Source organism: Anser brachyrhynchus, assembly GCF_964034855.1.
Source record: "Anser brachyrhynchus genome assembly, chromosome: 9".
NCBI lineage: Eukaryota > Metazoa > Chordata > Aves > Anseriformes > Anatidae > Anser > Anser brachyrhynchus.
In genome coordinates, this window is record NC_137703.1 from 8,873,578 (window position 1) to 8,995,473 (window position 121,896).

General features: G+C 38.6%; 2 protein-coding genes across 19 annotated transcripts; one reads left to right on the forward strand and one right to left on the reverse strand.

Moving 5' to 3' along the window:
- The first annotated feature begins 35,185 nt into the window (after window positions 1-35,185).
- ATP11B (ATPase phospholipid transporting 11B (putative)) lies at window positions 35,186-97,244 on the forward strand. Of its 16 annotated transcripts, none has more exons than XM_080604586.1 (32): window positions 35,186-35,468; window positions 48,946-49,062; window positions 49,845-49,934; window positions 52,069-52,149; window positions 56,589-56,696; window positions 56,867-56,995; window positions 57,110-57,213; window positions 57,827-57,874; window positions 58,621-58,685; window positions 59,249-59,330; window positions 60,641-60,791; window positions 63,353-63,550; window positions 63,780-63,938; window positions 64,239-64,411; window positions 64,776-64,844; window positions 65,856-65,929; window positions 66,017-66,120; window positions 66,259-66,440; window positions 67,154-67,357; window positions 67,613-67,766; window positions 68,710-68,812; window positions 70,475-70,620; window positions 71,682-71,741; window positions 72,635-72,762; window positions 74,175-74,313; window positions 77,687-77,752; window positions 78,045-78,148; window positions 78,777-78,942; window positions 82,781-82,866; window positions 89,043-89,176; window positions 95,519-95,592; window positions 96,912-97,244. In XM_080604586.1, exons 1-30 carry the CDS (start codon window positions 35,442-35,444, stop codon window positions 89,143-89,145), a joined length of 3,420 nt encoding a protein of 1,139 aa, XP_080460712.1. In that variant the 5' UTR covers window positions 35,186-35,441; the 3' UTR covers window positions 89,146-89,176; window positions 95,519-95,592; window positions 96,912-97,244. The 16 variants fall into 16 exon arrangements, with proteins under 16 accessions (XP_080460712.1, XP_080460698.1, XP_080460710.1 ...); XM_080604572.1 differs by having other exon boundaries at window positions 96,967-97,244; XM_080604582.1 differs by adding an exon at window positions 92,880-93,964 and having other exon boundaries at window positions 35,187-35,468; window positions 95,519-97,244.
- Window positions 97,245-99,488: 2,244 nt separating this feature from the next.
- On the reverse strand, window positions 99,489-121,183 carry DCUN1D1 (defective in cullin neddylation 1 domain containing 1). Of its 3 annotated transcripts, XM_080604619.1 has the most exons (8): window positions 118,892-121,044; window positions 110,145-110,361; window positions 108,789-108,957; window positions 108,072-108,202; window positions 104,138-104,220; window positions 103,799-103,895; window positions 102,247-102,312; window positions 99,489-101,677 (listed from the first exon to the last, which is right to left on the reverse strand). In XM_080604619.1, the coding sequence occupies exons 1-8, from the start codon at window positions 118,892-118,894 to the stop codon at window positions 101,667-101,669; spliced, it is 777 nt and encodes a 258-aa protein (XP_080460745.1). In that variant the 5' UTR covers window positions 118,895-121,044; the 3' UTR covers window positions 99,489-101,666. The 3 variants fall into 3 exon arrangements, with proteins under 3 accessions (XP_080460745.1, XP_080460744.1, XP_080460743.1); XM_080604618.1 differs by having other exon boundaries at window positions 99,489-102,312; window positions 118,892-121,036; XM_080604617.1 differs by lacking the exons at window positions 99,489-101,677; window positions 102,247-102,312 and adding an exon at window positions 102,320-103,254 and having other exon boundaries at window positions 118,892-121,183.
- Between the last annotated feature and the right edge of the window lie 713 nt (window positions 121,184-121,896).

Sequence of the window (121,896 nt, forward strand, 5' to 3'; positions counted from 1 at the left end):
CAAATAATTGTCGTAATTCCCCAGGCCATTGGCCCATTTCTAACTGGCCCATTTCAATGTGATAGAGAACAAAGCCGCCTACATATTTATTAAATAGCTATTTTCCTGTAAGTACCAGGGCTTTGTGAAATTTTTCTCCCTCCTTCCTGCAGTCACTGTATGCATAGCATTGATACCATGCGTGTACAGGCATGGCGCTGCTGTGTGCCATGAGTTACCACCTTAACTCTGCCTGTAGACACATTACAGTCCTTCACAACCTTTCAGTATACTGTCTCCTTCTGGTTAAAAGAAAGTTGATAAGAGAAACTTTTCACTATTATTGATGGGGTTGACAAGCCGATATGGTAATGAAGTGTACATAGAAGGAAAAAAAGGATGTACTGAAATGGTATGCAGTCACTAATGTGGTTCTGCTAACTGTAAGATGGGTGTTTGGGTGGAGGTGAGGATGTGTGCTCTTAGCTTTGCTTTTCATTTTCTGTCAGCTGTGTTGCTACGCAAATCCCACAAGTGCTTCACAACAAAGTACTTTATGTATTAGTATACCTTGGGCAGGACTTTTTTTAAAGAGCTCCCTGTTGTCCTAGCAATGTTTGATTTCAGGCCAGGGATGAATGGTTTTGAAAATCCCACTCTGAACGTATATGGCTGTCCTCTATTACACAGATGTCAAATTTTCCTCTTCTTATACCCAAAGGCTAGAGTTTACTCAAAGCAGAACAGCAAGGATCACATTGCATTCGTCATAATAGCTTACAACACGCAACCAATAAGTAGGTCACTTATCTGAATGAGATACTGTATAAGTAGCATGTTTGTCACAAGAGACTTAAGAGCGAGTCCCCTCTGGTGTGTATAACAGTCAGTCGGTCTGATCCAGTTCCCACAGATGTTTAAACTAGACCCTGGTTTAAATGGAGATGGATCAAGGGCTATGCATCATATATGAAATATGGATGTGTCTTTTTCCACAAGGGCTTACTGAAGTAACTGGCGATGTCGCAAAAGGCCAAAATTGATTGTATTAGTTCACTTTCAATCTGCATGAGCCATTTGAATGAGCCAGGCATATTCTTCCAGAAAACACAGGTTATGTAGGGGAGGGGGATAACACACATGGCAATGTTAGCTTGGGACAACGATGAACTATTCAAATCCTGCAGGTGACCTGACTCTGACCCTTTTAGTGACTAAAGAGAGATGAACACTTCTTTTACATTTCTGTCTTCATTCTTGGCTTGCTTTGGCAGAGTGGCTCAAAGTTATGGGGAAGATAAAAACAGAATCCCCAGCTAATGTAATGAAATACTGAAAATCTTGCTGTAGAGGCTGTAATTTGGTCAACTGTCTGCGTTTGCTAATGGAGCACATGACTTCCAACAGCCCTAGCTTTGGAAAGGAGGCATGATTTGTGGCCCAGGAGCTGCTAAGCTTCCTTTTTGTGCTCTGTATTTCCACAGTACCAGAGAAAAATCTGCCTCCCTCTGTAGCGAAATTCCACCTAGGGAAGAGCATGACCCAAAGTGTTTAAGTTTAAACTTTGACACGGCTTATGTGAAAGATAACCTTTGACTTCAAGGACCCAGGAAAGTGCTCGCTGCAGGAGTCACCCCGCTGAAAGCCCAGCGCCAAGTTTGCTCCCCTCTGGGTTTTGAAGACTGTGACTATAATTAGGAGGTGCCTTTGATGGAATCCACCAACACCTCCTCTCCCAGAGGACAGAAGTCAGGCTTGTGGCCAATGGGATATCAACTGTGAAAGCCAAGACTCCAACCGTATTGCACTGCAAAACCATAAAGAAGGGGACAGTGTCATTATGAATTTAAAACTATTTACAGTGATGACAATATGGCTCTGAAAGAGGATTGCTCTGCAGGAACAAAGTAGTCCTTCCGCAGTTCTCATTACAGGAATTGCCTTGCTTTAGAGAACTTTTATTTAACAGTAAAGTACAGCATTTTCAAGTGATTTAAAAAAAGAAAGAGAAAAGAAAAAAAAACAGCCCTCTGCCTTTTTTGATAATTGTATACATTCAAAGTCTGGCTGAGAGATCAAGGGCAGAAGATCTGAGCACTGAGCAGAACTGAACAAGGCTAGTCTGCCTGGCTATGCACTCTCTGCAACTATTCCCTTTTTGTTGTTGTTGTTTGGAGGGCCAGGAGATGCCTGTAGATTTATTCCCCTTTTAACCAGGCATACTGGGTATCCAGGGTTATCTGATTTTAACCATGATATGATCTTATTATATGCTCTGTAGATATTTTGCTGACTGGATCTCACTCCTCACCTCATTGTAGCTCTCCCTTGCTAACAGCACAGGTTTATATACTTTTTTTTTTCTTTTGTCCTTGTTCTTTCCACAAAATTTTAACACTGAAAAATGCACTTATACCAACTCTTCTGCTTAAGGTGTAAAATTAGTTGTGGTTTTCTTTCTCTTGTTGGGAATAAGCTACTTCACTTCAAGGAGCGTCCTTTAAATCTGTGTGCAGGAACCCCGGGTACCATCACTACAAATACTGCGTATGATGTGCTGTATTACAGAACAGGAATGAGTGACCAGGACCATCATTAGGTGGTAGGTTTCCACATTAAAATGAATATTAGCAATTTCAGCCTCAATTGCTCTTCTTCTGAAAACAGTTAAAAGGCACTGAGAGCAATAAAATATTAATCATTGACAGTTTTAAGAAGGTAAAAGCATATCCCAAGGGGCATCTTGTGGTGCTACAGCCTTGCCTTATGCACAGTTTCCTACCTCTTACTTCCTTCCTCATTAAGTTGGCATTGGGATAAAAGAGCAGAATGGGTCAGGAGGTCCTGTTCCAAGTAATTAGAGAGTTGCTTCTTTTATCTAAGTGTACTTTGTTAAAGTATATCAGTGTCAGCCAGGTTAATTGGAACTTTAATACATAATTGATGCTAATTTATGGCCTTTTTTGTTCCAGGATGCTCATGTGGACCCCAAAGTCAGGATACAGTTTTCTTGTTATTAATTATATACTGAAAACTAATATCCCATTGGGAGGAGACCCACAACTTATTATAGTTGCATAGCTTTTCTTCCCCTAAATCCCTTGGTTCACTAGCATTTCATGATTTTTTAAAAAAGCTTCTACTTAGCATCAGCATAAAATAAATGTTTATTTCAGCTTTCAGTCATCTTTGCTGAGATCAATGGAAATGTTCCTCAATCACGCTGCTGTGACAAGGGTAGGACTCCAACTCTGTAGCTGATGCTATTGTTCCCACAAAATGTTTTCCCTCACTGAATTGACAAAATATCCATGAAGAAAGCAGCTATCTCTGCTTTTTAATGAATCTAAAGAGTGAAATCTGAGTTTCATTTCCAGGTGGTTACTATTGAGGAGAAAACAGAAAAGTCAAACGTGGGCTGAGTACTGTGTACCTTTGATGCACTTATTTTTTCCCTGTATGAGGTTTGCGCTTCCCTGAGAGTGAGGGTACCACAGAAAGGAGAATTTAAGGTAGTTGGAGTCATCTAAGGCACCCAGGAGCCTGAAACACTTCCTGCCATCCCATGATGAATGGGACGAGCAACAGAGGAGGTGCTGGACAGGGCCAAAGCTCCTGTGGAAGAAAGATTACCGTTAAAGCAAATCACACGATTTATAGGCTGGCTAGTCCTTACATTCTTTTTTCTTATGGTCTGTACGTCTTGAATTCAGAGCCTATGGGCTTTCAGTGCTTGTTGCAGGCAAAATGTGAGGAATGCTCTCATCATTTTAGCTGAGATTTTCTTTTTAAAGTGTTCTTCTCGCACAGAGGTTGCACAGAGAATATGATGTTTTCAGATGTCTCTGCTAAAACATATCCAAAAATAATGCTATTTCTTGGCTTAGTGATGGTCCCACAAGAGCTCTGGAAGTTCGTCTGCTCCTGTAAGCCACCCGACATTTGAACTGGTTAGATCTGATACTTGTACAACTGGTTCCTCCTTTAACTTGCTCCTCAGTTCATTTTGTTCTCTGAAACCCAGATGTGGCATAACATGATAACATACCTGTAGTGGGCAATGCTGGAACATGACACAACATGTGTCAAGTTTCTTTTGAACAGTTCTGAGCTCAGGTATCAGTCAAAAGGAGGTCATTTTAATTATCAATGATTAATTAATTAGATTATTGTTGGCAGATGAATCCAAAGATTATATAGCACTCTTAATCAGTGTCTGTAACATAGAAGAAAAATTAAGATTTTTTAAGTTAGATGAATGGAAAGAGTAGTGCTCAAAGTTTCAGCTCCTCATGTGACATTTGTGTAGTGTTTCAGAGGGCAGAAAGTGATGAGGTGGAACAGCACCTATCGGTACAGCCTCGTGAACAGTGGGAAATAATTAGGTATCACTCTACGTTTTAGAAATTACTTCTTGTTTTAAATATATTCCTACCCTGTTTTGGTTTCTAGATGTCCAAACAGAACTATTTTTATTCACACTGCTATTTAGGGACAGGAGTGCCAGCCATACTTGCCCAGTTACGTTATGTGGACTCTCCTGCTGACTCCGCTGGCTGCTTTGGCTGGAGACCTGCAGGACAGAGTCCTGACCAAACCTAAGGCAGCACTGATCACAGAGGCAAGGCAGAGACATTAGGATGATGATGTTTTGGCAACAGAAAAATCCTTGTGGTCAGACAAGTTGTTTTTAATGATGCTTTGAGTTATCTGCAGCTCTGTTTGTTGGGGCTGTGTGGGCACTAATGGCACTTGCTGGCCCCAAGCAGCCACCCAGTGCCTCCTGCCACCCCTGCCCGTGGCCCAGGGACCACATTTCAACTCAATATCACATACACAACTCAAGCACCCATGTGTCCTGGGTGCAGTGCAGGTCACCATGAGCTGAAGCGTGGGGATAACTTGGAGGTCAGCACACAGCTCCCATCAGGAGCAGAGATACAGAGGTACCATTTAGCTCCAGCTGCTTTGAAGCAGTGAGGTGGGGTGGTCTCTTGGTAGCAAAACTGCATTTGGGACTCTCCATGCAGCAGAAATCACTAGCAGCTGTGGCAAAGAGGAAAGACGGTTTGGCAAGTTCATCAGGCTCATTGCCTGGATGGCTTTGTGGGCCAGTGTTTAACATATCCACCTCCATGTCATGGTAACTGCTTGAACCAACTTCCTTGCACCTGATGGATTTTGGGTGCCAGGCTCTACGAGGTAAATCTCTTCCTGAAGCCTGGGGAGCTCTAGATAAGATACCATTTTGAGCAGTTCTGAAAAATGACCTGAAGTTGCACTGTATCTTGCTATATAATGTTTCAAATGCGGCATAAACCAGGTATGCTCAGCAAATAAAAGGTGCAGTTTGGTTGGCTTTTTTGTTATTGTTGTTTTTAAGTAATCATACGAGTATCTGGAAGCATCCTTTCCAAGGAGGGCTGAGGCTGAGACAAATAACTAAAATCTGAAGCAATCTCGAGGCTATAAAGATTGCATGAAAAATCTCCTCTGGCTTTTTCTCTCTGTATTCTTTCCTGTCCGAGGATTTCACGAGAGAGGCCTGAGTAGAATCGATTAACCTCACAGAAGCTCCGGCAAGACTTAATATTCTCAAAGGAAGGTCACCAGGTTTCAGTTTGTGCCAGCACTTACTGTCCTGAGGTATTGAAGGCTGGGGAGCTGGAAGTGAACCTTGGTCTCCAGCAAAGGAACTAGTGAAATCTGCCAAGCGATTTGAATAGAAATGGATGTGGCAGTAATTTTTTTTCTTTTTTTTCTTTATTTTTTTTTTCCCTCTGGAAACTGCTCCTGTTTTCAGGGCCGAGCTCACCTCAGAAAGGAGGCTGGGGAATAATGCTTCACACGGCTGATTGTTACTGCTTTGGTGGCACAAAGTAAACAGAATGGGGAAGGCAGCAAGTGCATTAGGGCAGGGGAAATAAAGAAGCATTTCTAACCTCTCACAGCAATAGGCAGCAGGGCACATAATGAGCTCTGCTTCTCCAGTGTGAACTAAGGGAGGCTTTTCTTTCCCCACCTCCCTCCCGATGCCGTGTCTACCTGTGCCCCGTGGAGAGCAGTCAGCCGGGGTTAGCAGCAGATAACCCTGTCTCTTTAAGTGTAGGGTCTGTTTTGATGGTATTTTTATTTTTTTAATTGGATTTGTTTGGCAGTTTTATTTTTCTCTAAAGGGTGGCTGAGAAACCCATAGGCCATCAGCTTGTGTGGCATTGGCTGGGTTTTTTTTGGAAGTCAGGCCCGCACCATCCCTTATCTCTGCTGTTGCCACAGCATGCGGAGGGTCCGTTTTCTGCAGCACCGGGGTCAGTGATGATATGGGTCTAGCAAAGTTAAACGCAAGAGGTTTGTGCTGGCAGAGGCTGAGCAGAAGAAGATTTCAGTGTCAAACCACAGACTGAGCTCTGCTGTGCTGTGAGGAGTTAGTAAGCGACATCTCACTTCGCTTGATTCGTACCATTAGCAGTCGGCCCTGGTGAGCTTCATCAAGATCTCTGCAGACTGAGATTAGAGTCAGCTAAAACGCACGTGAGCTCTGGACAGGCACACCTCATTTCAAAGCTAGGACAGTGGCTGAACTGCCCCAGGTTGGAAAGAGTGGCTGGAGGAAGAGGGGTAGGCCTCATAGGCCCATAAGCCATTTTTTCGCCATTGGCATCAGCTGGGTTATGCTCTGAAAAATCAAGATATCTATATATTAAATGGCCAAATCACTCCAGAGAGGAAGAGCACGATGTGGGGAAGCTCCAGGGATGAGAGGATCTGCAAGATCCCTGCTTGTTGTTGGGGATCCTCCCCTCACCTCACAACGTTGTCCATGTTGACCAGTTGCCATCCTTCCAAGGACCAGAGGTCCTTGGGTGAGAAGCCAGTGGTGGAGTAAGCCCCTAAGGAAAACAAAGCCCCCATTTCCCTGTAAACGTCTGCAGTGTTTAAAAGCAAGTGACTTGTGAGCTGTCTGGCATACCCACAGGTTTGTGTCTGTACAGGCACGGGCTTGGCGTGACAGGCTGGTGGGGGGAATTTCCTTCCTCTCAGATGTTTCTCAGCTCTTGTTGACACTGGCTGTTTGTCCCTACTGCTTTTTGCACCATATTGACTTATTTTAATTAAAAGAACGATAATGAAATTACTATCAACTCATTAATCTCTTAAAGACAAAGGACATGCAAAAAGTACCTTGAGGTTGCCTGCTTTTAACCAGCTCCAAAAAGAAGCTTAATGATTTTTATTTTTCTTAGGAAGGGAATGTAGAAAACAGGGGTGGGGTGGAGGTGTCACATTAATAAACAGTTGATTCCAGCTGTGACTGAACAAAACTGGCTAATCAGAGGGCCCTCAGGAGGGCCAGCAAAACTGGGAAGGGCACCATGGCTTGTACCAGGAGAATAGCTCCTTCTGTAGCTCCATCACCCATTAGAAACATTCAAACAGAATGAAATACTCTCCCGCCTGCTCCCCAGCCCCAGGAGCAGCCCTTCCCAACCATCACTCTGCCTGTGGAGGTTCTTGCTGGCTTTTATGGAGGTTTTTATTTTTTATTTTTATTATTATTTTTTTTAACCTTGGGGGCAGTTAAGCTATGAGGCTGTGCTTGCCATGCGTAGTGGTTGTTGTTCAGTGGGGTTTTTGGCTTCTTGACTTCTAAATCACTCCACTGTTGCAAACAAGTTGGATCTTTTTTTTTTCTTTTTTTTTTTTATTGTTTTCCTGGTCACAAGAGTCCAGTGGGTGTTTCTGCTCGAACTGCTCTTACCTGTTCCAGTGTATTCATGCTATCTAACAGGCACTGGTCATACTGATGATGTTCCAGACATCCAAAACTGCTTTGCCCTTTAGAAAGGGTAAACACTGGCTTTGTAACTCCAAAATATTCAGCTGCATCACCCCTACCAAGCTGTTTAAATTAAATCAGTAGAGATGCGCTTTATTTCAGATTTGTCTGTTTCTATTGTAAACATTGCTGTATCTGTTGTATACTGATGTTTTTTAAATAATATGAATGGGATTAGGGGTTCTTTGAGTCTCTGCTTCTAACACCTATGACTATATTCAACTCCAAAGTAAAATGTATCTAGAAGTTCCCAGGAAATACCTAGTGAAAGGCTGTATAAGCCTCATGCTTCCTAAAGATTTGCGAAGTTCCCAGAAGAGTTTGTAGCTGCTGTATTGTGAACCCACTGTTAAGGAGCAGGTTTGCATTTGACAAAATTCCCTGTAAATGCACCATTAATTCTATGTACCCAGCTGCAAAAAGGAAAGAAAACGCTTTCGGTGACCCTTCGTGAAACAGGAGCCCGTGTCGAGCTCTGAGCCTGGAGCGCCCTTTAGCGGAGCGAGGTGTGTAAGGCAGCCTGGTTTCTGCCCGGGCTTCGGCTGACTTCAAATCCCAGCAGGCTGGACACAGAATATGAAACACACCTACCTGACCCGTTTCCCCGCCGATGTAGAGCTGCTCACATAAATCCTGGTTTTCAGCAGCTTTGACAAGGATCTTAAATTAACTCTCTGTTAAAGATGGGGCCAAATGCCGGCTCTCCCCACGTCGATCTGGTAACCCAAAGACCAACCTTGCCTTCCTCTGCAATAATCTGTTCAGCAAAAAGCTGGGTTCCTTTGTTGGTTGTAAGTCTGGCCTTAAACCCCTCATCTGAGCTGGTTCTCCTGCTTGATTTGGAAAGCAAGTGGCTCTTTCATGCTAAGCTCATAGAGCTGGGACTGCTGTTACTTGAAACAGCTCTTTCCTTCCTCGATCAAGTGGGTTACAAAAACAAATGTGCTCCGTTACCATGTGCTTCTAGCCCAGGATAATGGAAGACTTCAAGACCCAAGTATTTATCTGTGAGGAGTAAAAGAGGCCACCCGAGGAGGTGACAGGTGGAAGGGAAGGAATTGTCTCCGCTCTCTGCTGGGTGTGAATTGCCATGTCACTACAAGGACATGCCGTAGGCCTCTTACATCTCAAGTGCTGAGCGTGTGACTTGGCTCGTGTCACCTTCCCTCTCCCCACTTGCTGCAGTGGCTGTGTCTCGGGCATTTGGAGCACTGCATCCTATGGTCTCTCTTGCCCTTCTTGACCCCACGGTCAGACTGAGCTGACTTCTCTGGAAGTAGGACAGGATGTAGGATGGTAATGTCAATGAGCAGTCCTCGGAAATAGATTGACCATCTCTGGCATGTGACCTCTGCTTACACAAGTCCGTGCTTTGGGAGTGGAGGCTAACTCAAGCCTCTCCTGCTTGCCACGGAAGCCTGTGGTGAGGTGGGGCAGATGGCAAGTTTGTACTCTAGTCTATTCCCAACAACTTGTGTGTGTTGGCAAGTCCTTGAGTTGATGGCACAGCCTTTATTGTCTATACATCTGAATATTGGGAAAATATTATTACAAGAGCTCTCAGCTTCCAGCACATTTTAGGAAAGGCAATTTGCACGTGGTAGCACATTTGTCAAATGTGCAGAAAATCAGTAGCAAGCCTAATTGGCGACTTTGAAGGTTAGGGAGGTGGCAGGAGAAAGCAGAGGTTAAGATCTTGACAACATTGCAACTTTCGATAAACTTATTTTGTTTAATTCCATGGTTTTGAACATGTGTTCTATCAACTCCTCCCGAGCATTTAAATTCCAATTCCCAGTGACACCAAGGGGAACATTATTAACGCAGGATGGTGGGAGGTGTGTTCGCAAATCCATTTATCAGATAATGGGATTAACATGCATACCTACCAAGCACTGCTTTTAAAAACTTACTTCTAAATCTACATATGCCGTGATTATAGCAGCCACATTACAGCATAACAAATGAAAGTGCTGGATAAGCATTTTGAAGGCCTTTGCTCCCGATTCCGATAACACGGCAGCAGCCTGAAATGGGGGGGGAAGCTCTCATGTTTCCGAGTCAATTGGAGAACGTGAGCTCCTGAACTGCTGATAAAGTGAAGCAAAGGCAGAGGAGATTGCTGCATTTGAAGCAGAAAAGTGTGACGCTGAACCACTGAAGGACACTGGCCTGGCTGTAATGGCATCTGCTTTGTTTCCAGTGGCAGTGGGAGACAAAATGGGCCCAGGGAGCAAAGGGGAAAGATGCAGATGATTTATAGGATCACACCTAAACTTCACAATTAACTTCTGCTGTGTTTTATATAGGTCTGGCCATGCCACACTCTACATCTGTTCATGTGCACTTGGTGTATTATGACTTTTCTATTTTTATTTCTTACCCTATCCAAATTCTATATCCTTTTTTTTTTTCTCCTGTAGTCATTATAGTTAAATGCTTTTTCAATGTGCAAATTGTGGCTTGATGTGATTTTTTATGAAAAGTCTCATCTCTTCTTTGAGTTTAGAATATGATACACCACTGCTTTTTTACTATTACAAGCATTTTTCTTTTATTGTTAAATAAAAACACAGGAAAATGCACCAGGGACAGTTTTCTATGAAAATTAAACCAATGCACTATTTATATGGGAACATGTACCTTACTTAGCATGAACTTCTGTTTTGATGTAGCCAACAGCAAAGGTTATTCAAAAAATATTTCCACAGGCAAATATAGTTGAACCCAAAGTTAAGCATGTTCTCACTGTTTCAAAAATTCCTTTGAAGGGGAAAAGAGCATGGCTTTTTAGAGAAAAAAAAGTTGCAAGTTTCTCTTCATCTTTGTTGGTATAGACATGAGCAAAACTCCTCAAGCTGACACCACTGAACTCTCTTTGTTTGTTTCATTCTTGCAAAGCAGAGATAAAGGAGCAGTTTCAGTATGCAAAGATCATCCCATCATTTGCAGAATGAGCTTGTCTCTAAGAGGGTCTGCTTCCATAAAAGCTTGGCTTTGGCAACAAAGTCTTGCTAAAAATCCCCCTCCCCTGCACAACCTGCTGCTGCTCCTTTCTCCCTTGCTGCAGTTTGTACCCCAGGCACTTCTGCTGGGAATTTAGGCAGCGCAGGTATGGGTTGGGGACACACGTCTTACACTGACTCTGCTGCTGAAGTCAACACATCCAGCATACTCTAATTTTAATGCTCTTACAGTGCGTGTGCTAATGTCCACCTACTGAAGAACATGCACAAATTTAAAGATTAGCAATAGTACAGCAAAGAATATTGTGAGCTAGGCTATGGAGTTTTGTGGATGAAAAGGATTAGTAGATATTGCTAAAAGCTGCTACAGAAAAAGAAGTGCTGAGATTTTTAATACCCTAGGGTATTAAGTTTTTATCTTTATTTTTCTAAAGTTCTGCATCAAGGTATTTTGGAGCCATAGAGAGGATTTACACACACACATCATCTCTTAATGAAATCTGGAAGCCAGCAGAAACTCTGGGCATCTTTCGACAAACTATGTCCAAACTTAGTGGTTCATCTTGTCGTACAAGTCCAGGGTGTGAGAGGGTGTGAGCTGGGCCATGGCTCCATTAGGATTCACTCTTCTGTTTTGACTCTTGGACTTAAAATGTCAGGGTAGACTGAATCTCTGTGAGTCTAATACATATTTCTCACTTTGGACGAAGTAGAACATAAAAGATTAGAAACCGTTTACCTTCTTTTGTAGCTACAATGAGAAAATTGGAAAGGATCAGCCTGGCATCAGTATGGGTTCTGTTTTTATGTCAAGCACTCACCTTAGCTATGGCACTCGCAGTGTGTCATATTGTTTCCCTTTCATAACTCTTCAGGAATCTCTACCTTTAAAAAGTATTTTAGCAATGGCACTATAACGGCATAACTATTAGAGTACACTGAGTTGCTGCTGTCCATGTTGATGTTGTTCATGTTGATGAGGCCTTCACTGCTGACTCATCCTCATGAAGAAGAACTGAGCTGTCCATAAGAACTGAAAAGGAAAATTTATTGGGAAAAATCCTTATTTGTGGTGTTGTGGTTTGTTGTTTTGTGGTGGTGGTGGTGTTTTTTTCAGTTGAAGCTAGACTTAGAATCATAGAATCATAGAATATCATAGAATATCCTGAGTTGGAAGGGACCCTTAAGGATCATCAAGTCCAACTCTTGACTTTTTGAAATATGACATAATACATGTTCTTAGACAAGTGGCTGGGCCCAGTTAGATAAATAATGCAGGAGTAAGTAGAGAATAAAACAGAATAGCTCAGTTGGAAGGGATCTTCAGGTATCATCTAGTCCAACTACTGGTGGAGGTGGCAATAGATGACTAGACAGGAACAGCAGTAATGGTCTGCTTTGCTGGATTGGCTCTTCACATCCCGCCAGTAAGGCATGGATGGGTGCTCATAATGAGCCTCAGAGGCTAGCACGACGCTGCTGGCATTATAACTGTGTCTAGAGGGAAACCCAACCTATGCATATAGACCTTTGTCCCACTCTCAGCAAAGAATGACTGCTCAATTTATGTTGTTCCTGCTGGGAGAGCCCAGGAAGCAATGTGGTTACATTCCCAGACCCAGCAATGTGCTGCTGGACACTGTCCTCCTTGCATCCTCTGCATGCCTGGACAATAAGGCCTGCAGAGACAGCCCCTGTGCAAGTGAAAGGGAGGGTTACCAACTGCTTGTGTTATGGTGGCACGGAGCAAAATGAGCAAAAGATTTTCCTTAAATCCCCTTGGGTCCTGCTTGCGTGGTCGGGACATGCCAGCTTGCACATGTCCTTTGCTGGAGGAGGACTGTAAGCAGTAGTCAGAACACGAGAAACTCAAGGTGGACGTGACAGGAGCAAATGAGAGTAAAATATAAATGCAGGGACCTTATATCCTTATATGCCATTAGGTAGTCACTTCTTCCTTTTCTTCTTGCCACCACTTTTCTTTTTTGTGATTACACCATGACTCCCTCCCAAAGGGGAACGAGAACTTTTACTCCCTGGGCATCAACCCTATTCCTAGTTTTGTTTCTTTTTCCTCCGTTCATATTTTGCTGCCAGTCTGTGCATTCCAGTCATTTTACCTTACACAGATATTTATTTTTTTCCCACTAGATGGTGCTTGAATATCTCCTCACTGCACAGCCCTGCTGCCGCAGCTCTTCTGTGGCTGTCATTTGTTGTCAGGCAGGTTCACCTCTGGGCTTTGGGAGCAGAAGCATCTCACAGTGCAGGTGCTCTTGACCTGCATCATTTGCATTGTGCTTGCTATGCCTTACCACTAACAGTACATTTCTTTTCCTCCCCTGAAAACATCAGCAGCAAATGGCAACGAAATATTGCTTAGTAGAAAGCTGGAGACCCCATGAGCTTAACCCCTGGTTAAAAGGGTTCTTGAAGTCACAAACTTGTTTGCAGAGCACCATCATGCCATACATGTAAAACAGCAATTTGTATGTCTTTGAGTGCTTTTACTCTGGAAGTTTGCAATGTAGCTGTTCCTGCATAAGCTTCAGGCTGTAGAGGTTGGGAAAGTAACTTCCAAAACCAGGCTGGGCTCCGTTCAGGTGCAATGCCACTGGACAGCAGACTGCCTGAATCCACAGGCCTCTTGTGGTAACAGCGCTGGGGGGAAGAAGCGGTGCCTGATATTTTTATTGTCCATAAATGTGAAAAGAAAAAAAAATCAGCTATAAGCCTACTGGATATTTTTCTGAGTTTTTAAGGCTGTTTATGTACCTTGCACAGCCTTAACATATGCTAATTTTGACTGCGTTTATAGTGCATATTTGTATTTCCGTGAGGGAAATCTTAAAGCTGTCTGAAAAGGAAAAAGAGTTTCTATTAGCAAGGGAGGAGGGAATTACTAACTGCAAAAGGAATTCAGTGCTCAGGGAAGTACAGCTTAAAGTGAAGCAACTGATTTTCCCATACATGGGCCTCTCTACATCTCTCAGGGAATAATAAATAAATCTTTTCAAACAAGCTCACACAAGTAACGAATGTGTCTGCATGCTTCACACATAGGTAAAATCTGAGAACTTATTTAAATGAAATGATCATCTCCTAAGAATTGTTTCCCTTGTACAATTGAAAAAAACTGCAATTTGTTTAAAGTTATATTAAATCTATGATTTAATACTAAGGGAAATGGATGCTTCTGTAATTTTGAACAATTCTAATTGTATTGAATAATTGAAGCTCTAGCTGCTAGGCAATTCATCAGCCTTAAAATTCAATGCTCCTCAAGCTGAATTCCACTGATTGTCATTAAACTCTAGAGAAGTGTTTCCCCTTCTCCTGAACAGGAGATTTGAAAACTTGATGTTGATATTGCAGCCAAGTGAAGATTTCTGCCAAAAATGCATTGGACATCCTTGAAAGCCCAGGCACGTCTGCCAGTTTGACAAGCTGCTCACCTCTGAGCCTCCTCCAGGCACCAGCACAGCTCAATGCAGGCGTCAGTTTTCTGACTCCACTTGCAACGTGCTTACTTGTGATTGAGCCCCAAACCATCAGCCCATCGTGCACTGTCCTCGCCAGCAAAGGGTGTTCTCATGAAGGGCTCCTATTACATTAGCTCCCCAGCTGTACTGATTACAGGGATAAATAATGTATGCTGGAACTACCCAAAGAGATGTGTGAGCTTTACAGAGCCTGCCCCTGTCGCACACTTCAGTCACAAAAGGCATTGCCTTTTTTTTTTTTTTCTCCCTCGTGTTCTCCCATTATTTTGAAGGTATGTTTGGTTTCAAAAGTTAATGCCCACATTGTTTGCCTGACAGGCAGCTGATTGGCTATTGTTCCTTTAAATCTGGAGGATTTAAACTAATTCTCTTTAACTATTCTGGAAAAAATATAACTTTGCCATTGGACTCAAAGACATAATAGCAGTGAGAAAACCCAGTGTTGCAGGAGGGCTGCTTTTGAAATGATCTGTGGCTGCAATGGAAAAAGAGGTTGACTGGTAATGTAATGGCCCACCTGATGTTTCAATCATGCTGTTACAGCTGGTTTGTCAAGGGCACCTGAAGAGTCAGCTATTGTGCTGGAAAAGCAAGGGAAAAGTTATCTTGCAAACGCTCAGAAACAAACATATCAACATTTCAGGGTTGTCCTCCCAGTGCTGCTTCACATTTCCAGGACTCAGTTCTGAAGGGAAAAGTACCTGGGCAATATTGCTCGACTTTGGTGTTTTCAAAGGCATCTCATTGGGTTAGGTATCAGATCAAGACTGAGGATGCTCATATATGAGTTGAGCATCTCAAAGTCTTGTCCAAAAGCCAGGGAGGCAAACACTTCTGGGACTCAAGTCAAAAAAAGTCTGAGGTTTGTCCAAATGGACATGAGAAATCTATCATGTAGCCAGAACACATCCCTGCAGAGCACAGGAGCTGTCAAACAGACATCCCTAATCCGACTATTTCAAGCATTCTCACACTCCTGTTTTTTCTTCCTATTTGTATGCACAGAGGGGGGCAGAGAAGAGTGTTTCTGTTTTTCAAATGAGGCTGGAGCAAGAGCAGAAGAGCGTGCCTAGTGCTCTCAAATCCTTTTTTTATCTTCCTCCATTTTTCCTCCTGCCTGCCTGCACTAATAATACCCACAGGGATTTGCACCTCTGTGCTGGAGCAGGGGAAGTCCTCCAAGCATAAGGCTGTGGGGCACACAGTTTCAGAGCCTACCACAAATATAACTTCCAGGCTCTGGGGAGCACGGATTGGAGATATGGATTTGAAGAGTGAGAAGGTGGGGAGCAATTTGGCCTTGGGGATAAGGATCCAGCTCCAGGACTAAAGCAGTGCTAAGGATGAATATATCAGCCAGGGAGTGCCTTTTGCAAAGCTCATAACTGAAGCAATTTAGCAGATTCTTGGGAGGTGGGCTGTGTTTCTTCAGTGACTCCCAGCTCCTCTGGAGGGGAGGTCTGCAGCTTGCAGTCAGCGCATTGCGTTGTCAGCCGCCTTCACACCCTGCCCTCCCACGCTGAACAGTGACTTCTTGAACCCTCTAATGCTCCTGTTTTCAAATATATTTCCTTTTTATTTTCCCCAGAGATAAATCTCTTTTGTCACTTCACTGCAGGCTATGCTGTAAGGTTGTTTTCTTTTCTTTTTCTTTTTCTTTTTTTTTTTGGCCTGCTATTCTCTGTAAGTGCTGGTGTGTAGCTGAGCTGTCACAAGAACAAATCAGCGAAATAATTGTCTTTGATGGGCTATTCACATCATGTAACTTCCAGTGGCTGGCACAGATATCTAAACTAGCCAAAAAAACTGCTCTGAATCACAGAAATCCTTTGATTTTTGAATGTGTTGTAGGTCTGAGTGTTACTTCCCCATCTGATCTTGTCCTCAAGGTCCCACTTCTACCCCCAGTTTGGAGGCAGCCTTCTCATTGCCACCATGTCCAGCCTGGAATATTATCTGAATCTGTGAAAGATGCAGAAGAAATCATGCAACTGTCTCAAAAGAAGTCTCCACCTGCTCACTGTTCACAGCCCTGCAGAGTGGCTCCTGTTCACATACAGGGATGGGGTTAGGGATCTGATTTGCAGGTGGGACTGGCTTGGCCCACTGCTGACTCTCCACTGCCCGTGCTGCTTGGATGGGCCATGGGTGCAGCCTCCAGCTCAGCACTGAAAAGCTAGGCAGAACTGGTAATACTGGGGAAGATGAGAGAAAATGCACTTCTCTCACACAGACGTCTTATTTAGGCACACAAAAATTAGGCTAGCTGATTACATGCTGGCTTGCAATTTGCCCTGTTCTCCCCTTGCTTTGATCTTTGATGGCATAAGGACTAAATTTTATGAAGTGCGTTCAAGTATTTAACTATGCAATTAGGAAATGAAACTTCAAAATCCCACTAATTGCCTGTCTGCACCATTAGCCATTTAAATAGTTCAAAAATCTATCCCCTCAGTACTTGACCCTGTTTCACAGAGCAACTTACTTCCACTTGGGCACCCAGCCAGGCACTCTGGGTGTGAAATCAAATGGGTAACATGGTGCAGGGGATTCTGCCTTTTAAAAAAACAGGGGGTGTTTCCCCTACAGCCTCTGAGCTTCTTTCTTCTCCCGTCTCATCCACAGCCACAGTGTCCTCACTCTTCCTGTTACAGTCAGACTATTACAATATCCAACTATACTGCCTAAAAATGCTATCAGATGGCAAGGCAGGCTCCCTTGATGTGTCCCTGGTGCTTACTTAGTCTCCTTCCCAACACATTCAAGAAAGTCATCAGCCTCAGACAAGGTTTGAAAGGTTCTAAATTAGCAATTTTGTTTAGATAACATAACTGTTGTGTTCATAGTACATATTGATGAAGAGAGAATTGTAGCCAAGATGCATATATGAAGATATGTAATTTCAGAGTAGCTCAGCATTTCTGTAGTTAATATCATGTATACAGAGAAGTAACGATTTGTGATGTTCTTACGTAGACTTTAGTACTAGAAAACTGCATGCTACTAGCTAATCATCACTCTTATTAAAAGTCTGTCTTAGTGCAGAATACAGCTTATGAGCTTTAAAGCTTACACTAATCAAGACTCAAGATCAACCACTGATGTAGGTCACCGATGGCTCAGCTGATATGTAGCTGCTCCTCACCAGTGTTAACACTTAAACATTTATATTGATGAAATAAAAAGTTCAAATTCTGTGATCTGAAATAAAGGAATAATTACATTTTGCGTATTAGGAAATCAGTCGCCATTTGCACAAATACGTAGATAAAAGGACAGAAAATTAAACGGGTTCAGTGATAATTCATCTAAGTTGTTATCACTTATAGAAAGTATTAGAGCTCCCATGTGAAAGTCTTAACTGCTGTAAAACTGTTATTTTAACCACAATTATTGATTTATACAGCACAAGTACATAGAGACATGTAGTCACTGAGCTGTGGGCTATTGAGAAGAAATCTTTCAAAATCTCATTTATTTATGCTGTTCAGAGATGGTCCAAAACTTTTATGGAGCAAGGACCTGGCCCCACATCTCAAATGTCCTAGCTCCTATATGATGTAAACCAGTCTTTCTTCCTGTCCCAGTGATTATTTTATTCATTCACTGGAAAACTGTGTCAGCAGGTAGGCTGCATCCCACAAGACTGTGTTGCTCAAGAGTCAGAGCTTTCTTCTAGAATAGAAGTGATGAAAATTCAGGTCTGGCTTTCACTCCTGGCTCAGGTTCCTCTCTTCACTTGGTTTCTAAGGATAACTCCTCCTAAGTGCTTAACATGCTTACAGGAGAGATCTGGGATTGAGACGTGGAAATGAGTAAGAAGGAAATTGGAGTAAGTGAAGCAACTCTAGAGTAACTATGCATCCTTCTGTGAGCTACTGAGCTAATTAACATTTGGGTTGGTTTCCAGGGAATGCAACTGCCCTGTTCTTCTGGGTTCTTTGTATTATGAAAACTGTTGTCTTAGAAGTTTACAAATTTTTACTTGTGTTAGTTACCATTAATAGTTGATATTTATACCTTAGTTCTCCTTCCGCTTGCACTGGTGTAACCAAGGAGTGGTTCTGTGAAAGCAGATCCAGAGCGGATGTAGACCAGCATAGCACTGCCGATTTTTAAGAGTGGCATAGTTCATAGTAACCGTGGATCTGCCCTGTAGAATTATACCAATGTAAAGCATTGCAATTCAGTTCTTGAATTCAACAACTTTATTGACATGTAAAAACTTAAAAATGGAGAAAAGTATCCCATAGTTGTGAGGTCTAGGACTACTTAGCACAAGTATAAAAGGAGAATATTGCAGAAATAATATTGAGTTTGTTAAAGCTTGGGAAGTCATTCTCAATTTCTCCATGGATTACTTGGGCATGTATTTTAATACTATCTTCTTTCTAGCTTAAGTAACATTGAAGTCATGAACCAAAGTAGCAAAAGCAAGAAAGTTCACAGTTAATGGTGACATTGTCCTTAACTTGCCCTGAGCTGGAAATGTGCCTTCATGACACAGCAGAGTACTCTAAGGGCACAACAGCAATCTTAACTCGTGTTTTGCCTCTGGCAGTGTAGAGCAAAAGTGTATGTGTAAAATAACTTAAATACCTTGGTTTTGTTTGAAAAGCAGGACCAGTGAACAAATGGCTGAAATGGGCTGTTAGAGAGGTCCAGTTTCTACACCTCATTTCCTTGCTTAGCAATACTAGCCTGGACTTTCATTTATGCAATGAATTTGGCCAGGGATAAAGAACTGTATGAAGGCTTGATCTGCCATTCATTGTGCTTACCAGCAATGGTTTTCCATGAAGTGCAGTGAATACTGGGTTAGACCCAAAACTAATTAATTTTCCAATAGCTTGTTCTAGAAGTTATTTTTAGTTTATCCTGACCTAGCTGCATTGTCATTTTGTTAAGAGCACTTTGATAGAGTAATTCAATTGGATGTACCACTACACAGCAGAATTCGTAAAGCAACATCTTGTGTAACACAAGAGACATAACAAGAGATACCAGTTAGGAGCTATTGTTTTCATCTGTTCATTGTATGAGATTCTGGGTAACATGAAACAACCATATTTCATGAGTTGAAACAATCCATCAATGTGAAACCAAGCATTCACCAAGCATGGTAAATCTTAATTCTTACTTTTAGCTGCCTCTGCTATAAGGGCACTTTTATATCTTTGAGAAATTTCTTCTATTTCCAAGCCCTCACACCAGGAGGTTTGTGAAGCAGTGGCTGCCTGAAATTCTTCACCCATGGAAAGCAATCTTTTTTTTTTCTATTTTTCTTTTTTTTTTCCAGCTCCATTACTGAAACTGGATGCAGTTGTTTAAGTTGTTTAGAGATAGCATTTTCTTTTTTTTGGTAGAACTTGATCTGTTGCTGATACCAATACAGAAAGTCAAAACTCAAGTTTCAAGGTTGAAATTTTGGCCTTACTCCTTTTAACAATTTGTTTAGGCTATGATCAGACTGGATAAACATAAGTCACTAGCAGATTTCCTTTGAATCCATCTGCAAGGATTTAAGAAAAGAAATTGCACTTGTCAACATGGTCTTCTGACAGGAAATAACATGTATGTCAAGGAGGCATGAGCCCTGAATTCAGGGGCTCCAGTTTATATTGTGGTACCAACAATGGCAATCTAAATTGATGATTTCTGTTCGATCAGCAGTGGAAATAACAGAGCCTGAAGTCAAGTATCTCCTTGAAGTTATGCATTGTAACAAATTGGCACCTTAAATCTGCACTGAGGCCTCTTAACATAAAGCTGAATGTCTTGACAAGCTTATGTCCACATTAATAACAAATCCTGGTGACACAACCCCTTTAAGAACAGCAATAACAGGTGAAGCCTATTTAGTGGAAGCAATCTGCTTTGTTTTGTTTCAGGCAGAATATTTGGAAAAATCTTTCTATTTTATTCTGCTCACTCTCACATTATCAAAATTCGTAAGAAGAGTATGGTTCAGTCAATATTATTTTAACTAACTTATTATATCTCGTTAGTCATTTTAAGAGCTGTCTATTTGCCTAGGATAGTCTGTGCATTTTTATTTTATTTTTATTCTGAAAGACTGCAGTCATCATCTGTCTGTTTATGTGAATGATTAAAGTCTTCAAAGGCCTTGATGGATTTTTTTACTCTTTTACTCCAATTGCACTCCAAATTTGCAAATTCAGACAAACGTATGTCAATTTGTTAAAACAAAGGCAATTATTAAACAGTAAATAAAATACACTCAACTTGGCTTCTATAATAATGACAGTCTAATGACCCAAGTAGTTTGAGTAGTATAAACAAGGGATGGACAGCAAGTGAGGAAGGCCGTAACATCCCTGAAATAGCTCCATCCCCAGTTATAAATATTGTGTGGCCTGGCTACTTTGTAGAAATTTTTGAGGAACTCTGGTCTCCACAGGCTTTGAAACTGAGGCTGTATTTGAGCATAAATAGTGTTCAGGCACCAGAAACAAAGAACAGGAAGAATTTAAAATGGTCTCTTGTAAACAGAATGCCTTTGTTTAACGACAAAGTTTAACGACATTTAAAATGGCTGGAAGAGTCTCCTGAATTATTTCAGACTTCTCAGTGTAAATGATTGTGCCCTGTTTGTACAGTTTATGACAGACAAAGACAGAAATTCATCACCTCAGTCCCAAGGTGTCCTTGAGCCTGTTGATGCCATTGAGATTCCTATTAGCTCTACTGTGTGCTGCTGAGCACCACGAACCAGAGACGTGCACTGCTGGTGAGATGGCCCTCTGAGAACGATCAGTGAATGTCAAACTCAGAGCCAATATCTCTTTGGGTTTTTCTTTCCCCCAAAGCTGGAATATTGTGTCACATTCTTTCATTCAGATGCTGAATGCAGCCAAGCAGTAGTCAATGATGCAGAAAGTGGTCTGGCTGCCCATGACATTTTTTAAGTTCTCAGAAATGATCAGAAAGCTCCTTAGATGTTGCTGGGGCATGCAATTGGACATCAATACTTTTTCAAAAATACATGAGACTGGCATTTTTTTACCCAATTCTTCACTGTGCTTTAAACCGAAAAAAGATCTCTTTATAACTAGTATCTGAAAATGTATCTTGAGAAATGATGATAATGCTGATTAGTACAGCTTATTGTACAATATTTGTGCTTTACAGTTACTGACCACTCTCCTCTGGAATAGTTCAGCTTGCCTTTGATTATATTTTCCTGCCACATTGAATTTTTCCCTGTGGCAGGTGCAGAACAAAACAGTGAGCAGTAATGCACTTCTTGGGGAAAAGGCAAGTAACTGTATAATTTACTCAGTAGTGTATTTCTACTTACAATTATTGCTAATTAAAAAGAAAAATTCAGTGCAAATTGCATGACAGCACTGTGTAAGATGGGTGCAGAGACAAAACACACATACAACCTGTGTCAAGCATGCTGACAAATGAAGTGTAAAATGCTACTGTTTGTTTATTGACTGCCTGAGCATGCGATGAGCGATTATCTTTACCTCACTAGGTAGCCCAAGGTTTCCAGTGGTATCAGTCTTCCTGTTTGTGATTCATTTGTGCAAACAGTGGAAAGCTGAGCACATAACCATGAAGGCAATTACCGGATTACTTCTCTGCACCTTAATAATGGTGTTGTTTCCCCGTCCCCTTTCCAACCTCAGGGCTGCCTGTCGGGTAGCTGAGGGTGGGACGTTACCCAGCTCCCTCCAACCTGAACACAAGGGGACAGGTCGTGCTTGTAGACCCCATGAATCCCTACTTCCCGGCAGCAACATTTTTCTAATGAGCTCCCAGGGAGTGGGAATAGAAACCGGATTCACCACAGTGCATCCAGGGCTGCCAAGGGGCGGGAGCAACCTGTCCACCTCCAAGGCAGGGGCTGCATTCATGTATGCATCAGGAGGCTGTTGGAGGGTTGTTTTTAGGGTGTGACATCTTTTTTTTGCTTCCTGTGCAGAGGCACGGGGAAGTCGCAGGGGGTGAGTGAGGCTTCACACCAGCGAGATCGCACCGCAGCTACAACGGCAACCTGAGGCTCTGAAAAAGTAGTCTGGGCCTGCTCTAGGCTCTCCTGAGTACCCCCTCAATGGCACACTGATTTTGATCTGTAGTATTTTATTCTTTATGCTTCTGGCTATCTGATACTCCACAAAGCACAGCCTGCCTGCAAACCAAGCTGGAAGAGCTCTGGAAGAGAAACAAAGCTCGTAGTGAGACCTGTGGAAAGGTTAATCCGTTCAGTGGATTAACACGAAGGTGAAGTAGTGACTAGACAGCAGCTTGTAAATATTTACATAAATAAGACATCTGATAGTACAGGACTGTTTAGACTTTAAAGTAAGATAGATTCCTAAACCCCACGGAGTCAAATTCGGATCAAAGTTTTGCCTCTGTATTTAACAAAGTGGTGATTGGGCACTGGAACAGCTTTGGAAGGGAGGGCTGGACTCTTCACTTGAAGTGATTAAGTAAAGAATTGGTTCTTTTTTCATGTTAAAGAATTAAAATATCTTGTTTCACCACAAAGTAAGGTCTGCAAGTGGGAAGTACTGAGCGACACTGCCGGGCCTGCGGCAGGAAGGAGGTTAGGCTGAGGCCTGCCTGGCCTGTGAAACTACAGTATCACCCACTGCTAAAATAAGGGCTCTAAAATTAACTTAGTGATTCCCCAGCAGCTCTTGAAGGGAGCACTAAAAAGTGAACTGTGGAAACATCATGAAAACATTATGACAAAACACGAAACCCCAATCTCCAAGCTCAGCAGGCCATGGAGGACCCTGATGAGAAGACTGGAACAGAACATTTTCCTACAACCTGCAAAACAACCTGTTGCTTCTTGGTCTGTGTGCAGTACCTCAGAGAGCACCTGTGTGTTGCAGATCTGCAATAAAATACCTGTGATTTTAAGAGTTTATTCTCTATGGTCTTAGTCAAGAGTTGTTAACTTTTGTCAGAACCAGATAAATTGAATTCCACTGGCCATTTGAACAAAATGGAGAGCTGTAAGCAAACAGACAACAATATAATAATGTAGTTTTTTGGAGCCAGTTTGTGACTTCTGTAGGAACACCTTGCATTTCCTTTAATCAAGATGTTAGGAGGATAGGGACTAGGTGACCTTTCACAAAACACTGTTGCTGCAGCCACCTCACTACCCTATGGACTCAAGATGAACAAAAAATTTGAACAAATACAAACAACTAGTTGACTAGCTTTCTTCTGGAGCTTGGTTTAGGTATTAAAATAATTGCACCCCGTTCGCTTTCGTCCTGAATGCTCCTAGTTTACCTAGTTCCTGCATGTGGCTGAGTGCCTGTAGTAGCACCACTAGAGCTTGAGGATGACAGGAGATTCACTTCCATGGATGTTAGATTTGATCTCCCATGAGACTGCCTCTCTCTATCTCCATAGCATTTATTTCTCTTTCCCCTTCCAGTTCAAGCATTATTGTTTAGCCTCTATCAAAAATGAAAAGAATGATGAATTTTTCTCCAGTAAATATGGATCTCTTAGGGTTTTATTTATTATTATCATTATTGTTTCTTTTACTTTTTTACATTGCTCTTAACCTAGCAGCATCATTTTACCACAACAGAAATGTACACACTACAGCTGCAGCCTTAGCTATTTGATCTTATACAGTACACTGTATCCACGTACCAATTTGTAACACGTCCTAAGTCTTGTGGAATTACCCCCATGTGTAGAATTACGTTTGTGTCATATTTATTTAATGATAGATTTGCTAACACAGCACCTTACAAATAGAATTGCAGACTGCATTGCAATCAATCACTATACACAAACTTCTAGCAAACGGGATAGGATATCTGCCCAGATCATTTCTAGTCAGACAGCTGGGAGTAGTTTTAACTATGCACATCTGTGTGTGTTTAGTCATCTTTTTTAATGTAGCTAATAATCTCGTTTATAAGACTTTTTGGACACACATTAAATGCTCTTCTGTCTCCGATGTGCACTACTAAATGAAGACTGATGTCTTCCTAGACTTGGAACAAAACTGATGGAAATTTGGTGGGTTCTCAGAAGTGTGGGCCTCTATGTAATTAGGTAAAAAATTCAGTTTCCAGTTAGAGCTGAATTTCTTCTGAGCCTTTGTGTGCATGTCCTTGGAGATGGATTTAGAGAGGTTTCAGCTTAAAAAGGCGGTGTTGAGGTTACCACCTTCTGGCAATGCCTTTCTGGGATGCTTGTAGCTGCAGTTAAGTATAGCAGGCTCTGACCTGCTGTCATACTGGAGTGTATTCTGCTCACCCCCACATCACATATGCCTTGGGGCACATTCGTAAGAGAGAGAATCCTTTTCCTCTATGGTATGTTCAGATAAAATAGCCCCTGGTGGAGGAATCATGTCTGGAAACCCAAGGGACTGAATTTTATACCCTTACTGTGACTTCACTGGTTTACCTAGACTGCTTCCTGGATGACCACCATTCTTAAATCCATTCAAAATACGTAAGTATACCTTTGTCTCCATGAACTTTAACAGAGTTTCCTTGTTTGGAAAACCATTTTATTTAATTTGTGTTTTTAATAGTCACTTGGAATCTGGGAGTACTTGAGATATAAAAACAACTGTTTTTCCATCATGAAATATATTTTAATCCATTGCAGAACTATATCTTGAATGTTTTGGATTTAAGTGGCAGAAACATGTCCTAAAAGTTGAGGTAACCAAAAGAAATCTGGTATGCTTTAAGACACTGATATAAAATATAACATTGTCAAATAAATTAATGATTCAGTATATAATCAATGACTGACATAGGATTCATTCTGGCCACCACTGGAGTCATCCTTCACCATAACTAATATTAATGTCCTTTCTTCACAGTTCTGGATGAAAAATAAAATGAGTATAAAAAAATGACAGTATTTCTTCAGCTTTAGAGGTAACTTTCATATTGTCATTACAATCTCCAACTGTCATAAATCAAACAAGATGTGCATCAGTTCATTTCTGTGTACGCTTCTTGCTTTATGGTTAAAAGACTCTATTCTTCAGAACTGCCAGGACAGAAAACTTTAGCTACTCAATTATTTGAGAGCTTTTCTGTTATAGGAGATACTAACAGAAACTGTTGCTCAGCTGTATACCATTATTGTCACTCTAAAGGGCACTGGCAACTGAAAAATATCTGACAAATTGACAACTTGACAGGGACACGAGATGGTGAATTAATCTACCTTGGCAGAAGGCTGTTGGTGAATATTTAAATAGGTTAACAGTCAACATTAAAGCCCTGAAACCAAATACGGGCTGGCAGGAGAAGAGAACAGGTAAATCTGATATCTAAATTATATTCTTAATAGTGTTCTTTAACCTCAGAATGAAAACCAGATTCTCAAATCTGAACTAAAAGAGTTGATTAATCTTTCCTTACATATTCTTTGCTGAGCAATAGTTCTTCTTTTAAGAGGGATTTTTTCCTTTAATTTATGTGTGCTTTCATATAGGCAAATTCCAACCTCCTTATACACCTAAAAGATACATGGGTTCAAATAGATGGGTTAAGTTCAAGAAAAAAAAATCCACTTAATCTATTAAGAATAAATAAACCATATTTGAATTGGTTTTGATAAAAATTTGAACGTGCTCATAGGTCCCTCTGTTTCTCTGATCATTATCCCAAAATGCCATGAGAAATGTATGCTGTCTGACAACATATGACTGACAGACATAGTGGTTTTACAGCCTAGGTTTGTATTCCTGAGGTTGCATAAATCTAATACGTAGCTGGAAATACGACAAAATGAGAAAAAGTGAAAAAGGAACATAAGGGATCTTAGCAACTGTGTAGATGATCTAACCACAACTGTTAACTGCTGTACTTTGTGGGTCACCTGCAATATCTTTTTGGCAATAAACAGAAGGGCTAACTCAGCTGGCACCACATACCTTTACCTTGCAGAATATCATTGAAAATGCACAAGTTAGGCAACGCACTTTGTCATATCAGTTTCGGGTACTTTCAGGTGGCATTTCTCCAAAGGGATGATACAGTTCAATAACAATGGTTTTAGCCATCTGTGTGCTCTGTAATAAATTCTTTGACTATTCCAGAATCCTGTTTATCTCAAGAAATGCTCCAGGGCATTGAAAACTGTTTTCTATGGATAACTCAAATCCAGGTTAATAATAAGGGTTGGTGCTGGTCAAATCAATTTTCATTGTGAAAATGTAAGAGTGGTTCTTGTGGGAATCTCTTCTGGGTCCAATACTAATCAGTATTTTCATTAAGTATTCAGATTAGGGAATACTGTGTTACTGTATTTGCAGATGCTACCAAGGTGGGAGGCATTCTGAAGGTGAGCAGAACTCAAAACATCAGTAAACTAGATAAATAGTCTGGGTAGTGCTAAAAAAAGCAATCAATGACAAAGTGGGAATTAGTCAAGAATAATAAATTGCATGAACATTAGATATAAAGTGGCTGCAGGGGAAAAAAACGTTCAAAAATGTCATAGTGGGGCATACATTGACCAGTACTCAACAGTGTAATAGTTACGGAAAAAAAAAATATCTTGCTATGTCTTATACAAATGTATGCAAGATAAGTGAAATGATTTTTTCCATTCTGTGCAGCACAGATAAGGCCTCAGTTAAAGTATCAGCTTTGTTTGGTACTTGGCAATTTGGAAAGGACGTGGCCAGCTGGTAAGTCCAGATGCGAGCAGGTAGGAGTGTGGGGCTGGAAGACCTGTGCCCATTTTATTTTCTAGAATACAGTTGCTTAACTCAAAATTGATTTCAGTGATGTTGAACGTATTTTTGTGGAATGATCACAAAATGAACAAACAGCAAAACAAAAGGAAATTGTTATTTAAAAACCATGAAATGCTATTGTTGTGTTTGCTATTGCTCCTCATCTAATAATATATGTTTGAGTACTGTATGCTGAGTTGCTCCCTTACATTTCAGCATGGGACTGTAGTATCAGCCATGAAATCTATAGAGTATCAAGTGGCTAGTAAGTTCATTATTCAAAAGTCTGTACTGTTAACCATAATCTCATATTAGACTTGAAGCCTCCATATAATTAATACAAGTAATCCTGCCACCTGATCCATCATTATCATCATGATGCTACAGTCCCAGTTGTGAAACCAAGAAGCCTGATTTGTGTGGAAAGTGCAATAGCAGTAATTAAATTAATCGGTGTTACTGGAAAAGATCAACACCTGAGTTCTTATTAACATTGTCAGGCACCAAGTTTTTGACCGCCTGTGTTCTTTTAGCCTCTGACCAGATAATATTAAATATCACAACACTAAAGGTTAGTTATGCAAGGCAAAAGAACACTTAGTTAATCTGTGTGGATTCCACAGAAAGAATTACTATAAATATACATTTCAATTTGTAAATACACTTACAGTGATTGTGTTGGTTTTCTTCCAGATATATTTTAGCAAACATATTCATGGGTAGGCATGATAGTTAATTAATTAATTGATTGATTGATTGAAACAAACACAGAGAATATTTGCAGGACCCTTACTCACCATTTTATAAATGTGTATATTCTTTGCTTAAGAACTATATATATATGTTTTAGCAAGCAAGAAAAAGAAGGGATAATATATCAAATGTAAAACAGCTCTTTCTTTGAGTCATTTCAAAGAATAACTCGGGTAATATCTACAGAGTAGGGATAAGCCTCCAGTGGCCTAGCACTGTTCCCACTCAAGTTAATGCAAACTCAGTCATTTATTTCAGCCAGACAATCTCACAGCTATTTTAGCAATTAGGTTCATGTAATGAATTAATTGCATAAAATTATAAGCAATTGGTAGACAAATACAAAGAAATGAAATTAACTGGATAAATTATATGCTGTGAACCACTTATCTGTAATACTTAGCTTTTGGTACTGTGAAGTATTTCAAATAAATGATACAATTCAATAAAAGGGACTTTTTCATTGAAATTAAAAAAAAAAAGCCATAAGGTTATTTAATTGATATGTGAATGATTTTATGAAGTTTTTGGTGTATTTTTATGAAGCTTGTAAAATCCTAAACATCTTCTGGAAATACATCACAAAACATACAATTATCAGTGCTCTCTCCCTTGCTCTTCTGAGTCTAGCGTTTAAGCCTGTCCAGGATCATGTCCCTTCTGGTTATTTTTCACTGAGCCAGTGAATCATCTCTCATTATACCAGTGCCACCAACCCTACAGTAAAATCAGAAACAAGGTCACGTTGCTCACAGAGAATTTAGTGCTCTAAAGCTAGAATTGATCCTTACAAATTAGTTTGTTTATAGTTATCTTTGGTATCTTCTAGCTACATTGAACTATGGATTGTAGGCATATCCTCAGCCCGCCTCTACAGATATTATTAAAAATTGGTATTCAAGTAAGGATAGAGTCAAAAATGTTTAAAGACCTCTAGATTTTTTTTCCAATAGCTAATTCAGCAGGGTGAAGCTCAACATCTCACAAGATTGGGCCCCAATATAGCAATAGCATCAGTAAAGTACCTTTGTTGTGATCATACAGTACCATAAAGAAGCTGACAGAAAGCTACATATGATCCCAAACCAGACCTCTGATTCTATGACAACATTGTCAACTAAAAACTTATGCTTTCAAAAAGAGACAGGAGATTAGGAAAGGAAAATAAAAATATGCAGGGAAATCACCAAATATGGGAGACTTATAGAATTACAGCTGCAGCAGACCTAGATGGAGAAAGTGAGATAGCAGAAAAAGGATTAGGATTAGGATTGCTTATGCACTTATATAACATTTGTTCTAAATTTGATTACAGTACTCAGTAAAATGAGAACTCAGTATTCATCATGCACAGCACATTTCACATGTTGGGATCATCATTTACATTTGCAAAAATAATTACGAATCATCTGTAAAATGTTCTAATTATATTAATCAGCCGATGTTTTGCTGTACTTTGAAGACATTAAGCATTGTAAGAACTTCAGATGTAGCAGCCATATGTTTCTTTGTCTCATATGGCTGCAGGAACATCATCTGTCATGTTCACAGCTATTTTTTATTTTGTTGGCTTCAGAGATTGCAAACATCCCTGCATGATAGTTACATTACTGCACCCTATTTCAAAACTAGAATATCAGAAATGGATTTTTGAAAGTAAACTCAAATTATGAGTACCCAGTTTCAGATTTACAAAGCTTCAGTTTAAGAAGGACTAAACGCTTCCTGTGATTTTATTCATTGCTGTGGTTAGTTCTGAAATTTGACTCTGAAATTATAGGCAGGTTTTTGAAACTCTGAGCCTACGTGAGTTTCTTGTAGCTCGGCCAGAAGTGCAGTGTGGTGGTCTTGTGGTATCTGTAGTATCATAATCTGTCACTAGACTATATATATACTTTAAAACCAGCTTGTTATATGAAATACAACTTGTGCTAAAAACTGTCTTTTAATTACTCCATCCTAAAGGCCAGAAAAGTCCCATTCCCCAAGAACAGCGTGCCACACTTCAGGATGTTGAAATCAAAATAAAGAGGAGGAAAACAAAAAATAAACAAAAAAATACACCCCACCTTAGAACAGTTCCTATTCAGTGTACATCAGTGCTAACCTAAAGTAAATTACAAGGGCCTGGGGGTGAGGATAGCATGCCTGAAGTGCACAAACCAGCATGGGGTGCAGCAAGGGCCAGGGGCTCTCAGGTGGTAGTGGAGGGTCCCCAGAATAACAGGGCAGGACTGTACTGGCCGGGTGCATCCCACTGCATCCTATGGTGTGTCATTAGGGAAGGATGTACAGCCCCAGACTGAGCTGAAATGAAGTCTCCGGGCCCATGGGCAGGATGGGGAGAGGCTCTAGGGGTGCTGCTGCAGTACAAGTAGGTCTATTAGTACCCTCAGGACCCTGAGGGGGTGAGAGAGGTGTACAGCTGTTTGGAGATGACATGGCATTGCATGGCATTGCTGGTGATGCACCTACCAGCTAGTGGTATGATTCATTTACAACTTCTGAAGTGCCAAAAACTTTACTGTAAACATTGTACTGAAAGGAAGAAGTATTTTTGCCAGCTTATTTTCTTTGTTAAATGCTGTTAGTAAATGCTTTTGCTGTATAAAATGCATCTCTTTTAGAAAAATCTGCTTTTACAGCTGTGCTAATGAACAGCCTCTAGGGTTGACTAAGTGCAAGCTAGCAACTTTTTATTGAGCTGTGAGACCTTCTCATACCCACTGATATAACTGAAACTTGTGTTCATGGCCAATGTTGGCAAAGATCTTGTATTTTGTCCTTTAAAGCCCAAGGTGACTGTATCAGTTTTAGATGAGGCACTGAAATTTTCTTTACCAGTCAAAGCTGTCTCTGCCTTGTTTGCTAAGGCATTTGCTTAACTCCAGACACAGTGGAGCCCTGTGCTTTTGTCATAGATGTGCCTGAGGGGGTGAGTAACCATTATTTTTTAAGGTTACATAAAGCAGCTACAGAGTTAGAGTCACCACCCACCAGCTTAATCTCCCACACTCCTGAGAAAGGGATAAATTCACCTGTTTCAGGGAATATCCCATCACTTGCCATTGATGCATATGCTGAAATGGTGATGAGTTGGTGGAAACCACTGAATGAAAGGCACTCCCAAATTGTTTTGCCTTTATCCTTGGATGAGGTGAGAGAAGATTCTTGAAGAGGAACCTGTGTAATCACAGCCCATTGTGGCTGGAAGTGTTAAGATCTATAGGCACCCCAGTCAGGTTTTCAGTACTCAGGTTGGCTACAACCCAGCCAACAGCACAGCAAGAAATACCTTGAGGAATATCTACTTTGTAATTTGAGTGTAGTGTAGGAACATCTGAGCTAGTTTTGTATGAGCTAACTCAAACACTAGAAAAGCTGAGCCCTGGAAACATAAAAACAGTAGTATAGATGTACCCTTAGTTACGACAAGCTTACTTCACACCTAAATTCATACCTAAATCCCAATGAGATTTAGGAAAAAAAAAAAAAAGAAAAAAAAAAAAAGCTCTTTCCCACTTACGTGACTTGTACAGTTTGCACCAGAAGGTGCTCTCAGAAAACCTCCATCAAATTCAGTAGATTGAACAGTCCTCAAGGACACGGGAAACAGAGATGTTCAACCTCTACATGAGGGTGTTTGAAATCCCATATCCCACTATCCAGAGAATGTCATTAGCAGATTTTACACTGTTTTGCATTAAGCTGTTAAGGCGAGAAAGAGTGTCTAGAGCCATAAACAAAATTTATCTGTATCTTCCCCATAAGATCTCAAGCTGCTTTTCAGAGTACCGTACCTAGGTGTGTCAGTGTTTGTATTACAGTAGTCACGGTGGTGTCCTAGGAGAGTAGTGTCAAGAGACCTATACACTCCTAACTGCGTCTAAGCATTTCTATTTTATTTATTTATTATTTATTTAATTTTAGGAATTCAATCTTTTATTACTTACCTAGTGGTCTTAACTGAGATGCTACAAAGCAAGGAAAAAACATTCCTGGTAAAAGATATTATTAGATTAGTGTTTGTTAAGAAATCCCAACAGTGAGATGCATTCTTTTCTGCCTGGCAAGTTTTTACAAGGGCTAACCATGATGCAATATATGGATGTGTCCAATAATCACTTGATCATATAAATTACAAAAGTAAATTCTTGTAAGAGGATGAGTATACAAATGAAGTAGTTGGAAAAGTGTTTTTTTAGGGGACAGGGAAAGAATTTTAAATTTGCTTAGACTAGTTCAGAGAATGCGTAGCAAGAAGAAATAACAAAATAATGCGCTTTTGTTTAGATCTAGTAACAGTCTTGGAAACATCACCTTTTAGCATGTACATCCTGTAATTTGATCTGATCTTATCTCTTGCAGGGTACAAAAAAGGAATAACAAATCACACACAAGGTTTGCCTTTAAAAAGCTCAGCTCATTTTTTAAGACATTTTTACTTTTCTCCTGAAGAAAGACTGGTTGCTCTAGGCTAGAATTCACATGTGTTTAGATGAAGGGCCTTGTGACTGAAAGTAAGCCACTGATTATCTATATATAATTGGTGCTTCAGCCAATAAGTGAATGTCTGTGGAATAAAGATGCCTAGAAGAAACTCTGTGTTCCTTAGACACCTCTTTTTCTCTACAAATTAGAAACAAAATGGGCATTTTTCTAGTTAGCGTACACTTTTAATTCATAGCACAGTTACTGAAGTAAATAATGCATAGATTAAAATACTCACTTAAAGAAATGACAAAATAATAAAAAATCAAAATAACAAGTGATAGGAATTATCCACCAGGAAAACAGTGAATTCTGAGGACCTGTTACTTGTCTTTCGCGACTCAGACCTACATCCCTGCTCCTGTCCTCTTAGTGCTTTTGTTTCTACATTTGTTTGCTTTCTGTTTGGCCCCATAGGACACAGGTGCTCCCTGGCTGCATTGCAAAACCTGGGCTGCCTTCCTGCCACGTGACCCAGTGCTCCAGAGCACGCTGGCCTATTTGCTAACGTGTGCTTCATTTCCATTGCAGCAGCAACCTGGGTTGTGGCTGGTGCATCCAGGGATGTGACAGGGGAAAGGGTTCAGCTACAGAGAGAGCTCTTTCAAGTTTTTAAAGGCAGGATTGCTGGAGGCCATTCACTTTCTGGCATCAGTGCTGCACATCACTGCATGACCTTACGTACTGTATGGAGCCGTACAGCATGCCAACACTTCACCAGCTCCCACTGAAGAATAGCCCCCAAACACCACTCAAGAATAATGGAAATATATGAATGCACAAGAGCAAGCCCAGGGAGTAAGGTTCATGCTTTCATGTTCAGGAAATGGTTCTGTGGTTTCCAATGTTTAATTTTATAAACCTAGATGTAGTGCCATTGATTATGTAAGAATTAATCATGCACATATAATTAAAAGCTTACTGGACCTAATATTTGTGTGTGTTTCTATATTTGTGTACACATTTTTATATCAGACAACATTTGTGTCCTCATCTTGCTAAACAAACATCTGAAATCATTGCTCTTGTGGATATTTAACTGGAAATCTTGGAGTCTAATCAAGAAAGCCTTAGCAATGGTTTAAACCTAATCTTCAAATCTGAAGGTGATGTTTCGTTCTGCAGTTGCTTTTTTTTCGGTGTAAGACAGCTGTGTGAATTCAGGTGAGACTTCAGGGTAACACTTTAAAGTGGGGTGTCCAATATGGGAACCTTTTTACTTAAAGACAGTTGACCTTTGATTTCAAAAGTACTAGAATGTTATTGGTGCATCAATATCTAAGTTGGCTATTCTGCTTCCCTTTTTTTCTCCTGAAAACTACCTTTCAAGGGTGATATGAAACTTCATAAATATCTAGCATGGGCTTTGGAACAATTTAAAAGGTGCAAAGTTTCACTAGCAAGAATGCTAGGCAAGGATACTCTTCTAATGGAATTTTGCCATATATTGGAAAGAAATGGGGTCAGAGTCTTCTGTGGCACACAGCAAAATAACTTCATCCTATCCATATACTTTCATCCACTAAAATATATATTTTGAAGTGAAAAATATAGACCACAAAGTTCAAACCATTCATAAACTGCTTTCAGGTGTGGTTTTTTTTTTTGTTTTTCAGTGCCAATAGTACTATTACAGCAATGTGGAACAGGAAGCACAAAGTAGCTTTACGTAATGCAACCGTGAGCAGTGGAAATACAGGCTTGAAGAAAGTGCAACTCAAATTTAAATTTGGCAGGGACACAGCAGCAAATATACTTACACTTCAGAGAAATGGCATGCGATTTTTAGAGTCTTGTGGTCAGGATGCTGTTTTATATCTTATCAGCAAGGAGGAGCAGGAGAACAGTGAGTGTATCAGCCAAGCTTTGGCTGGAGGCCATCCTCCAGGCAGTCTGCCACAGCTATGAAATCACTGTTATTTTTAGACTTCACATTAGATGAATAGGGTAGTGCAAGCTGTTTGAAATTCAGCTTTGATGTATTTAAATGTTTTGAAATAATGGCTAGCATTTAATATGGAGTTTTGCTAACATTAGCTTTCATAAGTGCCTGATAAAAACAGTCTTATTCCCTACTGTTTAAAGGCATTTCTCTAATTAAATGCAGGTGCTTAAACGATAAGCATTCACCACAAGATTCAGTTGTTCAGACGTTATATCATCCATCTTAAAGGCTGAATTATATCCTAAATTTCAAACTGCATACTAAATACTTCATAAGCTCTATGACAGATATGATTGTGATTTGTTGCTATCTAACGTAATTAGCTGGAAGCAAATGGGGATGGCAGGAATGGTATTCTGATCCGCATACTCAGCAAGACTTTTCTTTAAGTCAGTGTCAAATTTGTCGCCGACTTTAGTGGCAACAGTATTTGGTCACAAATACCCAGGTCTTTACTGCTTAAAGTAATCGCCTTTAATTCTTAGCATGTTGGCCTAGAGGCTGCAGGCCTGTGTCGGTGTATGGAAGCATTTGAGGCCGAACACAGTTTTGTTTTTACGAGTGGTTGCTCTTTCGGAGCAAAATGGAAGCTATGGAAGAGATCACTGCCTGGCAGCAACACCTTTCACCACCCAATTTTAACCGAAAAGTGGTTTAGCACAGTACTGCCAGGATCACAAAAAGAGAGAGGAAAGTGCCAAATCCTTCCAGCACACGTAGCTCGCTTTGAGATACCAACACACCGCGTGCTAGTTCTGAAGTTTAAATCACCCATCATCAGGCAGAGATTACATAAACACACAACCCCTTTCCAAAACCTTTATTTTACATCACGCGCTTATTTTTTACAAGAAAACAAAGACAAAACTGACGAAGCTGCCGAGTATTTTTCACACTTCGCTACCAACACCGAGGCTCGGGGCCCGGGGCCGGCCGCCCCTTCCTCCCCGCCTGCCTCCCCTCAGCGCTCTCCCTCACGCGTCACTTCCCGAGGGCGGGCCGCAGCGCCGCCACCCGCCGGGGCTCAGCGGCGGCCCTGAGATGGCGGCCGCGGGGCAGCGGCAGCAGCAACGGCGGCGGCTCGGGGCGCCGGGGGGGCTGCGCCGCTCCTAATCGGCGTCGGGCCCCCGTGCCATGGGGACGAGCCGCGGCGGGCGGCTGGCCTGAGGCGGCGACAGCGGAGGGAGCGGTGACAGCCCAGCGGGGGGCCCCGCCGCGGGGGCCGCGACCCGCGCCGCCGGGGATGTGGCGGTGGGTCCGGCAGCAGCTGGTAGGTGCCGGGGGGCCGTGAGGAGAGGTCTGGGGGGGTCGTGAGGAGAGGCCGGGGCTGGGGGCGGCAGCAGCGGCGGGCGTGAGGGAGGGGGTTCTGGTCCTGCCGGGATGGGGACGGGGGGCTGCAGGGCGCAGCTGCGGGCTCCCTCACTGCTGCTTATAATTTTTAACGTGCTCATCGTTTTTAACGAGATCACGGGCTTTTGGGGAGGTTTTAGGGTTTTTTGTTTGTTTGTTTTTTGGTGGTGTTCTTTATTGTTATTTTTTCCCTTGAAACCACGCTGGCGCTGAGGAAAGCGGGTTTCTTTACCTGGGGGCCCCTTCGGGAGGGTTCCCCCAAACTTCTTTTCGCGGAAGAATGACGGGGCCTTCTGCTGCACCGATACTTTCCTCGCTTCCTCCTTCACGTTGCGAAATCGTTAGAGGCTTGCTTTCCACCTGCCGGGCCGGCGTCGCACTTCTCCTACCTGAGAGCCGGGCAGCCTCACCGCTGTGGGTGTGCAAGGCTTGGAAAGTGACGAGAAACGGAGCAGAACGTGACAGAAGAGGCTTTGCAGGGGGAAAGCCCTCCAGAGCGGCTGCTTAAGGCTTGGAAAGTGACAAGAAATAGAGCAAAACGTGACAGAAGGGGCTTTTCAAGGGGGAAAACCCTCGAAAGCAGCTGCGGTCAGAGGCTGCCTCCCTTCAGATGGGTGCCGCTCGGCGTGCGGGTGCCGTGTCGTGCCAGGGCAGAACCGTGCAGCCGTGGCTGTAACGCCTGCGATGCCGTGGCAGGGAGATGCATCGCGGTTGGCAGTTGTGATCGAAGTGCTGGCTGGCTTCCTGCCCCTCGCTTGTATTTCCTCACGGAGAGAAATTATGGCTATAAGCTCCATTTACAAACTTGTTTTTATATATTTGTTAGAGTTGCTTTACATCAAAGGCATTGCCCAGGTTTGTCCAAAAACTTACATTACTTAGGCTCTCATATTTTAGTGGCTAAGATATTTGTCTCATTAGTGATTACTTTAATGTTACATCAGTTTTTATAAAAATTGATTTTTTTTCCATTCTTCCCCTCTCTCCGCTACCATGGTCCAAAGCAAAGCCAAAAGCTTTTGAGTACATTCACTGAGGGTTTTAAAATTACTTTATAGTCCTTTAAAAAGTACAGCACTGTTACACAGCTATGTCTGAAGCACAGAACTTGTGACGGCCTCAGTGCCAGCTTGAGAGTGCTCTCTGGGCTGGTGTGACACCAAGATTTATTGACCTGGAAATTAATTACTCCATCTGAGCTCTGACAGCACTTTTCTGTTCTGTTACAATCATGCACATGCTCTTCTGAATAAAGCTTGTTTGGCATAATATAGCTGTCATTTTTTCGCCATGAAGGTGGCTTGAGGTTTTTGAGCATGGTTGTTAAAGCAGCAGTATGTTGTCTTCTGTAGACTTGAGACTAGGAGGACTGCATCCATGCTTGGAATCCATGTGTCAAGCATGCTTGCTTTTCTTTCTGTCAGTACACTGACCAGGTTTCCAGAAATATGTTTGCCCTTAAGAGAAACTAAAAATTGAGTGTAGCAAGATGAGCAATACTGTTGGCAGTCAGAGGGTTTTCTTCTTCTAAAGGAGACTGTTTGATGGGAAAATAACTGCTTAAAACTTGCGCTGGTTTTCACAGGAAAGGGTTAGTGTTGTAGAAGGAAGGGATAATAAGTCAAGATGCTTGAACAAGGGTTTAAATACTGTACAGAGAAAAAAATGATTGAGAAAATACAGGTTGGCTGTTTTCCTTTCTATAAATCTCGCTGTTTGATGTTAATTCCTTGTTTGTTTCACAGCCCATTAAGTTGAAAGATGGCCTAAGATAGGTATCACAGTGCATGTTTCTTCTGAGGGTTGCTCAGACACTTCATCCCTGTGTATAATCATTGGTTTAACATACATCCCACATGCTTGCTGCTTTGTATGACTGTGATGTTTAATTTCTATTAAGAAAGAATGTCAAAAAGCTGAGAACCTGGGGAAAGATGCTGAGAAAATGATTGGTGCAAGTAGGAAGAGTGGGATGACAGAAATAGGATTGTTTGTAGCGTGGATGGCTATGGAGCTTAAGGAATACTCAGACTATTTGAATCGAAGGATGGAAAATCTGTGTCTGATTTATTTCTAACAAAGAGAGAAGAATGTGTGGGATTGGATTTCTTTAGAGCGTGTATTTCTACCTGCATTAGATGTGCCAACAGGTTTTGAAAAGTGTTCCTTTCCAGATGGGAGGATCGGAACCAAGCGTGTATGTGGGAGTCATCTAAGTTGGATGTTGTAGTAACACAAAAGAAAAACGTTGGTGGGAAGAAGCGTTGGAAAGTAGCAAGGGACTGGTATGTTGCTGAAGGTGGTTTTAGGTAGTTATTAAATACTCTCTGTATGAAACTAATGAATCTTTTGCAACTTCTTGTTTAAGAGGACAGTATTTCGTATACTAATTAATGAAATGGTTCTGAATACCTGTGTGCTTGAAAACTTGTGTTCTCGTGAGTTGTAAAAGGGGGCAGGGAAAATGAAGCAGGTAGTCTTAGAAGTAAGTAATGAGAGGACCTAGTATGCAATTCAAATTATTTCAGCTATGTTCTTTAAGTGTACTTCAGTCTGTGGAGATGTATGCATGCCTGTATGGCTGCATAAAGGAGTGACTGTACCTCTGAGAACAGGAGATGTGCTGGGAACATAAGACTCTCTTCATTTTCATTATTGTCTTACCAGTCTAAAACAATTTTCTGAGATGGTATTTGTCCTTCCAGTGATTTGCTGTATAACAAAGCTTGGTGGCAGTAATACTGTCACTGTCTTCAGTGCCTGTGTGGGTCTTGCTTACAAATTTTCAGGATTTTTGGTAGCTTCACCATTAGTCTGCTCTGTTTCCTCAGTAACAATTAACTACCCACCACCACCCACAGATTATCAGATTTTGTTCATCTAATGCCATCCCATAGTAAGTAAAATATCTAGTAAGCCATCAACAATGTACTACTTTATAGCTAATATAACATTATATTACAATACCATTATCTAGTTAAGACTTGGAAATACTTAGGTTTTAGTCATTAAAAATGTAGAAATAAATGCAGCATAATTAATTGCTTTTTAAAAAAGAGTAAAATGTCCTGATGCATTTGAAAGATGAGCTTTAGGCAGGAAAGATGCGTGAGTTCCAGCTGCGTTACCTTGAGACCTCAGGCAGACAGTGGGCATGTGGATTTGCTGCGGGTTGCATAACATGACAGGCACAGCCAACTCCGCTTGGAAAAAGCAGCCAAGTAAACAGCAGTTGATAGGAAGCATTGTTAATATTTCAGGAATAGGACATTTTTTCTTGCATTTCCAAATCCGATACGCTAGACTACATTGCAGCTCTGTGTACAGCAAGTGCAGCTCCCTTGGTTAAGTTTGTGTGGTGCTGGTGCAAAACAGAAGTAGCAAGAGGTGGCTGCAATGCTCAGTGACTTTCTGTACCACTTTGTTGGATAAATTTATGGCACTGTCTGGACTGTGTTAATGTCCTGGCGGTGTGCATGGAGTGTAAGAGCTATTGCAGCGGCATCAACAGAAAGCGATGACAATTTTAATTGTCTGGCAAGGAGATCTCCAAAACTTGCGATAGAATAGCCACGTGTGTATGAACCTGGCTGCGTAATTTTGATCTGTTAGTCCTGTTGAGTGAGTAAGGGTCTGTGGATTTCCCTTCTAGTTGCTATCCTGTGCAGTTTGAGCCTCTCGATATATTATGGAAGAGCGCGATGATGTGCAACAGGCATTGCATGAGAAAAACCTGAGGTGCCTGCATGGTTCCCCTTCTGTAAAGGGCAGTGCGAGAGAAGCAGGCTTCCGCTGTGTTTGGCAGAGTGTTTTCTTCCTGCGATTTGTGAACCTGAATGCTGTTGTGCACTGGCAACATTCACATTATGCATTCAGACAAATGCCGCTTTGATATTTGACAAGAAGTCAAAGACAAAATATGGATTAATTCCATAGGATCAGCACTTTTTAACTGGAAAACGTAGTTACGGGGCTTTTATTTCAAGGCTTATGGGAGGATTCAAATTGAAGGGGGCCTCGGGAGGTGATCTGGTCCAAAAGTTCTGCCCAGCCTGCACTGAGAGATGATCGCGGGGAACGTTTTTGTCTGTTTTGTGTCGATTGCTTTTTGTTTGTGTTTGTTTTGGTCTTGTTTCATTTTGTTTGTCCCCTAAGGACAATATCAATAGGAGCTTTCTTGTTCATCCCCTACACGGGCTCTAATGAAAACTTTCTTTTACTGGTAAGGGAAATGTCCTTGAATAGACTAGCGCTAGAGGCCTGTATGTCTGGAATTTTTTTTTCCCCCTTTCCTTCCAGATATTAGGATCCGTTAAGGTGTTCTGAGAAGAGCAGATGGTATTCGGTAATAACTTGTGGTTATCTGCATTCTGAGTGAGATGGACAGCACTTGATATTGGTTCTTTGCTGATGTGTGTATTATGATAGCTTAATCATTTTAAGAAATTGAACCAAAGAAGGTGTTTGAGTGTAGGGTGGGTTTTGTTTGTTTTGGTTTTGCTGCTGTTGTTTTGTTTTTGTTGTTGTTTATTTTGGTTTTTATTTTAAGAATTGCGTGTGGTTTTTGACATATTTTATTTGCAACTCCATAGCAATTATAGAATAGAAAAAGAAAAAAAAATAATAACGCGCGTATATTTCATTAAAAGCATTGGGACTTGTGCTCTTCACTAGTGAGCTGTTTTTTCCTTACTGTGTTGTTGTGTCCTCTGTTGTCATGACTGCATTTGCCACTATTTCATGGGGGAAAAGGTATCTACAACATACCACTAAAAAAAATCCTTCAATTTCTAGCATGAAGTCTTCTAAGCCAGCAGTTAAAAGCAGCAACAAAATAGATCTGACAAAATGCCTCTGTGAATGCAAGGTCATCTCTTCCAGCAAAACACAGGTGACATATTTGCTGCTAGATTTTTTTTTTTTTATACAAATCCCTTTTCAACTGCCTACTGTTTAAAAGAAAAAAAAAAACAAAACCAAAAAAAAAAAAACCACAACCAAACAGAACAGCAATAGTACAGATGGTGGTAGAAAAGATAGAAAGTAGGACCAACAGCTACACCGTGATTTAAGAAATCTTGCAATTACTGGGCCTCCCACGTACTGTGCCTTAAGAGGATTTTTTCTTCTTGTTTACTTTGAGAGTAAAAATAAGTATGGGAAAGGAGCACTTCCCTTCAAATGGGAAAGGAGAGGTAATGACACAGACAACAGGAAGCTGTTTGTTTGCATTTTGAAATATTTTACCTGGAAAAGTTTTAAATGTTATATACCAAAAAGTATTTTTTGTCATATGATATATTTTGTTGCTCCTTTATTATCCCCATGCACCTTTTTGTTCTAGTTTTGTGTGTAGCTGTGCTGACATTTGCAGATATTTAAACGTCTGTTTGGAAAAAGAATTGTGGCAAAATACAAAGGAAGCTTATGATTTAGCAGGCTTTAGGGATAAAGTTGTTTGCAGGCATGTCTGAGAGCAGTACATTAAACTGATACTTAGGTCATAAATCATACTTGAAAAGGAATTAAAACTCAAAATGGTATTTGATAAAAGGAATGGAGTAGACTCAAATCTGTAATGCTTACAGAGCAGACTTTTTCAAAGCATGTTAAAAGGAAGAGCTAGACAGTTCTACCTATGAAGTAAATTCTCTTCCCATGAAATTCGGTGAGCAACAACCATCAGAGCAATTGTCAGGACAATTTTAACACACATTTTGAAGAAGCCTTAAGGTTTGTTATCTAGAGGCAGTTTTTTTGAGAAGAATTTTCATGTTTTTTTTTATATTGAAGGGAAATAGGAATTGGACTTAGAGTGCAGGAGCTGACATGCGTAAGTAACTATTGCCTACTGGCATTCATCTAAATATTGAACAGGGTCCTTTCCTACATATGGGATAATGCTTGTGTGAGTAGCCCACAACAGGAACCCTTTCTGCTTCTAAAACATAGTTTTGTTAGCGACTCTTCAAAACAGTGGGTAACCAGCATTTCTTTTTAAGATAATAGTGCACGTACTGTCCAAGCAAGTGAAGAGATCCGTGATTCTTCTGTATTTGTCCTGTCATGGAATTGACCAGTGTTGTTTTTGTATATGGTGAAATTGCTAGCTGCAAGATTGAAACTGCATTCTAATTTTAGGCAGAAAATGAAGTTTGTAATCTGACTCAGAGTTAATTGTCTTATTTTATTGGAGAAACTTTTTTCCTTGCCTTTTAATATTATGAATCCAGTGACTGTGAAAAAAGGATACAATTAGATTTATTGTTTTGTTTTGTTTTATGATACTATGGTTATTCAAGGTATATGAAGGATTTTTGTGTTTAATGTTTCATTTACTGTAGCGGTTCTGTATCTCTTAGTGTGATTTAGCTTGCTGCCTAACTGCTATTTCTGTGTGATGGAGTATTGCAGAGTTGTAGCACTTTGCACATTCCAAGCACTTAATATATTTTGAGCTGTATCCTTAAAAGCAGCTTGAGTCAATTGAGTTCTGAGATCTCAATTGTCTCTTTATTTTTATTATTATTATTTATTCTTTTAATAAAATAAGATGCCCTATAGTAGCCTTTAATGGGTATCCAAACACACCCTTAATGTTAGGAAGTCTTGCCTACTATCATTTGTATGTGTCTGGGTAGACAATAGTATTGCGAATGAGTATAACAAATTGCTTTAGCCCGCAGAATAAATCAGTGTTATTTCTGAAATTAAAATTGTGTAGTTGGAGCTTCAAAGGCATCTTCATTTCCCCATCTTTAGAACGATGGGCTGCTTTGGGAATCATGGCAAAAGACCAAAGGTTTTGGACCACAGGTACCACCAAGCCTCAACTTCTCTCAGACCTCTGACCACCATAATGCAGTTTTTTTTTTTGGTTGGTTGGCAGGTTAAAAATAAGTAGAGGGCCCTGAATAGCCTTGCAGAGTAGTTTGGAAACCACTGACCATTTCCTGGAGATCGAGACTTGCTTCTTAAAATGGAAATAGTTGCTAAATTTCTTTCTCTTTTAAATGCACTTTTATTGTAAAGTCTCTTGTTTTCTGTCATCTCTGGTATAGATTGCTTTGCAATGTGTATGTTTGATTCTTGCCAGAAATCTATGCAGCCATTTTCCTCTCCTTTACTGATTTCCTAATTCATGGCTTATTACCAGCACATTTTCCTCTCTGCAACAGTATAGACAAGCCTTTTTTTTTTTTTTTTTAAACTTGCCACTCAATCCAAGTGGCACAGGATGTGCAGTTAAAGGATATTGATAAAGTTGGATGTGTGACACCCCACAAATACACATTTTGGGGGGGGTGTTAATGTCAGAGGAAACTCATGGAGTTAGTTTTGCCTGAACTGGCATTGCTAGTCCTATAATTTTTTCTTGGTCTGGAATTTGACTGACAAAGTGACATTTTGACAAAATAAAGTAAGAATGATCTGAGCTGTATGTAACCAGGACTTTGTGTCCAGCACCAGTATGGCTTTTCTAAACACTAGTTTGTTTTTGTTTTTTAACTCTCCGAAAGGAATGTTTCTTGCTCCATGATATCTCAGCAAGAATGTTTCTTGCTTTCATTTCTTGTTTCCTACATTGTTTTCACAAAATAATGTAGTCTGGCTATAGATATTTTATAAAGTTACAAAAGGAGTTGTTATCAGGTATGCTAAACAACTGTAGACATCGTAAGCAGGAAGAGGAAGTGGCATGAGTGGTGCATGACTTTTAATACTCTTTTCTGTCTTTTTTGGAGTAGTATTTAACAGAGTAGGAACAAGTTGCATGCGACTATGTAAACCTCAGGGTGCTTCAGCTGATTCACTACTTCTGCTGTTAGAGGAGTGTTTAAAATTGCTGTGAGAGGCTGTTCCTTCCTTCATGCTAGCCTTTGCTACGACAAATTTGGTTTGACTACTGCCCAGCTGTATGACTGAAAGAATTGTTGGCTTACTGTTTCGAGTACAAATTTACACAGACTTCTGAAAATGTGCATGGAGTGTGAATAGATGGTATTATCTGTCAAAGGTAAATTATTCCATGTATATTAAAAAAAAAAAAAAATCCAAAGCAAGAAAATCCATTTCCTCAAAGCACCTTTAATCAAACTCTATCTTGGCAACAGTGTAATAACAAGCTTTTGGGCTGTCTGCCAGGAAATGTCGTGGGTTTTCTGCAGCCATGGTTAGTCAGTTGCCTTCCTAGGGAAAAGGTTTCCTGAGACAGACTTCTGTGATGTTTATTAGTATTATTAACTAGTACGGGTGTCCAAAGGGCATCTGGGGGAGCTACTACTTTCCTTATCGGTGTTCAGTGTGGTTTCTGAAAGGAGGAAGAGCCTCTAATTGAGACTTCCTTCTTTCGAGTGGAACCCTTTCAACCCTTTCACTGAAAACTGGTTACGTAGTAGTTCTTCTAGCAAATACAGTTTTCCTCTTCTTGCTGTAAAAGATGTGAATGATCAAGAAACACAAGGAGATTGTTAATATACTAGCTGTAGATAAATCATTAGCAAAAATTGCTCGTTACGTGACTTGTAACTATCAAAGCATGTATTGCAGAGCTTGAAAAAGCAATTGATTTATTTTGTGTTGGTCTCTTATGTCACTAATCCGAGCTGAAGGATCTGCAGTTTTCTGCCAGGGAGGGTATAACGGCATGCTATCCTAAGTTAAGCTTTTGTAATTGTGATATTTAAGAAATACGTGTGCATTAGAGTATATTTTACCAAGTTGACTGAGAAGGGTTTTGTTTTTTTTAACTTTGCTTATGCTTGCAGGTGTTGGGATGGCAGTCTCTTCCTTTGCAGAGTTCTTTCTGGTAGTGCTTCTTCTCATTTGCTTAATCTACTTGTTTCTACAGTTACTTAATTTCTTGTTCTTGCTACTAATGCTTCAGCAGCAGCAATATAAAACTCTTCTTCCACATTACACCTTTACATCGTATCAGCCAAGCTATTGGCATGACCAGGCAATTGATTGTTTTGGGGGATTGATCCAGTTAAAACAAAAACCAATTGGGAACACGGTGGGTTTTCGGTTGGGTTAGTTTTTCAGTCCTCTTTACCATAGGGCTGCACAGGCACAACGGGGAAGTGGAGTTGAGATGTAGGAAGCAGAGGGGAGGTGGCTGTTGAAGCCTGTTTCTTTCATCAAAGAAATAGCATGAAATCACAGTCAGAAATTTCCCCTCAGTTCCCAAGAATGTTTTCTATGCTTTAAAGGTACTTAATTTATTACTCAGAGGATGCCTTTTTCTAACTTGCAGAACACTGAGAAAATCACTACTGAAGTATTCAGTAAGAATGCCTTTGACTGTGGTTAGAAACATTGCAGATTTATATTATTTTTTTAAAAAAAAGCATGAATCACATTTTTCTTCTTTTTCTAAAAAAAGATTTTGGATTTTTGCTTTGTAAATCAGCTTGACTCAGACATCTTTGTGTTAAATGTAAGATGTTCATTTAAGCTATTTTCAAAAAACAAACATGTCAAGCTTATCTGGGTGCAAGATTTCTATTAGGCTGGTGTGTACTGAAGATTAAATATGAGAGCTGTATTCCAGTGGTAGATAATGCCTGGTTTAAGTTTACTTTAAAAAAAAAAAACTGAGTGGCTCAACGTAAACCAATAAATCTAGATTTAAGTTGCAGCATGAAGGAGAGGACGAGTCAAATAGATTTTTGTTTTTATTTTAAAGTCACTTAATCTTATGGTCAAAATTGATTTTTATTTAAAGTTTTTATTACAGATTTCTGTAATACACCTGATTAAGAAGCCTTAAACATCACGTTTTGTAATAAACTCTCTTTTATTCGTTACAAAGTCAATGGTCTATGCCCTTAAGTAGAAATCACTTCACTAGATAAATGCAGGAAAAGTAACTTCTATTGGAAAGGTATCAGTGACAACTATGATTTTTTATTTTTTTTAAAGACTCAAAACTTGATTTAAGGATTCCCTGCTCATGCTATTTAGCTGCAGAAATCCTTTGACAAGGGCATGTTACCCTAGTTTTTGAAGCTGAGTTTAATAATGTTATTAGAAAGAGAGAAAGAAGCTTCTTATAAGTGAAATTAGGAAACTGGGCTTTCTGCATCTCTTTGCTGGCTTGCATACAGATACTATCCCAGATCCATTTGATGGGCAGAAATTTGGAGTACAAGTCAGTTTTGTGGCAGGAGGAGGATGTGTGACAAGCCACATAGTAATAGACAAGTTAGAGGAATTTCGCTTTGAACAATTAAATTCTGCACAGAAAAGTTACAGGAATTTCACTTGAACAATTAAATTCTGCACAGAAGTTGAATTTTCTTTGAAGAGATGTGTAATTAAAATTTCTCTGGAAGAGAAATTCTCACTAGATAATTACATAATGAGAGGGTTGTTGAGTGGGTAATTTCAAATCATTTTTCATAGTTATGGAAATAAAAATTAGGAAATCTGTGTTCTCTTCCCAGCTCTGACACCTGTTTCCTGCTGTGGCTGTGGTCGAGCCACTAAGGTTGTCGTGGGTGCGTCCTTTTCCAGCCATAGCTCTGGCACATGAAGAGGTTCCTGTCCTCAGCCTGCCTTGCTTCTGCATTGTCATCGCTATAGATCTGATTGAGCAGCTTTTGCTCTGTGATAAACGTCAACAAAACAGAGTTAGACCTGTATGAATTGCAATTGCAAAACTCATAGGGCTTGAGATTTTGATTTGGAAAATGCATTCCTCACCTTTAACCAGTTGAGTTCAGAAGCCGTGTTCTCTGAGAAGAGTGCTCCTTCAGATAGGCTTGAGTTGTTTTGAGGTCCTTACTCTTCATAGTAAAAATATTAGAAAACTCATCAACTTTCAGGTGCTCAGATAGCGGCCTAAAAGGAGTGTATAAATACCATGGAAAAATTCAGCAATACCCAGGTCACTCTGAAATTTTTCATTTGTTCTAATGACTCTAAGTAGCACAGAGGTTATCATTTATCACCATCAGAAGACTGCCTGTTGCTTTCTTTGCTCTTTCTGTTTTCCCCCTGCTTCACATTTGTCTGTTCTGAAATGGATTATTTTTTTTTGCAGGCTGTAGAATATGACTTTCCAAAGTGAGACTATGTGAAATTTTGTGAGTGCCAGACATTTTCTGAGATAGAAGAGAAGCTGTGTGCCTAGTCCTGATTAAGCACAGCTTTTTTCTTACTTGTAAAACAATTTTTTTTTGTGGCATCTTCTGTATTGATTTAGAAATAATGTCACTAAAGTCATATCCAAACTGCTTTTGCTACAAACATTGTTCTCTCAAATTTTATGTCAGTATTCAACACGTACTTTTTTATCTTGCTTTCATGTTTATATTTGTTTTCTCAAAGTTGCGAACAGCTCCTTCCTTTTGTTTTTGGCATCCTGTATACTTTTCCAGTCCTTTTCCCTATCTACTCTTTTGTTTTCCTGCTCCGCTCTTATCTTTAAACAAGAGCATGTGACTAGAGCAGCCTTCCACTGCTTGTCATATAAACTTTATTCTCCTTCAAATCCCTTTGAAAAAATCTCCCTTCCTTTTTCCCTCCCATCTTCCTTCTGGACCTCTTTCTTTCTGAAGCGGAATGTTTTGGTATTAATAGTGACAGATACAATAACTTGCATGTTTGAGAGGATTTTTTAATTAATTCTTTACTTTAAAATGACACCATCGTAAATGTGAACATATTTCGTGTCGTGTGTTAGCGAACTTCAGGAGTTAAAGAAAATTCATGGTTATGCTGACCATTTTTTATGTAGTTCAGTTTGCTCAGTCTTCATCACCCTCCATAGCTAATTGGTACAGAAGTGTCTTGTGTTGGATACTCTCAAATACCAGGTTTTGTTTGAAATGAAGCAAGGTCTGGGCCTGGTTTCACAAGTGGAGCAATGCAACTGCAAAGGTTCCTCGCTTCCAGCACTGGAACTTGTAATGCCCTTTCTACCTGTTCCATCACTTGTCCTTTCACTTGCCATGGAAGGACAAGGGGACTCTGTGTAGATGGCGCAAATCGTATTTGTCAGTTCAGAGATAAGTAGTGTCTGACTCTCGTGCTGAAATTCGTGACTTCCCACACAGTCCTTGGAGGGAACAACTTAACGGTAACAAGTTTAATTGCTAGTTAGCAACACGCCTTAAAGCTTTTTATTTTTTATTTTAGTCGTTTTCTTGGCCTGTTGTCTGAATTATGTTGTACTGTCTGCTTTGTCTTTTGCCATCACCTGCTTCTCCAGGTCAGAACGTAAGAGCTGGAGAAGGCTCTGAGTCATGTAGCCCCAGGGCAGGCTCAAGTAAAGATAGGCTGGAGTGACCTAGATGTAAGCCCTTATGTTACGGGGACATCGCAGCTTTCCCCCATGACTTATTTTGGGCTTTAATTATTCCTTTTCATCAGAAAGGAAACCATTGTTTTTTCCCAATAAGATTCCGTACCTGAAGTAAGAAGGAAACTTAAGGCAGCTTCTTTTCTTCCTTGTCCTTCAGATAACTCCTCAGTGGAAGTTGTCTATATATTGGAACATGTGCTAGCATATGCTGAGTTTCCTTTGCTGTAGGCTAGCTGGTCGTAATTGTTTGCTCTTTGCCTGTTAGATTGTTAGCCTTGTGTTGTACGCCATGTTTTCAGGTATACGTCACGTTGCATTATGCGCCATGTTTCAATTTAATATATGTATTCTCCTTCAGCTCACATAGGCAATTGATGAAAATACTGAACACTAGCCCTGAAACAGGGCTTTGGTTCCAAGAGACCTCACTGAGGTCTCCTGTTTTGACAGAAAGATATTGTGAAGTATTTCTGAGTATACTTTATTTTAATGTGTTTGCTTGCACTGTTGCTAACGTATGAATTGGTGGTAGAGTTGATTTTGAGGTTAGACAAACTGCTTGTTCTTGAAGATTGGATTTCTTCGGGAAAAATACTGTTGTCTGGTCAGATGTGTATATTTTTTTGATCTGGTGAGAACCTTTACAAAATCCAGTTATTGCAGCATAGTAATATGACTTGTTTGTTTTGACCTTTTGCTTTTCTTGTGTTCTGTTAGGTTTATTATGAGCACAGCCATGAAGATTTTTGTAACTTACGTGTTTTCATCTCCATTTCAGCTGCTTTTCTCCTTTAAGTTTCATGGGGCTTTCTTGAGTCTTACGATTTTTTTCTTCTTCCAGAATGAATACACAACCTCGAATTTGAGATTTTTTTTAAATCAGTTTTTGAAAATTCTCTGGATACAGCAGACTTTAATTTATGAGTTAACTTTCTTTCCCATTCAAAAGCCAGTATTGTAAAGCTGCTACTTGACAGTTGGATATCATTTTTGAGCACAAAGTTAACAGATTTTTTTTAAATAATCCTATGGTTATTAAAGTAGTTATTCTTGATCATCATCTTATTATTATTATTCTGTGTTTTAGGGTTTTGACCCACCGCATCAAAGCGATACACGAACTATTTATATAGCAAATCGTTTTCCCCAGCATGGCCATTATGTTCCTCAGAAATTTGCAGACAACAGAATCATATCATCCAAGGTAAGGGAAAATACTTGATACATGAGAAGTTGCATAGCAAATATGCATGTTTGTATTATGCCCAATGGTGCATATACAATCTTCAAAATGAAACAAGCACTTTTTTTTTTTTGAGGAAAAACCTATGTTATCTCATACTTTCTATGTTGTTTTTCTCCTGCTCTCATCCCACCCCTTGCTCCTCAGCAGCTAAGTATAGAATGATGAAGCATTTCAGTCAGGCCTTCTGAAGGAAAGTAGGCTTTAAACTAGCCTTGCCCATGTCTGGATGTGATTTTAAAGGATGAAGCTAGTTGTTGGGATTTACAAAATAGCTGAATTATAAGCAAGGAATTATAGCAAGACCTCCTCAAGTGGTCTTGGATTGGAATCAACAGAACTTATGGTGGGGTTATGTTTTGTCACTGGAGTATAGGACAGAAAGTTATAGCTACAAGAATTAATTTCTTCTCTGATACCCTGGCTGCAAGAAGCCAAATGACTCCAGGTGCTCCTATGCGAGTTGATAGGAGAACAATTAAAACTTTGACTGTAAAGGCAGTGCAGTTGGTACTCACGCTTTCCTGCTAGCTGCACTTCACCCACTCCTCCTTGCATGCACGCCCACGAGATTAAATACAGCTGTTCTGTGTGGGAGAAGGGCAAGACCAGAATGAGGTTTGGGGAGGGGAGATGGAAAATGAGAAATTAATAGAGTTTGATGGGAGAAAAACTGAATTTCACTGAAAAACTGTTCAGTGTATTGTAATTACTCTTCTCTCTCTCTTTTTTTCCCCCTTCAGTATACAGTGTGGAATTTTGTTCCAAAAAACTTATTTGAGCAGTTCAGAAGAGTAGCCAACTTTTATTTTCTGATCATATTTTTGGTTCAGGTAAGTGAATAATACTCAGACTTAATATAGCTATAGAAATTAAGCTGGAAATTGCAATTTGTGTAGTGAATTCTGCCACTGATTTTCTGTTTTATGAATTTAACTTCTTTGCTTACATAGAACTATATAGCACTTATAGAATAACTTAGTTTAAGAGAACACATTGCCCATTCTGTCTTCATATTTAGGAATATTGCCTTTGTCCTTCCTGTTGTGTTGCCTCAGACTGTTTGGTGTATCATAGCACATGGAAGATGGGAGCATGCTGTAGGTGTAACAGAAGTGCTACTTACTGTTACCATGGATGGTGTTGCATTTTTAAAGCTTTTGTTTCTTCCTAATGCAAATTTACCTATTTAATTCGATTTTAGTCACATTTCTTTCGATTGTTAGTTTAGATTGAAATAATATGTAAATGCAATGCACGTGAACAAATATGGATCTAAAGGCAGAACTGCTATTCAGTGTAATCGTGTTCTTCTCTCAATTCGTGACTCAAGTGAATTTGTATGGGGGATGTCATGTGTATATGCTTGTGTCCTTGGAAACCTAATAGGAAAAAAGCTGTAGTCCTTTTTGTTCTTCTTTGTTGTTCTTCCATTGAATGGAATTCTGTTTTTATTCAAATCCCATCTGGAATTTCATTATTAAATATATATATATATTTTTCTTCTTACAAGGCAGATGTGCCTTTAAAAATTTATCATATGACAGAGTAGATTCCATGATGAATCTCTTGTGACCAAGATGCAGTGTCTGTTATTACCATTTTATTCCACTGGCGATAACAGGGTTGTGGCAAGTTATTATTGTGTGATTAAATGTATAGCACAATCCAGTCCACATTGTCCACGTCACATATGCATGCCAGAAACATGGTGGCAGACTGCATTTTGGTTGCATGATGCTCCACACCAGGTGAATGGTGGATACGCATCCATCCGTGCAGCAGGCAAAGGTTCGTGGTGTTCTGGTGAAATAGGTAAAATGAGCAGGCTGCCATGATGATTCCACTGGCAGAAATCTTGCTCCACTTTAATGTATGGGCCTCTCTTGAGAAAGGAAGAGATATTGTAGATGGCAGAAATGCTGTGGTTAGGACTGTCCGGCCAGAAATCAGGTGTTCCTGGCAAGGGTTGTCTTGGACAACGTACAGCCAAGCTGAAATTACAATGCTGCAGTTGAAGAACACACAATATTGCAAGCAAAGTCTGATTTTTGCTGTATTTTCTAAATTGTCTGCGTTTCAGTGGGAAAAAAATAGATCATGCATGTGTTGTAATGTGTCATCTGTTTTCTCTATGAGGTTCTTGGTTCTTAACAGAGTAAACTTCACGTGTAATTTCTTTTTTCTTCTTTGATGGTTCTCAAAGCAATGCCATAAGTCTCAGGTAAAGTGAACCAAATCAGTGTCTGTGGTTTTGAATAGCGCTCTCATGTATATTTTCTTTTCAGCACTTGACTATGTTGTCTTTTTCCTGCAGCAGGGGAGATCCACCAGCATCCCACTCCCTCCCACACACACATACAGCATTTTAGTGTATACACTGCACTTTTGGCATGACAGCAATGGTAGCACGAATTGTAAAATGTGCATGTTGGAGGAACCAGAAAGGAGCAGTCTAAGAAAGGGGGGTTTCTCTAATAACTGAACTGTTGGAAATGACTGTTTGTTAACGTTCATCTTCACTTCTAAAGTGGTTGTTGTTATACTCTATACTGCTGTTGAGCAGTTGTTTATATAGAGTGTTGAAAGAGCTTCACAAAATGTAATTTCATTGATTTGTAATACACTTTTAAATTTATTTTTGTAGGGTGAAAACATACCTTTTAGTAAGAAGTTTTAAAATTGGCACATTCATTAGAAATGTGATTGTCTGTTCTATGCCCCAGAACCTTTGAACCATTACTGACATCTGTTTAGGTGTCAGGAACTGAGTTTTGTTCCACAAATACTGGAGAATGTGCAGTAAAATTCCTCACAGCTTTTAATTTAGAACACATTTTTCATGTTGTTTAATTGGTGTTGGTGTTTTTTGTTCTTTTGTTTTTGTTTTTTTTTGGGGGGGGAGCGTTGGAAAGTAAAATTGTAAAATCAAGTTGCAGCTAATTTTCACATTTTCTTCTCTTTTAGCTCATGATAGATACCCCTACCAGTCCTATTACCAGTGGATTGCCATTATTCTTTGTCATAACTGTGACAGCCATAAAACAGGTAAAGGGGAAAAGATCTTGTAGCAGGAATCTTGTAGTTAAGTAAGTTAACCAAGTCTGACCAAGGTAATGTTTAGAAACAAAAAATAAAGTGACATCTTCAGAAACAGTTTGTGTATTTAATACTCCTTGTTAGACACTTGATCGTTTTACTTAGTTGTCAAGCACTTGGTGACTCACTGCAGTACCCTTAAATGGACAGTGAATGACTGTCAGACAGCGTTTTTGTCTCAGCTTTACATGTCACTTGTTATAAGACCTTTTCTGAAAGCTCCTCACTTATTCCTTTGGCATACCTCGCTACATATTAAAAATAATCCCCCTACATAACACTGAGAAAGGAGCTTGGGTAGATGATGCAATGATGCAATCCATGTTTGTCAGTAGTTAAAAGGCAAATTTTGCCCCAGGGGGTATGTTTCATGGCATGAAATATGCATTAACTATAATCCTGTACCAGGTAAAAGATCAAATTTGAGAAGCTTCTGGTTTTTTCTTCTTCTTCAGTTGCATAAAACATTTTGGAGTATTTTATAGCACATGAAATAAGAAAAATCTTTTAAGTATGATAGGAATCTTCTTTAAGCACTGTAGTAGATCTTGCTAAGACCTACGGACCCTAGAAGGATAATGTTAAAAAAAGGATCTTCTGTTTTCTTTAAACCCTTAAAGTGAGAGGACAGAGAGAAAGAAACAAGCACATAAATAAAGTGGTGATGTGGATAGAAACTACAATCTTTTCTGCAGGCAAGTAGTTCTCAGGAACTGGCCCCTTCAAAGGGTTTGACAGTGTTGGCTGGGGAAGATAGGCAGTCATAGCAACTGAAAATTAAGCAGGAGACTTTTATGGAGTTACAGCTTGAATTTCAATTTGCCTTCTGCACCAGTAAGACCCCAAAACACCCAGAAATAGGGCAAAAGTAAAAAATAGCTCTAGCTGTCAGCCAGATAGAATGTTGTTTGGGGCAGAGAGGATCTTTGGGGCTGTAGAAATCTTTGAATTACCATTCCATTTGTTGCTGCGCGTTTTATATCTGTGGAGTTCCCTAATCCTATTCAATTGTTATTATCACCCCCCAGAAATGTGTTCAAGAACTGCCATCATAAGTAGGCAATAGAAAATATCCCTTAGAGCTGTATGAACTGAAACAAAATGTACGAGTAGGATGCAAGTATTAGATTTTTTGAGGTGGGCTATTGTAAGTCTAAAATAGTAGAAAACCTATTGCCTTACTGTCTCCTGACATCAAGTCTTGCATTGGGAAATTTAAGGGTTCTCCCATCAACAGCAAAGAACAAAGATTCTGGTATTCCTACTAGAAAATTCAAATCAAATGAGTTGTTGAGCATTATGAGTTTTTCTGACTAAGATCTATCTGCAAGGGCTATCAGAACCACCTAAACTGATCTAATAGGTTCTTGTGTTTATTCTACCTGCTGCAAAGTAGGCAAATAGTATTCACAAGCTGTTATCTTGGAAAGGCAATTCAGTGTGCTCTTTCCAACAGGCTGCCCTTGAACAAGGAAGAAATATAAATCTTCGGTTGGAATGCAGAGGGAAAATACCCAGTGTGTTCTCCAAACTAGTTCCCATTTTCTCTGAAACCAAGAGTGGTATAGGAAGAAGTGTTTAGGGGAAAAAACACTTTTGAAAGCTTCCGGACGCTGGTTTGATACAAAGTTATAGATAATTGTCTCCGCAAAGATAAAAAGGGAAACCAGAAGTATTAATTGTATCTGGGTTTGAGAAGTTTAGCAATGAAGGGAAGAACGCTCCCAGAAGATCAGTTAACATGGTACCCATAGCAAACCTCGGAACTCAGACGTATTTTAATCCCAGCCAAGGAGATGGAACTTCTTATCAGAAGTGCAATTCCACCTAGGTCAGAAGAAGGACATAAAGACTGCAAAGTGATGCAACTCATGCTGTGTCATTTTGTTGAACTTGTTAGCTAAAGCACTTTCTTCCTCATGCCTCTGAAGATGCGTACACAGTCCTCAGAGAAGTAAAAAAAAAAAACAAAACAAAAAAAAACGGGGGGGGAGGCAAACTAAAATAAGTAAAAATAAAAGTTTGTTTTTCTTTAGTATTTTCTAAGGAACTTTAAGGAACTTGGTCCATTTCAGTAAGTTCATAAATATTTAGCAAACAGGCTGATCAGACACATGGATGTTTACATGCTTGCCAGGTGAATGAGAAACCACTACTTTGCAGATTTTGATTAAATATACAAATAAAATAAGAATTAAAAACCTGGTAATGTAATTTACAGGCCTGTTGTAATTTTGTCTTTGTCTCAAGTACATTGATGCTGGCATATGAGCAGGAATTAAGAATACAGTCTCAGGGATTTTTATGTTTTCCATTTGTACAGTTAAGCAACTTTTAATAGTTTTTTGCAACATTTGGAAGTGAGGATAAGGAACTCTCTCTTAAAAATGCCGCAGTAGGTAAATTTTGGAGGAACTTAGATGGACTATAGTAAGCTGGCTATTAAGAATTCCCTGGTGTGAGATGTCACCCTTGTGTTGCAGGTAAAAGGTGTCAGATGGAGAAAGAGCTGAAATCTGTACTTTCTAAAGAAGGTAAATTTCAGTTCTTTGCCAAATGCCCGTATTGCTCAGCTGCTCAGATTTATGAGACAAATGCCCCAAGGTTACTGGATTTTAGTTAAATTCATGTTTTCTTCTGTCAGTCACCTTTAACAAGGAGCTGTAGGTGCTGACTCTTTCCCAATCAGTATGAAAAACATCAAGAGTCATAGAGATTTTCAGGATTCTGATTCCCCAGTATTTCTGCGTAGCTGCTATTACTACACACTTTTTAATTATTTAAAGCATTTGGCATGTACAAATTTCCATTTTTTGTGTTTGTAGGCCTAGATAGTTCTGTACATACTGTTCCCGTTTGTGCCAGTGACAGTGTAGATGCATGAAGGTAGGACTGCAGAACTATGTTTTAACATATGAAATTCATCAAATAACGTCCTTCCAAACTCTAGTCAAGGCTCAGAGTTCTCAAAACCACATCGTTACCAGTACCTTTTGTGTTATGACATTCGTACAATGTCTATAGCGTAATAGGATGAGTTGGGATTATGCCTGCTGTTTCAGAGGGCTCTCTTCTGTCTGCAGACTTCCAGGAAAGCAGTTTTCATTCTTTTTCACGTTTTATATACATACAGAAAAGCATTTTAGGAAATGTCTCTAATATCGCAAATCAGTTGTATGAGTCTTGCCAGGATTAAAGACTTTGCACCATCTCTTATATCCTCTGTGATTTTGCCAGAAACTCATAAATGTTAAGGTATTGTAAGAATCATCATGTAGTTCTTAGGGAATGATAGTTTACGGTAGTGCTGAAGAGTCATTTGATTCTGTGTAAAAAAGTAAGTTTATGAATCAGCTGTCAGAAAATGTTTTTTCTATACTAAAAAAGCTTTTCCTAATTCCTAGCTGACAGCTTACGTGCTCTCTCTATGAGCCTGCTTTGGTTATTTGAGTTGAATGCACACATGCACTCATCTCTTGCTTATTTATCTTGCGTATGTTTACTGAGCAAGAGGCAGAATACAAAGCTGTTCAGTAATACTTCCTTAAATTCTCATATATAAGCACTGTTCTTTTTTTTTCCAGAAAGATACAGTACAGCTGAACTGCCTGCATAAACTGATCTGTTTCTTGTGCTCACTGTTATGGCTTTCCAAACAATACCTAGACTTGGGGATCAGCAATCATGCTATTGGTGATCACATTATTAGATTAATTAAGAAAAGTATTAATTTCTTAGGAAAACAGGAGAGGAAAAATACTTCTGAGTTCACATTTCTGAACATCACATATGTGCATGGGATAAAGGTTGCTTAAAGAGGTGCCAAGTATGTGGTAGAGAAAAGCTCCTTAATTTCCCTATTAAAATTCAGTTCTTGCAATGGTGTGTGAATGGTGTATACAAAATCAAGCAATCTTAAGATTTCATGGATCTGCAATGGCAGTAACTATGCTTGAAAAATTGTAATGGCGTGTCATGAGGAAGTAATTTTAGTTTTTCCTCAAATTTTACGTTACATCTTCTAAAAGAGAGGAGGGGAGGGGATCCATAAGAGGGACTGTGAGTGACTGTTACCTGTTTTGGGGTAGATTAATCCATGTAGATCTGAGTGCTTTATTTTTTTTTATCCCGTCTGCAAAAATGTCTGTTTTATCAGAGCATGGAACTGTTAAGTTTCTTTGGCACTTCTGCTACTTTGCTTGCCTTTACCTACTTGGACAAATTTAGTAGAAGTCAAGTGTTTGACACCGTGGTTAACACTGAAATGAAGAGAAATTCATAACTGTATTAAGGCCACACAGCAAGCATTTTGAAGGACTTTTACTTAAAAACGATCATGCTTTATAGGTTTCTTGCTTGGGAAGTAAATTTGTATGTGTTTTCCACAGGGTTATGAAGACTGGCTACGGCATAAAGCAGACAATGAAGTAAACGGTGCTCCAGTTTATGTTGTTCGAAGTGGTGGACTTGTAAAAACTAGATCTAAAAACATTCGGGTATGTGCCTAGAGACAAATGGAAAATTGTGTTTTGGAAAAAAAAGCTAAAAATCTTGTTTCATTACTAATCATTGTGGCCTGTTTCATGATGATGCAATAATAAAGCTGAAATTAATTCTTCTCTTTTAAAACCCGTTGTATACTTCTCATTTGTGTTCATTTCATTAGGTCGGGGACATTGTGAGAGTAGCCAAAGATGAGACTTTTCCTGTTGATCTGGTGCTTCTATCTTCTGATCGAGTGGACGGTTCGTGCCATGTTACTACAGCAAGTTTGGATGGCGAGACAAATCTTAAGGTCTGAGTTACTGATTCGAAATAGAATGTAGTTAGTGTTGCCATTTTTATTTCAGCCTTGTGGATACCCCCCTCTGATTTCTGTATAATAAAGTTAATGGATGCTGTTTTACAGACACATGTTGCAGTCCCAGAAACAGCAGTGTTACAGTCTGTTGCCAACCTGGACAAACTTGTAGCTGTTATAGAATGTCAGCAGCCAGAAGCAGATCTATACAGGTACCACTTATTCTGGACACCTTGGAAAATATTTGTTAATGAAGTGTTTAATATTAGGAATTATATGGATTTTGCTGGGATTAAATAGCTTCAGACATCTGCTTATATTTCAGATTTTAATAATGAATGTAAGCATTTATACCTATGTATTTACTGTAAATCGCAAGTGACAAGCTAAATTTGAGTATTTCAATATGAAATCAGAACGTATAGCATAATGTTTACCTTTTATATTTTAATCATAATGCTTATGCTCCTTTCTGTTCTAACCAGTAAACTTCTGAAATTCTTAAACTTAAGTATCCAGTGAACAGTTTAAAGAAAGTAAGTTCTATATGATTCTGCCAGGAGATTTCTGTCCTAAAAAGCACTCTCATTCATACGGAATTTTGTGTACATATGTTGGTCACATTTATTTTGCTTATGCTCAAGAAAAGACTTGAACTCCACTCACCAGTCTTGTTGATAAAGACTGATTGTTTTGTATTTGAGAAATCTTAATGACATCTTTTTTTGTTAATTGAGAGGGTTTGGGGGGTTGGTTTTTTTTATTTTATTTTTATATTTTTGAGACTTTATGTAGATATTTCTGACATGTGGCCGTCTTTCACAGATTTGTTGGAAGAATAACTATAAGTCAACAAATTGAGGAAATAGTACGGTAAGTAAAATTTTATAAGATTAGAGTAATGTTAAGAACTGATGGTGGTAATTAAACTATGACCATCAGAAAAGAGTCACTGTTGAATAAACAAAAATACACATTTTGTATCACAATGTTATATGCTGTACTTTTATTTTCAGAGCATTTTTTACAGTTAGGTGAGCTGATGAGGTAAATGTGTTATTGTGGGGATAGATGTGAGGAGAAAAAAATCTGTGAAAGTTTAGACTTCTGCATTAGGATCCAGAACTTGTGTTATATTGTCTTTCCATCTAGGTTTTTACCTTTCTTTCTCTGGTATGAATCTCTTTTGAACCTGGTAGACAATTTCAGTTTGACAGAGAGATAGAAGAAGATAGGTAAAACAGCCAAACCTAAAATAGCACTTCTTGTACATTGTGAGCTTTGGCCTACTGGCTCTTCAAATAACTTGCAGCTCTCTCTGAACCAGCTATTTAGTACGTGTAGCTAACCACTAATTATGGGATATTGAACACAGTGGTGGGAAGATGTTGTGGTGACCAAAGAAGCTTTGAAAGGAAACTGAGAGCTCTGTGGAGATGTGTGGGTGATGTGTAGAAAAGGAGTAAGAAGATTGAAGACAGAGCAAAATGAGGGTGGTGTTGGAGTTACTGCAGTGGGGATTTACTGGGGACTTTGAACCTCTTTGTATATGATGTCATAAATTACACAGAATATGGAACAGCTCATTTTTAAATTCTGATATGTCTGTTTCTTTTTAGACCTCTTGGGCCTGAAAGTCTCTTACTTCGTGGAGCAAGATTAAAAAACACTAAAGAAATATTTGGTTTGTAAAAACTTAAATATTTAAAAAGTGTTCTCTTCTTCAAATGTGTTGATGAACTGAAGTTTAGTTCTACTTGCACAGAAGAAATTGTGATAATCTTGCTGACAGTGACCTGAGGGGATATGATTATAGATGAAAGTAATGCTATTATGCCAAAGAATCTCTAAGGATAGAAAGTTCCAGCTCTACTCTATGAAAATATTTGAAGTGGTTTGATAAAGAAGTAACGTAACTTTAATGGTTAAGTGACTGATGTTGCTGTTACACTGTTCAAGACTTTCTCCTGAGATTCACTATTCTGATTTCCATAAAATACATATTGAAAAGTCATAATAATGCACAGCATTTTAATAGGTGCTAAAATTATTTCAATAGTACTGTTTTACTATAGGAGAATACTGCAAATAATTACAAAATACCATCTCATTATTGTACTGAAATAAACACAAAAGTGATAGCACCTCTTGATTTTTAAATTGCATCTCTTAAACAAAGTGAAAAAATCCATGAATTGTATATATGCAGAAAATAATGTATAACTCCTTTTCCTCCTTCATTCCCAGGTGTTGCAGTGTATACAGGTATGGAGACAAAGATGGCATTAAATTACAAGAGTAAATCTCAGAAACGGTCAGCAGTAGAAAAGTATGTTTATTTTCTCATATCTTTCTTGCTTGTAGAAATGTTGCTTAGTCTTCCCTCATAAATTTTAGAATCCTGACGATCTCATTGTTGGTTTGTAGGCAAGGGAAGAGAGGGTAATTGCTTTGCCTTCATTAGAGAGCTATAAATATAAAATAATTTTTGTGGTATTGTATCCTTTATTGTTTCTTTCAGTAATGTATACAAGGTTGAAATATCTAAGGTTAAGAAGGTTTAAAGCAAGAAAAGTTAGTTTGGGAGCTTTGCTTTGTTTTTCTGAGATGCAGAGATCATTTAATTGTAGGTGAAATGCTGTCTTGAACTAAGTGCTGGAAGCACTTCTCACAGCAATTTTTCACAGCAGTTGCAGCCTCTGCTGTCTCTGCATCACTATTGTAAGACTTCATCATGTCTTTAAAGAGGATGGACTGAATTCTTAATCATATACAAGTCTTTGTCCTGAATACTAGTATCTGATACAACAGGAAGATAACTTTGTTTCATATATGTGCCTAGGCTACATCCTTTAAAATATGTTTTACAATGAACAAGTTGCAGGCTCAGTTTTTAAAAACTTTGCTTGTTGTAGATTTGTGGTAGATGTTACTGTAATAAAAAATTATATGTTGAACTCAACAAATTATTTTGAAAGGAAGTTTTGATATGTTGTCTTTCTTCTAGTTATTTAAAAAAAGAAAAAAAAAAGAAAATCTGAGTGCCTTCTGCTATTCTTTTACAAACATGAAATTCATTATATTTCTAAAGCCATATACAAACAGATCTATAGGGTGCACCAGAAAAATTGTCATCAAAACTAGGGGTGGAAAGGATTGTAACATTCCAGAATATAAACTTGTTTGAAAGGTCACCCTGGTGTAGCACGTTCTGGGTTAAATAATCGGATGGACAAAGAAGTGCTCTACTAACTGAGGAAAAAAGCTGCAGCCTTGGATTTCCACAGTGCTTGTTTTGTACTGCCTTCACAGCCTCACTAGATAGTCAGGGAAGAAGGGAATGGCTGGAAGAAGGATAAGTCAACCCCCAGAATTTTGGACAGCAGGTGTGACACAAATCAGCTGTGGGTGTATCCTTGCATCTTAATCTAGTCTTCCTGTTGGCTATATGTAGAGTGTGTATTAGTCAGATGTAGGATTTCTTTTCACTCCTTCTGCTTGTTTGTCATACAGAAACTTTGGATCCTTTTGAAACACTGGATAGTTTTTTTTTAATTAAAAAAAAAATCAATATGTTTATAGTGTGTCAATAAATGAAGCAAAATAAACTGAAATTTCATCTTTTTGGCCTTGTTCCAGGTCTATGAATTCCTTTTTGATTATTTATCTAATAATCCTCCTCTTTGAAGCCATTCTGAGTACTATTTTAAAGTATGCATGGCAAGCTGAAGAAAAGTGGGATGAGCCTTGGTATAATGGAAAAACAGAGCATGAAAGGAACAGCAGTAAGGTAATGTAGTTCTACCCAGTTTCATATCTGAGGAACTTTCAACTACTTAATACTGAATGAAGTATTTATTACGTCCCTGTTCTTAGACATAGGTGTAACTACCACATGATTCGCTTGTAAGTGTGTGTGGTATTGTCTCAATATTTTTGAAAGAGCATTCATTGTACGTAGCCTCGCCCTTGCATAGAAAAATTTTACCTCTGTTACTGGTGGACTACTTCTTTAATGAAAAATCCAAGCTTTTAAAAATTTTGTGTTTTGTTAGAACATGATTGCAGTTACTGTTCTTCTGGGTGCCTTTTGTTCATTCGTTAAATGAAAACAGGAGGAAGATGGCTGTTCCTGTGTATGTTCTGTTGCGGTGGTTTCACAGTTGAGTCATTTTGGATGTTCTGTGATGCTGAAATTGTTCAGACAATTTCGTAAGGCTCTAATTTTGCTCAGGCTCCTTCTTGCCTTCTCACTTTTATGTAGCAATTGAAGGGATATGTTGAAGTGTTCCTTAAATCTGCAGTTCTAAGAAGCATGATTGGTTTTTTTATTATTTTTTTAGTTTTGTTTTGTAATCAATTCTGTATTTTCCTGTACTGTGTTTAATTTATGATTTCTGTGTGAGTCTGCTTTCTTCCAAAGCAGTTCAGGAGCTGGCTGGAGCTAATTCTAAGAAGTAGAGGGTATTTTTAAAGCACAAAAGAGTTAGAAATCCAATTTCCACATGTGATGTGGTGTCAGATGTTTAATACTTCCTCTGTCTCCCAGGGAGTTGAGAAATGAATCTGTTCACTAGTTGCTTTATATGCTTAAAGGTCCAAATCCTAACCTAGAAGAGTTCTGTTCTGCTTCACAAGCAGAGTGAAACTTATGTTTAGTACATTATTGTTTGGAAAGGAAAAAAGAAGTAATTAGAGAATATTTTGGATTCCAGGACAGTTAAGAGTTTACTGGCATTCCTTTGTAACAGACAATTTTCTCAGAAGTGTGTAATGTAAACTTCGTAGTCTAACTGGAAAAATATCTTTGTCTCAATGCCATGTTTTATTTAAAATGGTTAGTTCAGATTTTCGATAGCTGTATTGATAACTTTTCAGTGCATTCTAAAATAATCTTACCTAAAAATATCACTACTGAAAAGCACTAAATGAATTCACAAACTTTCAGATTGTTTAGTCACTTTTCTTTTTAGTACCTCCATCCACTTAAAGGACTTTCAACTGTTGAGTAGTCAGTCAAGTAAATCTTTTTTGCTCTTAATTTAAGAAGCCTTTTCAGTTCAGAAGACATAATGGGATAAGCATTTATGCAATCTTTTCATCCCATTTGCCTTCAAGAGCATACAGAGCCATCTATCTTTCTGCAATTTCACTCTCCTTTTACCATGTCTTTTTTCTCTCTCTTGCTTATTGTATTCTTCCACAATCTTACATTTCTCAGTATGCTTGCTAACTTTAGTCATTATCACTTCTAAGTATATCTTGTCTTAAGTGAATTACTGTTCTCAGTAGTTATTTATCTTTTATGTTTTAGTTTTTAAGATCTCAAAAAACTCAGGAGGTTCTGTGACTTAAGAGAGCCCTTAATCATTGGTACTAACTCCTAATAAGTAATTATAGCTACACTTCATAATTAGAAGAACAGACATTATTTACCTTAGTAAACTGTTGACTACATTGTACTCACTATCTCCAAAATGTTCTCCTGCGCAATATTATTGTTAAAGTTAAAAGGATTTGTCCCTGTTTCTCTAGTCTATGTTTTCTGTTCCATTATTCAAGTGGTGATAGGAGTCTTTCAAATGTACAATTTAACTAGTTTGTTGTGCAAATGAGAAAGAGGGACCTTCAAGGAGACTGCAATGTTGCATTTAAAGTTTAAGTTTAAAGTTATCATACCTAAGAAAGAGAAAACTCTACTGTATTACACAGCTGTTTGCTTGAAGTATATATATTGAATGCAGGGATTTGGAGAGGCATAAAGGAAATCTGTGCCACCGAAATCCACTCAGTCTCTTCCCTGTCATGTAGTCTAGATCACCCACTTCACTCGGGAATGTCAGTAAACAGAAATCTACGTCACTCTGCTGTTGTAAACCAATAGTGAATAATTGCATATTTGTCTATGATAGTACAGAATGTCAGTTGTTTGGGTCTTGTCTTCACCATTTATGGTTTCTTAGAAAAGCCTGTGAACAGTGCCGTTTGATGGAACATGATAGTTGTTCAGTCCCAGCTCCTTCAAGAGAGCTGTTTGGGTTTAGAATCACCACTACAGTTAATGTTAATTGGCAGCCCTCTTGATGTTCAGTAGAAAGGACAAAAAATGATGAACTTGAGAACTGAAACTGCCTAAGGCAGTCTTGCACCAGTCTGAAGGGCAACCTGCTGGGGCAACCTCTAAATGTCTGCATTGTCAATGCATTTGTTGTATCTCTCATTTAAGCTCGGGAACTTGGTCTCGTCTGGCTCTGGTTATTTGTCATTTTTCATACACTTGAAACATACATAATCAACCATGTTTCACCTGATAACTGCAGTAATCTTTATATTTTCTTTTTTCTCTCATAGATTCTGAGATTTATTTCAGATTTCCTTGCTTTTCTGGTACTTTACAATTTTATTATACCTATTTCACTTTATGTGACTGTTGAGATGCAGAAGTTTCTTGGATCTTTTTTTATTGGCTGGGATCTTGACCTCTATCATGAAGAAACAAACCAGAGAGCACAAGTAAATACTTCAGACCTCAACGAGGAATTGGGACAGGTATATCTTCTTTTTAACTTCTATTTAATTTAACTTCCATTTTCTACTTCTCTTTTAATAATAAAATTCATTATTATAGACTTCTTATTAATAGTGCATTAATACCTGATTAATTTGAAAATAATATATCAGATTTTATGGCAGAAATTTAAATTCTTACATGATCAAACAACTGCAGCAAGTATATGCAACTGCACGTCTGTTTTTTTTTGTTTTTATTTTATAAAAGGTAGAGTATGTGTTTACAGACAAAACCGGTACGTTAACTGAAAATGAGATGCAGTTTCGGGAGTGCTCCATTAATGGCATAAAGTACCAGGAGGTCAATGGTAAACTAACTCCAGAGGGGTTTTCTGAAGATTCTCCAGATGGAAATATGCATAGTTTGGTAAGACTCCTCCCTGCCTCCTCTCCCAACTCTCCCCTCATTAGGCATCCTAGGTAGAAAGGATCTAGTACTAGCATTAAATGTAATAATCTTAAATTAAAATAAAAATCTGAATTTCAGAATGGTTTGAAGCTATTAAGTGTTACTAAACACCTCATATTTATTAAGTAGGTGGAGATGTGATTATTTGACAAAGAATACTTAACAGATTTTTAATTCTAAGCATCTTTTTTTCTGAAATACGTTCAAAACTGGGTTGATATCTAAATGTTACAAATAATCCTTTTTCCTTTCTTATAGATGAAAGAGGAAGAACTCTTCTTGAAAGCAGTTTGTCTTTGTCATACAGTACAGATCAATGCAGATCAAACAGATGGTGCTGATGGTCCCTGGCATGCCAATGGAATAGCATCCCCTTTGGAGTATTATGCTTCTTCACCAGATGAGAAAGCTTTAGTTGAAGCAGCAAGCCGGTGAGGATTAATGCCAAAGTTATGTACTGAAAAAATTGCCTACTAGGGCAAGCAGTTTTTTACTCAAAGCAAACTTAAAAATTTCTCAGAGAAGCTCTAAAGCCCAAGGGCTGTTACTGTTCATTTATTATGAAAACATACAAAAATAAAATGCATAAAAACCTAGGGATATTGTAATGTATGATTAGAAATGTTTATGGGAAATCCTTGAGAAATTAACGTGGACAGAGTATGTTGCTGTTAAAGTACTGTATAAAGAGAACACAAACGTGTATCTCCTTTTTTTTTTCCATTCAGCAACCAAGAGGCATTATATGTAAATTTCTACAGTGCAAAGTAAATGTCTATTTTCTTCTCCTTTTAGGGTTGGAGTAGTATTTACTGGAACTAGTGGGGACAGCATGGAAGTAAAAAGTCTTGGAAAACCAGAAAGGTAATCTTTAAAAAATAAATAAATAAATTTTTTAAATCCTTTTTTCTTTTAAAGAAAGTAACAACGGTAAAGATAAATGTAATGTTCTTGACTTAGTCCTCTCTCTTGATAAGAAAACCTTGGCTTTTCCCAACATACTGTCTTTAATGCTTTTCCCTTAATTGTCTTCAAGACAGGTTGCATCTTATTCCTTACGAATTGAAATTGAGATGCAAGAATTTTGTGTTACTCTACACAGTTACTCTGTGTAGTTCTATAACAGTCCGCATCTTTGCCCATTCCACAAAACTGGGACTCTACTACAGTTTAATAAATAAAGAAGTATTAGGTTGTTTATTCAACTCTAATAATGTGCTTTCAGCTCTAGAAATTCTCAGAATCAGCTGTGCTGGCAAGTCTAACGTGCATAATCCAATTGCATCTTTAAACTTTCCCCAATTTAGTAGAAATATTATTGATAATTGTATATCTGCGGTATGTCATAACATCTTTTATCTGTATGATCTGTGTCAGTAGCCAGTACTTCCGAGTTTACTTCCTAAATTTAATTTTCTAAACTAGTTTTAATGTAACAAAAAAATTAGGCCAGTTATCAGGGAAAATGCACTCTTTTGACTGTGTAGTTTGTTTGAGTGTTAGAAAGACAATGTGATTTTCAAAGTTATATTTGGAGTAATGATAAAAGTATAAAGAAATACGTAGGAGATGATTGTACTCTCCAGATGCAAAGCCTAGTATTCAGGAAACAAAATTCCTATTGGTAGAACCTTTTATCTTTCTGGAATATAATTATATATACGAAGTAATGAAAACCAATCAATTGCAGAAATGCAGATAACAGTGATTGTTGCTCAACTGTGAGTATTATTTGTAAAGTTCCTATATAAAATGACGCTCTGGGAAAAGCTCCATGGATAATGTCTATTTACGGTTGTAGGTAATAAGTAATTGTATGTAAAAATGGATTTCTATAAATGTTTTCTTTCCTATCTCTCTCCCATTAAAACAAAGGTATAAGTTGCTTCATGTCTTGGAGTTTGATCCAAATCGCAGACGAATGAGTGTCATTGTAGAGAGTCCCTCAGGTAAGTGATCGGAAGTTAACACAAGCTGCAATCAAGAACTTCTTAAATAGTATGTGTTCTTAATTTCTACTCTATTTTACTTTTTAGGAGAAAAGCTTCTATTCACAAAGGGAGCAGAATCTTCTATTCTTCCTCGTAGTAAGAGTGGAGAAATAGACAAAACAAGGGTACACGTGGATGAATTCGCTTTGGTAAGTGTAGACATGCCACCCAGCTGATTGGAAGAAAATTCTTCTGGTACAGATTCTGTGACTTGAATAAATTGCAAGTGACATGTTGTTAGACCAGAATCTAGTCTGCTCTGAATGTAGTCTTTTATTTTTTCACAGAAAGGACTAAGAACTCTGTGTGTAGCCTATAGAAGATTCACACCGGAAGAATACCAGGAAATTGGAAAACGCCTTCATGAGGCCAGGACTGCTTTACAACAACGGGAAGAAAGATTAGCAGATGTGTTCAACTTCATAGAAAGGGATCTGGAATTACTTGGAGCTACAGGAGTAGAAGACAAGTATGCAATGGAGTTTCTGCTAACTACATTCAAAAACATAGCAAACTTAGGATTTGTAACTGCGTTATGATGTGTGCTGCGAAAAATTGTCCTGCCAATGCCAGAAGTTCTGTGCTACATTTGTTTAGTGTGTTTACCACTCTTTTTGGATTGAGGAACGCTGAAAACATGTTGTACAAACTGATTTTGTCATTATAAGAATTAAAAAATGAACTTCATTAGGAGACATTTAATGTATATGAAATAAAGTTAGAATAATTTGAGTAAATGTTAAGCATAGTACCTAATTCCTTGGGAAAACTTTGATGTGTAGTTACTTTACAAAGTATACACTGTGCAAGCAGAATGTCTTGTAATTCAGAGGGTGTATTGTATGTTGGGATATACAGATGGAGAACTTAGTTTTTCATGCACTACGTTAGATAGTAATTGTTACAGACTGTTCTAAACCTTCTCAAATGCAGTAACAGTGCTAAATTTAAATTAAGATATGCTTATTACAATTTTAACACTTAGAAATATTGAAATTCAGGTTCTGTTTTGTGAAGGCCTTCATTATATTGCTTGTAAGAGAACGTCATCTACTAGACTATAGTTTTCTGATGATACATATTTTCAAAATGTGGTCTTAAATCATCATGACATTAATGTTATAGTGTGAGTTCTTTTTTATAAAGTGTTCGATTGGTTATTTAAGGTTTTCTTGTTTCTAGACTGCAGGAGAAAGTCCAAGAAACTATAGAAGCACTCAGATTGGCTGGTATCAAAGTGTGGGTTCTCACTGGAGATAAGCACGAAACAGCTGTTAGTGTCAGTTTATCATGTGGACACTTTCATAGAACCATGAACATCCTTGAACTTGTGCAGCACAAATCAGACAGTACATGCGCAGAGCAACTGAGGCAGCTAGCCAGGAGGTAAAATACCTGAGATGTCATTATCTCCGTGATGGTCTTAACTTCGTTTTCTTTGATTTTCAAATTTTATGGCAATCACTTTCTGCCTAACACATGAAGATGCTATTTTTTTCTTACTGCTTTTTTTTTCCCTTTTATAATAGACTTAAAGAAGCAGTCTGTCTAAAAGGTTAACATACGTTTATTGTATGGGCAATTGCATAGTTTTTAACAAAATTTAACCAATTGAAAATCAATGCTTTTGTCCCTGAATAGAATAAAGGAAGACCATGTTATCCAGCATGGACTGGTTGTGGATGGGACCAGCCTCTCTCTTGCACTCAGGGAACATGAAAAACTGTTCATGGAAGTTTGTAAAAACTGTTCTGCAGTGTTGTGCTGTCGCATGGCACCCCTTCAGAAAGCAAAGGTAAGGTTATAGTCAACTTTGTCCTGTAAGTACTTTTATAATGTTATCTTAGAGGCAAGGATTTCTGGAGATGGTTTGTTTCTGGTTGCCTTTTGTGTGACTTTTGAATACTTCTTCAATTCAGTTGGAGTAGTTAGCTCAAGAGTTTTGACATGTAGTTGTGAAAATTTGCAAATGGATGGAGAAGAGAGTCAAACTGTCATGATGGAGTGGAATGAGAAAGCTACTTCTTTACAGAACACTCAAGAGGCTGATTAAAAAATCAGCTTTCTACATAACCTGTACAGTTTTGCATTGCCTGTTCCATTGCAAACTACAGGCTAAATGAAAGATTCATGAGGCTGTACAGAAAAAATACACTGCTCTATAGATTAAAAATAAAAAATGAACCAAGTTTGAGGAGGAAGTAGAAGGGAAGGGAAGTTGAGGCCTAGTCTTCAGGAGAAGTTTGCCTTAATGCTCTCTTCTTCTAAGACCATTTTTATTTCACACATAATTAATTTTACTCAAATACAGATCAGACAAAATTCAAACTCAGTTTTTGTGATTTTTCTTTCATTCCAGAAAGCAAAGCTCTAAATAGATACAATATTCCTTCTTTCCTTTTGAAATGTTCTCTCTTCACATTATGTTTCTCTTCCTTCTTTTGTGACTAATATACAGTCGTACCTCAATTGTGGTATTTTTAAATATGTTATACTTTTAGCCTAACTGAATGTTTTAGAGGATTTTTCTGTGTATTTCCAGTAATACTAAACCTCTGAAAGGCCAGCATTGCACAATTTGTTTTTTCACCTTCCAGAAAAATAAAGAAAAAAGGCAGCTTTTTACCTTAAAGCACTAGGAAACCCTTGTGTGAGATGCTAGATGTGCAAAAAAGAGCAGGTTCTTTTACTGTAGAAAGACTGTCTGAATCTAAAAGATTCTGCCTTTTTTTTTCCAGGTAGTGCGACTGTTAAAAACATCTCCAGAAAAACCTATAACATTAGCGATTGGTGATGGTGCTAATGATGTGAGCATGATACAAGAAGCACATGTTGGCATAGGTAAATTACTTCTGTCAGAAGAGATAAAGGCAAATAAGATGAAAATTCTAGTAGACAATTTGATGATGAAGTGTGTTTATAAACAGATAAAATTCTAATGCTTCTACCCCTGTGAATAATCAGGCATTAATCTGAGTCATCTGTTGTAGCAGAGATTTGGTGAAATTTGAAATGCAAGGCTGTTTGTTCTTCAGTCTTAGATTTATTGTGTAGTCTACCGATAATCAGAAGTCATGCTTAAATGTTGTCTTAAGAACAGCAGAGATTCTCTTAGCCAGAATCTCAGAAGTACTCTGCTTCAGATGTTGGAAGTGGATATATCTTATTCAGGTCATTGTCAGTTCCTAAGTTCCTGTGTAAACTTTGCATTCAAGTCTTTCTTTGTTCAATGCTTCCAATGTTTGCACCATGTCTGTATCATTGTAGAATTGCTATTTGTGTCTAGGTTGCCTTTGTGTTAAAGGCTTTCATTACGTTTCTCGAGAGGCTGTTACTGATTCTCAGTCAACTTCTCTGTTTATTTGCTTTCTGTTATCTAGTCTGGACCTTCTTTAAACTTTTCTGCTGAGTTGTATAACTCAATACAAAATTTTATTTTATTTTCAATATATATAACTGAATTAATACCTGTCACCAAAAAAAAATTGTTCTGGTGTTTCCTTTAACAAATACCATCCAACAAAGTTATTAATGCTGAAGGTTCTTAAATAAGAGCTTGGTACAACAGACTGTTCAGTCTGTTGCTGTTTTGATTAAAAATGTACAAGTAATATTTAGTTGCGGCAGTGATTTTTAAGACTGTGGGTATAGCCTGTCTGAGGAGGTTACAGGCCAACAGCAGATGATACTTTATTATATGGCTAATTTGTCACCTAAGTGAAGCTTATTTTAATAAAATTATCCAAGTTTCTATTCTAATTCATAGCGTGTTAGATATTACATCTACTTTGGTCAGAGCTATCATATCTTTGCTGTGGAGGGTGACAGGGAACCTTTAGAATACTTTTTTCAAAAATGATCAGTGCATTTGAGTGTCTGATTTCCAGGAATCCGGAGACTTTTTTTTTTCCTGTAAGAGAGCATTTTGCGTTCTCTGTATATACTTACCCTAATCTTAATAATAGATTTTAAATCAATTTGATTTGTGATTCAGCTGTGAGAAGTGAAATGCTCTGTCCATTATATTAAGTAAATTGCTTAGGTAAGAACAGCACGTCTTTCACTCAGCTGTTAAATATCTATCATGTGTTATTTCCAGAAAGTACTGTAAGAAAAACCTCTCTAAAATAAAACATATTATGTAAATAGATAATTAATAATAGCTTTATAAAGGTTTGCTTCTTTTTATTGCAAAGTTTGAGAAGTTTCTTGGTTTTGTTTGTATGTTATTATTTGTCTAATTTTTTTCTGAAGTATAGTTGATGGATTTTTTTTCTAATCGGATCATCATTAAACAAGCATTTCCCCAAGGTTATGTCAAGAATAATGCCTTAGTTTGACATTTTTTCAAATCTATAATTATGTTGAAGTGTAGAATAACAGAACTATGGCTTTAGATGTAGGTTAGATATATGCAAATGTATGTTGTTTTTTTTTTTTAAATAACAATTAATTTTGATCTTGTTTAACCTGTCTTTTGTTTTTGTTTCCCAAATATTACAGGAATCATGGGCAAGGAAGGAAGACAAGCTGTAAGAAATAGTGACTATGCAATAGCACGGTTTAAATTCCTCTCCAAGTTGCTTTTTGTTCACGGACACTTTTACTATATTAGAATAGCAACCCTTGTACAGTACTTTTTTTATAAGGTAAGTGTTCAAAGTGTGTGACAGTGAAGTTCATAGAACAACATGTATCTGTTTCCCAGCAAGAAATTTGTTTTAGGTTTAACGTTTTTGTTGGGAACAGATGAAATTACCCCATTCAAACGTGTTTTCTGTTGTTGATGTTTCTACAGCGAAATGCAGGTTTTTAACTGTGAAATTCCTTAGTATTTCCACTAGAAGTAGGTTTTAAATTTCATGTTAAAGTACAACCTTTACGTTTACTGATTTTTAAAATGAACTAAATCCATTAATTTTCAAAGGAAAAAAGAAAGCAGGAAATAGATGAGGGAGGGAAGGGCCTGCAGAGAAAGCATGTGGGGAGACAACATGGTCTTTGCCTGCAGGCTCACCTTAAGAAAATTTAACAGTCCCAGCCTTGACTTAAAAAATCTTGAGGTGAAACAGTCCAAGGAAAGTATGCACCAGCAACCAAGTTATCTCTGGATGCCTCTTATAGACGTGGGTTTTATAGACTTGGAGCAGCAGGGAACATAAGCAAAATGTTGGAGGGAAGAGTTGCTGCTTGGAAGCCTGGGAGCTCAGTCCTGGGCTAGAGTGCTTAAAACTCAAGGCTAATAGCTTTTTTTTTGTCTGTGTGTGTGTGTGTGCTGATCATCAGACGTAAGTAAAAAACAAAACAAAAACCCCACTTCACTATCAGACTAGCTATTATAGCTATTAAGAAAAATTTCTTTGCCATGAGGGTGGTCGAACATTGAAACAGGCTCCCTAGTGAGGTGGTGAACACCCCAGGCCTGTCAGTGTTCAAGAGACATTTGGGTAATGCTCTTAATAATGTGCTTTAACTTTTGGTTAGCCCTGAAGTGGTCAGGCCGTTGGACTTGATGATCTTTGTAGGTCCCTTCCAAATGACCTATTCTATTCTAATTTAAATTTATGTGGAATTCTAGGGTTGGCCACCAAGCCACATTTTGTCTTCTAAACACCTATTTTTACTAGCTTGCAGGAGTTAGCAATTTCTTTTTGGGACTGCAAGGCATATACTGAAAGATTAATTGTTTCATTCACTTCTTGTTTTTCAGAATGTGTGCTTTATTACACCACAATTTTTATATCAGTTCTTCTGTTTGTTTTCACAACAAGTAAGTATAGGAGGCCTTATAGCTTGTTCAATGTGTGAGAATCTCGGGTAAATAACAAAAAAAAAATGGGAGAACTATGAAATATTCTTTCCTCATCAAAAGCAAGTGTATTTAGTGATTTTTTGTCAACTTAGTACTGCTGATGAATGAATCTCTTATTGTTAGGAATTCATATGAATGAAAAGAAAGTTGCACATGTAAGATTTTTTTACTGAGCTCTCTGTAAGAGCTTTTTTTTCAGTTTGGATGCAAAAATGCTGTCAAAATGGTGTATCATTCATTAAATGGCTGTTGTTTCTTTTCCTCCAGAGAAATTATAAATCATTAGTGAAGTTCAGGATATTTTGGCCTGTATCTTTCAAGTTTGCTTGACTAACTGCTGGGCTTCTGTTTCCCATACTTTAATCATATATGTGATTATATATAATCATATTTTTGATTGAATATAACTTTTTTTATTCACCTGTTTTCTGTAGGAGCAGAAAAGAGTTCTTTGCTTCAACGTAAACTTAAATTTGGTGCTGTTGACTCTAAAAATCACATATATACGATAATGCAACTCTCTTGTAGCAGTTTTGCATACTTTGAGAGTACTTTAAGAGGTTTCTAAGTTTTAAAGTTCTTCTGTATGGTTTTCTTCTGATACTGGCAAATTAATTGTTTCACGTAAAGGTAGGCTACGCAGGAGCACCACAGATGTAAAATTCAACAAATATCTAGATTCATTTTTTGCTGTTTCACAGCTTGATGTTACTAGATCGTGATGTAAATATAGCTTTTTTCTACTTGGTAAATTTATGTGATTAAATTGTTTGTTTCTGCTGTTGATTTTAATAAATATGAACAACTCTTTTCTTGATATTTCTCAAAATAATTTTTATTTCCATTTTCAGACACTCTATGACAGTGTATACCTGACCTTGTACAATATTTGTTTCACTTCCTTGCCTGTCCTCATCTACAGTCTTTTTGAACAGCATGTGCATCCGCATGTATTACAGAGTAAACCTGTGCTCTATCGGTATGTATATCCTACATACATCACAACAGCAGCATACCATTTAGAACAGTGATATCTGTAGAAGTCTGAACTTGCTACTACGCATTCCTTTTATCTGTAATTTATGCAATTTTCAATAATTATCCTCAAGAGAGGAAGTACTACAGCTACAGTTTTCATCCCAAAAGTTAATCAAAATTAGTATTTTAAAGAGAAGTATCTTTTTATGTTACTCATTGTTGTGGTTTAACCCGGCTGGCAGCTAAACACCACACAGCCGTTCGCTCACCCTCCCCCCTCCCTCTCTGGGATGGGGGAGAGAAACGGGAAAGTGAAGCCGGTGAGTTGAGATAAAGACAGTTTATTAAGACAGGAATATAATAATAACAATAATAATAATAGTGATAATGATAATGGTATTAATAATAATAATGTGTAAGAAACAAGTGATGCACAATGCAATTGCTCACCACCCGCTGACCAATGCCCAGCCTATCCCCGAGCAGCCGGCCCCCCACCCTGGCCAGCCACCCCTATATATTGTTTAGCATGACGTCAAATGGTATGGAATACCCCTTTGGCCAGTTTGGGTCAGCTGTCCTGGGTCTGTCCTCTCCCAGCTCCTGCTGCACCCCTAGCCTGCTCGCTGGCAGGACAGAGCGAGAAGCCGAAAAGTTCTTGGCCTGGTGTAAACACTGCTCTGCAACAATTAAAACATCAGCATGTTATCAGCGCTCTTCTCATCCTAATCCAAAACATAGCACCCTACCAGCTACTATGAGGAAAAATTAACTCTGTCCTAACTGGAACCAGGACACTCATGTTAAAGCTGGAAGAGTTGAATACTTGGTCAACTTATATGATTGGCAGCCTTCTGCATTGCATGGAGAAGGTGAAAAACACTCAAACACGAAAAATTAAAAACTAAGATACAGTAGTTAAGGAATCACTGCAAAAAATGCTTTTCTAAGAGGGGAGTTGTTTTCCTGTGGAATTAGATATCCTCCCAGTGGTAGAATGTTGCACTGCATACCGCTTATTTGAGAAAAAAGTAAGTATTTTTGTGAAAAAGAGATGTCTCTTAGATGTGCCTCTTTTCATGAAGGTCTTCTAGACAGGATAATGGGCAAGTATCAGATCTGGCTATTTCTTCTCTTGCAATTCCACATGTAAGGAGAAGAATTCTAGTTTGTGCTAGTTTGAATTTGACCCATAAGACAAAATGTACATTGATGATCCCTGCATATGCAGAGTCATCTCAGAATTCTTTTTGCTCATAATTTACATAATTTTTTTTCATATGTTGGCATTCATTAAGCATATCTTGGTGCAGTTGAAAGTTACATTTATTCAAAGCAGTAGCAGTCATATAATGTGAATAGCTGATGGGTTATATAAAGACAATCTGAAATCCAAAATCTTTATTTTTGCAGAGACATCAGTAAAAATGCTCATCTAGGATATAAACCATTTCTTTACTGGACGATCTTGGGCTTCTTTCATGCATTTATTTTCTTTTATGGCTCGTATCTTCTAATGGGAGAAGACACTTCACTGCTGGGAAATGGCCAGGTAAAATGTCATGAGAATTGTTGCCCGATTGTATTTTTTGGTGATATTTTGTAATGTGTTTTTTTATTCAAAATCCTTCTGTCAGAAAAAAATCTAAGATGTTTTTGATTTTATCAACTTTATAAATACTAAAGATGCTTTACCGTTCATCATGCGTGCTCTCAAGAGTTAGTTTCCCCACTTTATGAAATACAAGACTTGTCAGAAAGCGTATGTCCATAAAGAATGGTTCTTTAAGTTAGTCATCTTTTTTTTCTGTTAATGTCATAATTATTCTGTAAAGCAGAACTTATGTTTATTCATTCAGAACTAATTTTGAGTAGAACTAATTTGCAGCATCAATGTTTGGCAACTTTCAGACTTAAGCCTGTTTTAAAGCTTCTTCTGAAAATGAATTGTTTAATTAGAATTTTTAATAAATAAGTGCTATAAGCTCCTTTTAAATTATACTTTTTAGTTGAATAAATATTTTAAAGACAATAACTTAAAGAAATCACCAAATACTGATTTGAACTCGTGTTTTAATGATGTCAAAGTTGAGAGGGAAAGTCATATTTAAAAAAAAAAAAAAAAACACTTTAGATGAAACCATTAGAATCATTACGGTTGGAAAGCCTTTACAAATCTGCTTTCTCATTAGACCAGTTCAGAACAACCTGATTCTTGGTTACTCATAAAACTGTTAGGGATAGTGATCCAAAAGACATTTGCATCACTCCTTATGCTGTTTTTACTACTGACATGAGGTGTGTGCTGATTTTCATGTAGTCCTTGGTAGAGTTGCAAGTTATGACACTTGGTCTAAAAATAGCATTATGTTGTTTTCACACTGGTCTGCTGATGATAGCTTGTGCCCATTCCCTTAGGAAGTTTAGCAGGAAAAAGGGTTTCCATGTAATGATGAACAGGCAATGGTCAAAAATTGGACTGAGTGACTAAAATCAGAGAGCATGTGAATGGGTCATTAGCATCCTTGCAGAGAAAGGAGCAGTAAAAGGGAGAATGAAGCAGCTGTCTGGAGTACCTATTTCATCATGAGATTCTATATAAGAACCTTAATGTGGTTGTGCTTCAGACTAAAATGTCTTTGATAACTGAGGTGTGGATGTCCTCTGCTGTCATCTGTTACAAGCTGTGTGACTTTGAAATACTTGCGAGTTGGTAAAGGACCTTCAGTATTTTTCTAATCGAGTCATTTTGTGCTATGAGTCAGTGCCTTTCTGAGCATCTGTCTTAGTTGTGAAGACACCTTACTTCAAAATTGCTTAGTGAACATCTACAAAGCAGAAAGATGCTTTTTAACATCGTATATAGTAATAATTGTTTAGTTTAGGGAACAAATTATATTCTGTAAAACTAAACTAAGTGCAGTCTTTATGGAGAAGGTTCTCTTATCGTTTCTTGTACGAACTAATCTCTCCTGAATGAGAATCTTTGAAGTACAGCTTTCACATACACTTTAGTTTTTCACATTTTCTGTGATGTGACCCAAAAAGAAGTCTTAGTATGTATTTGGAGATACTCTACTTTCTGTGGGCTTGCTAAAAGATGTTTATTTGAACTGGTAGAATTGGGTGTTGCATAAAGTAAGTTGCAAGTATGTGCCTGAAAAAGCCAAGAGTTAAGGGAAGAGAAACTTGTATACTGCTGAAGTGCTTTCTTGTAACAGTCCTCAAGAAGTGATCACTTTCCAAAAAAGTGTGATACAGTACAATGTCGGGACGAGGCAATGAACCAGCAATTAGCCTTATTTTTTCGTTCTGAGTTCCAAGTTTGGAGCAAAGCAGAATAGAACAGTACATAATTTTTAAATGATGGTGGTTTGTTAGGCTTACATCAACACATTGTGCAACAACTTGATCTTTTAGTTCTTTTTTCTCCCCCCTTTTTCATGCTGTGCATGTCGTCAGCTATTGAAACCTAACAGGCAAATGGTAAGAGCGTAGAAGAGGAGGAGATACAAAATATTGTATCTGTTACTTCACAGGATTAAAGGATGCAGCATCCACAGTGTAAATGTGTTCAAAAATAAAATGGTGGCAAGAATCTGTTCATGTTTTTCATTCTAACTCCGTGACCGTTTTAGAACAGTGTTAACAAAGACACTTTCTTTCACAGGTCACTCTGAAGCAGTAGTCTAATTTTATTTCACGATTATTATTGCAGCAATTAATAGCAAGCATGCTGTTAAATGCTTCATATTTACTTTTTACACCAAAAGTAGGCTTCACAAGATGCATTTTAACGAAGATTTGTAAAATTGTCTGTAAATTCAGACTTACAGCTGCCTTAACTTTTCACCCATGTATAAAGATGAGAAAAGCAGTTGTGAGATCTCTGATAAGGTTGTTGGGATTTTTTTTATTTTTATTTTTTGTCAGAGCTCTGTAACAAGGACTACAACTGTGCAAAACCCTTTTCATGCCCCTGTGCTGTACTAACCAGTCCAATCTAGGATGACTTTGCCTGTCTGCATGTAGTCCCTTTGTCCTTGCTTGCTTAGTTTGTTGCTGGTAAATATTGAGGTGAGGGTTTGTTCATTTTTAATGTGGTAGTGATTGGAAAATAAATAAATGAAAAAGCAGTCTTTGGTTTCAGTATTGAGACTGCTTGCAAAAGCAGAGTAGTTGGACCTGTATAGAATGGCGTGTGTCTGAGTAGCATGTGGGTAGAGAGATTATAGACTCACATCCCCGCTTGGTGTCAGAGCTGAGATATTGTTGTTGTAGAACTTGTTCAGAGTTTTGATAGTCTAACTTACGTGGGCAAGAGAATACAAAAGTGACTGATGCAGCGTTTTAGAATTGAAGCTTAATTTTGTGTTCACTAGCCTTGAAACAAAGTGTCTTTTCCTTATCATTTTCCTTGAAAAATATAATGGCACCATTATTTTTGAATTGTAAAATTGTGCTTGGGAAAGCTGTGAACTTACAGGTGATGCTGCATGTTGAAAACTGTCTGAAAATTTTAGAACTGTAAGTGTTTAGCACTTATGTTAAAGTGAATACCTTCTACCTGATACTTGTTTTTGTTCAGATGCTTACATTTAATTGATCAATTTGGTATCTTCATTTTCCTATCATTTCATGTAATTATTTTGAGCTTTCTTCATCGTTTACATAGCCTTTATGGTGACTTGTTTTGAACCAGGAAGGAAGATGACTTGTAGATTGTTAATTTTGCTCCTATCATAAGCTATATTTTTTCTAGTAGTTTGTGTTGTATCCTTCTTGCTTTTTCATGATGCAAGCTTTGTCCACAGATTTGTTTCATTAGTATAGCAGACTTCAGAAACTTCTAACTTACCATGAATGCTTCGGCTGATCTTTTTTATTATTATAATTAATTCATTTTGGCCTTACAATTTTCTTAGATGTTCGGAAACTGGACATTTGGTACTTTGGTCTTCACCGTTATGGTTATAACTGTTACGATGAAGGTATGTTACCATAATCTATGTGTTTGGATATATAGGCAACTATGTAATTGAACGATAATTTAAAATAGTTTTAAAAGTTATATGGAAGTAACTGATTCTTAAGAATTCCAGATAAGAGATTATTATTTTTTGTTTCATAGGCGCTCAAGATGTTTTTGTGTGTTACAATAATGTTTAGTTGTAACACAAGTGCAGTTCGCAAGCATGGTCAAATGACTTCCCACCAGTATTTGTCATTTTCTGTGTAGTGTGAGGGGAATAGGGAAATTTATTGAAGTTATCTTTGTTTCAGATGGCACTAGAAACTCACTTCTGGACATGGATAAACCATTTTGTTACTTGGGGATCCATTGTATTTTATTTCATATTCTCCTTATTTTATGGGGGAATTATCTGGTGAGTTATTTTTTCTTCCTTTCTATAGCACATGTGATAAATGAAGTCATGAAAGAACACAGGTATTATGTTTTACTGTGTTGCTCTGAATTTTGTGACAGGTGTTGAAAAATATATTTCTAAGCTTACTGAGGCCATTTACCTTTGGTGATTCTTTTAGAAATGGGAGCCATGTTGCTAAACCGTGATGTGCTCAAGGACAGGGATTACTTGTCTCTGACAGCCGGTGATTATAAAGGCATTTCTGTTTTTGAAAAGTACATAGGGTTCCCGAAAGATTCTGTGTAGAAGGCAAATGCAACAGAAATGAGGATGCTGGTAAATCAGTAAAGAGATGCATTTTTGCTTGTGTTTGGGGGACTTGGAGCTATAGGACACTGAGTGATTTGCTGCAACGTAGTTTAAAACAGATCATTTTCCTCTGAAGTTCTGTACCCTCCTTCCTCAGTGTTTCTTTGTAGGCCAGGTCCAGGAGATTGCTAATGTTTTTGGACAGCAAACAGTTGTACCTCTGTATCCTGAGAGACTCGTTGCTTGACATATATAGGGATACACTTGAGCTTGCCTGTACTTTACCTTTGTTTCTAGAAGTTCCTTTTAATAATTGCCACTTCTTTTAACTTCTCAGGCCATTTTTACATACCCAGGATATGTACTTTGTATTTGTTCAACTGTTGTCAAGTGGTTCTGCTTGGTTTGCCATAATCCTCATAGTAGTTGCTTGTTTGTTTCTTGATGTTGTGAAGAAAGTTCTGTACCGACATCTACAACCAACGAGTACTGAAAAAGCTCAGGTAATGTTATGCTTTTATATCCAGCTTCATCAATATGTGAAAGAATGCATTTGTTAAAATCTGTCTTGTAAACTAATTACTTTCCTGCGTTATTTTGTTGTCCTCTTATACTGCTGTCATGTTTAATGTATAAATGAGTGTTCTCATTTCAAAAGATAAATTTTAATTGAGAATTACCAAAATGAGAACACCATTTTACAAGGAAATGACATCTGTGCTTAAGTAATTGATAATATTAACAGTAGTAGACTTACTTATAGAGGGGTCATTCAGTCTTTTGCATCTCAGCTTGCAACTGTATAAGAGGATCATATATACCTGCTTTAAAATAGTAACTAAACTTATGTTTGTCTAGATATTAGAAGCTTTCTTCAACTGTAATTAACACTGAATAGTTCTTAAAATGTTGATGAAAACAATTTTAAATATTGCTTCAGTAGGACTTGTTTTAATTAGTATTTCTTAAATCTTGTTCGTATTATACATATGCCATGTATATGATTGCTGATTATGTAATTAAAGGTAATTACCCATATGGTATTTTTGTAAATTCATAGATGAGGCCTAAAGAAACACTGTGATAATAGAATCTTCCTCTTGCCTGAAACAGGCCACAAAAACTCCTTGAAATCATTCTTTTTGAAATTAAGCTCTCTTTTAGTTAAACGTCTCATCTGTATTTGAGTGTTGTTACTTCTTAGTGTACAGTATAGTACAGTACAGAGAAGTCATCTTCACCCACAATTCTCATAGTTACCCTCTCTGGTTTTATTTTTCAGCACTTTATCTTTGTATACCCTTTCTGATAAACTGTAAGTTCTTCCGTTAATGACTTTTTTGTTTTATTCACAGTTAGGTTTCTGATCAAGTTAATTGCTCTCTGACAGAGATTGAACTTGAATCTTTTGGAGGAGAAAAAAAATACCAACAACTTGTTTTCCATCACTTCCGTAATCTGTACCACTCCTCAATGTCTTAAATTTTGTATGTCACCACAGGACACAATATTCCAGCACTGCTTACATCAGTGCCAAGTATGGAAATTATGAGTTCCTCAGCTGTATTCAGTTTACTAAATAATACAGGTCAATAACCTGTAATCTACTGCATCTTTCTTATCTGCAAGAGCTTGTTTTCTTCCAGGTCATTGCCAAGAGGTCAGATAGCAGTAAAAAAAAAAGACAGTAAATAGAAAAACATCCAGTTGACAAAGATAGCCCATATACAGTTGTCTTCTGAAAACTGTTGGCAGTTTTTAGTGTGTTTAATGTGTGCCATATTGATTTTTGTGGTGTCCTAGTTGCTTAATCCAAATTTTATTGAGCTATGTACACAGAACTCTTAACCACATTACATCAATATTGCTACCTTTAGTATTTAATCTTTAAATTACTTTGATGTATGTGCCTGTTCATTTACTTCAATTATATTACCCTTCTAATTTGTGTTTAAAAACATCCATGCGAGACATTCTCCTGCTGACAAACCTGTAGCTAGCCAAGATATCTATTAATCCCTTTTCAGAATTGGAATACTAGCTGCATTTTCCACTCTTGGAATTTAATAGCTGAAATCCAAGCTTTATTCCGAGCGGTTGTTCTTAAAAAAGCACTAGCTTTTAGAAGACTGCTCAGATTGACCTGCTAAGACTCCTGATTGCATGTTTGATTTAAGAGAACTTCTATGGTTGGTTACTTTGCTTCTTTTTTTTTTTTTCCCCTTAAAAACTTATAGCAATATTTATTGAACATTTCCTTTTCTTTTCTTTACATCAACTATTTCTGTTTGTCAGTGTATCAGTATGGTTGTTGAGGTTTCTCATGTCCCTAAAAAAAAGCACTTGCATTAACACAGCAAAAGCCCTCTTTTTTTTTTCCCCCTCTAGCCTTTGCCATATATTTCTTATTTCATTCTCTTACTTTCAAAAAGATCAGGTTCAGTTTGTTTCAATTACAGTTGTTTTTATCAAGGACACAGTCAGGCTTCTTACCTTTAAGAAATAATCTTCATGGACGTTTAACACATTTCTGTGGCTATAGCTTAATTCATAGCTATGGTAATTTTGTTTTGTGCACAACCTGATTTTCCTTTTTCTCATTCTGCTTTGCCATTTGACATTGTCAACACCAAGCTCTGTGTTTACTAAAGCACTGCCTTTTTCTGAAAACAACTAGCTCCTGACACTGCAAAGTTTAAGTATTTAAAATGTGATTTGACCAAAAATTTTTCAACAGCCAGCTGGTGGTTTCTCTGCATGCATCTGATAGCAAAATCACAGTTAAAAATGTATTTCCAAAAAGAAGTCACCTGTTTGTTGCTTTTTTGAAGTTTATTCTGTTGAGATTTTCCCCATTTTAATGTGACAGTTGGCCCTACAGAATTTCATAAGCTATTCTTGTAGTGAAGAAGTATATGTAAGTGATTATATGAAAAAGTGACCAACTTATTTTTCACACTTACTTTCAGGAAGTAACAGAATGCTTCTTTCATTATTATACCTCATTAGATGTATTTAAAATTTGTGGTGAATATTTTTCTTTCAGTTTCAAAGCAGAGGAAATGACTCAAGCTTTCCGATAGAATGAGTTTGGAGAACACTTCTGTCCTAAAGCACCCTCTGTGCAACTGAATTATTTTTAATTATTCATTTTTAATTGTATGACTAAAGTAGTGTATTTGCATGTTGAGGGAAGAAAAGTTTAGTTTACAGTTCCTAAGTTTTTATTAGAGCGAGACAAATTGGTACATGAACTAATATTTACAGTTACTGATGTTTAAATTCATAGCTATTTATATTACTTCTTCCCTCCATTATTTAGATTGTAAAATACTCCCCTGAAAGCTGTGAGTGAAACTAACATGGCTTTCTTGACTGAAAATGCTTGTTCCAATTATTTTAATCTTTCAGAAACTAAGAGCGCACTATTTGTGTGAAATACGCACCTTAGTGCTCTGAATTGACCCAATCTATAGGTGTCTACATTACTCTATTGAGTACGTAAGCAACTTAATTTTAAATTCTTTAATTGGTGTAAGGCGATAGTATCAACAGTCACGGTTAAATGTTACGCTTAGATAACTTACTCCCAAGAGAGCAATTAAATTTAACCAGTATAAGGGAGAACCACTTTAGAAAGTGTTAAACTTTAAATGTAATTTTTCTATGTTCTACAGTGAGTTTAAGGAAAAAAATAAAAATCAGTGTCTTCCATGGGCTAGCATGAGTTGACTTCTATCGCAGGATGAGCTTGGTTAGATCTACCTTTCCCTTTTAGGGTGCCAGTGTCTTTTTTTGTTGTTGTTCGTTCTGGTTTAGGTTGTGTTTTGTTTTGTTTTTCTCCTGGGTTCCTAGCTTTCTTGCCAAGCTTGAAGAGAATACATCATATTATGTTTGACTTTGGTCTGCTGCCTTTGGTCTGTTACCCTGGTCTGGGTAATTTCTGACTATAGTTCTGTTCTTTCCCAACTATGGCAAGTTGGAGGACTTGGGCAGTAAGGAAAATCTGAATCAAAATATAAATCTGGTGGCAAATACCAGTCACAGCACTGTTGAGGAGACAAGGTAATACAGAATAAAGATGTCAGGTAAAGTATAGACATGTAAGCGTATAGGCCTTTGTCCTTAGTGTGAAAGCTGAGGTGCACTCAGGTATGGTCCTCCCAAACAATAACTGGCCGTGATGATCCAGGAACTGTCTTAAAGGTACCAGGCTTGTGTTTCTGTATATAATGTGCATTCCACTTTTATAACAATGTCTTGTCCTGTGTCTTTCTCTTAGAAAATTACTGCTGCTACTGACTGACATGTATGTTCCATCCCTTCTCTGTCCAATTGTAGATGTACTCCAACAGAGTTGCTTTAAGTGACGAGTTCATCGCACTGCAGCCATTGTCCAGGGCAAGGAATCAGCTGAGCAAAATTAGGTAGAGTAGGAGGGACAGTTCCTCATCAACTCTTATGCATGCTGAAGGTGAACTAACTCAGTGCTGAGAGAGATGGGAAGAGGCATGAATGTTAGCGGGTTGAGAGGGCAATACCTATAGTGCAGATAAATTAAGTTTGGTATATTTCTTGGCTTTGCTCTGTGTTTTTGAGCCAAATGCTTCTCCTAAGTAGCATGTTGGACGTGCTTTGTTTTTAGGAACAAATATCCCTAGCATGATGCTCAACTTTTGGAATAGACCTAGCTCTTCTTGCATCCATTTTTAAATAATTATAGTTTCTAGCATGGTTATAATGCTTTTAATTTCTTCATGATCAAAATTAATAGTGCTTTTGCATGTTGGATAATTTCAGCTTCATCAGGCCGTGACAGGAAGGTCCATATATTTCAAGCAGCAGTTATTGCGAGTTGTTTGCCCATTTTAATTTGCTTTCACTTGTGTTGAAAGTGCAGAAAATGTTTTAAATTTGGGTGCATATGTACACTTGTGCAGCTAAGGCTTTTTGTGTTTGTTTTGTGCATCTATGAAGTGAGTGTTGTTTATTTTGACTGTTACAGATACATATTCTCAAATAACTTTTATACAAAGTTCTAGGAAATTATACAAGAAAAGATAAGTGTACATGTGTAGCAGAGTTCAGTACATGAAACGCTATCAAATAACGATTCTCATTTGTAACACTGAAACATTCTTATGCATCAATAATGTCTTAACCTGTTTGATGTATTATCCCACCCATATCTACATCTATATTATATGGTAAGACATAATGCAGAGAATTGATTTCTTTTACATAATTTGCAGGTAACTGTTGTCTAAAAGCATGAGAATGGATGCTAGGAGAACCAAGCAACCCATGTTTGGGGGGTTTGAGACACTAATTTACATTTTTTTAAATAAGGGAAAGTAGAAGAGATGAAGTTGTCATTGGAAGTGGTTAGAGTATTTTTAAATCAGTTAATTGAAACAATAAAAGCCCTATTAAAGGGGAATAAAAAAGAAAAAGCTTTATATTTTCTCTGAGAGTGGACTATATATTTGCAGGGAGAAATCTGAAGTGGCTATTCTGCTCAGATGGCTTATTAACAGGTTTTAGCTGTTATTTGTCACACTGTGAAAACACATCAGGAATTCTGCAATTTAGATTGCCAAACGCCCCAGGGAGGCATTGTTTTTTAAAATTTAGCACTTACTAGCTTTAAAGCAGAGGCAAAAACTGCAGTACAGCTACCTCTTCAATTTTAGTGAACTTAGGACTTGGCTTTCTCTAGTTCTTTATTAGTCTTCAGATGAAGTTCAGAAGCTACTCTGTGGATCCTTACCTAAAGTAGTGAAAGGGGAAAATTGGTAATAGGGGTTTTGTGTTACTTGTAAAATACGTATTAAAAGCCTCAAAAGCAATATAGTGCCAGGTTTAACTGACCTATGCCATGTTCTGAGAATGTGCTTAGTGTTCTGTTGATATACCAAAGCACAATACCTTTATGAATGCAAATTAAAATATATGTGATGTTGTAATCAAATTTTATGGGGATGTCCAAAAAAGTTCAAGTTTATAAAACATTTGTGGTGTACACAGAGTTGAGAGTTTGGGGTCTTCTAAATGTCCCTGTGATTTCTATAAGGCAGAAATGCACTCTTGTGCATGCCTGTTGAACTCTTACCTCTGAACTATAATGTCATTTTGTAGCTTGGGATGAAAAGGAAATATGACAGCACAGGTCAGGTGCAGGCTTTATGCTTATCCAGAGACAGATGACTGAATACTTGAAAAAATTCCCTTTTCTTTCCTCTATAGCTGTCTCTAGTTAGTGGAACATGTCAAATTCTATCTTGGTCTATTAACTGGGCCCCATTGTATCTCATTTCTGTTTTTTCTTTGTAAACAAAGTTTTGTGTGTGAGGTTTGTGTGTATATGTTTAATGTCTCTGCTTCATAAGAACTGTCAAATCTTAATCTGCATGCGAGACGTGTTGCTCAGATACATGTTCTAATTCTAATCACAGATTAAATTAACTATGTTTATAGAGGCTTTTACATTTTGACAGTATATTACAATTGTGCACAGTGTCAGGGAAACAAAAAACACAGACAAGATTTTTATTTACAGGGAAGGCCGTTAGTGCATAACATATCTAGGACTCTTAAACTGGAGCGTTTACCTTAGCATGAGACCCTGTTCTTTCTTCATCTGCCCTCCCATGATTCTGTTGTTGGCTTGTTTTCCTTTCATCTCTGTAGAGACCTGCTTTCTTTACTTGTCTCCATAACTTCTGGCCCTGTCTTTACGGCCTTCATTACTTGTCTGTATTTTTTCCTCTAGTTGCTGTTACATAGGATTCCTCTCCTAATAGCTATCATATGTGATCTAGACCAGCTGTGTAGAAGTCAGAGCAGAGAGTTTTCTGTTCCTTTTGTACATTCCTTACAGAAACCACATAACTTCCAAAAAGACTATGCAAGCGTACAGTAGTGAAATATATCAGAACACCATAATTTGTTAAACTTTGAACAAACTTTGTCTTCCTTTACAGGTTTGTATAGTGTGTTAGCATAGTGTGGTGCTGGTCTGTGAGCTAATCCACAGAACCTATCATAGGAAGAGGGAATCAGTGAGAGAGTAGACTTTTCATATTGATTTTCAGTAACAAAAGTGCACATATGTACTTACCAGAAGATACTTTTTTCTAATTATTTTGAAATAATTGAAAAAAATTGGCATTTGTAGGTTTACTTGATTTGAAGAAATGAAGAGTAGAAAAACTAGAAAAATGTTGAAAATGTGAGTTCCAATGAAGTTGTTAGATGTCAGTACTCTTATTCTTTTAAAATTCTAAAGCTTTCTATTTGTCATGTTGGTATACAGTATGTTATGAATTAAAAAACAGAAGTGATCTTTAGAAAAGGGAGTTGAGTTGCAACTTAATTGTGGATTAGCAATAGCTATATCATATACCTTCTTAAATGTCCATATGCCATCAGACACGTTGGTAGTTAGCACCTGGGCTCAGGAAAATACCCTGCAATATTCTTACCTTGATGTGCATGGTAAAATATATTTCCTGTTCAGCAAAGTCCCAACTGCATATTTCAGTGTGATTAAATGTTTAGTTGAAATGTCTGTTATGTTGCATATCGAACATCTTGTAGTAAGATGAACAAATTGAAATGATCCTTGCTGTTGGAAAAGGAGAACTAAACCTCAGTCTGAAAATTTGAAATAGATTTCAGATTTATTTTTTCCCCTTCTGCAGTCTGTGGTGCACAAAAAGACCAAACTTTTCTAATATTTGTGCGCTGATAAACCATGTGTTTTACCAATTAACTTGAAAAAAATGCCTCTTCCATGTAAATGTGCCCTGTTCTCAAGAACAGATCTGTAAAATGAAGGTTCATGTGGTAACTGTTTTAAAGCAATGCAAGCATGGTGCTTTATAAGATCTGTTGCTTTTCTGTCCTTCTAGATGGAAGAAGATAAGGGTTCAGTCAGCTCAGCATGTGACTTTGCTGAAAGCAAGCACAGAGGGGAGGACAATAGGCAACTGCTAGATCCATCTAGCCTACAGGACAGTTCTTACGTTCACTAGGTAGTACTCCCACTCTACCCTACTGTGTGTGTATATATATATTTATAAATATCATTTTATAGACAGTCATGGAGCCATCTCCAAAATGCAAGTTTTCTCGTAGATACCAGAAATGTGGGTATCACAGTATGTGGGTCTGATTTTCTTTATCAAACTAAATCACTCTTTAATTCAGCATTTCAACTGTGTTTTTCATTTATTACATGAAATGATCTGTTATAATATCCCTTTTGTTATGGTGATCCAATATCTTACCTTATGAAAAGACTCTGTTTGCAGCCCAAATATGAATAACATCAGATATTTCTCTGTATGTATTGATTTTGTAAGCATTGGCTCACCTCCCTTTTATCTCTTGAGGGTATGTTTCAGGTCTTTGGAGATGATTATGCTCTGCTGCGTTACCATGCCATATTTTACTTTGATATAGACCTATGATTGTAACTGTCTGCCACAGAGAGAAAAGTGGGAAGAGCTCTTTAGCATAATATAAATATCATCCTTTCATACAGTGGGCATAGATACTAAAACCCACGTTCTCCAGGCAGTGATACCCAACATATGTACACATAAAATAGAGTTTATGTTGTGTCCTTAATGCATGTCCAATATTACTTTGCACTTAGATGTGAATTTGATAGAACATAAATGTTTTGTGCAGGCTTACATAAGGTCAGATCTATTATTTTTTTAAAAGGATCATATGAACTTCTCCATAAATCATGGTTCAAGTATGATCCTAGCTTTCAGTTAGCCTCTAACTTGAGAGGAACAAAGGAGATTCTACTGCAGAGGAGCGACCATGCCTCCAAAACCAGAACCAAAGGTTCCCTCCTTGAGAGCTAGTTTGCATGACTCCTGGTTCCTCTTTATGCCAGTCTTTTAATAACATCAAGGACTGCTCTGTGTCAGGACTTTTGAAATCTGAAGTGGAGGAATGTTCAGAGTTTGTTTTGCTGTTAACACAACAGTGAAGATCACTGTATATGTGGCAGGGAGCTTGCTTTCTGACCTCCTGCTAGGAATTCCTTCTGCTCTGTGTAATTTCTTGTCTAGTACTCTGTCAGCACAATAAGAAATTGCCGTGAAGGTTGTACTTGCTTTCACTGCAATGCTGTAAATTATGCTGTTCCTCGTCATGGTATCTTCTGTGACAGCACAGTTGTGAACTGTACTTGGATTTCTTGGATTTCCAAAAGTCTCCTGTTTCTTTTGGCTGCCTCTTCATTCTAGAAAAGGAGTTGTTCTGTTAGGAAGCTGTAATCTGTCCAAGTTGCCTGGGTTTTAGGGGATTAGGAAGGAATGTGTCTGCTCGTAGTCGATGTCTGCTCAGAGAAACTGTTCTGAGAAACTCTGAGGTGTTAGTACTGGGCAAGAATGGGTGGCATGGAAGAAATTGGGTTTGGAAACCAAAGTCTTTCAGACAACAGTCATTTACTTTCAGTCACATGGTGAAGAGTCGGGGAACGTTCTTCAAACTGAGTGGTGTCCTGCTATAGGTTAAGATGCCTTTTCATGGGTTTCCTCATTCACAGGTGTCTGAGAGTGAGGTAAGAATAAAAGGTGCTTAAAATTAGCTTGCATGTGTGGCAGTTGTTTGACAGGATGCTGTCATGTAGAGATTTTAAGTAAAATCAGAAAGAATCCCCACACTCTGCTTACTTCTTTTTGGAAAGAATGCTGAAATCAGTTTTGGATATTCTCTGTCCAACAGTGCTAAATTTCAGTTGGATTTCAGTTGTTGCAGTTGACTAGTGTTCAAAAATAATAGAGGAGTACAGCAATAGGTGGCATTTAACTTTATCCGATACATCTCTGTGTAACTTTCGTTTTGTTTGGCTCCTTTTCTCATATGCTAAGAATGAACAATAGAAAGTTTGCTATACTAATGCTGAATTGCTCTTCGTACTGACATAAGCTCGACTAAACCTTTTTAGCATCTGTCTGATTTGTATCTAGAGAAGATTTTCACAAAATTAGGAATTTGCTTTTGTTCCTTGCAAAGCCAAGGATGTGTGTACCTATGGTTATGATAGGATCTAAATTAATATTGGAAGTTGCGTTCTACACTTCTTGAGGAATAATGAATACTTACAATCACATTGCTGCACTTTATTCTGTAGCCTTGATTTGAAGCTTTCTCTTGATAGATTTTGCTTAAAAAATACACCAGCAGATTGTATAAGTTGTTGTACCTCTACTGAGGTTAATCAAGGCTGGACAGTTTAAACTGCATGAGGCTCTGCTCCAGAAATTCATTATAGCTATAATACAGAAAATTGCTAACCAGTTTATTTTTATCATTAAGCAGAAATGGTGTTATACAATTTCCATATGCTCAGCAAGGCTGTGTTTTAAACCTTGGGAACGTCAAATGTTAATGTTTATAGGCCTTGGGAAGGGAAATGGTGAACGTCATTGTAGTTCTTCAGTAAGACTGAAAAATATTCAACACATTAACTTCAAGAAAACCTGCCTTTCCTAAGTTATTTCTGATAACATCTTTATTGCTAGAATTTGCAAATACTAATTTTATTATTTTTTTTTTTTATATTTCATTCTTCCAGCTTACTGAGACAAGTTCAGGTATCAACTGCTTGGACTCCATGTGCTGCTTCTCAGATGGGGAAACAGCATGCACATCTGTTAGAAGAATGCTGGAACGACTAATGGGAAGATGTAGCCCAACCCGGGTCAACAGGTGTGGAATTTCTCTCAATAGCCTTTGCTGCAGACGATTCTCCTATAAACTGGAACCTGATGAGCCTGCAGCTATAGCTGTCTAGCAAACCAGCTGCAGGTTTTGTTTATTTAAGTAGGAAATGCGACACTTTATTGTACTTTATTCATCCTCAACGATAAGTTTCTTGCTTCTTTTTGAGTGCTTTCTTTTGGGATGGGGAGGGGGAAAAACGGTTTTCAAAAAATTTCTGTTAAAATGTTTAGTTTGGCTTAGTACAAGTTCTTGCATTGTATCTATCATAATTTCTCTTGATTTTTTTTTTTTTGTACATTCTTCTCTTTAGATAATCAAGCCTCGCTGCTGCTTTTATTCTCCTGTTTTATGATTTTTTGCCTTCACGAATCAGGAGTTTGTAAAGTCGAAAGACTTTTCCCCTTGGTTCTTGATGTACAACCTCCAAATATTTACCTTGGAGCTTGAATTACTCCTGAAGATATAGAAAAGGCTCACACCCCCTCCTTGAATATAACTTTATTGTTATAAGGAAAGTCTTTAATCTTGCAGCCATTGATTGATATGGAGATGAAATATTTTTGTAGTATAACTTTTATAATCTGTTTCTAAAATCAGTGTAATTGACAGAACAGAGCCATCAGGTTCTAAGAATTTTAAACATTTTTTCAGTTCTAGAAGGTATATTGTCAAAATCATGTGTGCCATTCCAAAGTATGTGCTAAATAAATCTTTTCCTTCACAAACCACATGTGAAACAAACCTCAGTGGGATAAAAGCATGTTAGAGTAATCAAATACTTCTGAGGAACGACACCGTTCTTGCAGTGAGCTAAACTGTGGGGGGAAAAAGCTCTTACTAAATCTGCTCATGTGCCATCTCCCCATTTCCAAATAGAGAGGGCTGTCTAACAAACACGGAAATATTTGGGGGTAGAAATAAAAATGGTCTTTTGTACATCGTAATCTCAATCCCTGAATGATATCATGGTCCTTCGTTGGTCAAAAGGCAAACCTGAAAAAGTTGCACTTCACGCGTTATCAAGGAAACTCATTTTGTATTTGACACTGTCCCTTTTCATTAAAGGTCATGATATCATTCGTTCAGTATGAAATCTTGTGTGGGTAATTTTCACTGACAAGCTTTGTCAGTTCTGATTTTGCCTTTAGGTATTGACATGATATGTAGTACATCCCTGTTTTGAACTCTTGTGTTGAACGCCGTGTCTGTGGTTTCAGTTGGTTTCTCTCATTTGGCTTGCTTATGAAATTTACTCAGCATTTCTACAAATCTAGGGTATGATTATGCAAAATGTTTCATTCCATATGAAAAATGAACTGTTATGATGAATAAGTACATTTTTAATTAAATTCTTGCTGTATAGAAGGCGGGCATGATGTGTAAAATAAACAATTTAATAGAATTCTTAATCTACAAGATGAGCATTTAATTGGTCTAAAAATCAACATTTTGGTGGTATTTGCTCTAAGGTGTTGTGGCTTTTTTGTTATTTTGTTTGTTTTTTTTTTGGTGTTTTTTCACCACTTCTCTGTAAAACTGTGCTTTCCAAATGAAACACTTCTCGTGCTATTTATTTCATTTGTTGTTATCTAATTAGAGCAGATTTTTTGGTTAACATTTCCTTTAGTAATGTGTAGTTTTACAAGGTAGGTATTCTATGTTTCTGCAATGTATTTACACTTTTACGATTTCCTTTTTTCACGCAGTTTGATTTTCTTTAACTTAAAAATATTATTGAAGTTGAATCATATTTGACAGAATATTAAGCATTTTTTGAAGATTGCTTTTTCTCAGGTTTCGTGTCTGTTTACCTCATGATTTTCAAATGAAGTTACAGCTAGCTAAATAACTTCAGAATTGTTAGAACATCGAAGTTAGTATTATGTTTAATGATTATGCAAAACTATAGTGGTGCTGCACTAGGGCTTGAAGCTGCGTAGCTTTTGCTTTTGCCTCTGGTTGAAATTTGAACCACTTTCTCATTTCACTTAACTTTCTGTACAGTAGAACTGCAAAGAAAACTTGTTGTTTCAGTCTTTTCTCCAGTGACTTCAGTTGCATCCACACAGCAACGTCACTTAAAACCTAGTCTAAAAGTTAAGACTGTTTACATTCTTCCCTTACGCTTGCCTTATAATATGTGAAAGTCTGTTTATTTCTTAATGTACTAATTGGTTTGATCACATACGGCAGGTATAAGTTGAGAAATCGTGAAGGTACAATTAAAAAAGCTATTTGGTGATTTAAAAATGCTTGTAAATTTTCTTGAGCTGCTTTCATTGTACTTAATAGGTGATGTCTTAGATCACACAGTCACAAACAAGACAGTCTCTTGCATACTTACGCTGTATATAGCAGCTTCATATTCAACCAGGAGACAGCAGCAAATTGTAAGCATGCTGTGGAATGATGAGCAGTATTTTAAATAATATTGATGTAGATAGGTTGTGTTGTATTTTGTGCTCCTGATTCTCTGTCAAATATGATATTCTGTCAAATATGATAACTGAACATGAAATCAAATATGATATCAAATTTTGATAGAAATGTTGATGAATCAAATCTGTGCAAATGCTTGGAGTAGAGGGCTACAGGAATTTGGTACTTACTGCTTGTAAAATGTATTCAAGAAGTATTTTCTATAGTTCCGTTCACCAGTTAGAATATAAAATGTGTGGTGTAGTATGATGAAATGCATTTTTGTCTGTCTGTTCCATTAAATTGTCTGTCAGTTTGTCAGTCACTAAAATACGAAGAATGCTGGATCACATACATTCTTGTACAGTAGGGCTCATTAATGTGTTGTTGGCTGTGCCATTAGTAGTACTCGTATCAAGGCACTGCATGTAACAGTTCTAAAGAAACAGCAGATTTCTGACAGAGGCAAATTTGGAGGATAAGTTTGTTATACTTGGATTTCTTGCATTCCAACTCTTTATTTTTTTAGCTTTTCACATACAGTCCTATAATGTTGTTCAACCAGGAACAGTGGCCCCTCTGCAGTGTTTCTTCTCCAAAAGCAGTAATCTGTCCTTAAGAGACAGACATTGCAAGATCACTTCTGAATCAAGACTCATGACATGTTAGATAATTTTCCCGATGTCTTAAAATTTAACTTAAAAAATTTAACAGTAAGGGTTGAAATAAACTCATGGCTGCAGATGAGGTTTTGCCCACCTGTAACTTGAGACAGCACGGGCATTTAATGTTAGAACAGCGATCTACTGGCATGCTGTGGTTAGCTGTGCTTACCACAAGGCTTTACTAGAGTGACCTTAGGCAATCAAACCGTAGCGTTCACAGTACCTGAATTTACGTGTGCAACATTTGAGGTTTTTGTTTTTCTTTTTTTTTCTTGAGGCACAGTACTAAAACTAGTTGGAAAGCTGGCCTATAAACCTCTGGTCATTTCAGTTTAAAGCAGTGAAAATATCTGTAGCTGAGAGTAACTTTACCTTTCTGGCAAGCATGGAATTTTTAATTACATAGTTGGCTATATTAACTATAGTGTACTTTCAAAGGTTTAAATGAATTGCAGGTTTTTACATAAAACTAACAGATTACTCTCTTAAAGAGCTACATTTGCCTAATCTCCTAACATTTTTATCTTTGCTTTCATAGACTTTGCTCCTTGCCTCTAGATTATAAATTCCCAGTCAGCCAAACTTTTCTTTTATTGTTACTTTAGATCATGGAGTTCATCGGATCCCTTCTATGCCAACGACAGAAGCATCTTGACTCTCTCCACAATGGACTCACCCACTTGTTAACAGGGACATTTGTAAATGCCTTGTGGAAGCCATGTGGTGCTCACATACCTATAGTAGGTTCTGAAGTGAGTTCAATGCTGCATCCCTGCCCTAGACAGGACTATAGCATGACTTAAAGACAAACTGTGGCTTGTCTTGTGGCCTAGCATAACAGTCATCTGGACTGTAATTGCTTCCAGTAGTTTTTCTAATCATATCCACAAGTTGCTAAATAATTTTTGTAAGGAATACGTTTACCTCTGACCATTTAATCTTTTTTTGTTACCATATTAGCAGATTGGAATCTTGTATTTGAGACATTGATATAGCACAGCGTCAAAATCTTTCTTCTCCCAAATCCGAATGATTCAATAGATCTGAATTTGCAAAAATGAAATTTTATTAAAGTTTCATTTTTCATGATGACCCTTCACTTTACACACAGACGCTCACGCACTCATTTTGAACCTGTTTCTTACAGATGCTGTCTTAACGGTTTGCAAATCAATCTTGTTATTCCCATGGGTTGTTACTATAGTGTATAAACACTCAATACTTTTGAGAGTGAAATACAATTCAAGTATTTATGCTGGTGTATGAATGGCAATGTCATCACTGAAGAGCAGTTAGATTACAAATCAGTAATTTGGAATTGTAAGGGGTGTAACAGTTCACTTTTCTTGAAGTACAATTCAGAAGCCAGTCATCTTTTCTAATGCTCTGTGTTTTGTTATAACAATTCACGGACTTGACATGGAAAATTGGGAAGGAAATTGTGGATTGTGCAGGTGTCTCACTAGCATAAATTTTTTGAATGAGTAATCCTTTTAACGTTGGGGAATCTTTGCATGTTTTCTTTTTCATGTATTTATATTTGGTCATGTTGTACTTCAAAGATGCAATTAATGCTTAATTATCTTCATATATCTAAAGGATCTGAGACATTGGTGGCAATGTTTTGATACCTAAGTATGCCAATAAAAACAGATTGCACAGATGCAACTTTGAATGGTACATCGTGCAGGTACTTTTTTTTTTCCTCCCCTCTTCTCTCACCAGTGTGTGTCTGGGTGTTTGGGGCTGCGTAGCAACATCTGCTTCTTCATTTTGCTAAGATGGCTAAGCTTACTAGTTGTCTTAAACGTGGGAGATAAAATGGACGTGCTGCCACTAGGGATATAATAGAGCATTGTCTTAGGTAGTCTTCAGGTAGAGGCCAGTAAAAATGGTGCTGCTTCTGGATGCTTATTTGGGAATCCAGTTTGGAGTCAGTCTCTGACACTGAAGTCCCATCAATATTGTAAAAATCTTCGTCAGACAGCAAAAGATTAAATATATATATATATATATGTATATATATATTCTTTGTGGAATAAACTGTAAATTGAACAGACTGTAAATAGCACCTGTAAGTAGTGTCTATGCAAACTTTGTAAGATTCAGTTAAGCCTAAGATCTGGGCGAAAACAGCATTAGCTGCTTTTACCCTGTCTGCACGAGTTTTTGCTGTTAGCTTAAGTGCTGTATCCCAAGCAAATTGTGTGGCGAAGACATCTTGATGTGACAGCCTAGTGGGGCCAGGGAGGGGTGTAATCCCTCTTGTTAAGATCATCCCAAATTCTCCCAGGTTCAACGAGCTGCAGGTGAGGTCCAGCTCTCCTTGTATCATGTTTTGGATGTTCCTCAGCTATCAACAGGTCTGCTATTAATTGTTCTTGTTCATGGCTTTAACTGGTGTTATTTCAGTTCTCATGGAACTTTATTTTTTTGCATTAAGGACTGGCAGCTTCATTCTAAACTGAAGGCTGCAGATACTGCTGGATTTTCAAGATTTCATTGTTAAAGGCAATGTTTTTGTAGTAAATTGTCATTGCAGCCTTGTTTTTGAAAATTGTAGTGACTTGAACATGCAAGATATGAGGTTTTTGTCCTGCTGATATTAGATCAAGATCAGTTCACAGATAGAAGCCATAAAATAAGTTATGAAACAAGGAAAGAAATAGCAAATTTTCCTTTTAAATAAGTATTTAATTTAGTGTTCATAGTTCATACCAGGATATTTGTATCATGCCTTTGAATGCCTAAGTGTAGTGCTTGAAGCTTTCAGCTGTGTACTAGATCCCTACCTTGAATGAAGGAAATAAGAATGCTTCAGAATATCTTAACAGATCTCTGCTGTTTAGCTTTATCTTCTATGTCTGAACCACTATGTTTAACTTCTCAGAAGTACTTGTTGGTCCGTGTCAGCCATAGCATCCACTCGGTTTGTCTGACCATCTTAGGCCTCATTACCTCATCAGTATGTGTGGTTAGTGTATCGTGTATTGGAATATAAACTGTGGTTAACTTTGTACAGAAAAAGTCAGAGGCTTTGATAAACAACCCCACTCCAAGCATTTAGATCGGTTCAAGCTTTGTACATAAATAGATTTTGGCTTTTACCATACAAATATGTTGATTATATTTGCTCAAAAGAAGCACAGCCCTGTATTTGAAGAATAATTTACGTTCATTATGTGTTTCTTTAAAACCTTCCAACTCCTCTTCTCCCTTTCCCCCCTACTTTCCCTTTTCCCAGTGTTTGTAAGGTTACCGAAGAAACATGCATTTAAACAATTCAGGAAGAACTTAAGAATCCATCTGTCCGCCAAGGTATATTTTTCTATTTGCAGTAAATCTAAATCAGTAATTTCTCATTTAATGAGTGTAGAATTGGTTCACACAAGACCATATTTTTTTTGGTCTGAAAACTATTTTGGATGGAAGAAGTGACCATGTTTTTTGTAAGTACATCACAGATCATTTGAAATTGCTCTTACTCAAAGATGAAATATTCTGTGTATTTCTTTGACAGTTAAAATGTATGAAACATTCACTGTGCATTGAGTACAGTATAGAATTCTTAACAAATAAGTTTTAAAAAAATGGAACTTACTTAGTTATATAGTTACATAGAACTCATCTCTCTGATTGAGAATTAACAGGTGAGGAAGAATTGGCCATAGAGAAAAAATTGTAGAATTATCTCTTGGCCTTGAAATCCATAACACAGGGCAGGAAAGCCTACAGTAGACAGCCCAGTAAAGCAAGAGTGATTTTTGTCACCTTACTATGCAGTGTCTTTCAAGGAGCACCTTCTCCATATGCCACCCTGAGAGAACTGATTTGAGTTCTCAGCAGATTTTTTTTTTCCTGTTCTGTAAAAATGGGGGTTTTGTTGTTTAGAAAAAAACATAGTTTTAGTTACCAGACTTACGCGTTATAAAGGGTGCAGTGAAAAGATGAAAAAAAAATATTCTGTATGTTTTTTAAGTCTGTGGGGGAAGGGGGTACCAAAAAATGCAAGAGAGGAAATGCTGAGAACTTTGGCTTCACATTTTCATAATGATTTGTTTTCTAATGCAAAAGATTATTTAAAAAAAAGATTATGCAACTTAGAATGAATATTAGGCAACTATAATTTCTTACCGAGAACCTTTAGTAATACTTTCAAACACTTTTTTTTTTAATGACTAACTTCTATATTGGAGAAAAAAAATAATCATTTTCTAGTGTTAGAAATGTCTCAAAGCTGTTCAGTCAGTAGTTATGTTATTTTTAAGTTTCATCTGACACTTCTAGACTTATAAATATTAGTGATGTTGGTGAAATTCAGGGTCCAAAAGTGCATAATCGTGCTTACCCATTTTTTTAGACTATGTTAGTCTCCTGCTGTAGAATAACTGATAGCTATGACACCATCGTAACTAAACCTGCTGCTGCATTGTTACACAAAACACGTTTTTTAAAAAAAAAAAAAGATTCATTCCTAGAGCTGAGCGAACCGTTTGTCAGGGAAACAGACTAATTTTAGATTTTTTCCTAAATTATCTCCTATTTAGACTTTGTTCTTTGCAGCTATTTTTTTTTCCTGTGATTCTTTTTATTGTCAGTTGTTTTGTATGTTCTTTGCTTCTGTTGTTTGCTTCCAGTGGCATGATCTGTCTGGTTTCTGCGCTGTATTTGAATGACTTAATTTATAAACAGGAGGAGGAAAGATTGGCTGCGCGTGGCTGTATCAGCTCTTGCCATCGATCATCTTAGACATGCATTTGCATCAGTATTTGCAAGGCTTCTGCTTTCCACAGATTTTTTTCTACTGCTCCTAGAGATGCCAGAAATAACTTAGAGAGACCCTCTCTGCTGCCCAAGCTTCTGTGGCTTTCGTTAAAAGGAATATTCTCATCACTTTGAAGTATTCGCCTTGCTCTAGTTGTTGCCATGTTATGTTGTTTTACAGTAAGTATATAAAATTGTCATCATTGTAGATACGACTTTTTTGTTGCTTTTTTTTTCTGGTTTGTATAAGTGCGTGGACAAGAATAAAAATCTGAGGGGCCATGGGCAAAAGATGGCTATGTAATGTTAAATGGGAAGAGATGAAAAATACTGTAGCTTAGACCATAAAGTGTGACTTGCCTGAAAAAAGCCCTACAATACACCTAAATGTGCTATGGTGTATATTAATTTTTCCTCAGCAGATTTAAAGGGAATTGTTTGTTTATGAGCAAAGTCCAGTCATTCTTATTCTTTCTGCATTTTGGCAATGAGTTAAAAGATAACTATTCTCCTCTTTCTCAATTGTGTGGATTAAAAATGAGGATTGTTTTCAGGTACAAATAAGATATCATTTGCTAACTACAGTAAAGAATAGATTTTTAAAATTTCCAGTTATGGGGCCATTGGAGACTTCAGTTCTTATGCACAATTTAAAATAACAAGTTGGCTAGACTCCTGTTCTGTGAGTAAGATAACTTTTTTTTTTTAAGAAAAAAACTTGAATTTTAGCTTTGTGAGGAGCATTTGATGGTACACTTTTAACAATGTTGATCCTTAATTTTAGGCAACTAAGGGGCATTGACAGCTGGAAACTAGCAATAATTAGTACAAAGATTTTGGGACCTCTGACACTGTGGCTGCCTCACGTTCTTTTTTTTTTTGATTCTCTGACAGCGAGTCAGTGTTCATTGTACAGCTCGGGCAGTAGAAGTTGTTTTAAAAATGATTAATGGAAATTATATTTATTAAATAAAACTTTCACTTCTAGCTGGGTCATTGTTTTAATTACATACCTGCGTACATAGGTGCAGGTCACAGCAAGAGTCCTCGGCGCACTCGGGTGAACGGAGCGGCGACCACTGCTGCTGCTTCAGGAGCTGAGCTGGCCATGGCCGGACTGTGCCCACACAGCTGCCAGGCTCAGCAGGTTGGCCCCTGCATTCAGGCTCTCCAGCTGCTGGAGAGGCCCTGAAGCAACGTCCCTGTGCCAGCTGCTGGTACAGCCCACCACCTGTGCATGTGTTGTGTGCACACCTCCCACCTGGCACCAGCTGTGCAATAGGGAGCTTGCCAGGAGAGTTGCTCAGCACTGGGCTTCGCCCAGACACTTTGTGCCCCTTCTTCTGCAGCAAATCAACCAGGGTACTTGGCCACCCCATTGTGGCCTTGTCCTCACACAACGTTCACATACCTGTCTGCTCTCAGCCTTGGTTTCTTGAACAGCTTCCTAATTTGACTTAAGAGCGTTGTTTTGACACCTGCCCGTTGTCCTTTGAACTTTTCATGGACGAAAGGTTTGACATTTTATACTCTGCAGACATAGAATCAAGTTTAAAAAACAGCTTAATTTGAATGTTTTACTTGCCGATTTATTTTTTAAATTACCTTAAGAACTGAAATAAATAGAGGGTAGGTTATTGGCAGAACATTCAGCAGCAGGGAGGTAATTCCCCCCCCCCCCCCCCCCCGTCCTTTTTGGGCTTGACTGACAGGTGTCTGTTTAGGGAGCAAAACTCTTGGAGTTTACTCATGCAGCTACTGTGCCATGTTGGTAATAAACCATTCAACTGCATATTACAAAGCAAGAGCCTATGTCTGACAGGTACGATAACTTCATCAACAATTAAATGGTTTGGTTGTCTTTAAGAGCTCACAGGACTGAATAGCAGCATGTATTAAAAAAAAAAAAACACACAGGCACTGTACCATACTCAAATAAAATCTACTGAGACTTCTAGCACCATTATTTAAATAAAGTGTGAATGACAAAAGTTTATTAGAGGTATTCTTAAAAAATTATATCTTTCTTAAATAAGGAGTTCTCTGCAAGGAGTTCATTGTAAAACAGTTTTGAAGCAATTCATAACTTACGTATTAACAGGTTGATCAATAAAAAAGTCACTTACGCACTGTAGTCTTTAACCCAACTTATTTAAATAAATGCAGTGTGTGTGGTGTCTTCCATGGCATGCAAGGTAATGTTAATGCAGCATAGCTGGGTCAGATCAGCTCCATTCTGTACCTGTAAACATTCAGCATAAGCAGCAGGCAAGATGTTGCATCAGTTTGTAGAGTATTTTCCCCCAAAAAAAGACTTGTCCACCATAGAATGTATGTTTCATGCAGGAGCCAAGTAGTCTGTACCTTTTTTTTTTTTCCTGGTTAAAAGGATAGTCTAGGAAAGCCTTACAAATAATACGCTGAAACAATCAATGCATGAGAAGACTTAGTCATGGCAATTTCACTGGAGCTTTATTGCCTCTGTTGGTAATGAGAGGGATTGTAAGAAGTTACATTTGAACTTACAGAGATATGTAAATGATGCTTTTACTAAATATAATCTTGAGATTAAGTGTTTTATATCAGGGCACTTCTAATTTTGTACACATTTAATGTATAAAAACAGGTTATAAACTTGATGTTTACCTTTTTTTCCTGACATTTGGCAAAATTAAATTGATCCATTAAGGGGAGATCATCAGATTGAGGACATTAGCACTTATGAATTAAAGCAATCCAAGTAAGCAACTGTCTGCATTCTTAAAAACAAACCAAAACAAATATATAAAGGAAAAAAACAAACACATGGCCACATCTGAGCACTTTTCAGTACAAAATATTCTCTGTAACCAGGCATTTTGTCCTTAGAACAACACCCTGTTAAATCAATGTTTCTTTCAATTTTGTTTTGAAAAATTCTTAAGATGCCATCATAGCACAAATAACCTTTTTCTGCAACATAATTAGTCAAAGTTTTATGTATTTCTTTATAATTACACAGTAATTATAAGCACGTAGTACCAAACTGATGACAACACTATTTTGTTGAAAAGATCTTGCATTCAAAAGGAATATTCTTTAAAACACCACGGCATTATGCCACTACCCAATCTCAGACTTTTTTTGAGGGACAAGTCTGTATTGGGATAAAAAAAAAAACCCAAGTCAGTTCTCCTTCCCAAACAGCATACTTGAACAAATCAATCTGAAACTGTACCAAAACCCTCAACACAGGAAACAGCACGCATAGATACCTTGTAGAGCTTTTTTCCCCACACACACACCCACCCCATAATTTCAAATCCCCATTTATATTTACATGAAATTTAGAAAGGAAATACTGAAAAGCAGCAAAACACACATTTTTTGGCATAGCCAATTCCAGTAGCTGGAGAAAATCTGCAATGTTGCTGTGGAACTGTATTCTTGAAATAAATGCACAGCTGGATTTTCTTAAAAGGGCACTGCTATAAGGAGAAGCTAGCCTCGTGGTCAAACCTCAGAGAATAGAAATAAGTATTTTTAGCAGTTTAATAGTCAATTTTTTCCTAAAATACTTTTAGCATCTGCATAGAAGTGTGCTGCTGTTTAGTGCAAGTACCAATTACTCATTTCAGAAATAATTCTGGCCTTACTGTGGGACTATTTAGCACATGGACTCAAACCTCTACCCTTATTTGTAGCTATAGTCTTTCTTTTTTTTCCTGGAGCTTGGTAGTTTCCAGCTTGCTTTACAGAGTAGTATTTATCTCAAGATACCAGATCTCTTCACAAATAACTAAGTGAGAAGTAAAGACCATGTTCAGCGCAAAAGCAGTTCACGAGCTCTTGTAATATTAAAAATAAAGAAGCGCATCTGATAAAACCTGTTTTGAACAAAATGAACTTGATTTAGTTAACTGCAGTAAGACAATGAGAAGTAGTGATGAACCAACAAAATAATTTAAGCAAACAAAGCCAGTGTAGTATTTTGTATCTGATCTGTGCCTGTTTGGGAACGCCTTACTCTGCATTTCTATATTTGGCAACCACAGTGACGTGTCTTTTTAAGGACAGCTCAACAAAATAATTAAAAATGGGTGTCATCTATAACAGCAGTACCTATATGTTATAAAGATTTAACTTACTTCTCAGGATAATGGTTTCAAATCCTAGTTTCATTTCAAACGCACCACTTTCTTTTTATATCAGGGCCATTTGCTTCTTCATACCTCAAGCATAAAAGTTTCATATCTGAATTTAAAATACTGTATTGTGTAGCAAACTTAAGACACAAATTCAGCATATTCAAGTTTTAGATTTCCACAGAAATGAAAAAGCCTTCCTTTGACAGACAGATAAGCATTTCAAAACTGTAATGAAATCTATTTTCTTAGATAATAACCTAGAGCATACTAGATTCTATCCTTACACACACTGTTCATCCAAATGACGCTCACTGAAGGCCGACTAGAACATTAAACGCGGGTGCTGTAAGTGCACAGTAGTTGTGTCGTACTTCAACTGCTCTCACAGTCAGCTGATGTACAATCAAACCATTCAGATAGGCACCTAGATAGCCCAATATCAACAACCTCGGTTTTTCTTGTTTCTTTCTGTAATTGTTTTTACCAGATGCTCAAACTCACTTAGACGATACCTGTAGTTTTCCGGAAAAGAAAAAAAAAAAAAAAAGAAGAAGAAATCAGACCCAGTACACTTAAATATATCACTCTTAAAGGAAGTGCTATCAATAGTCTTTGCAACTAGCCCCAAGTGTATATTTAAGGATTCCTTTAAAAATTGTTTTGATGTTGATCTGTATAATTCAGATGCCATGTAATAGTTGTCTGATGATGACCAGCATTGTGCTTTATGTGAAACCAGAAACCTCAAAATAATTATAAAGCTTCTAGGACTTATGGGAGCTGAAACTAGGGTGGTCCACACACAAGAAAAAAAAATCCATGATGAAATCCACAATGTTGGAATTTTAGCGGGCAAGAGTGGTCCAGACTAGAAGAAAAGCCCAAACCACCAGTAGAAGAATGAAATACGATATGGTCCAAGATGTATCCTTAAAGGTTTGTCTCAACCCTCAGCCACATTGTGAGGATTGATCTTCAGTTCAGTCCAGCCAGCAGAAATTGACTGTGCAATTTTCCATTTCAGGTATTTGTACAGACTATGTACACTCTAGAAGGGTCCTTTAATGCTACACTGTCGTACTTTTTGTCCCAGCAATTTGAGGGCGTGCAAATTCCACAAAGTCATCGATAAGAACTGGCCATGCCCCTAAAAGAGAAAAAAGAAAGGATCAGAACATAAGAAATCAGATCAAAGCAGCATTCTTTTTTAGAGCTTCAGATCTAAAGTTATTTACTTCCCAATCTTAACTAGTTTCAAGCAAAAAAAAAATAATAGTAATAACGCTAATTTGGTTTACTTGCTTCAAATTTAACATATGGCTCAAGATTTCTCCATTCCTTTAAACCCATTTAATATGGAACCCTTTCAAGGATCATAACCTCCTTCATCTTCCTAACCAAAAGTTCTAGCTTAAAAACTGTACTGCTGTTGGAGCCATAAGTCAAACCTAGTATCCAGGATGGCAATAACTGCTAAAAAAAAAAAAACAAACACTGAACATCATATGAAGGAGCCTATGTTTAAGCAGCACCATGTCACAGAACACTAAGGCATTTACAGCTCACAATATGATCTTGCAAGAATGCAACGCTCATCTGTTAGAATCAGCATAGGTGGTCTTACCCAAAACCAACAAAATGCACCCCAATAGCCAATGCCCTACAAAACTGGTATTATACTACGTATGCTCTTCCATATTCCTTATCAAGGGGTAGCTGAAATGCATATAAACATTTGTCATATTATGGGCAGTGATATCCAAAGAGATGCCACTCTCTTGATCATGTGCACCATTATCACGTGAAAGTTAGAATAATTGCGGGTGGGTGGGTTTTTTCCTGAAAGGCTTTTTATTCTAAATCATCAGAACATTCTTTTCTGCCTTTGATCTTTCTAAACTACATTGACTTATTGTGGGCAGCAGCCCATTCGCTTGATGAAAAGGGAATGAGAACTGTTCATAATTATTAAAATTGAAGTTTGCTCCCCTCTGTTCTGGAAGTATCAAGAAGTTTAGTTTCCTCCACTCAATGAACTGATCTGCCGCCAACGATTGAAGGTAATTAGCAGTTCTTGGCTGCAGATGGACTGGAAGACGAAAAAAATCAATACAAAAAAGTTTACAAGAAACACATTGTAGAAAATGATTTATGTTTTGTAACCCCTACATGTGGCCAGCTTCACTTTAGCATTATCACATGCCCAATCTTCATGTAAGCCAAAACAACCAAACTTTAAAAATATTCTAAACTAAGAGACGCAATAACCAGAGGACCCCTACAAGGAAACGCACAGACCACACATCGGTTACTTGGTTGGAGATGCCAAAAACCAGTGACAGAGAATCCGTGTTTTTAAATACAGATGTGAGGGTCTTTCCTCAAGAAGAAAGAGTTAGCATCTGAGCTCATGAAGGAGGAAAAAAAGAGTGAACAGGGATTTAAGAAAACATCAGCATTTATTTTCTAAACCTGCAATAAACAGATAACATGTTTTAAAGTAGCTCTAACTCTGAACGTTAGATCACCAGCGATGTTCTCTAATTACACTATTAGATATCTGTGCCGGATACACAGTAATAAATGTACCATAACACAGTTAGAAGTTAATGAAAATAAAGGGAAATGTTTACCTTCCTCATCATAGTTAGACATATCGTCTGCTATCATTGTACTAAAGTCTAGAAGAAGGTTCCAGGTGTCCTTAGGTATTGATCTTTTATGATGCTCCTGTTTGGAGGGGTGGAAAATACAAGAAAAAAAACATTAAGAACAGATATACAAAATCATTTTTACTGTCTTGGACACAATCATACCCCCAGGACATGTATTTTTTTTGTATACACTATGAAGTGCAGCATCTGGGATCTGTAACAAAACAGTCCATTGCATCTACTCAAAAATATAAACATATTTATATTTCAGGTTTTGAAATTACTGCAGTCCAGTTTATGTAAAGATTTAAAACTTACCAACAAAAATTTGTTCCACAAGTCTAGAAATTTAAATCTTCCGTTAAGTACTAAATTCCAGTAGGCAATGGCCATTTCTAAATCTGTAATATTAAAATATATTACTCTTAGAGATTTGCATTTCAATACGTCTCAAGAGGTATCTAACACTAAGATGAACTGCATATTCATAAGGGTAAAAAGATAAATCTGATGCAAATATACTCATGAATCTTCTACAAGAGAAACAAATTGTTACACTAATACTTTACATATTTTGAAACTGTCACTTGAATATAGAACTGAAAATTGCCCATATTCGTATTCAACACGTTCAAAACACGATGATTCCATATGCTTTTTGCTCTCTAGCAATACTTTACGTACAATGCAGTGAAATATTTGTCTTAAATATACTATTGACTTGACAAAAATTTAGTACTTTGTAATATGATCTGCTTTGTTTTACTTGTGTTCATATAAATACAATTAATATTAAACTACCTTTTTATGGTTTCATTTTCAGAGCAACACTGTCACAGGTGCTGGCTTTGTTAGATGCCCTTTGACAAGAGTTCTTTTCTGCAACAGGTTTCCCTTTGAGATATTCTTTATTTAAGTATTAATTATTGCATAAGCAGATGATGGGTTTCACTTTGTGCATTTCAATGACCCCTGTGAAGTTCTCGCTTGTTTTGAATCCATTTCTCAGGGCGACTGAACAACCTGACAAGAGTTCAGGAATAAGAACATGCTGCCTCTCAGGCAACTGCATGCTGCTGTCAGCAGTGGGAGCTGTTAGAACACAGCAATTAGAAGATTAGTTGATCTAGCATATGAGGAGGGAAAGCAAACAAACAAAAAAGCCTCCATGGTACTTGCCAAAGGCTGTAATGTCGTGTGTTTACTGTTTATTAGTGACACAGTAACATGTTGATCAAAAAAAAAAAAAAAGTATATGAGCTCTGGCTCATGACCTCTAGCACGATCTCCACTAGCAGGAATTAAAGAGGATCTCTGTACTGTATAATAAAATGCTGTGATCTTACCTGAATTCAGTATCCATCATCAAGTAATTAAAGTAACTACAAAAGGCTACCTAGCTAAGTGACCTGCTTTTTCATAGAAGCTCTTATATCTTTCTGCAGCCTCTTAAATCTCTTCTTCCATAAGCAATCCTCTTGTGGAAGAAGAGAGAAGAGGCACACGAGCAACTGAACCTCACAAGAAAGGAAAGAAAAAGAAAAAAGAAAAAAAAATACAAACAAAAATGCAAAAAAGAAAATAAAACAAACATATTCACTTTTCTCTCAACCCCTAAACTATTAAAAACAAACAAACAAGCCAGGCAGGTGGACCTTAGAGGTGAAACCAATAGCAAACAAAACAAAGACTGAACTCTGCACTGCTGGAGGGAACACAGAAGACTGCTGGGGAGATTCTAAATTGTTTGGTATCTTTGATCGTAGAAGTTCTTCTCTGACAGTGTAATCACGTTATAATGCTTCCTGACCAAAGGGATGAATAGAATTTGTGGAGGATTTTCAATCAGTGGCAAGGGGGTGTAATTTCACTCTAAAGGCTTAAGGTTGGGTTTCCATTAAATTAAACAAAGACGCAACGCATCACTAAATATCCAAAAACGACAACTTGTTCAAGAGCATAAAGGCTAGGTATCTCTTTTTCAAAGAATCCATATACAAAAATTCACAATTTAGCTTTCAACTTAAACTACTGGATTTCTAAAAGTGAATAGATTCAGAGTTCAGATTTAGTTGATCATTTCCTCAAGGAAACAGATCATAAAACTAAGTTTTATTTACTTGTGATGCATTAATGGCACAAAATACAAGATTATCAAATCTCTGTGTATTTAGACTGATTTGTAAACAAACATTATAAACAAGCTGTGCATTCCGATATGCTTACATACAACTTCCAGATTATTCCTGGGGGAAGACATAATGCCTTCAGACAACACTACATGCCTTAGAAGATTTTATGGAGTCACAAAATAATATAGTAAGCATTTAATTTTACATTTTCCTAAGAAAATTGAAAGAATGCTCAGGAACGTTCTCATTATCTGCTAGCACAGAAAAAAGCATGGAACACATATGAAAGTCTCAAAACAGGCATGCAGGAGAAGCAAACAATGTTTGCAGTGAGCATCAGCTAAAAGGTATTGCAAATTGACATGCAGATATCACAGGAACTTTTAAAACATCCACAGTATTTACACTGCACTAAGGAATTATGCACAGGACATACGTTCCTAAACTGTGCCTGAACTACTACACAACTTTTAGAAGATTAGAGACCAATATATATTAAAATCAATTTGCAAGTGCCTACAAGAAGCTATTTAGACACTACCAAATTAATTGCCTAACTAGGAGCACGCACTTTTCAGCACTGCACTTCCCCGATATTCTTTTGCTTCAGGGTTTCCAGAATTATTCTGCCCTGTTGTAAATTCATGCCTAGAACCACGCATTTATTGGCACCAAAAAGGTAGGTAAACATCCAGCTTTTAAGCTTAGTTCTACATCACTTCTGGAGCCACACTGAAAATCTTACCCTGTGTGCGTATGTATATATTTGTGCTATTTGGATCTGAGAAATACTTCTCTTCATCACTGTTAGAGCTTAACCTGCAAGAATAACCTTTACAATGAATGAGAAAGAAAAGCAAGGTAGTTAAATTTTTCTGGTAAAACATTTTTACTGAGGTCTGTTCCGTCTGGGATGGTCAAAAGATTCATTTCTATATAGCGCAAGGTATCAGAAAAAAATCAGAAAAAATAATGCAAGTCTTCCTAATATCTTAGAAATATGGAGAGGAAAATAGCAGGTAACTACTACATCAAACAGTCCTGCTTATGTTGAAGCCTTGAGAAACATAACTAGAACTGATCAATTAATTATGACCTCATTGCAATTTGTTATTTCACTTTTACCACCTAACAGGGATTTTGCAAAAGCTTTCCTCGCTGTCTAAAGCTGTTTAAAAATTAAGAATAACAAACAAACATCACGATGGTAACCAGAAGAAACTGTAATCAGTTCTGTGGTATGAACAGTTACAGACTGACACCGTCTCTAACCTAGCTTCCATCCACTCGCAATTTACTGTCTACACACTTGTAGCAAGAGAAAGTAAGAATCAGCCCATTCATTTATTTGCAGGATTCAGATCTGGCTACATGCATGGACATATGTTTTTAAGCACACTTCCTTTTATTTTTGCAGTTTTGAATAGACAGATTTACAGTTTGCTCATTTAGTTCCATCAAAACTATATTTTTAAAATTATTTTTAATAAGCGATTCTTCTACTTCTCCTATTATGTAATGAAAAGAACAGTCAGTAGGAGAGCTCTGAAGTAATGAAAGAAAGGAAAAACATTCACTAAACCAAGGGGAAAAAGGCTGAAGGTAAGCACCTTTTACCAAAGGCACAACAGCAAAAGGCATCTACGCCCAGGATATAGAAATCTATTTGTACTATTCCAATTCTACTTTGCAAAGGCATTTGCACGCATTTTTGGTGATACAAGAGACTCTGTACAAGTACATTCATATGGAAATCAGTTTTACAGGTTAAATTTACCCTAAAAGTGAAAATTCAATTAATTTGTTCAGCGCTGCAAATTCTAAATGGTGTAATTATGCCTTTAATGTAAGACCGCAATCCATTGTGCTGAGAATTTCACACACTCTTCATGAAAGAATAAACCCTCTCATAAAATTTTGTAGTCTAATATATTAACTATGCAGATATTTCTATCAGCTTGAACATCGGACATTGACATCTACCTTTCACAATAACGTGTATTTTATCACAAGGGTGGTTACCTTTCAGACTCACTGGATCATGGTAATACCTTCACTCACTGCTTTAATCAGTCATTCCACAGATCTGTGCACAAACGTTTATGATTAAGAATACATACCTAAACCTTTCTGTCCCGGATTCTTTGCGAAGTTGAAGGTAAACTGATAAAAATCCTTAAATCTTCCCGGCTCTTTTAATTCTTGTTCCATTTTAGGAATCTGAGCCTTTAGTTTTTCTATGCTGTCACATCTGCATTTTAAAAAGCATGTTTATTTGTGTGTTATTTGTTTTGCTGTAAGAGACACAACTTTAGAAGTCTTTTATAACATTTCCATGGAATACAATACAATTATCAAAACAAAAACAAACAAACAAAATCAGGCAACCTTTAACTCTCTGTATTTATACAACATTTTCATTTCTTTGTTCTTTTTTCACATTGGTATTTGCACATACTAGCTCATGGATCGGATTCCATAATCTACAAGATTTTTAGAAGAACATGATAAAGACTATTATATTCACACTACACAGGGATAACTCAGGTATGCTGGACTGCCGACCAACATCCTTGCTTTGTCTACTTGAATAACTCTACAGCAGCTAACTCATGCAACCAAGGCAAGCAGCACTCAAACCCACCTTCCTTTTGTTGGTCACTACGCATCTAGCACATGGACAGCAGATGCGTTTTTACAGAGGCAGACAAGTGATGCTAGCCTCTGAAAAGCCTCTGAAGTCTGAAAGGGCAATGTGATTCTGAATTCCCCAGAGGAGGACCGTTCCAATTTCTGGCACTGTATTACACTGACAGTCTCTAATACTGCACACTTACCCTAGCTCAGTCATTCCATCCATGAACTCCAGCTTTGAAAATTCACACTGTGTTGCAGCTCGGAATTTCCATGCAATGATGAGTACAGTAATGCTGGCTGGGTCGAGAGCTAGATCATCACAGAACTGCTGTATACCATCTATACCGATTTTATTTTCATCTTGAGGATCTTTGGGATATAAAAGTAAGCATCAAAAGAAAAAAAAGAAAAAGCAATTTTTGAAATACTAGATTTATTCAATAAGAGTCTTTAAGAAAAGCAAACATTTTCAAGTCATTTCTGGGATAAGCTCTTAAAAGTGTGTATTTTAAAAAACAGAATTAGTTTAGTACTTTCAACGCTTAAGCTTTAACATTTGAGGAAGTTTCGACAATAAAGCTTCATTGTACGGGAAGCTTATGTCATTTTTATTGAGAGACAAAAGCACAGCAAAGATTTGGTTTCTGCCTAACATGCATGATATTCTGACTCATTCCAGAGAGAGAGAACAGCGGTCCTCTCCCACCCGCACACTTAATTACTGGCATCTTTAGTAAGATTTTGGGTATCATTATAAACAATTCTGCATAAGCTGTACTGACACAATAATCAAGTCTCCCCGTAAACTACTGAATCGACATCAGTTTTGTGCATTTTCTGGCATCACCAGCACATGTGAGTTTGGACGTGGTAAATTCCAAGAGTAAAGTTACGCTGCCCCATTACCGATTCCAGCCAGGGACACGCCTTTCCACGAAGGAATCAATCAACATCTCGTCTGGAAGTAAGATGTTCACGTTTAAACTGCACTAACAAAGATCTACTAACACAAGCCAACGAAGACTTGAGGAAAATGGTATCTGGATTATGTCCACACATGAAAACCGACAGAGAATTTAGCTTTTTTTTTTTTTTTTTTTTGGCAGGGGGGGTTGTTGCTAAATCACTGAATTTGTTCTACTGTTCTGAATTCATTTGTATGTGGCGGGCTACTCTCAGCTGAACACTGCCTTTATAACAGATAAAAAGACTTCATTTCTGCTCTGTTTGTAACACTCATAATAAGCACAAGGTGAGTAAAACTTAAGGTAGAATCTGTCATTGTTATGCAACCCTTTGTCAGGAGCAAGTCCTGAGTGGAATGCTTCCCCCAAAAGAGTCACCTAAAATCCACAGTGACCATTACAGTTACTCACTGTACTCACAATTCCAGTTCCAGACCCCAATCTTGTAAAACTGGACACGTATTTAATGTACATAAGGCAAACAAATGTAATCCTTGCGAAGCAGAAACCTACGTATATTTCCCTTCTACCTGCACTGTAATTAAGAATACATACAACCAGGAAATAAGGCTTAAGACTTAGGGTACTCACCTTTGTATCTGTTATATAGCTGTTCTAACTTCTTTCTGTCCAACGAGCCTTTAACGCTCTCTCGTATATAAAGTTCAGGATTTTGAAAAAAGTTGTCTGTTGCAACATCTAGCTTCCAGTCATTCTGAGACAGACAACTCACCGCTGTCTTTTCACTAGATTGCGTGAAGACCATAAACTGACGCACTTTATCCTTCTGTGATGATTTCAACTTGTTCTAGCAAAAACAGACAATACCGAAACTAGAAATGTTTTATCAGAAGGAAAAAAATCAGTACTTTTTTTTTAAATAAATACTTAGTACAATTTCCCCAGCAGTTAGACTTTCTTTCTAGCAACAGACACTGAAAAACAACACTTTTTTTTTAATTACTAAATCAGAAGATACAGATATTATTTCATACGTGAACAGTTTGTTATGCATTTTGGTACAGTTAGATTAAAGAACCTCTTGGATATGTAAGAGGGATGCATTCCTACTGCTGCATAGGCAATGCACACCAGTATATGTTTCAAACTTACCGTGTAAAATACCTAGAATGAAGGTATAAAAACCGAGCTGAATCATCACAGAAACCACACTGGCAAAACAATCAAAGAAGTTAAAAAATGAGTATTATTATTGCATATCTTGAGAGAGAACCAGAGGGCATAGTGAACTCACAAGTGTGTCCCTGCTTACACCTGGCTGTATTTAAACCAATTTTTAAGAAGAAAAAAAAGAAAGCATTTTTTCTTAATGGAAAAATGGTACGTGTACCAAAAACGGGTAATTGAAATGCTTAAAGCCTGTGGCTATCAAAATACTTGACAGATTAATTGCCTCAACAGAGACAGCAAATACCAACTCAAAGGGAAGAAGTCCTTGTGCAGAAGAGGCCGTTTCAGAGCTCACCATCACCGAGGGAGAGGCTGGCACTCGTCCCATCCCAGAGCACCAGCCTCACATTAATGTAGGGTGCATGCCACGCACCCCAAAAGGCTGGAGGAACAACCACTGGGGGTGGCAGGAAGAGCTGTGAGACCACGCTGCCGGGATGAGGTAACCCCAGGCGGCAGCAAGGCACTGGGCTGGCCCGGATGTTTCAGGGAGCTACACACTGAAATACCTTAAAAGACTGATTTAGAGAATTTTTCACTTTGAAGGTGCTCAGCTCCACCTGCACAATTTACCAAACATTCCTGCGAGGAGGCATTGTTTCCATTTCACAGGTGCAGCAACTGAAGCTATAAAAAAGGGAAAAAAAGGCACAGAACTTCGCCTGCGGCAGGCAGGGAGGCAACTAGCTGGGGAGAGCCGCAGAATCCGGCCCTTGGCTCAGGCCAGGACCAGCTGCCCTGCTCCAGCCCAAAACCGAGCAGGGAGTTTGCTGCCCGACATTTATCACTGCGGGGAGATTCCCAAGGATATTTTTGATGAGGAGAAGCACACGTGGTATTTCCAAGGTATCAGTTACACGAAGCTAACTGCTGATCAGGAGAAAGCCATCTTACAGCTCTTGCACTACATCCAAATTCAGTCCTGACCTGGCTTCTCAGGTCAGGATTGTGCTTCTTACATGGCACAAATATCTCACGTGTAGTTTGCCTTGCGTTCTACCTAGACTTACATATTCTTTTCATTATTGCCATTTCCAAATGCACACCTCCTTCTCCAGGGGTGAAGGGAAAAGGGAGAGGCAAAAATCAGTCTCGAGGAGCTACGAACCACCCTCAGCCAAAGAAAGAACGGGTTAGGAGAAGTATGAGCTGGAGCTCTTTATTCCAGAGAACAATTCATGTCCAATCACATTGTCATTAGAAAAGTTCACCAACACTACAGAACACAAATTAATCTGCCCTAAAATTCAGCATCAGTTTTCTCCTGCCTGATGACAGTGAACGAGAGCACTACGGTTCGTAAGAGCAGGCAAGGTATGGGTTTTACACTAACGCCTTTCTAAACACACCAGAAGCACGTTGCCTTAAAACCCACCCATGCCACCAAGCAAGCCTACGTCTCCCGCTGCAGATTTCAACACACCAGTGCTGGTCTATATTACTTCTAAAGCTACGTGTTGCTTCTTTATTTCAGCCTCTCCAACACGTTTGTCACACCGGACCTTCAGCTACGAAGACGTTTCTTAAACTCCGATTTTCAGGCTTGGTTCCAGGCCCACTGCTGGGAATTGGGGCCAGCTTTGTGTTTCACGGCATACGCTCAGCACCAAGCAGGACCGAGCCGAGACCTTCACCAAAGTCAGACAGCTTATGCTGAGTAAGCCATGCGGCAGGACTTCCAGGAACGACCAATGAATTTGCAGTCGCAGTTTTTAAAATCATTCTGTAAATTCAGCCAAATTAGAGCAAACCACTGCATGAAATGCCAAACGAAGACGGAACAGTCGCATGCCTTACTTTCTGTACCAATCACCAGCTTCCCCAAATCAGTTCCACACTGCCAGGCTGCTGTGTCACCGCAGGCTCAGCTGCGCTACGGGGCAGTCACACTTGTGATGACCTGAGCTGCCTTTTTTTTTTCTTTTCCTTTTTTTTTGTGAAAGCTGGTGCCTTTAATCACTAGTTTCTAATGTGCGCAGCACTTCTTAACCCAAGTATGCTGTAAAACCTCGAGAAAGAGGCTTTGTTCTGTCCTACTCCTGCAAGGATAAAGCCTAAAAGCTAGGACATGCAACAAAAAGGTCAAGGAACAGGCTTACAAGGGCTCATCACGGACACTGAAAACCACAACAGGTAGTGGGTTTTGTGGGCTGTCACGTAAAAATGGTATGCAATTTATTAGATCAATTCAGGTTTATGATAAAAATTTAACCCTATTTATGCATGAGATCTTCCTCTGCCTGGGGTTTCCTAACAGACAGGAACAATATAAAACCCTCTAAAAAAAAAAAAAAAAGAATACTGAATTTGCCAAGAGTCAAGCAGCTAATAACACGCAATAGCATGCAGCATTTGCTAACACTGTAAGATGCAATAAATCACACTGTTCAGGCATACTCTTCTTCTGGAATAACTCTTATCGTTACTGATCGAATAGGAGTTTACATTTAGTGAAGCCCCAAAGCCCTTTATATGTGATGAATGCTATCTCAGAAGCTTACCAACGTGGATGAGACACTCCACATCCCAAGCGACTGGACAACTCCTTGGAGGCCTCCCCCTACCACAGGACAGCAAGAGACGAAACTGCTGCCGTTTTTGTTACCCTCTCGGAGCTCTTCTTTCATCCCATTAAAAACCCACACTTCAAGCGGGAACAGGTTCCAAGGCTCCTGCGCTTTTAGGGGCTATTTCTAGCAGCCAAGCTCTAACAGTCTGTTATTGTTTTAAGTGTGCAAGAGCGAAGCCACAAGCACCTCCAGCCTTTAATCTTGTAGTCATCAGGCAACAAATACCTTACACTGGGACTGTGTGCGCTGCAACGTAATGCAATCCATTTAAAATATCTCCACTTTAATGTTAGTTAAAAGGGAAGACAGAATTGCATTTAACAGATATATTCCTTGCTAAAACACACCAGTGAAAACCAACAGAAAAAAAAAAAAAAGCAACAGATTTTCTAATAAGTTCTACCCTTTGGGGTAAGGGATAAAAGAAGAATACGGACCAGCTCGCCTTCGATCAAGTTTGTGTGGTGCCCATTCCGCCTTTTATGATGCAGATGTCATAAGAGACGGAAGGTGAACTTCGAAACACGGAATAACTTCTCTAAATTGAAAGCTACATTGTAGATTGATAGCTCTACAATAATTTTGTCTTTCCCTGCATCTTCTGATGCTATGTTAATTTTAAAGTGAACACTTCTCTCTCCCCATCTAGTTCCAAAGTTGATAATTCTAATTCAGTAACGCATCCTTGATAGTGACTACTATTAGATATTTCAGTGAACAATAAAAAAAAAAATAAAAAAATCCACACTTTGGTCTTTTTTCCCCTTTCTGGCCTCAGACTGAAACTCCCTCCGACTAGGGGAGTAAGCTTTCCCAGTCGAGGCCAAAAGCAAATGCTAGTAACGACCTGCCAACTCTGATTACACAGTTATTTTTCCTCATCTACAGTCAGTTTTTAGCCACCTCACATTCAGAAATCAACTCTACACACCAGTCACCAATGTTTCGTGCATAACGAGCAGCCGTACAAGGGCTCCACTCCCCTGGATAACGTCCATGGGAAACATAAACAACCTTCGTCCCGCACTGCTTGGGCTGGAGAGCCTTTGGATTCCTACCGAAACGCTGCTCTTGGACTTGGCTTCGCGGCTGTGTGCGGCTGCCAGACAAGCAGTGTACAATCAGTTTGAACTATCCCTGCCCCAAATTCCTTATAGCCCCCAAAAAGGCATTTGCAGTATCACTTCTCAGTGACAAGGCCTGCTTCTCCCCTTCCCCACCCTCAGTGGACGTGCCTCTTGCTAGTTTCCCTGCTAACTACAGGGATTGAACGATGGGACATCCGCAATTTTCTTGCGGTTCGGACTCAAAGAAATGCCTGATAGGTCCTCGTGCAGGTGACAGGTAAAAGCCTTTTCTACAATAGCCTCACCCCCTCCAAACCCTAGCAAGATACCTGGCTACAGGAAGCACCCGTGTACTTTCAAAGGACCCCGGTGACGTCGGGTCAAACGCCGAGTAACATCAGCCCACGTACGGCACGGGTCTGTGCAGGCGGTTACCTTACAGACCACGACCGTCACTTCTGCCGCGTCTTTGTGTGCACACAAAGAATATTCCTTCCTCAAAATGTGCTCAAAAGAGTATTTCTTCCTGCTATGTCTGAATCACTCCACGTTGCACTATAGCCAAAGGAACGTACAAGATGCCTGCAAGTACTCTGTTTATTGCCTCTATTCAACGAATCCACGGCTAGAGCTTAAAAAGCAAAATCGTGAATGTTTTTCTTGGTTTGATAAGAAAACAAAAGTTAATTACAACTTACTTCTGCCAGAAGGCTATGAATACACGTAATTAGATTTTAATCCATTTTCGATGACATATATATACATAAAAACACGTTAAATCCAAGTTAACAACATAAACAATTAAATAGCTGTATTTTCTGTTCAATATAAATAAACACGTCCTTCAACGAAATTTTATGTTCTACAGCAGGGGTTTTTTTTGTTGTTGTTGTTTTGTTTTTTCCAAAAAAAAGAGGGCATGCAAAGGAAGATTGTAAAGAGATTTTTAAGCTATTTGAAACTGACTTGAAATCCATTTGTTTGCAGTGGAACAGAACAAAACCGACATTTACAAGGCCTGTTGACATATAAAATCCAAAGAGAACATCACAGGCAACACAAAATCAAAGTTGCTTTTTACACCCTCTAAAGTTTAGTGGATAAAATGATTTCAGTTATTCCATACAGGCTGAAAGTGTTTCACAGAAGAGCAATAACAGACAGCTACCCAGAAGAAAGCAGTAGGTATAATATGTTTCAGGGTAATTCATGTTAACCTGGGAGGTAACGGAAACACCAAAAATCTGGGCATTTTCAACTTAAAAAAAGCACAAAATAAAGCTGTCAGTTGTTCAGCATTCTTAACTCTGCTCCAGATTAGAAGCTCTGTTCACCCATTAGAAGCTGTTTTCATTCCCTGAATTTGCATTGGCACCATAAAACACGGGTAAAATATCAAGAGCTACATAATAAATTTCACACCTTGTTCTCAGAGTAGTTCATATTCCCGAACAGTTTTTTCATGGCTCTAGTTAAAAGCGATTTTACAGTGTAAGTTCAAAGGGTTCTCCGGTTAGCAGGGAGAGGAAACAAGATCATGCACCATCTTGTCTAGCACTCAGGCTGCTTGGTCCTAAGTATAATGCCAAGAATCCACAAGTTTTACTACAGGAGAACCAAGACCAAACATTTAATACCAACAAACTACTACAGACATGAATATGCACCATAAAAAAAAAAAAAACAGCCTGGCAGAACAGCTTGTTGGGTGAAACACTAAATAACAATGTCATGAAGTACAATAACATTACAGGAGACAGTGTCAGACACTTAAAAATTCAGTATTACGAGAACTTCAACTTCCTGTCACCTGAGGTTTGTACTAAGAAATAATGTATTTAAGGAATGATGTATTTATCAGCACAGAAATATTTGTTGGAGAGCACAAACTGGACAATATAAAAGATATTGTAAATAGAGAGAAGGTTGGCTTTTGGCTCTGGATAAAGATACGGATAGGTGCATGCTTGCCTCGAGTATCGCACATAGTTCTAAATCCATTAAATCATTTAATGCAGCGAAGTCGGGAGCTCTCCTCAGAGAGGATGGCTCAGAGTACACTGGATCAACTTGCTGCTAGCAACCCTGTCTGCAGTGGCAGGCACGTTACTTGTCTGAAGTAACTGAGCTGAAGCAGCAACACGACAGACACGGGAAAAGGTGACCGCCACTATGGGAGGTGCTCAGTTCTAATGGAAAGGTGGGGAGGAGAGGCAGATTGCTGCCAGCGGCCCCAAGAACCCTGCCGGGCAGCGTACCTGAGCGCTGCGAGCTGGACAGAAAGCACTTTTCAAGTTAACCAAACGGCCAGAGCGAGCCTAACAGGCTGCCACGCCGGCCTCCCTTCCAGGTGTCGGACAAAGACGGTTCAGCACCAGGAAACCTTTGTCCCGACAGCAGCGGCGGGAGGAACACCGGCGGGGCTGTCGGCGCCAGAAGCGCCCCAACAGGCAGCGCTGAGCAGGTGAGCCAGGGCCAGACCTCTGCTGCAGGAGCCTCGGACGGCAGCACGGGACAAGCTGTGCTGGACAAGCAGCCGGCCCCAGGAACCTGCCACAGCCACTGGAAGGACTCGCCAGAGCAGCCGTGCATGCGGGCAGGAGGACGGGATGTTGAACCTTGTGCTTCTGGGCAAGATCTTCAGATCCCTGGGAAGAACCATCCCTGCTCTTTCCCCTACTAAATAGAGGATTTTGACAGAAACAAGCTTAGGTACAGAACCCTGGACACTAGAAACATTTCATACCTGTATTTATAACCTATAAAACCCGCAGCCTGTCATTTAGCCCCACTTCAGTGTCTACGACATCCTTTCACCCGGGTGTTGGAGCCAACAGGCACGACCTGGAAAACACCTGTCTGCACGGTGCCTAACAGCCCGCTCGGGGCCACGGGTTCAGGTACTCCCTCCCGTCTGATAAATGCATCTATCTGGGCAGGATTGTTCCATGGAGCGTATCTGCTAGCTCTTCACTTGGGTATTTCTGAGAAGCCGAAGCAGATCGGATTCTACATTTCCTCACAAAAGGCTGTTCAGCTTGGTGTGTCTGTTGTTATATTGCCATAATATTTGTTACACTGCCGTTTACAACAGCACTGTTCAATTTATATTCCTAACCACAGAGCCAACCAAAAATAAGTGTTCACACAAGACATCAACCGTGTATTTATTTTGTATGCTTACACCAGATAAACCGTGAGACGGCTCTAGGTGACTTTTATGGAAAAAAAATTCTTCGATAGAAGTTGTATAACATTACTAGACAACTGTTATTTGAGACAGTCCCGAGAGCTGCAGAATTACAGTAAGACACCTCTACAGACTGAACTGTAGTTTCAAGCTCCCTTGAAAAAATTCACAGGAAGATCTACATAAAACTATTCAATTAAGAATTATATTGGTAACACAGTGACAGGTTTATTAGAGGTCTACGTACCACACCACTAATTTAAATCCTGGCTAACCAAACTTTCATGCCAACATCACCCCATCAGCTAGAGGTGTCTTTTTTTTTTATATGCTCTGAACACTGCTTGCCAGAATCATATTAGCTGCATGCGTAAGATATCTTTATACCAACAAATGTGCACCGGTAGATCTCAGCCTCTCTCCTACACCTTTCCTAAGGCAACGCAGCTTCTACAGAAAAGTCGTGCTACTTTAACCGTACAGATGTAGTTAAAGCTGTACAACTTCTGTATACAGCGGAGGCCTAGAAGTACAACTATAAACACGTTCCCTCAGGTACATAAGACACTACTGTATGCTACAAGCCAATAAGGATCCCTTATTTAATGCTCGGGTACATCATCATCTTTTGTTTAAACACACAAAAATAACAATAGCGTGGTTTCCCTCCAGAGGGAAAAGGAGAAAGTCAACTGATTTTCAAGTCCACACGTCTTTAGCTATTAGGGACAAGACAATGCACAGAAGACGCAGGACAGGCAGGCCCTCCTTTATGCCACTTATACAAAAAGCACCTTACCAAAACCACACAAAGCGATTCCCCAGAAATCCTCCAACCAACCCAACTCGTCAAGGAACAGAGCGGCCAAGTTCCCCCGCCAGCTCCCCGCGCTTAACGGGCCCGGAGCCTCCCCAGAGCCCCCCCGACCCCTCCGGGGCGCTCCGCGGCAGCCCCCTGCCCCCTCCCCGAGGCTCTCTCACAACCACACCGCTCTCCTTTCCCTCCTCAGCGCGCTGCCGGAGCTCCGGGCCCGCACAAAGCTGACAGACCCCCGCGGGCCGGAGGCCTCCCCCTCAGCCCGGCGCCCCCCAACCTAGGCCCTGGCGCTCAGCCCTGCCCGGGAGCAGCCCCCGGCCTCTCGGCGGCAGGACCGAGGGCCCCAGAGCCCGCAGGGAGAGAAGTGGGGGGGGGGGAGCCGGGAATTCCGGGACACCCCGGCCCGCCGCGACTAGGCCCCGGCTGCCCCTACCCCCGCGGCGCCGCCTGGGCTCCGCGCCCCGAGCCGAGGGGCGGCGGGGAGCCGGGGGGAGGCCGCTCACCATGGTGGGGGCTCTGCGGGCCTCTTCCCTCCCGGCTCGGGCGGACGCTGAGGGCGGCGGCGACGGCGGCGGCTTCCTCCGGCGGCGGCTCCCGGCTCCTCACGGGCCCTTCCGCCGCCTCCCGCTCATGCGCAGTGCGGCGGGGCCCCGGGCCGGGCCGGCCGCGCGGCTCCGTGAGGGGCCGGGGGAAGCCCCGGGCGGGAGGAAGGGAGGGGAGCTGCTGAGGTGCGGGGCCCGGCGCCGGGGGTGGCTGAGGTGGGGAGGGGGGAAAGGCCCCGCTCGCCCACGGGGTTAGCGGGGTGAGGGGTCCCGCCCGCCGCCTCGCGGTTCCTGAGGGGGAAAAGTGTGCTTTTGCTCGAAAAATAACCAAAAGAGACCAAAAGACATTGCGACGGTTCGAGGGGAGCCTCTTCCTTCAGCCCCGAGGTGGCTGCTGAGGGCAGGCGGCGCCTGAGGTGTGCCCCGAGGTAGCCCTCGCTGCGAGCGCGTTAAGGGTAAAAAGGGGTGGAATGGGAAAGGCAGTGGTAAACCTGGCATCTTCACAGAGCCCTCGATGGTAGGAGAGTGCTGGTACCGCTTCGTGCGTGGGTGAGCCTGCGTTCTCAGTACTCCAGCCAGAAACGTCGACACAGGATTTTGTAACGTGCACCTGAGCGTACATTACCAGTGGCCGAATTGCGGTTAATGGCAGAGCCTGCATTTTGGGGTGAGAAACCAGGAAACCATCCCATGGCCTTTCAGAATGCATTTCCAAAGGAGGCTGAAAACATTTGCTGTGTAGCTGCAGAGAGCTGGGAGAGGTGAGATTTCAGGGCAGCAGCTTTACAGGCATTTTCTGATGGGACCACCTCTACGCTTGCAAGATCCATCTTCTGCTAGGTCTTGAGGTCATGATCCACTTTGGGGCTGTTGCTTACAAGTTGCCATCAAAAGGTGTAGCCTTTTCTGCACAGACAACAGCAAGAGAGGTTCTAAGGGTTAAGTCACGGTTTGTACCAGTATGCCAGACAGTTGTAGGTTGTTGTTTTTTTCCCCCAGGGAAGCTTATTCTAGCCACTGTAGACTTTTGGCAGCTGAAGAGGTTTGGGGAAGCAGAGTATTTGCTGATAAAACTTGCAGTGGTGGCAAACTCCTAGATGTGAAGGACAAAGAGTTGATATCTGATCTTTGTTTTTGCATCTCCTGCTGAGCTGGGAGCTATGAAAGTAAGCTTCTGTACTTACATTACATGACTGGTATGGTCACACACATCACGGAAACTTGACTTGAGGAAGCTATTTCTTTTTGCTTTGTGATGGATATCCAGGGGTTACGTACATAATTTTTTGTCCAGAAGGGTCTGAATCACTTCTCACATATTTCACTCACTGAAAATCAGATCTAAGCTTAGATAGAATATGAGGAGTAAAAACAGTATTGGTAGAATTTTTTTTGAGAGAGTATTTGGAGGAGAATCAGGACTGTCCTGTGATGTTCTACCATGCTGGTGCTCCAAAACAGTAAAATTAAGCATTGTCAAGATATTAGACATACAGAACTAAGTGTGAATTCAGCTTTCCCGAGAGACGATAGTTGCCTGGGTACCTTAAATCCTTCTGAAAAGCATGTTTTTGAAATCAAGGATGGCTACAAAGTGGCCAGTGTAAATAACCGCTACACCAGCAGAGTCAACCTGAACCACAGCAGGAGCGACAAAGCCAAACCTGAAAACTTATTTCCTGGAGATAGCTAATTGCCATCACTATAACGTGCTGTGACAGCCCTCCTGCAATCTGAAGATGCAAATTAGACCTTCTCGAGAATTATTGCAACGTGTAACAATAATCTGAGATGAACTGCGGTTGTGGTGGATTCCTCAGGACAGAGACAGGATTTTTAAATGACTTCTTTCTTTAGTGTCTATTACTCTTGCTGGTTTTCTGTGTTGCAGTTTCTTGGTGTTTGGTTGGAGTTTGCTTTTTATTGGGGGAAAGAAGGAGGATGACACATCATCTGTGTTTTGTTTTACCTGTTCTTTTAACAAGTTGTATGTGAGATATTTATAACTCTGAAAGGCTTTTTCATTTTGCTTTTTTTGTTCATTGAATAAAGTCCTGAACATTAATTAGTTTTAAGTTTTTCTTGTATGGGTCCTAATTAAAAAAGCTACTGAAATCACTGTGGGTCTTTGCTTCGTTTTCAGATGAGTTTTAGATTAAACTCATTATAAATGAAGGCCTGATGTTACAAACATTTAAGAGCACAAGGAACTTCACATGCAAGAATGTTCATAAGGTTTAGTAAGTTGCTACTTTCATCATTAGACTCACGGGTATTATCTAGAAGACCTGACTTTATGCATTCAAATTATGTCTAGTTTAAAAACATTGCTTGAAAAAAATCACAATTGCTACAGCTGTTTGTTAAATCTATTATTTTCATCTTATGCCTGGGTTACACATTAACAATTTTTAAATTAGCTGCGGGTCGGGTGGAAGTTGTTCTTTAACATATTTTAATATCCAGGAATTGTTCCTACCATACCATCTTTGTTTTCTGGGAGTCAGGAGATATGGAGTCTACTTCCAGCTTTGACTGAATTGTGATTTGGTCTAACTTAACTCCCCTACGTGTGGTGATCTCCCATCATATAAAATATGGAATATTATACTTGCCTGCTTTGCAGGGTCTTCTTAGCACATAAAAAAGTGGATGATTCAGTGAAAAGCAAATGAAATAGAAAAGAGAAGTGAAATGCATTGGAAATGTTTGTTTGTTTTTCCAGTTAAAATTCCATCACAAGGTAAAACTCTCTATGAGAAAAGAAGTGGCTTCCTACTGCCATTTAAGTCCTAAGTCTTCTGTTGTTGATCACAGTGGGGCAGTATGTTCTGCTGTTCTTACTTCCAGAGCGCTTCCTTGGGTATGTCTAAATGACAGAATCAAAGGTAAGTTAGCCTACCCTGAGCTCTTGGCTACCGCGGCCAGGCTATCTGGTGCCTAAGCCAGTTTGATTACATTGTCCG

Coding starts and splice junctions, on each gene's coding strand:
- ATP11B (XM_080604571.1), top strand. CDS start 35,442: ATGTGGCGGTGGGTCCGGCAGCAGCTG. Junction 35,469..48,945: donor GGTGGGTCCGGCAGCAGCTG/GTAGGTGCCGGG, acceptor TCTGTGTTTTAG/GGTTTTGACCCACCGCATCA. Junction 70,621..71,681: donor TACAGTACTTTTTTTATAAG/GTAAGTGTTCAA, acceptor CTTGTTTTTCAG/AATGTGTGCTTTATTACACC.
- DCUN1D1 (XM_080604617.1), bottom strand. Junction 108,958..110,144: donor GCTATATAACAGATACAAAG/GTGAGTACCCTA, acceptor TATATCCCAAAG/ATCCTCAAGATGAAAATAAA. Junction 104,221..108,071: donor TCCGGGACAGAAAGGTTTAG/GTATGTATTCTT, acceptor TTAATATTACAG/ATTTAGAAATGGCCATTGCC.